The 123,245-nt window shown below is 40.4% G+C and overlaps 1 protein-coding gene across 4 annotated transcripts; it reads left to right on the top strand.

Moving 5' to 3' along the window:
- The first annotated feature begins 20,216 nt into the window (after window positions 1-20,216).
- Window positions 20,217-113,635, top strand: il34 (interleukin 34). 4 transcript variants are annotated; one of them, XM_012867625.3, is made up of 8 exons: window positions 20,217-20,527; window positions 40,222-40,459; window positions 89,677-89,780; window positions 95,944-96,021; window positions 96,264-96,341; window positions 103,164-103,271; window positions 106,428-106,611; window positions 112,290-113,635. In XM_012867625.3, the coding sequence occupies exons 2-8, from the start codon at window positions 40,420-40,422 to the stop codon at window positions 112,373-112,375; spliced, it is 678 nt and encodes a 225-aa protein (XP_012723079.2). In that variant the 5' UTR covers window positions 20,217-20,527; window positions 40,222-40,419; the 3' UTR covers window positions 112,376-113,635. The 4 variants fall into 4 exon arrangements, with proteins under 4 accessions (XP_012723079.2, XP_012723080.2, XP_035982012.1 ...); XM_012867626.3 differs by having other exon boundaries at window positions 106,428-106,658; window positions 112,290-112,385; XM_036126119.1 differs by lacking the exons at window positions 20,217-20,527; window positions 40,222-40,459 and adding an exon at window positions 77,096-77,131.
- Window positions 113,636-123,245: the final 9,610 nt, after the last annotated feature.

The following is a 123,245-nucleotide window of genomic DNA, read 5'->3' as shown; positions in this document are numbered from 1 at the left end:
ACACAAAACAGAGAAAGATGTGTTTTGATGTCTGCCTTTAATTAATGATCATTACTTTGGGTTTTCATTTGCTTGTTATTTATTTATCAGTCTTTGCACGATTTTGTGTCTTTTTTAGTCTGTGTTGTGACTCTTCTTGTGTTCTCGTCCCCATGTGGTTTTTGTTTTTGCGTAGGATCATTTTTGTGTTGTTCAGACTGACGTCCACAGACTATTTTTGGCTTGTCAGTTTGCCTTTCTGACTGTCCTCATTTGTTTGACCCTAGGGAGCAGGTTTTATATTGACGCACACATGGGATGAATCTTTCATTACAGGGATGTGCTTCAGTTAGGATAGATAGGAAACTTTTTGACCAATCTGTATGATCTGATTGAATTTGACTTTGTAAAGTGCCTTTAGATGACATGTATTGTTTATTGGAGCTATATAAAATTAAATTGAAAAATCTGTGGTGATGATATCAATTTCTCTTTACATTAGTTTTAAAGTTGTTTATACATTTTTTATTGATTGTACTGTTTCTTCTCCCTGTTTGTGTCCAACTGGTAGTTATGTATGCAGAATCATTGTGTTCACATACATCTTTGAGACATCAGCAGTCATATCATGTCTTGTGTGCGAGTGAAACTTGATTCTTTTTGTGAGTAATGTGTGAATCCATTATCACACCAACATGTTTATTATTAATTAATTTATTTATCACTACTGATATTATTTTCCCTGCCACTATAACATCTGGAAATGTTTCTCTTTTTACAGATTTCAAAAACAACATCTACATAGTTTTAGCAACGCTGAGCAGAAAACCTGGGCTACATTAACAGTCAGATTTACACATCACAGTGGACAGCTGTTCTGCGGCCAAATTGATGTTTTTTTGCATATAGATATACAACAGCATCATCTACAGCAGGGGTGTCAAACATACGGCCCGCGGGCAGGTTTTGGCCAGCCGAACAATTTAGTCCGGCCCGGTGGCTAAATGCATCATCATTATTCAAAAAAAAAAAAAAGTAGTATTATTATTATTTTCCCCCCCAGTGTCCTGTCTGGCAATGTGGCAATAAGAATTGTTGTCTTAATGCCAAAAAGAGCTCATCAGATTTGACTTTCACAAGCGGAGCAGTACTGCTTTTGCCACAGTGCTCCGCTTGATTTATGAATGTGAATAGTTTTATTATGATTCATGCGGGGAATATCTCAAATGATATGGACACTACAATGGGAAAGTAGGAGAAGAAAGGAAGAACAAGAAGAAAAAAAGAAAAGGTGAAAGACAGAGGAGATAAAAGGAAGAGAATGATAAAACAATTATTGAAAAAAACATGTACTTCGTTTAATTGAAAATCTGCAGTACCTATATTGTCCATGAGGGGCGCTGTGTTTTAATTAGCAGACTGAGCTTCAGATGTGGAAAATTAATTTTAAATAATTTCTTAATTTTTATCTGTTTGATGTATTTTGTCATGCAGGACAGTGTTTTTAAGTTCCAAAAAATGTGAATAAATGTTTTTCCACATTGTATAATCACTGTGATCAGTTATTATGCATAATGCACAAGTAAATGTTTAACTGAGTAAAAGTATTGTTGAAATTGCACATTCTTTTCTTACAAATGCTGAGGTTATTCATAATATATTGTGTAAAAGTGAAATTAATTTAATATAAAAATCAACCACAAGTCCACTTTTATTAGTTCTATTTAATCTTGCAATGAGTTTACTCGTGTGGCCCTCTTGAGATCAGATTAAGCTGAATGCGGCCCCTAAACCAAAATGAGTTTGACACCCCTGATCTACAGGGTCCTGACATTAACATCAGATGGACAAACACCGGTGGAAAAAAAAAATATGGTTAAAAAATATATACAGAACCCAATGTAGAACCCTGAGGTACACCAACATTACTAGCAGCTATTTCAGAAAATAAACAATCTACAGGAACATACTGTTTTCTTTTGTTCAGGTAGGATTTTATCTGTGTGTATTGATCGTCCACATCAGCTGATAATCACAATCTTGATTTTGAATCCGTGCCGTGCACATGCGGACAACCTCAGCGATCTGTTTGAAAGACATGTTAAACATACTGAGACTATTTGGGGGAAGTGCTGCACAAACATTCTAGCTATGTGAAACACAAACAGTCATTTCAGCACTGCAGCAACCTCGGGGGTTGGAGTGAAAGTTACAGACAAGCTGCTGTGTCTGCTGTCCTCAGGCTTCGGCTGCTGTGGTGGGAGGTTGGTGGTGGAGGGTGCGGTTCTGGGAACAAAGTTGGCTTTTAGTCTGTTGGTAAATCCTCATTGTTCTGTGCGGTTTGGCTCGCTCTGCCCAAACAACCCACCACCTCGACCACCGCAAGCACCTGCACACGCTAAGTTGGTCAGAGTTGCTATGTACGGTTGCCGTGCTCCAATCAAACCCAAACATGGGACCCTACTAAGTATGCCTTTTGGTTCGATGTTTACCTTTGGTTGATGTTTCTACTGAGACAGCTCGTGACTTAGAGTTTCTCTCAAATTCTACTCAAGACACAGTATCTTCAAACGTTCCCAGAAGACAATAAGTCTCAGAAATCAGGAACTATAGGATCACCTTCAGCAGAAATGCAACAGGTAAATGTGGGAAGAGCCTGCTTCACAGTGAATCCACTGCTGCAGTGGAGACCACCAACTGAAACCGACGGCACTGGTTTTCAATGGAGACTTTATGCAGCTTTTTGATTATTTGGATTAATTATTCTGTCACCAAAAGTTTGAATGTTACGCAAAGATAAAAGCATGTTTTTGTGCAGCTTCTCTGGTGGTTAAGCAGTGGTGGCGCACCCATAGACATAATATAAGAGTAGACGCGTCATTGGGCGGGTTCTGCCTCTGCTGCGATGCGTCAGAGCGTCCGCCATCTTAAATGTGGCAAATCTGCAGTTACACAGTCACTTAAACAGTATCAGAGGGACTTTAATCTCTGAATATACTTTGTATTCGTAGTATTTTTGTTTTTGTAATATTACAAGTTTATTTTTGTATCCCTTTAGCTTCATTCTCCTGAATTTATTCTCCTAAAGAATAAAAATATTTAAAATAAACTAACCTGGCCCTATTACTCCAGGAGGGAAATAATTCTGCAAACTGTGACTATTCTGGAAATGTTCCCCGTTAATTCTCATAATATGATGTTTTTCTCATAACATTATCACTTTTTTTGTTTTTTTTTTTTTTTTTTTTTTTTACTTTATTGACCTAGGACTTTTTTTCTCATATTATTAATTTTACCTCTTTAATACTCCCCCAAAAAGTCTGTTCCTAAAGGTTCACATGTGACACGGTTTTATGAAATAATGAAGACCACAATGTTTAGATTTAACAAATTGATCCTTATATTCATAACATACACACACACACACACACACACACATTTATATATATATATATATATATATATATATATATATATATATATATATATATATATATGTGTGTGTGTGTGTGTGTGTGTGTGTGTGTGTATATATGTATTCTTTTTTGATTCACGTTCACAATAATAGAACTCAACTTTTTTCTGCCACATACAATATGGCGGTGACGGTGACGTGCGAACCTGCGCCCTATGACGCGTCTACGTATATATGTCTGTGGGCGCAGCAACTAGCTTATTACTGGTTCTACAAGGGAACCAATCAGGTTTCCCACAGACCGAGGGCCAGATCAGAAATGAAAAGTTTACTTTAAAAAGCAGCAGCTGTGCAGCCTGGTAATACAGTGTGTCAAGTAGATTTCATTAAAAACAGCCGCTGATGTTCAAAGACACTCCACTTATTTTTGGTTTGGTGCAGCTAAAAAAAGTTGGTGCTGAGAGAGCAGCAGTTTTCAGTGGCAGACTCACCGCCTGTGTTTGTGGAAACAGAACTGGTGCAAACTCAGAGTCAACTCCTAAATGCTAAACTGCTGGGTTTATGAGAAACAAAACTTAGAGTGTTTTTAAGACATCTTTCCAAGCTGCTGCAGAATCTCCAGAGAGCAAGTAAGATCAGCATGTTTCTAGTAACCATTCACAGAAATCTGCGATAGAAGAGCTCCAGATTTAAGTTTGTGAGTTTTTGCTATTCAGACATTTTCCGAAGATTTCTGATTAACAAGCATACATCTCTCTCTCTCGCTTAACCTACTGTTCAGAGTATACCAACAACGAAATATGATCCAAAATTTAAAGCAGACCACACAGAAAAAAATATAGAGAGAAAAACAGGCAAGAATTGAATCCCCTAACAAACAGGTAAAAGAGGCCCTTCAAATTGAGAGGAGAGTTCTATTGGAAGTCAATGGGAAGTTGGATGTGCACTCTCTGCCGTCTCAGCTGATTTGACATAAAGCTTGAAGCAGTGGGAGATGCGATGGATGAAATTAGATAAAACTATCTACTTCCGTCTCTGTCCACATGTAGATGAAACTGTGGACATAAAAGCAGGTTAAATCCAAAGGTCTCTGACTATTTACTAGAAACAGGAAGTAGGGTGTGTGACGCTAAGCGGCGCTGTGCTCTCTGCGGGAAAATCTGAAAGACATCGTCAAATCTGAGCTGCGATTGTATAAAAACTATGAGGTATCAGGATGTTATTGGAGTCAGATAATGTCCACCTTTCTTTGAGCTTTGTAAACTTTGGTGTTTCTGCTGGAAAGTATGGCGGAGCTATGGAGCTCCAAACAGGGCTGAGTGTCACCAAAACTTTTTACAGTGGATGAGAACATTTTCCCAGCCCAGTTTTTAGAACAGGACTCGATGTATGACTACATAAAGGCCTCAGCACACTACTCCCAATCAAGCCGCAGTTTAATTTTCTGCTTGAAAGCCTGTCTGCGGATTGGAGGTCGTTATTGATTGGTTGAGGAGTTTTTCTCTTTTTTGTTAGCAATGTTTTAGAGTAGTTTGTATGTGAAGATTCTCCTTTGGGTGTAAAGTCCCTCAGCCACAAAATTGATGAATAATATAAGAGCAACTAGAAGTCTCTGACAAGCATCTGAAGCAAATGCTCAATCCAAGCTCAGATGTATTCAGTCGGGACATTTACTGTTGGGCAGGATTTGGCCGTATCTTGTGTAACTGTTGACAAAAGAAGGGAAGGCAGAGCGCGATGAAATGACACATCTTAGTTTTGACCGCGGCCGGGCTTTTTACTGGTAGCAACCCAGCACTTCTGTCCGGGCTGAGTCACCGTTGTTGGGGAGGGAGGCAACATTTCCGTGGTTTTACTGTCACTTAGATTTGTTATTTCTAGGTTTTTAAAGGCATGTCCTGGTGAATTTTCTCCATTTTTTTTAAAAGTGGTTTTGATTTTTAAGTAAATTCATACATCTTTCATAAAAAACATAAAACATACAAGAGGAAAGTTATGCTTTTGATAGAAATTGCTTTGTCTCTTGAATTTTTTTTCTTAACATACTTTAAAAATACTACATACTACTGGCTCTGTTAGTATCTGAACTCATCTCTTGATGTCGGTTTAAGGGACGTGTAAAAATGATATTGGAAACTGTGAATGCTGCTCGCTTAGAGCAAATGCCAGAAGAACACAGCTGCAAGAAAGCTAATTATTGTTTGTAATGTAAATTATTCAAATATAAACAATAATACAACAATTCAGGAAAATTCATTTTAACCACTACAGACCCTGAAAAAAAAAAACAGACACTAAAAAATGAAAGATCTCTATGAAGAGTCTCAGTCTGGTTTCCATCCACTGCATCACAGTCTCGTCCTTCCTGACCTTAGTGAGGCCATCCCACATCATGTTCTCCTCTGCTGTCTGCTGTCTAACCTCCGTTGGTTTAATTAACCACCTTCTTGATGTGCTTCATACTTTTCCAGATGCCTCTAGTCCGCCAGGCTATAGAACCACCAATCCATAGCCACCAGTGGTGTGCCACAGGGATCTGTTCAGGGGCCCCTCCTATTACCCTTCTTCCTTTTAGGTAATATTTATCAGAAAATATGGTATCCTTTTCCACTGCTACACAAATCGTTGACAGCTCACTAGATATTCAAACTTGGTTTATCCACATTCTTCTTAAGCTTGTTAGAAACAAAACAGAACAACTCTTTGTGGGTATAAAATATAACTACTTTCCAAATTTGTCAGTTTTTCAATGGATGTTGCTAACGCTATTTCGATACCTTGACGGCGGCCTTTTTTTTTCTTTTTTACATATCCTGTTTCATAGTGTAGCATTAAGAATTGTTGTCTTAATGCCAAAGAGAGCCCAACAGATTTACTTTCACAAGTGGAGCATTACTGCTTTCGCCATAGTGCTCCACTTAATTTATAGAAGCAAGAAGCTTTATTAGATACCATTTTGGGACTATGTCACATTCAGTGGACACAAAAACTGAAAGGTAAAAGAGAAGTAAAGGAAGAGAAAAAAATTAGACAAGATGCTAAAAGGGAGAAATAGTGATAAAAATAGAGGAGAGGAAAAGAAGAGAATAAGACAACGTCCTTAGAGTCTGCTTCTACGCCTGCAGAGAGATATAAAAAGTACGGCAAAACATACCAATAAAGTTTTGGAGGTACAAACAACCAACACCTTGATAACATCACTGAAAATGACGCAGTATTATTTAATACGATACGTATAAATGGACAGCCAACGTTAATGATGGGGTTGGTTTTATTTAGAAGGGAATCTGTAAGTGTCCAATCCAAGCACCTGTGGGTGTTTGTGGGAGTGTTCTGGTTTATGTGAGGTTTATCTATAAGGAAAAAGCTCAGCTGTGGTTGTGAGGAGCCACAGACCCGACCCCCAGTGTGCCGAGGCAAACGCCAGGGAAACAGAACCCCAGATGCCCAAAACGGCCCCCAGAGCAAAGGTGCCCAAGAGTGGCCAACACAGGGAAAGATGCCTCCTCCATCCCAGGGGAGAGCAGAGAGGAGCCCCAGGAAACCCCCAGCAGCCACAACGCCAAAGCGGATCCATTTCTTTTACAGCTTTTATCAATAACATCACCTGGCCTACTTACTTTCATCTCAGTGGACTTATCTGCATCTGGAGGCCATTGCCTCTGGCCTGTTCATCCATAGATTGGTGCTCTTCTTTTTTCATGTGTTACTTTGATTAAGCAAAGCTCTTTTTACAGAGGAAAAAAAATGTCTCTTTTAAAATACTGGGGTTTATGAATTTTTATTATAAATTTTAACAACACATGAAATTTGAAATAATACACATAAACATTAAAAAAAAAGGGAAATCTGAAGAAAAATGGATTGGGATAGCTTCACTTTCATTCCCACGTAAAATGGCTAAAATCACACACACACATTGGGTGCAGGGGCGGATTTAGGAAATTTGGGGCCTTGGGCAAAAAAGGCATAGGGCCATCTGAAATGTGAAGACAACACATAAAACAGACCCATTATACAGATACAAAAAATTATAATAGGACAGACATACATTATTCTTTCTACCTTTTGTCCCTCTCTTATGCCTTTTCTTGTTGTTTTCCTCCATGTTTTCTTTTGTCCCTTTTTCTAGTAGACAAGCCATGATCCGCTTACCTGTCTCCATTTCTTGGCAAGATCCTGTTCTTCACCTGGAGCGGTCCTCTCAGTACTATTGAGCAGCGTGCACGATCAGACAGCTGATTGGCCAGAGCTGGGTCATCTTCAGGAAGTAAACTGTGCTGACTGCTTACCAGCAGAGTGGATGATGCTGGACTCTCTCAGTCTGGTGGAACAACATCATTATCAAAGCCTGGCTGGATAATTGGGGAACTTGGGGGCCCTAGGCAACTGCCTAGTTTCGCCTAATGGTAAATTCGTCCCTGATTGGGTGCACACGATTAGAGCATCTTTACACAACATTTTAAATATAATGTGCTCTGTTTAAACTTGAGACATCTAGTTTGGCATGCCTCTGGCTGCTTAAGTGAAATTGACGACTGTGGTGCGATCCCTGGAGCTGTCCCAGCTTCAGGGTGAAGGTTAAAGGAGTTTAAAAGTGTGGTAAGGGATTTAAAGAGGTGTTAGAAGAGTTTGACATCAGCCATTCCAATGTTTAGGAATCACAGATCTTTAAAACCAACTACCTACACGCTCTGGTTCACCTTGAAAGCAACTGCAAGATACAAAAAGTTTCCAAAAGCCCTAAAATGTCACGTCATGGCTTCTTGCAGACTGCGCTAACTTTTGGTATTAAAATAAATGCTTGAACAATCAGAATTAGACTGAAAAAGTGGAACTTTTATGGGAGGTGTGCAGGAAAACCATGGAGGCCAGCCTGAAGTTTGCCAGAAAAAAAACATTGACAAAGACTCATTGAATAATATCTGAGTCTAAAATTCAAATATCAGAACAGAGGGACATTTTGGCACAACCATAAAACAGCCTTGAAGAAAAATAAGACATCAGATGTGAAGCACAGAGGTGACAATATCATGGTCCACCATGTATCCACCATGTATTCTACCATGCAATATTCAATATGCTGTGGATTTTTTTTTAGACTTTTATGAGAAAAGTATTTACTTAATTTCACCAACTTGTGAATTGCAAGAAGTCCTTGTTGCTAAATGGTTCTGAGCCAAACTCCACATTACAAAATGGATCCTGTTAGTTGACTCTGTTCATGTAACTCATGCAAAAAGTGGGTGCGAATTAAACAAAACTATTTCACTTACTCGTCCTGAAATAGAGCCAACAAAAGTTTCAGCAAATTCAATTTGCTCGACTGATTCCAGAATCTGTCTCTCTGAAATAGATTTGTCTGGAAAACGTAAATTTTGTGGTGCAACAGGGGTTTGGTGTTTTTTGCTCACAGCACAACATTTCATGTAGATTTTCCAGCAGCACCGGGGCTTTGCTGCTCTCCCCACGCAGGGGTGGGATCTGCCTTGGAGATAACGTGAGAAGCTTCATTGTCCTGGAGGACGGACAGACAGACAGATTGACGGATGGATGACTGGGCTGGAGACTCGATGGATGCATGATGGATGGATGGATGGATGGATGGATGGATAATGGACGGATGGATGAATGAATGGATAATGGATGTATGTATGTATGGATGGATGGATGGATGATGGATGGATAATGGATGGATGGATGATGGATGGATAGTTGGTTGGATGACTGAGCAGGAGGATGGATGGATGGATGGATGGATGAATGGATGGATGGATGGATGGATGGATGACTGGGCTGGAGGCTCGATGGATGGAGTGATGGTTGGTTGGATGACTGAGCAGGAAAATGGATGGATGGATGGACAGATGGATGACTGGGCGGGAGGCTCGATGGATGGATGGATGGATAGTTGGTTGGATGACTGAGCAGGAGGATGGATGGATGGATGGAGGGAGGGATGGAGGGATGGAGGGATGGATGGAGGGATGGAGGGATGGATGGATGGATGGATGGATGATGGATGGATGATGGATGGATAGTTGGTTGGATGACTGAGCAGGAGGATGGATGGATGGATGGATGGATGGATGAATGGATGGATGGATGGATGGATGGATGGATGACTGGGCTGGAGGCTCGATGGATGGAGTGATGGTTGGTTGGATGACTGAGCAGGAGAATGGATGGATGGATGGATGACTGAGCAGGAGGATGGATGGATGGACGGACAGATGGATGACTGGGCGGGAGGCTCGATGGATGGATTGATGGATGGATGGATGGATAGTTGGTTGGATGACTGAGCAGGAGGATGGATGGATGGATGGATGGATGGACGGATGGATGGATGGAGGGATGGAGGGATGGATGGATGGATGGATGATGGATGGATGATGGATGGATGATGGATGGATAGTTGGTTGGATGACTGAGCAGGAGGATGGATGGATGATGGATGGATGGATGGATGGATGGATGGATGGAGGAGGGATGGATGGATGGACGGACGGATGAATGCCAGGGCTGGAGGCTCGATGGATGGATGGATGGATGGATGAATGGATGGATGGATGGATGATGGATGGATGAATGGATGGATGGATGATGGATGGATGATGGATGGATGGATGATGGATGGATGATGGATGGATGGATGATGGATGGATGATGGATGGATGGATGGATGGATGATGGATGGATGATGGATGGATGGATGGATGGATGATGGATGGATGGATGGATGGTGGTTTTAAGGGTTACACATCTTGCTGATTGACTTTTAAATCTCTGTGAGCCTCAGACCTTTGTGAGGCCAAGTAATTTCCCCCTGGGATCATTAAAGTATGGCTGAGTCTGAGAGCTTGAGTCCAGGGTGGGGGGGGGGGCATCAGCAGGATCATTTGGACAGATTTTATCTGCAGACAATTCTCTACAAACTATTTTATTTAACTAAATTCTTTCTTTTTCTGATCCAGGCAGATGTTGGTCTCTGTGCTTTCAGCAGCTCGCCGACTTTACAACCTGTGGAAAAACCAGCAGATAAAACAAGTAACCTGTAAAATAAGCTTTAAGTTGTTGTTTGAGTGCAGCATTTTTAGCCCGATCTCCTGTCTGACATAATTTATTGTTTAACTTTGCTGCCTGGCGGAGATGACGGGGTGGAAATGTAGCTTTAAAGGAATGTGGCGGGCGATGCCCCGTTCCCCCGTGGGCTTTCCCATCTGAGCTCAGCAAACACGTGTGGTTGTGGGGGAAGTTTGGCCTCCAGGGTTTTGGTCTGCTCCAGATTCCTGCTTCCCCTGAGCTTCTGGCAGACGGACAACTGGGACTCCATTAATTGGCATGTTTGATTACAAATAGGTGATGCAATGACGTCTTGTTCAGCTTTTTTCCTGTTCTGAATTTTCCCACCTCAAAGTTGGGACACCTTTTGATGACAGTTTGACCATTTGAAAGCAGCTGGGGGAACATTGATTAAGGCTCAGCCACGTTTACAGAGGAAGAGAGTTAAATCTGCTGCCTTTGCCTAAAAAAACGGAGCAATCAGCATCGAGGTGCCGCTGATCAGATGGATGAATTAACCGATAATCACCCGTCATTATGGAAAGCTTCATAAAACAGGAAGTCTGCTGCTCTGAAGCATACAGCTGTGTGTTGACTAGGGGGAAAATATCTTATTTGGTCTGTTTTTGGTTCTATTAACGTTTTACCCTGATTATATAACTATTTTTTATCCTAAATATATTCAGGATACCAATATATGTTTATTTTTAGATTTTATCCAGGTTTATGCTGTTTTTAACACAATTCTCTGCTTGTTATATTCTAAATATATCCTGATTTATCAGACTTTATTGTAATTGATTTATTTCCAGTTAATGTTTTGATCTGATGCTCATTTTGCCGATTGTTTCCAGGGGTTATGCTGATTTTGTTCCGTTATTATTCTAAATACGGACAGATTTTAATAATAATTTATTCTGAATTTATCTGGGTTTATGGTCATTTTATTCTTTTTTTTCTTTTCCTGGCTTTTAACTGATCTTATACTGATCATACCCTAATTTTATGCAGTTTAGTTCTGATTCTATTTGGATTTAGTCCTGCTATCTTTTGATTTTGTTGAGGTTTTATCTTAATTTAATCAAGTTTTTTGTCAAATATATCCAGACTTTTTAATGATCTTTTTTCCTGTTTTAGGCCATTTTATCATTTTTATTCATCATATCATAGGGTTTAAACTCTACATGATGTCCCCGAATACAACATATAACCCTGGTCATTACTGATTAGAAAATTAGATTTTTTATTACAAAATAAGAACATTGGTTTGGAAAAAATACAACATGAGGAACATTTGGTTAACCTCAGCCCCATTAAAACATCTCATGACTTCAAATAATCAGTGTCTGTTTCGATATCTCGCCTGCCTTGGGCTCTGTGTTTTCCTCCCAGCCTGGAACCAGCGAGCTTTTGGGAGGAGCGCATGCGCACCGAGAGTTCCGGCATTTACCTGTTTCCAGGGAACAGGTGAGTCAACACGCGCGCGTATTTACTGGTGCGTCAAGTTGCGCGCCGATTATTGTCTCAATTCCGGTGAAAACGTGATTTTCAAAGTAAATCTGTCTTATTTTTATGAGTTGTAATTTGGATCTGAGTCTTGCCTGACTAAAAAACAGCTCCCTGCCCAAAAGCTGAGGCGTGAATATATTATGAAATTACAGAGATACACTCATAACGATGTAAGCTATCAAAAACTGTTGTTTTTTAATCAACAAGTTACTGCATCGTCACAATAGAGTTTTAACTGTACATTATTCTATGCACTTGTGTGTTGTCTGCATCAGATCACCACAGATTTATAATTGTTTTTTTTTTAAAGAAGTTCTAGTTATTTAAATTACCTAACCACAATAAAAATAAAAAAAATACAGTGCTGTGAAATTGTTTTTGTCCCCTTACAAATTTGTTTAGTATTTTTTTCTATTCAGTATTATTATTTTTTCAACTTCAGACACATTTTCATTTGAGACAAACCAGAGTAAATACAGAAATCAAATTTTAAAACAATGTTTTCTTTTATTAAAGGAAATCTGTTGAGAGGTGGACTTGCTGGAGGGGATTCAGGTTGATTTTCTGCTAAATAAACCAAGTGCACTTGAGCTTAAGGCCTTTTTTAGGGAGCAGAATTTAAGCCCCTTTTGATTACATTATTGTTCTAGTGTTATGATATTGTTTTATTGACTCTAGCCCTTTCTCTAAACGTGAAGTGCATTATAAAATAAAATAGATTATTATTTTTGCTTTTTCTGTGTCCTGAAGCAGCAGAGAAGCTACCACCATTCATACCAGTGGACCGATGTCCTTATTCTGAAAAGTTGGATTCGTTTAAAGATGTAACCAGACTCCCAGAGGTATGATTTGGCTGTAATTTGTTTCACATTCAGGTTCAGTGACAGGAACGACAACGATTCGATCAGCAAGAAGCTAAAACGTCTAGAACAGACCCTGGAGGGGATAGATGATGTTAACAGGCAGTAACCAGAGCATCCAACAGTCCTTATTTAACTCTGCCATTGTGGAGCAGTATGTGGTCCATTTACTGGCAACACATGATCAAATATGTTATTATATTTAAGTACATTCAAGATTGATATATTTTCAATAGGATACATTTTGCATTAGATCTTTGATTTTATTTATCCAGCACAGATAAATGTTGACTGCAGGAATGATAACTGTTCTACGACACATGGGGATGTATTAAGACACAAAGTTTGTGAACCGCTTTTTGGCATGATGTGGATACAATCATGCCACATGTGGACAAAATAAAGGAAATGATTGTAGATGTCAGGAAGAACAGAAATAGGTCAACTACCATTTACATCATGAGTGAAGAAGCGGAGCTGGTGAGGAGTACAAGAGTTTACCCGGACAACTGGCTAAAATGGAGATGGAGGAGACTGAGGGCAGACTGGACTTCCTGGGGAAGCTTAGGTCCTTCAGGGTTTGCAGATCTTCTATAAGTCTTCTATGTGAAGACTGTGATCTCCTCTGCCATCATCTGTTGGGGTAGCAGCATCAGAGCCAGAGACTTAAAAACACTCACCAGACTTATAAAGAAGGCTGGTTCTGTTCCGGGGACTCCTCTAGAACCTCTGGAGATGATCGTTCATCAGAGTGTCTTCAGTCAGAGGCTTCCTCTGAACCACTACAGGAGATCCTTCCTTCAGCATCTACAACAACTCTGAAAAAAAGCTGCCAAATGTGAGTTACAATTACATTTAATTTCCCTTTGGGATTAATGAAGTATTTTTGGATTGAACTAAATTGAATCAATATTTTCAGGTTATAGAAATCAGCAAGAATCGATGATGTAACCAGTGATTTGTCTCTACTTTAACCAGGAAACTCGGTCTGTTGAGGACACACGGTCCTCTTATTGAAGTGCTACAGATGTAGAACCACGGTTCCTCAGTGAACAATACTGACAATGTTGAGCAGAGACACACCAACTTCTCTGTCCCTGATGAAGAAAAACGTGATGCTGCCACCACCGAGTTACAGGCAAAAAGACACGCAGGCCAAAAAGTTTGGCTTCGGTCTTATCTGACCTCAGGGCTGTTTCACAAAAGCAGAATTCAGGAATCCAGGATAAGAGATAAAGCTGGGCTTGACCTGGTGTGATCTGAGCATCCTGGCTTTATCCGTCTCACGAAGGCCAATCCAGGCGCAGGATGTCAAGCAGCATTTAAGTAATTTGGGTAAATGTGCGTCTGCAGCTTTCTTCAGGAGACCATGAGGTCGATCACAGATTCACTGATGCTGCGTGCGCCATTCTTTGCACCAAACGAGCAACATCTTTCTATTGAGGCTTACCAGGGATTGAAGCACATTTTACTCAAGATAGGAAACACTGCCACTGTTATAAAGGAGCGACAAAGGGCACGGCAAACAGCTGATCGACTGAATGCAGAAATATAAATATAAATGTTATCATTCTCTCCCTTTTTTCTATTCTTTCTTTCACCTCTTCTCTTTCTTTTTTTTCTCTTCTTGTTCTTCCTTTACTCTCCTACTTTCCCATTGTAGTGTCCATATAATTTGAAATTCTCCCTGCAGGAATCACAATAAAGCTATTTACATGCACAAATCAAGCAGAGCATTATGGCAAAAGCTGACTGCTCCACTTGTGAAAAAAAATTCTGTCGAGCTCTATTTGGCATTAAGACATCAATTCTTATTGCCACATTGCTATACAGTACACTGGGAAACAAAAAAAACAACTCAGATTAAGGTGAGGGACACACACTTTATTCCTAAATGGAGTAATCTCAGTTTTTTATGTAAAAAAAAAAAAAAAAAAAAAAAAGAAATATAAATTTCTCAACCACTACTCTTAACTGAAAGCGTGATAATGATACCATTAAAGGATTTAACTCACTCTTACCTGATTCTTACGTTGATCTTATGAAAGGATTTTCTGTCTACAAAATCGCCTTCATGTTCATCGGAGGGGTGTTTTATCCCAATGTGTTTCCACCACACAAGAAAATCTCAAGAATACACTAAAAAGTACACAACGGAGTAACTAATATGGCAACAAATAGATATCATAAACAACCGAGAACTGAAGGAAACAGAGAAACAAAAGAGACATGAAACTCAGACACCCAGGGATGATAACAGGACCCTTTGGAGGTAAATGGTGGTTGAGATAAAGAGGTAGTTGGTGGTGGAGGTGCAAGAGGAGGTCTTGACTGGGAGAGTTCTTAAAAAACCTTGTGAGGAGGATAATTACAGAGCATGGAGAACCTGGTGTGCCGGCTGGCTGAGTGGCGTGGATGGTGCACAGGATGCTTGATTCGACCGTGGAGTTCGGGAGACCAGAAGGGCTTGAGACACAAACCCAGGATGTAGCTCAGAAGAAGTCGAGAGTTTAAATACTGAATAAGGGTTATGAGAACAGACAAGCAAACTAGAAGAGGTGATTAGAGGAGTGTGCAGATCAGGTGTGGCAAAGGGAAGCTGGAACAGCGGAAGAAGGGAGGCTTACTCACATGGAAAGAGCTAAACAACAAAACAAGGAACACAGGGGGAAAATTGTAATCATTACAGAAAAAACACATCAAAATGAACAAAAAACGGAAAAACTTAGTAAGAAACTAACAAATAAGGAATGAACTATAATGGCAACAAACAGAAAACATGAACAACAGAGAACTGAAGGAAACAGACACAAAATAAACACTGCAACCCTGAAACAGTAAAAGTCAAACAAATTCTTCTCACGTCTTAAAATTCACCTTCATCCATTTCCTTTGCGCTGCCGAACAGCTCCCCTCTTCCTCCAGATGCTACCAAACTGCAGATGTTGGAACAATCTCCAGCTGAGCAAATGTATCATTGTCATTTTGTAAATAAACCTTTTACCGTTTCCATTTCAAATATCCCGAGTGCTTCTTCATGTGAGCAGGGAAACCAGGTGCCAAAACATTTTTGTTACAATAAACCAGTGCTTCTCAAATGGTGGGGCGCGCCCCCTAGGGGGGGCGCGGTGCAATACCTGGGGGGGCGCGTGTGACCCTGGGGAACAGGCTTTTTTTTTTTTGGCCGTACTAGTATAAAGTGTAATTGCGCATCCACTACAGTAGGGGCAGTGGCGCTCTCATTGTTACTTTTGTCACGTTTGCGACAGTGCAACATTTTACGACTTACAGGTTTGCCTTGGTTACCAGTGTTGAGTCAACCGAAAGCTCCGTCTGCGTTCTGTCTACAGCCTCCGTTATTCAACATAACAACCCCCAACATGAAAAAGTTTTTAACAGGGATGAAAAGGAAAGCGGAGAGAGACAAAGATAATGAGACAAAAGAAAGTCACCCGAAAGCTAAGACGAGGAAATACGACGAAGCGTATTTAGCGCTTGGCTTCACTGTAACTACAGTTGGAGAAGAGGAAAGACCGCTGTGTTTGGTGTCTAAAAATGCTCGCAGCGGACAGCATGAAGCCAAATAAATTAGCGCGTCACCTAAATACGTTACACCCCAATCAAGGCGATAAGCCGCTAGAGTTTTTTCAGCGAAAACGTGCTGAATATTGCCAACAGTCATCCCGCTTTGTGAAGGCTACTTCAGTAAACCACCGAGCGCTGTTAGCATCATATAAGGTGCCGTACCAAATTGCGCAGTGCAAAAAGCCCCACACCATAGCAGAGGAGCTGATACTGTTGCTGAACTGAATATATATTAGTTATTATTTTTATAGTATATAGTATATACTATATATATATATATATATATATATATATATATATATATATATATATATATAGTATATAGTTTTTGTAGTTTATTAGTTATTATAATAAATATTTATTGATTGATTTAATTTTGCAATGGTGCAATTAGTTGGTCATGTTTACAGTTTAAACAAGGATTTATTTATTTTTAATTTCTTAAAACACGATTTTAAGAAATTATTCTTTGTAAGTTTGACCATATGTCTTTCTTTTTTTCTTTAATGTTAATAAGGATAAAATGTTATGCAGGGATGGATAGTCACGGTGGGGAGTGGGGGGCGCGAACAGTTTTCTTCTTGCTAGGGGGGGCGTAACAGAAAATAATTGAGAAGCACTGCAATAAACCAAGCAAACATCTGCTGCACAGTGGCACAGCTCAGTAGCACTATTGCCTTTCAGCAGAATCAAATCCTCTCTGTCTGCGTGACGGTTTGGGCCATAAGTGCAAATGGTATGTTTGACACAAGCACAACACAGGACTTCCCCAAAAACACGAAACGCAGAGTGAAACATGGTGGTGGCAGCATCATGCTTTAGATTTACTTTTCTTTAGAGAGAACAAAGGGTTTTCTTTTCAGGCTGGATGAAGTCAGCTCCACATGCATGTCAGCTTTGACACCCTTTAAACCAACCACTAGTCGCGTTTCCATTCACCAACTAATTGCGCAAATTGTAATTCCGAAAATAAATTTGCTTAATAGAAACTTGGCAATTTAGAAAATACTCCTTTTTTTTAATAAAAGGTTTTTGCGGTAGGGCGAGGTAGTTTTTCAGCCATAATCCAAATTGGTATATTTTGCAAAACTGCAATGGAAACAGTATTTTCGCATCACGCAAGTCACGTGATCAACAACCGCATGTTACTACTGGTGAAATAGACGAAGAAGAAAACAGGAAGTAGCAGCTGGATGATGGCGCGGCATGTTTGGATTCACGAGGAGACGCCGTATTTTTTACATTTAGTTCGTGACAGGGGTATTACCAACATACTAGATTAAAAACAGCAAAGAAAATCAAGCATTTACCAAGATGTTGAAGTGGCCACGAAGGAGGCGGGGCTCCACAAGCCGTGGAAAAACTTATGATCAAAATGGAAAACCCTGAAACAGAAATACCTTGGAGAGAATGCTCGGCAAAAGCGGCGCCGGAGGAAAAGATAAAAAAAAAAAGTCAAATACTTCTCTCTCGTGGCCGAGATACTCACATGAATAAACGTATTAACGTATGATTTTAATTATATTTCCTATTTAATGGAAACACCACAATTGCGGAAATGTGTTATTACCGAAATTAGCAGAATATCGATTTGCACACATTTGTAATAGAAACACAACTACTGTCAAGTTATGTAGGTTTGTGGATGGACCAAAGCGCAGACAAGAGCCTGGGACCCACATAGTGAACAGTGATATGATTTATTAAGATGAAACAAATAACATGGTAGACTGCTGAAAAACAAGGAATCAGGAACATGGCAGAAGATGAGTAACCTGACTCTAGCCAGATGTATTTCGCTCCGCCTAGCTCCACTCACATCCATCTGGAACCTCTCCACAGGAATTGCCTTTTTTGAAGGCTGGGCCTTATCAAAAATCCTTGCATATGATTGGATAAGCCACTTGTCTGTCATCTTTATCGACGTGCTATTTCAACCACTCACACTGAAGCTAACCCGTGACGCTGATGAGAGCGACGCAGTAAAAAAACAAAACTTTTTTTTTTTTTTTAAATGTGTTTGCGGCTCTAGTGACACGCGTTTTATTGACAGTGAGCTGACAGGAAGAGGGGGGGGGGGAGACAGGCGGCAAAGCGCCGCGGGTCGGAGTCGATCCGGGCCGACCGCGTCGAGGACTAAAGGCCTCCTAACATGGTTCACGCTAACCGCTAACCGCTCCACGGCGGACACGCCCCGGAAAACAAAACTTGCCAAATCCGGTCGGGAGAAGGGCAAAAAGATCGTTTCCACCAACAAAAGCCTTCAGAGGCGTTCTCTGATGTTCTTTTAATGAAACAATATTAGGTAGATTGGACAACACGGAAGAAATAGCAGCATCAATGTTAACGCTTGCTTCCTCGATGCGAGCCGCCATTGTCTAAATCAAAACAGTCTCACAGTCGCTTCTCCTCTACGTCACATCTATGAAACTCCAGCCCTGCGTCCTGATTAGCTGGACAATAAAATTGGTTGAAGAAATCACTCTCTATGGGAGAGGTTCCAGATGGATGTGAGTGAAGCTAGGTGGAGCTCGGCGGAACAATATCAATCTGGCTAGGGTCAGGTTAGAAGATGAGACCAGAACAGAGTAGAATGACGGAGGACCTGACAATGAGTGTGACTAAACTGGCAGACTACATAGGGGAGGACATGGGGGGAGCAGCAGGTGGAGCAAATTAACACAGGTGAGAGGAGTAAAGGCCATTAAGTAGAAGGAGAGGGAGGGCAATGAACTGGCAGGGGCAGGAGGAGAATAGAATCTAACAGGGAAACATGAAGAATGACCAGACATAAGGGAACAACTTGACTAAACCAAGGACGGACAGGCGGAAAATAGAAATAAAACCCAACCTTAATAGCTACTAATATCTACAAGAACAGAAAACTAGTGGCAGGAAACAAGAATCTATAGAAAAATAATACTAAAATGTGCAAACAGGAACATATCAAACCCCTAGGGATCCTGACAACCACATGATCCCTGATTGGCTGACATGGGTCTTGGCTTTGTGCTACACTGCCCCCTATGTGTTTGGCATGTTTAAAACAACGCGCAGTGGCATATTAGTGTGGTTCATGTGGATAAAAAATTTTTTTTCTAAAAATGCTCCAGTGTGTACGCATTATTTTGTGAAACTGATGTTGTACAGTGGTGTGTGGTGATATTGTAAAAACGAGGCTGCAATTTTCTGCCAGGTTCGGTTTTTGGTCTACATTTGATTGCACTTTTAAATATATTCCCTCTTCTAACCAGTTTCTCAGTTGAATTTGCAGGATACATGTTAGGTGATTATTTGTAATGACTAGGGGTGTGTTTACTTTTTAGAGCCCACCTGTATAAAGCTGGCTTACCTATTTTTCGTTTTCATGAAAAATAAAGAAGTGATGGATGTTGTGCCATTTCTTTATTCTTCTCTAATTTATATTATTATTGTCCATTAATAAAATAATCAATTATTAAATGATTTATAATAATGGATGATTCATGCGTAAGGGGTGGAAATAAATAGCATTACTCTTTATTCCATATCTTTTTGGTAGTATTAATTATATCAAAGTTGTTGTTGTTGTTAGTTTTGAGTTAAATTAAACTAATTTTTCTCAAAATAATCTCTTAAGGCAGATGGTTTATTAACTGTATTTCAGATTTGTCTTAAAATCCACTGAAACGAAACTCAATGACGTTACGTCAGAGGGAGCGCTCAGCTCTTGCTTTGAAGAGAAATTGGGCTGTGCCTCCAGGGGGTGGAGGTGTGTACTCACCGGCTTTTATTTTGAAATTCAGTCTGTATTTAGGTGTCAAGTGATTGGAAGAAGCTGCAGGCTCCCTGTTGCGCACTTGGCGGAACGCACAACCAGAGCGCGGAGGCTCCACGCGTGGACTGAACCGAACATGACCTCTCCACGCTGATATTTGCGCACAGCTTTGTGAATGGATTCTTAACGATCCGCTTTAATGAGAGGAGATCAATCGAGCCGCCTCGTCTGAGCGCACAGAGACTTTACGCATCCCCGGAGCGCAGCGGGAAAGCCGAGGTTCTGCGTCCTCCTTACGTGTTTACCCTCCGTGTTTTCTGGGAGGAATTTCTGGGCGTGGAGGCAGTTATTAGAAAGGTAAGGGCATTTCTCACTTTCTGACACCCCTTCAGGGGCTGGATGAGGATCCAGGCTCGGGTTTTAACGCGCTAGCTCTGGCAGTTAAACTCGGATTTATGGGTTCCAGGCTTCCCAACCTCAGACATCCAGGTTAAGGGGTTTCTGCCTCCGCGGTCCTGAAAGTGCGCAGTCCCATGGGGGGCAACACTTTCACTTTCGTCAGGTGCGCGGAAGGCGCACTCCTCGTGAGTTGCGTCAGAGTGAAAGCGCAGGTTTGCAACACTTCGCAAACAAAGGGTGGCAGCTTCAGCAGAGGTGTGATGAGCTCACTCAGATTACACAGCGGAGTCTGTGCCATCATGTTACTTTAAACTCTTCTGCTTGAATAGCGGCCAGGTGACTAAAGGGCACCTTTACTTCTCGGAAATAACATCTGTGATTACATCCGGAGATCCGATGAAGAAGTATGAATAGCAACACCTGGATGAAACACTGAGGTCTGGCCAAAGTTCTGCAAAAATCATCTTTATAAACAGTCCTTTTCGGACTGGACTTTTTATTTATTTTGGTCGATTTTGTAGCGTTTAATCGTCGTTGTTACGGGCAATTTTTATTTGATTTATTTTCTGTTGATGTAGGAAGCAGTTGAAATGCAATTAGGTTAAAAATGGTCACAGAACCTCTTACGCACAAGGGAAATGAAACATTTGTGACTTGCAGATCCAGCAGAATACAATACAAAGACATAACTTGTTCCCAGTTCTTTAGCTGAATCTGTGAAAAATCCCAAACATCACAGTTTGATAGACAGAAAACAGGATTTAAGCTCCTCCACGGTGAATCCCAAAGAGCCGCTGGGCTGAAGGACGGGGCATCTCTCAGATCTTAGCAGGGTTTTATCTTGCTTCTGGTTTCCAGATGCTGGTAAGCTGGTAAGGAGAGAGTTGTTTTGTGTCGTTATTTTATTCTTCAACGGCCTTTAAAATGTTTCCTTTTGGCTCTTGAAACAAATAGCAGCTTGATCACATACAAACTGAGCTATGTCTAATTATTGCTTCGGAGATTCCTTCATTTTGGGTCTGCTGGTGCTGATGGCTGCGTTGCATGTGCAGGTTTTGAACATATTCAGGAATTATAACGCGTTGACCCAATATGCCAATATTTTCATACGGTCCCAGAGAAAATGTGATTCTTTTAGCCGAATTCTTCATATTTAAACAAATGTATGGTCGTACGTTAGAATTTGGTGGCATTTTGCTTGATGGCGCAGCCTTCAGTGGGATGCAGCTCAGTCGGTCTTTGATCAGCTGGCTGATGCACACTTTTTGCATCCTGCAGACCATCGGGCCTTTTTTAATCACTGGATGATTTGCTGTGTCGACTAAAACATTCTGGGCTAAAGCATGCAAACATATAAACAAAGAGAGAGACAGAGAGAGCGGCGAGGCAGAGCTGCGGTGAATCAGATCCGTGTGCATGACCGTCTCTGTAGCTGCAGCTCAGTGAGGACCGGTCTGAGGTTTCAGGTTTTATATACATGTATGGGTTTACGCATTTAGAGCCGCTCTCACAGCATAGCTAGTTTTAGAATTAAGATGAGGTTTGGTGAGGTTCAGACTGTGGGCGTCCTGTGGTCTGTGTGACCGGGGGGGGGGTGATGCATCATCAACGTCTGAGCTGACTTGGCTGGAGAGGCCAGAGTGTAAAATTCAACCTGTCCTGCATCTGTATGTGGTTTCTTCTCGTCTCGGCGTATTTAGCTCACTGCTCAGTCAGCTGCAGCTTTTTCTAGGAGTCGATGCCGCTTCGGCTTTCATTCCGCTGCCACTATTACAAGGTGGAATAACCCAAACAACAACAAAAAAAAGCATCAAAATCATGCATTGTGCGGTGTTTGCAAAATTCAGATGGAGAAAATGATGATATTGTCCAAACAATAAGGAGGAGCCAGCCCTGTTTGGAGACTTTCCAGCAGAAACAGCCTTCACAGTTTATACAGCTTACAGAAAGTTAAGCTTTATCTGACTGAACCGGCATTTTGATGCAGTTTTTAAACAATACCAGTTCAAGATGAATGTTTTTAAAATGTTTTTCATGTACAGTTTTTTACTTCTGCTTTCCTCTTGTGTTCCTCCCACTGCTGTAGGGCTTACAGTTTTCTTTTAAATCAGCAAAGAGTGCGGAAGACGCGCAACTAAACACAAACAGCTTCCCATTTTACTTAACCTCTGAATTTCTCCCATTTAAACTGGAATTAAAGGCTCTGTTTAACCTCATGGCACCTTTACAAAGCAGCATGGACACATGAAAATGTAAACCTTTGGCCTCCAGACGGTTCTGCCACGCGTGGTAAAATGATAATCTCAGTAAAATATATAGTTTTCGCACAGTAACTCTTTGTTTTTGCGGTATTGTCTTCTTCTGTGAGGTGCCGTGGGCTACAAACAAACAAACAAAAAAAGGCAGAAATCACCACAGCAACCAATGACTCAGCCTTTTCCGAGTCTGTGGGTCTTGCATTACTCAGCAGCTTGTTTCTTATACAAATCATCAGCCAAGAAAGGTCCAGATTACTAAATAACTGAGGGAAGGAAGCTGGTGGATGTTGAACGGTTGCTGCGCTGGCCTTCTCCCAACACATCTGGTAAACAAAAACAATATATCTTTTTTTTTTATCTCAAAATCGGACGCGACAAGTAACGATAATTCGAATGTGGTGTTTGAACGTGTTCCAGGCTGCCACGTCTAGGTGAGGGGTTTCTGTCTCTTTGTGGTCCTGAAAGTGTGCCGTGGGCTGCAACACATCCTCTTGCACTGCTTCAGAGTGAAAGCACATGTTTTCTGGCATTTGCAAGCGTTGGTTCGTGGACAAAGGGTGGAAGCTCACAACAGCTGCTGACACTTTCAGCAGGAGTCTGTTGGCGAGTTGGTTTGGTTCTTTCTTCGCAGACGGTTCAGCAGTAGCTTAAATACTACAGATTTAAAAGCATGCCACCTATGTGTTAGAGTGCCTATGCTGACTGCACCAGCTTATACAGCAAAACTGAGAACTGCAGGTTGCAAAATGAGGGATATAAATACATGTTAATGGCAGCAAATTCATCTATCCATCTGATCATTGGGCGAGAGGTGGGGTCCACCTGGAACAAGACATACACTTACACTTGAGGACAATTTAGAGTTACCAGTCACCCTTAAGTCGAGTTTTTGGACTGTAGGAGGCTGGAATACCTGGAGAGAACCCACACATGCACAGGGAGACTCCAAGCAGAAAGACACGCGGTTCTTACCCGGCAACAGTGCTACCCACAGAGTCAGTGTGCAGCTCTTTTATCATTATACCTAATTTTTCCAAAGTTCTAAAATGCAACTGCGGAGTCCACAGCAACAAGCTGTTTGGAGTTTAGTTGAGGCCCTCCAATATAAAAATACAGTAGCAACTGTAAAACATGGGGGTGGCAGCATTTATTCTGCCAATTAAATATTTAAGAAGGGATATCTCCATTGTAGGGTGGATTGCTTTAATTTGGGTTGGTTTATCTGCATGGAAGGATTTTCATGTACGGCATTAATCCATGGCACAAATACTGCATCTTTGGAACTGCAGTATAACACACGTGCAATAAATTTAGATTTACTCGCACTTCCTGCAGTTGTTTAATAATCACTCTAACCTGTAAAGGCTTCAAATAAATCACCACATCTTTCAAATGAAAAGATTCTTGCTGATAAAGAGAATATGGGAGCTTCTGGCCAGAGCTCCAAATGCTTTTTAACCTGCAACCTGTGGCCCCAGAGCCACACGTCCCTTTTTAGGCCCTTTGAAAAAATAGGTGTAGTAATAACAGAATGCATTTATAAAAATTTAGAAGTTAAGCTTTATTTGATTCAAAAGCCAAAGAGGTGAGTCTTTAAAAGCACCATAAATGGGATTGCAGCTCTTATCACATAAAGAACTGAGTAATGTTTTTAAACATTAATGTAATATAAAAACAGTTCTGCCATTTTTTTCTATGTTTTTTTTAAAGCTTTTCAGTTTTTTTCTGCCTTGATTGATAAAAGGAAACTTTTTTTCCAACAATATTTTCCTTTTTATCGTAAAATATGCAGATTTTTCTCATAATTTTTATAAATGTATTCAAGTATCTTCTTTCTCTCCTGGTAAACATTTGTTTGTTTAGTCTAAAACTTAAAATTGGATATGAAACGGTGGCACCTTTTAATTCAACCATAAAAAAGTGGCGGAAATTGCGCAAACTGTAAAGGTAGCTGTAGAAAAATTAAATGTCCAGGTGTTTTTGTCTTTTGTTTGCATCGCAGTTGTTTGGAGGTGTGAGCAACATGGTTTAATTATAATCCATGCACAGAAACCAACTTTTTGTGTTGAGTTCACTTGCTGATCTTCCCAGCAGCACGTCGGCCTCCTGCCACCTTTACAGTGTAGTCACTCTGCAGGGAACCCTCTGAGTTATAGTTCGCTGGATGCTCACCGTGGCGCAGTGTGCAGCTGCGGAGGAAAAATCCTTCATGGCACTTGTTGCTGACTGGATGTTAGAGACCTGACTAACTCCAACCAGAACATCAGAAGCATTCCTGGGCAAAGTGGGAGATTAACTATGATCGCGGCATTCGCTTGACACGATCCAGAGAGCGCCAACGGTGGGTTTTTTCGCTCTGAAATTCTCTGAATCAAAAAGACAATGTTGCAGTTTTCTGAGCGGTGTTTCTAATATTCTGTCCAGCAGGGTTGGACACAGATGAGACGCATCGTTATAATGGAAATTGGGTGGACTCGAGCAGGACAAAGCCAACACGGCCCTCAGGAACAATACTCAGAAAAGCTTTCTAGCCTGGAAAAAGTTAGAATAAATCACCAAATCCTTCAAATTAAGAGCTTCATGCCAATAAAGAGTGGATGGGAGCTTCTGATGAGAGCTCCCATCGCCTGCTTTTAATTTACATATATTTGCACTCCAATTGTTTGGAAGTGTGAGCAACATGCTTTAAATATTAAATTATATATATATATATATATATATATATATATATATATATATATATATATATATATATATATATATATATATATATATATTTTTGTTCTTAGAAACCAACATTGAGTTCCCTTGCTGATCTTCACAGCAGCACGTTGGCCTCCCGCCGCAGTGACAGGGTGTTCCCTGCAGGGAGCCCTCTGAGTTATAGTCCGCTGGCTGTTCATTGAGATTCAACATGCAACTGCAGCGCACTAAAATAAGCCTGAGATTTATTAAGGGGTGACGACAGAGCAGGAGAGTGTAAGATTGGGGGGCAGAGGGTGAAAAAGTGAGCCGTAATTAGAATTAGTCCATGTTTGGGTAAATCTCCATAAATCAGAAACAGAAGTTTGTAAAACGGCTTTTATTGGCCGATTAGTTTCGTCTACAGTGACAGTGTTGATTAAATTTATAAAACTTGTTTCGGACTTGATGTTACAGACCTGCCTAACTCCAACCAGAACATCAGAGGCATTCTTGGCCGATGTGGGAGATTAACTGTGATCGGGGCGTTTTCTTGACAGGATCCAGAGAGCGCGCGGCGCTTTTGGTGCTCTGAAATTAATTGACTCAAAAGACAATGCTACAATTTTCCATGTGGTGTCTCTAATATCTGGACTATTTGAGCAGCTGCTTTAATGGAAATAGGATGGACTCAAACACTTCAAAAACCGACGCAGCCCTCAGGAACGCTTCTCAGAAGTAGTTTTTGCTTTTATCTTTACAATTTCGTGTTGTTCTGCAATTTAACTGAGAACCTGTTCTGTGAGAAACAAGAGCACAATTATCGTTTATGACAGGGGCACATCTGCTGACAGTTTTACAAAGTACAGCCATGTCACAGCATCTCAATCTCACTGGAGGCTGGCTCGCTAAAAAAATGGAGAATTTAAATTAATAGTTTAATTTATAAACAGTTGATCGTCTGTAAATAGGGTTTCTGACATCAGATGAATGGGAGATGAACACTGTGATTAAAGCAGACTTTTCAAAGATCCATCCATCCATCCATCCATCCATCCATCCATCCATCCATCCATCCATCCATCCATCCATCCATCCATCCATCCATCCATCCATCCATCCATCCATCCATCACCTTTGCTCGTTTAAGTTCAGATCAAGGTGTCCAGGAGGGTAAAGCCTGGCATAAACAGGATATAAACTAATCAGCCGCTTCATTGGGTAAATGTATTAAATTGGTCGTTACTTCAAATAGTTACTCGGCTAGTCATTTGAACACACAACTGTTCCTTTGGGTTAAAAATTGGTCTGAAAACGACATTTATGAGTCCTGTTGCTTTTAGAGGTTAATGAAAACCTGAAAAAAATATATATATTTAGGCAACAGTAGCCGAAAACAAATCTTTTTTTACCACCAAGGTACGCCAAATATCATCGCGTGATGCACAACATGTCAACCCTCCAGGAAAATTTAGTTCAGCAGCAGAAGATCACGCAGGATACCGCTCCTGTCGTCAGACAACAGGAATCTGAAGCTGCAATTTAGATCAGTTCATAAAAAAACTGGACCAACAGGAAAGATGTTGCCTGGAATAATGAGCCAGAATTTTATTATGCAATATGGGGATAGAGTCAGTTTTGTGTGAGCCACATGAAAGCATGGATCCATCCTGCCTTGTATCAAGGAGGGTTGTGGTGTAACATCCATCCATCCGCTCGTTGTCTATACCTGCTTATCCATTCTGGTACTTATCTCCATCACTGCTTCCGCTAAAGTGCTTCACTTGATATACGTGCAAAAAACTTTTTTGAACATTATTTTGGGGTTAATTCAAATTCAATGGACACGTAAACGAAAGGGTGAGGAAATTCTGACTGCAAAAATAATTTTTTTTAAACATAAAAAGTAGTTCAGTGCCGTCCTTTGGCCTCCAAGGTCACCAGGATTCTTCAGGATGTAGTGAATTAAAGGGATTTGCATTCTGGGTTTGCAGCTGACAATTACGCAGTAGCTGTGCGATGTTAACATGTCAATACGAATAAAAAAAGAATGTCTCTAAAAACCTTGTTGAATTTTTTTTTTTTTTTTTTGCAATGATTCAACCCAGCGCTAATAGAATCTGTGTATGTTGTATAAAAGCTGGCTCCGCTCACTCGTTCCACTTAAAGCTCATGTTTTTCTGCCAGAGGCCTGGGAGCTTGAGGGTTCTGTACAGTATCGTAGCTCCTTTTTAGCACCGCGTTCTTCTGGCTGGAGATCCCTGACGTATTTCTAGGACTCTGCTGAAGCGGCTCTGTCAGACTTGAGTGCTCCGATAACAACCGGCCTTGCAGAGACTATCACTATCCATATTTCTTTTTTTCTCTTGGTATTTCTCAAACTTTTCACATTCCTATTTCTGGATTTTGCTGTCGCTTGAGATTGCCATGTCTATCAGTGCTGCTTGTTTCCTACTTTGTCTTTCACCGCCGTGTCTTATCGATTAGCCAACATGTCCGACAGGATCTTGGCCATAGCAATTTCACTAGCTCTTGATGGTGTTTCCCATTTTGATGGCTGGACCTCAAGCCCATGCACAGCTCAGATATTCTGTACAGTATTGCAGATGGTGGCTGCTGGCTTATTGCACACCCCTAATTTCTGAAGGGCTGTTTATGATGAATATTTTGACTACAATCTTTAGTCTTGCCAAATTTGGAAACCCCATTCCTCCGGGATTTTTAATACTTCATCCTAGATAGTGATTCTTGTGCTTATTAGTCCTTAGTCTCCCACCTTCCACTTAGCTTGCAGTTAAATGATTGTAAATCCAATCTGTCAGAGCCTGGATAGCTCAGTTGGTACAGCATCAGACTTTTAATCTGAGGGTCCAGGGTTCAAGTCCCTGTTCAGGTGTACGTCTTGCATTTCGTACTTATAAGGGGGAGTGATGGCCCAGTGGTTAGAGCAATGCGCTTGCACTCAGAGAAGGATGCAAGTACTCATGTTTATTAAAAGAGGAATACTTTGTGATGTGCTTAACATTTTCAATTATCGGATTTTAACTTTTCTGCTATAATTTGCCCCAATTAAAAACTAAAATGTTCCATCTGCACCAGCCACCTGTGCTGGTGGACCAAATCTTTCTTGAAATGCAGTTGGGGGGGGGGCACCCACAATCAGTACAGGGGCCACAAACGGCCTTGGGTTGCACTTTGGACACACCTGCTCTTGGCATTTGGCCTTAGATGTCTTTGTTTGACCTCATCGGCATTTCTGTTGGGTGCCAAGGTATTTATGGCTGTCTCAAAAGGCCCTTTCTCACATAAGTCCCAGTCATTTACTGGGATCACATTCCAGAATCGAACAAGAATTGGCATCTTTCACACATGCAACGTAGACCCAGTAAATTACCGGCTCAGCTCATTTCACACTTAACCCAGCAACGCTGAAATGCATATACCCAACATCACCTGTAGGTGGCAGTAATGCAAGGGATATAGCTTTAACTGATCCAGCCAACCTCTAAAGAAGAATTTCAGTTAGAGATTTTGCATATCAAACAGCTGATTAGCCACAACAAACAATGGCTTCGCAACCGAGGGGTTCTAACAGTATTTAGCAGCATTATGAAAACTAGACAAGAAATACAATTTTGTACATTTCTCAGTCAGAGAAGCAACTTGCTTCAGGTGATGAGCTAAACAAAGACTATGAACGTCTTATGTAATCACGCAAATGCGTGCCTTACCCAGGAATCTTAGGGCTTTATTCACACTAGATCTAAGATACTAGGTTTTGATACTCAGGTCAAGACCTAACCCTGACCCAGTGAATTACTACTAAAGTACTGGGTAAGGTTGTAAATGTGACAGGTGATGAACATTTATCTTGTCCTTTAAACCTGGAAATGTTCTTCAGGTGATAGAAGGCCGACCTTGTATTTGTCTTTAGATGCTTTTGAAGGTTCAGGTCTGAGTCCATCACTACACCCAGGTTTCGGGTCTGATCAGTGGTTTTTAGCTGAGGTGACTGAAGCTGTGTGCTAACTTTTGATCTCTCCTCTATTGGTCCAAAAATTATTACTTCTGTTTTGTTTTTATTCAATTGAAGAAAATTTTGGCACATCCACGTATTGATTTCTTCTAGGCATTTACTCAGAGCTTGAACGGGTTTATAGTCACCTGGTGACATGGTGATGTAAAGCAGTGTGTCGTCTGCATAGTTATGGTAGCTGATGTTGTTATTTTTTATGATCTGAGCTAGAGGGAGCATGTAGATATTGAATAGGAGGGGACCCAGGATGGACCCTTGGGGAACCCCACATGTGATTTTTGTCATCTCTGATGTAAAGTTACCTACTCACACAAAAAGTCCTTTAAGTAGGATTTAAACCAGTTGAGTGCTGTACCAGAAATTCAGACCCAGTTTTCTAGACGTTCTAACAGAATGGAGTGATCAACAGTATCAATGCTGCACTGAGGTCCAATAGTACCAACACGGTGGTTCTTCCACAGTCTGCATTTATATGGATGTCATTAAACACCTTGATAAGGGCCGTCTCTGTACTGTGGTGAGCGCGGAAACCTGACTGGAAAACGTCAAAGCGGCTGGTCGTAGTTAAGAAGGTGTTTAATTGTTGAAATACAGCTTTTTCAATGATCTTACTGATAAAGGGGAGATTTGAGATGGGCCTGTAGTTCTGGAGTAGAAGTTTGTCTAAATTATTCTTTTTCAGCAGTGGTTTGATAATTGCTGTTTTTAGGGACTGGGGGAAAACACCTGACAGGAGGGACGTGTTTATTATCTGAGTCAAATCAGACGCTATGACAGGCAAAACTTTCTTAAAGCTGTGGGTAGAACATCAAGGCAGCAGGAGGAGGAATTTAACTGCTGAATGATCTCCTTTAAGCTTTTGTAGTTTATTTGGCTGAATTGAATTGAAAATTTAACATTTTGTCAAGATAAGTTCTAGTTGGAGACAGCTTTGGTTCTGATATGGATGTTTAAACTCAACCTCTAAACTTTACGATTTTCTCAGTAAAGAAGTTAGCAAATTCATTGCTAACTTCTTCTAGGGTTTGTTAACCTGTCAACCGTGGCAAATAAGGCACGAGCATTATTAATGTTTTTCTTAATGATCTCAGAGAAGAAAGATTCTCTTGGATTTTCAGTTGTAAGTTATATCTGTAAAGTCTTTCTTTATAGATGTCATAGTGAACCTGGAGGTTAGTCTTTCTCCACCTGCGTTCAGCTTTTCGGCACTCCCTTTTTTCACTTCCAACTGTTGGAGCATTTCTCCAAGGAGATTTATTCTTCCTGGCAACAACCTTGACTTTAACTTGAACAATGCAGTTAATGATGTCTGAGACTTTAGACTGAAAGTTATCTACTAGCTCATCTACTGAGTTGCAGCCCAAGGTTGAAGTAGCAGAGTAAGCTTCAATAAAAGTTTCCGCGGCATTGTCCTTAAAGGTGCGTTTTCTTATAATGTCCCTTTGGCTAAATGAGTCGCTGGAAATGATGCTTTCAAAGGTAACAGAAAAATGATCAGATAGGGCAAGATCAGTTACATTGACCTGTGAAATGTTTAGACCTTTAGTGATGATCAAGTCTAAAATATGTCCCTGTTTGTGTGTTGGCTGTTTAACATGTTGAGTTAAACCAAAGTTTCTAAGTGTGTCACACACTTCTTTTGCACTTCTGTCTTCAGGGTTGTCAACGTGAAAGTTGAAGTCTCCCACAATAATTAAACAGTCATAATCAAAGCATATCTCAGATAGGAGGTCATTAAGATCATTAAAAAAGTTTGATGTGGACTTAGGAGGCCTGTAAACTTTCAGAGACATAGTTCGTACCGGGCTCTTTACCTGGAGAGCCAAATGAGTCGAATTTTCCCAAAAACACCTTTTTACACTTTAGTGCATCATTAAACAATGTTGCTACTCCTCCACCTTTCCTTTGCTGTCTGCTCTCACAAAGAAAATTGTAGTTTGCAGGAGTCAACTCCAGCAGAATAGCTGCTTCATTAGATTCATGTAACCATGTTCATGTTAAAAACAATAATCACGATTATTGTCGATAATGAAGTCATTAATTAAAATGGATTTTCCTGACAGAGATCTAATGTTTAATAAAGCCAGTTTATATGACTTAGTGGTTGATGATGTCTCTGTGACAGGTTGCATCTGACAGTTTATGACTTTTAAGTATGAGTGTTTATTCCTGTTTGTTAACCTTTTGTTTTTCTTATTTCTGCCACGTATCATCACATATATTCCGTAATCTCCAACAAAAGGCCCAAGTTGATGCTGGAAACTGTCATGTCTGATAAACTTGCTGCTAAGGCCCAGCGTGTATCACAGAGAAGTTATCTGAAGGTCCTGAGCACAGGCATGTTACGTGATACGTAGAGGAGGAGGGTCTGGGGCTCTGCGGCCTTTGGAAGATGCTGGTTTATCCACAGAGCTGGGGTTGTCAGAATGGCTATGTGGAGAGGATGTCAACTGTAGACCAATCTTAAAAACTCTGTTCATGTTATGAGAAAATTCCAGAAAGGAACATCTGGGCTTTGTGGAGAAAAAGGGGAGGTGGGTGCAGTCTAGACCGGTGTCCGTGGAGATGACGGTGTTTGGTTCTCTGTGGAAGTTAAAGGGGAGTCCTCTTTTTGTCCTTTTGAGATCTGGAATAAATCCTCCTGTAATTCTGATGTACTTGCATTTAAGGTTAAAAAGTTGGTTTAATAAATGATTGAGTTTTAATTCAGTGTTTGTGTGTTCTTTATCTAAACAGGTCATTAAGCATAAAACAGTATAAAATGACTAAGGCTGCACTCATGTTTTGAATGATTTGATAATTATCCATATGATCAATATTTCTATTTTATCAATATGTATTTTTTCTATATTGTCCAGTGTCACTATTGTGCATCTGGATCGGTGGAAAATTTGCCTCAGGTGATTATCGATGTCCTCCATGTAGAGCAAGTCACTGATGCTGGCTCCACGCATCAGTCTGTCAGTGTTTTCTGATTTTTGTCAGGGATCAGGTTATAAGGTCCCAACATTTTAGGGAATTACAGCGAAGCAGTTGGGCGTGGCATGATGCAGATTTGCCGATGTAACAGCAAGCGATAAGTGAAATCTTCTCTTACTGCACAGTACTGCAAATTAAAGACATTTGTATTCTTGATTACTCTTGAAGGTCGTGTCTCAAAGCAGATCTTGTGATGTGAAATTTTCTTTACGGGTTAAAACTGTTCAGTCTAACTCACTCAGAGCCAACCATCAATGAATTAAAGAGTTATTCAGAAAGAGTCTGCATTATAAAAAATATCAGTGTGTTTTGTTTGTGTCACAATAAAGCAAAACACACAAGAAAAACATGTTTTTATTTTTAGAATCATATAGACCGTTTTCACATACAAACATGGGTGTGAAATATTAAGCCAGCTGTGGCGCAGTGGGGATTTTCTGTCTTGCTGAAAGTTGTGAGTTTGATTCCAGCTTCTACCGCATTTGAAATCCCGTAGATCTGAGGAAAGATGCTGAACCCCACATTGTGAAATAAAAAAATAGCCACAGATTCCGATCTGCTGTTTTTAGTTTTAGACTTTCAGAGAAAAATGGATGAACACAAGTTTATATGACCTTTTGTTTCTTAATTCATGAGATGAAGGAAGGGCTGCAAAACCTGGCAGGAGAAAAATGTAATGCAAAGTACCGGTCTTCATGAAAAAAATACATTCTTATTCTGTTTTCAGACAGAGAAAAGCGGCAGCCCTGCAGTCATTCCTGCACCCTCCGCCTGGCTTTAAGACTTTAGCAGGGTAATCCCACTGTTAAACAAACCAGGGCTTGACCTCCGAACCTTCGAAATCCACCTCCGGGAGGTCTGTTACACAAATATTTTTTTTATCTCTTCTTTGTTTTTTTGCACAGATTGATGGTAAAACACTTTAAACAATTGACCACTTCACTTACTTTTGAGTGGAATAAATGCTGTTCAGACTTTTGCTTCTGCTGCCCGGCACAAATCAAATTTTTGGGGGTCTTTAAATCATCGGAAAACCTTTTTTAGGTTTTTATTTTTATTTTTTAAGGGTTGTAAAATTTTGTGATGAAAACCAACAGATTTTTAAAGAGTCTCCAGATGTGTCAGGTAGGGTGTAGATGAGTGAAAATCATTTCACTATGTTGCAGAAAGTATTCGCTTAACCATCCAAATGATTGAAATCAGGTGTTCCAACCACATCATGGCCAAAGGTGTATAAATTCAAGCCCCTAGGCATCCAGACTCTTTCTAAAAATATTTGTGAAAGAACGGGTCGTTCCGTGGACTCCAGCGTGGTTCTGTGACAGGATGCCACCTGTGCAACAAGTCCAGTCGTGAAATTTCCTCCCTCCTTAATATTCCCCAGTCAAACTGTCAGTGGTTTTATAACAAAGCAGAAGTGATTGGGAAAGACAGCGACTCAGCCGCGTGAAATGACAGAGCAGGGGGCCTACGGAGAAGCACGCTGTGCAGAGGTTGCCAACTTTCTACAGAGTCGATCACTAAACACCTCCAGACGTCATGTGGCCTTCAGATTAGCTCAATATCAGAGAGCTTCATGGAACGGGCTTCCATGGCCGAACAGTTGCATCCAAGCCATACATAAAGTACAAAGCAAAACTGCTGTTGAACTGCTGAACTATAACCCATAAACTCTGCACAACATTCGCGTATTTGCACATTTTGCATCATTGCATCTCCATCCAGCATTACAAATGCTGCCGAACTCTCAGTTTTTAAATACATTCTTGCACAAATGCCCTTTGCACAATCAAATTCTGAACATACAAATAGTTTTTAAAAATACTCTCCTGTACACTGTGGCTTTCTCCTGCATTGTTTACATTTAAATTGTTTATTTTTAAATCACTGCTGCACCTTATACTGTAATTTAAATTTTGCTGCAATTTACAAGCTGTATGCAACGAAATTTCGCTCTGTACGCACTCTGTCCATACAAAATGACAAATAAAGTTGTCTAAGTCTAAAACGTCGGATGCAGTGGTGTAAAGCACGGCGTCACTGGACTCCAGAGCCGTGGAGGAGCGTTCACTGGAGCAACGAATCGGGTCTCTCCATCTGGTGATCTGATGGACGAGTCTGGGTTTGGCGGCTGTCAGGGGAACGGTACCCTCCTGACCGTATTGTGCCAAGAGTAAAGTTTGGTGAAAAGGGGGGGGGGGGGGGGGGGGGGGGGTTCTGGTAGTGGGTTGTTTTTCGGGGAGCCGGGCTTGGCCCTTCCGGTCCAGTGAAATTGACTGAATGCTTCAGCAGACAAGGAGGTTTTGAACCAGCTGCATGCCCCCAACTTTGTGGGAACAGTTTGGAGATGGTCCGTTCCTCTTCCGCCAGAGCCCAAAGCGATTATTAGGTTTAATTTTTTGTGTTGGGTGTTAGTTTTCTGTAAGTATTGTTTATTTTCTATTTTCTGATAAGATAAGATAGTCTTTATTGATCTCACATTGGAGAAATTCACTTGTCGCATCGGCTCAATAGTCAGTCAGTAGTCAGGATTAGGAAAGGGTGCATCAGTTATATCCAGTGTATCTTCCTATATACAGTGGATCAAAAAGAAAATGAGAAAAAAATAAGAATAAAAAATACAAAAGGAATCGGAGTAGGCAGATGATGTTATGTGTACTTCCCGGTTATATATATATATATATATATATATATATATATATATATATATATATATATATATATATATATATATATATATATATATATATATGATCATCCCCTTTATTGGGTCCTTCTAGCAAGACGCTCAAGGTGCACTGCCATAAAAGGCAGACGTTGTTGTTGTTCAGTGTGGATATTGGTGCAAGTTCTTAAATAAAACCATCTCAAACGTTATTTATGGTCCTGCCTCTATATTTAAAGTGGAGCCTCCGCCGGTCAAAAGCTGACACTGCTATAATTGCAAAGGGTGGACTAACATCATATTAAACCCTGTAGATTAGGAACAGGCGGTCCCTGAAGTAGGGGAATAAATACTTTTGGCAATATAGTTCTTAAAAAAATATTTTTCTGTTTCTTTTTTTTGTGTGTGACACTAGTGGCTCATTTGTCAAAGTAGGCAGAAACAGAAAAGGGGGTTTGAGAGAGGAGGGAAGACATGCAGTCCATAATCAAACCCAGGTCAGGCTTTCCTACATCACTACCCATGCACCATCGTAGAATGCCCACTTTTGCCGATATAGTTGTATTCCTTTGGGTTAACTGACTCTGCGATTTCTGTCAGACCTCATGTTTCAAACCCTCACCGCTGTGATCAGTTGAACCATATGAGCAGAAAACTGTTAGACATAAGACAGAGGAGGCTTTCTCTGACTAACTTTCTATCAGAAACTGCAGCATTCCCACTGCGGTTCTGCTCATCCTGGATGGTTTTTGCAGTTTTTGAATATTTCTCAGCCGTGCGAACTCTCCTCCCGGTTGGCTTCCCGCTGCCGGCCAGAATATTCAGCCATTTACGCTGCTGGAAATCTGTTTTCAAGTCTCTCTGTCAAAACAGTCTTGGCTGGACTCATAAAGTCTGAAAGAGGGCGAGTTTCTGAGTCACCAAAACATGATCAAGTTACAGCTGTATAATAGAGATATGTTTTGGCTTTGATTTGATGGTGAAAAAAGATAAATCGGAAGAAAGGTTTGAGTTTCAGCTTAACAGAGATTTCCTTTTTTTCTTTGCAGTTTTATAAAATCTGCATAACTTCCACAGTCTTTTCTTTTTACCGAAGCAACATGTGTGTTACCTCCACGTCTCTTTGTCTCCACGAAATAAGGTTCTGTTTGAATGCGATGAAACTGGATTCCTGGAAAGCTCCTGGATTGGTTTTCCAAAATGTTTTGGGTCTGCGTCCGGTCCTGTCAGCTCTCCTGGATTCTTGTGAGTCTGAGCTGACTGTTCGTCGTTCTTCACTCCTGAATTTATCCGCCATCCGGCTTCTGTCTCTTTTGGTAAATTCTCGGCAGCAGCTTTAATCTCACCGGTCAAGTATTTTGGGTGCACAAAGCTATTTTGCACTGGCAGAATCCAATTTCCAGGTGTTAGTAGTGCAGCCATGACTCTAAGCTTGGGCACTATAATTCATAGAGTAGTTAAAATCTGAGATGCACCAATCTGGGGCTGGACTAGCAGGAAAAACCATGCAACGGCAACGTTCTTGTGAAATTTTGTGATGACAATATCACTTGTAATGAATCCACATTTTCCTTACTCCTTTTTTTTTACTCATCTGTTAATCCTCCCCGCTCTCTCTGTGATCCTTTGGCCTCATTAAACACAGTCATCTGTGTCAGGTGTACTGCAGGAATTCTCCATCCCACAGCCTTAATATAGATTATTAACTTGCAAAGTTTTAATTTCCAACAACTGGAATGTAATAGCAGTCCTTTCTGATATTTGTGTCATGAATGCATGCAATGAAACTGTGATGGCAGAGTATTTTTGCGATATGTTGTGCAGCTCTGGCACCTGGCAAATCTTTAGAGATCAGAACCTTTAAAGTTTTGCTTCATAGGCTCATGCCTCCCACTGTTCATTAAATTCAACAAAACAAAAAAACAAGTCCACAATTTGTTCAATCATTAAATGCATCAAACAAAACCTAGTTTGGTGAAAATCAGACAAAGATCAGGAACATGCATTTTGAATGGGGATGTGTTGTTATTCCTTTATTTTCGACTGGATTGAAAACTGCTGCCTCCACCAAAGCACCTGCAAAACATTTTTTTTCCTCCTGTAGGATAAAAGTGAAGAAAATTTCTTTTCTTCTGCTGGATTGTATTTGAGCTTCAAAATGCAAAAAGAAGAAATAAGAGCAGGAGAGAAAATAGACAAGTTATCAAAGACGTCAAACTCGTACCGGCTCTTGGTTTTCTGATCCAAAAGGTTAAGATCATGGACCAAAAAAGAAAATATAAACAGACCTAAAAGTGTGAAAAGGTGACTGCTCCTACTGATCCATCCATAGTTCATTACGGTTAGACACAAGCTTCCCCATAAGCTGCTGGAAGTTTCTAGTGGAGAAAAGGGCTTCACACGGAGCCTCCACGGTCAGGAACCAACATCGTTTCATAAGCATCCCTTTGAACCATCCATGGCTGTTTTCAGTGGAATTCAGATCATGCAGGATGGTCCAAAAGAGGAATGTTATCTCAGAGTCCTCCGTCAGACGTGTGTCTGAAACCCAGTCATCACGAGAGGAGAAACCCTTCTGCAACATCTCCACAAAGCATAGCTGCCTCCAGTCTGACACCCTGCACACGGAGCTCAAAGATCATGGTGGAGCCTCCTCCATTGTACCACGTAGAAAACGTCTCCAGTGCATCCAAATATTTTCAGTGTTTGAGTCGACATTTTTCCCACACAGTTGACTGAAAAGCAATAAAATCTTTTTGGCGGCATAACAAAGAGTTTCAGTAGCCTGGCTGCGTAACCGTGCACCAATATTTTGTTGAACTGTCTTTTGATTTCTGTATTCATGTTCTTTAATTCACCGGCTCCAACTGTTATGGATCTAAAGAACTTAAAATGAAGTTTAGTTGTCCAATTACTCAACTGCATCTTTTAGTTAAGGCCCTATTTTACACGCAGGTTACAAAGGAACAAAATAATCTAAGTGCAAAAGGTGAAGAGTGCAAAAAGGCAAGTTTACAGCCCCGGTCCTGGTCCTGGTGGAGTCCAACCTGCATTGGATACGAGCTCAACTAAATGCCAAGAATGCATGCACAGCTCTTGCTTTGGGTTTACAAAGATTAGCTCCTACAAGCATCCCCAGCACCCTGTATCTCCGTAGCACCGCCTCTATAAAACGGCTTGGAGGGTCATGGTCATAAGGCAAGGAAAGACAAATGTATCTGTATAGCACATTCCAGTACAAGGATGACGCAAAGTGCTTTACACGATGGGAAAATAAAAAATAGAATAAAAGCAAGTTGGAATAAAATGTAGAGACATTGTAACAAAACAAAAAAACATGGGAAAATGGAAGGTAAAAGCAAATATTAATGATTTTAAAAGCAGTCAAAGGCAATCCTGAACAAATATGTTTTTAATCTTGACTTAAAAGCCTTCTCAAGATCCAAAAAACACATGTGAAGTGGACAACCAAACTCCCATGACCCCCCCCCCCCCAGCTGTTCCTAAAGGTTAAAGTTCTGGTCCACCTTCCACAACCCGGTTCAAAGCCTCATTACAAGCAGTCAGAGGCTGTCTTTCCAACCACCTTTCTTAAGGGTAAGGGACGATCACCCCTGGCCGTATAATGATGAATATATAGATGAATATATATTTAGTTTTTTTATTTTTGTGAATATCAAAGGCCCTCTTACGAAAATGACTCATGCACTGCAAAATTGATCTAAAAATAAGCAAAATGTTCTTAAACATAATGGTTTTTAAAGGTAAATATGATCATTTGCCAATGGAATGAGTATTTTGACCCCTAAATTAAGATAATTAGACATCCTGATGTATGAATTGTTCATATTTTAAGTGCAAAAATCTTATTCTATTGGCAGATCATCTTATTTACCTGCTCAAATCAAGGACAGATACACTAATTTTAAGAAAATGTAACTTATTTTTAGTTCCATTTTTGCAGTGTGCTGTTTAAATGCCAGAGAAAAAGATTAGTTTTCAACGCATATTTAAAAGAAGATGGTGTAGGGGCCTTCCTAACAAATAGAGGCGACCCGTTGCATAAGTTAGGGGCAACAAAAACCTGATTCCCCTCTGAGCTTCAGCTTTGCCTTTGGAACAACCAAGAGGAGGTGGCCAGCTGACCTTAGAGGCTGTAAAGGAGAGGATTGGTGAAGCAAGCCCAAGAGCCATCAAGATAATAAAAAACAAAACAAAAAATCAATCCTGAACCACACAGGGGTCCAATGGCCAGCACAGGAACAGCTTGTTCTCACCCCGAAATGCAGCATGTTGCAATAATCAAGGTCTGCGCTAATTAAGGCGTGAACGATCTGTTTAAATTCCTGCCTGGACAAAATCATCTTGATTTCTGACAATTTGTCGCAGCTGGAAAAAAGATTGTTGTGTATCAAATCTTAGGTCACTCTCTAATTTCACTCCCAGATTGATGGAAGTGGATCTGAAATATGGAGTCAAAGAAGCTTATATTCACCTGGTGGGCGTCACACAGGCGACTTGGCTGGAACGAAGCCCCCAATAGTCAGGGCCATCTAAGCTTTGATTTCATTGAGGTATTCCATCAAAAGATGAAAAGAGTGAACATCATGGTTAACTTGACACTCATCAGCATAAGAACTAAAATGAAAGTGGATCAAAAGGTGAGGAGATGCAGAGAGAAAAGACGGGGTCCTGGTATAGACCTCTGAGGGACTTCACAGCCAAAAGACCCTGTAGACAAAGCAAAATGCACTGTTTAGTACTTTTTAAGGTTGAATTGTACATGAATTTAAGGTCACCATTAAGTGGAAAAAGTAATTTTTACAATCTCAAATCTGTGTAGGTGTTACACGTTTGATATCTGGTGTCAACAAGTTGTTCTAATTAGCTTTAGTTGCGACTAATTCTGTCCGATTTTGTTCTCTCTGCTTATCCAGCGCTGCAGCATGACAACGTGCTTAAACCGGTACGCCCACAGTGTTGATATTTGCTATAATTTTTTCTCATGGCTCTTTTCTCCGTTGTCTTTCAGACGGTCGGCTGCAGCGTTTGGACCTGTGAGCTGTCTCAGTCTGTCTGAGAGAGGCTCACCGGTGCCATGAAGACCTGAGGCAGGGCGGCCCATGTGCGTCCATCTGCACACCGGAGAGCTGCAGACATCTGTGTCGCGTGCGCACATCTGCACCAACGCGCCGTGCTGTGTTTAAAGCACCGTGGAACGCCAAACAGCATGGTCCAACCGTCACTGTGCTTCCTGGGGGGCCTTTTGGGTAAGAGACACGTGGCTCGTTGCTGCTGGCGTTTTTGTGCCGAATCGCCATCTGAGCATAATCTGCTGACAGCAGGAAAGCTCTATGAAGCGTGTCAATAATAACTGAAGCTTGTGTGATGGATTATCGTGCTGAGGGGGAGCGCTTGTGTTCAGTTTACCACCTGCAGCTCAGAAATGTCTGTTTTGAAACCTCTGCATCTGGTTTTAGGTACATTTTTTGAGAAGCAGCAGCATAAGTTGCTGCAAAATAAAGTCAGTTCACACCATCGTGGAAGAACCTTTTTTTACATGGGTGGTCTGCATGTTATCAAAACTTTTGGGGACGACGACGACGACGGGCATGTTTACAATCCATTTTGACAGAAGAGCTTCAATTTCCTGAGTCTGTGCCAAACTGAAGTTTTTGGTGGACAGTTATGATTCACCTTACTTCATGCATGCTTATCAGCACCACAGCAATGACTACATTTTACTATTTTTTATTGGAAAAAGCCAGAATTGTCCTGAAATTACACTTTGTTTATGTGTTCATGGGATAGTTTGGGGTTGTGGGTTTGATATTGGTGTTCAATTTGGGAATATATTGTACACTACACCAGCTGGTTACCGTGGAGACTAGACACCGGTTGGTGGACAGACATTGCTGACCGAGGGAGTTGCAAGGATTTCTTTGGCAGCTCATTTTGCCTTTTGGGCATCAAGAAGTTTGAGAGTTGTCCCTCATTTTACGTTTGTTATTTGCTCTCTTCATCTGAAGGAAGGCAGTCATTTCAAATAAACGAACACTGTTTAGTTTTATTATATATAAATGTATAAAATCCCAGTAAATTACTTGTGGCTTGTTGTTAAAGACAAATGACATTAATAAAGAATAGGTATCTAGGTTAAAAATGTATTAAAGTTAGATCTTTTAAAATCTGAGCCTCTGGGTTCACAAACAACTTTAAAGTTGGAGCAAAACCAGATGAAGATTTTTACCTAAAACAGAATATTTGTTTGTCAGTTTAAAAAAAAAAAATGTCTTGCAAAAACTCAAATTTTTCAGTGGTTATAAAAAATATGTCATCAGCTGCATTTGACTAACTATGCTTTGGAAAAAGATGTGGTAGATTATAATCTAGCTGTCCAACACATTTAGAGTAACTTCCACATGAGCAAAAACATTTTCCTGAAGGCCTGAAAAAATATTTATATATGAAATCAATCTATTTTTAGTTTAGAGCTACTTATAAACATGAACAAACTGCTTTCTGTAGTTTTGAACATGACATAAACCACAAACTGATAGACCTTGGCATTTTACTAAATCTTTTAGCCCCAAGGCCCTGTAGACTACTCACAGTGGTCAGTTGAAAATCTAAAATCAAATGTGTATTAAGTGTTATTTCTGCACGCAAATCTTTTATTTTGAAAAAGAAAACTTTTTATTTTAAGAAACTGCTGCCTTCTCTCTATTTGGGTACCTACATTAGCACCTTGTGAGTTTTCCTCTACTGGCCTTTTTGGGGTTATACTACAGGGCTTTTATCTTGGACCTCTCCTTTTTTGTCTCAGCTTCCACTTGGTGCTATTTTCCCAAAAAATTCTTATTTTTGGAATATTGCTTTCCATTTTTATGCTAATGACAAATGTGAACTAGATTTTTCCGGCAAAGCACATCGGTCAGTGCAGCTTTTCAAACGAAAGCCTTTATTGGCCGAATCATAATGGCACATCTCTACCGGTAGAAGCTGCTGCTCGTTTATATTTTTCCACACGGGACTGTCTACGTCGTTAGAAAAAATTCTGGGTGCGCGTTGTGGATAATTTGGACATTGCAGAGGCCATATGTAACTTCTGGATGTGTCAAGCATTAACCAAGCTTTAGGTACATAAGCTTGCAATGCTGGTCGGGTTCTTTCCTGCTGTTGTTATTCTGATTTTGTTATGCGTCCTATTTTATGGCTTGCCACCAACGCGCTTGTCACCACTTTGTGTTTTTTAAAAGCAGCCGATGCCACTAGGCGCTTCAACAGGAGCGCAAACGGCTACCATAACAGGTGCTGTCATGTGCAACCTGCTAACTCGCTCTGTTGAAAATGAAAGAGACCACAGTGAGCATAGACGTTTTTTATCGGTAAGGAACCAGGCCGAGGTGTTAGGACAACCAAATGAGAAGCTGCACTGCAAAAAGGGAACTAAAAGTAAGCATAATTTTCTTAAAATTAGTATATTTTTTCCTTGATTTGAACAGCTAAATAAGACCATTTGCCAATGGAATGAGTGTTTTTACCCCTAAAATAAGACAATTAGACATCCTGCACTTGAAATAAGATGATGGAGACAAATTGTTCTTATTTTAAGTGCAAAAATGTTATTCCATTGGCAAATAGTCTTATTTACTTGCTCAAATCAAGGAAAAATACGCAAATTTCAAGTCAATTTTACTTACTTTGAGTTCCCTTTAAGCAGTGTGCTTTCCAGGGGGCCAAGTAAACGCAGGCCCAGGTGAGCTAACTATACCACTGTTTTCTCATGTCTGTCTAAACCAGTCTCTGGAGCCTTTATTTTCATTCATTTTCACACACAAGAAGTTAATAGTAACGTTTAAGTCTATTGGCGTTATTCTGCTTCCACTAGCCAGTAACGTTACGCTTAGACACTTGTTCACAGGTTTGACTTGTGGTTCCGTGTGATAGCAGCCTTGTCAGAATTAAAGCAGAACATTTTTTTTTTTTGTCATTTAGGCCTCTTTTGTTCTGCTTTGGGGTTTTTTTTTCTCTGTAGAACAGACATCTTTAGTTTTCTCTCTCTGTTTAACCTTTGCTTCATAAACGCACCACATTCTTTTCAACAGCTCCAAAGGCGGGTCATACCGCTCCAGCCTTTAGGCCACCAGTTTCCTGTTGTTGCCCTGCAGGCTGATCCTCTTTGCTTGCCTTCATGTCACTCTCTTGGTCTTGCGTGTGTTTTTTATTTAACATTTTTTAGAAGCTGCTCTTCAGCTGAATCTTCAGCCTGCTGCTGGTTTGCAGACATAGAAACAGACCTGAAAATTCAGCTTATTTAGCTTGTTTCATAGCATTTATTTGAGATGTTGCTCATAACGAAGTCAGATCGAGCTGATTATCCGTGATCGTGTTCTATGAAATGGAATGAAAAAGCCTTAAGAGCTACACCTGGGTCAGTTAAACCTTATCTGCACTTGAATTCAAATTATTTGAGTGGCTGTGAATGTTGCAGAGACGAGCTGAGGGGAGCTCTGACTGATGAAGGCGCCTTTTCAAGAGCATTCAGGAGACAAACGTTGCTGTTAGGTTCCCACACCGAATGGTATTAATCATTAATGAGCTCACATCTCACTCTTTGAATCTGCAAATGCTTGTTTTGTCGCCCAAGTGCACAAGACACACAGCGGCAGAAATGCAAGGCAGCAAAACCGAGCTGGAAATACTTCTGCCAAATTTTACGTTTTAGAAAAACAGCAGCATCAGTGATGAGGGCAAATCAGGTAATTCAAGAAAGAAAAACTCCTGATATGATCACTTGGCTTTTAGGGGCAAAATCCTTTGCAGGGAACATAGCCTGGTTCTAATGTGGCGGCCGTCATTTTCAGAGTGATGGGATTAGAGGTTAGAGCAGAGGTGTGATTTGGGTTTAGGTAAATACTAGAGTTAAGAATGTAGTGGTCAGGGTTAGGCACAAAGGGAATGGCTGAAATGTGTGGAAGTCAATTCAAAATCCTCAAATGGTTAGAAATACAAACCACTGTGTGTTGACTGTGCATTTTTAATTTAAAGCAGCCAGAACTTTCTCAGCTCAGCTGGAAGACAACAGGGTCTGTCAGCTCTGTTATTGTTAAACCGGACGTCCGTTTGAACTGGAAATGAAATCTTTCAATCATATCTGTTCCCACACTGTTGGGGGAACACAGTGAATCTGACAAAGTGGACGGCTCAGTGGGGAACGAGGTGCAGGACGTTTGGTGGTGGTGATGCATCCTACAGGGTTTACGAGCTTCACAAGTCCAAAGAATTTCCTCTTAGACTTTGCTGGCCTGTTTGGAGCTGCGCAGCTCAGCTAAACCTTCCAGCGGAAACACAATTCAAACTTTAAACAGCTCCACTGAAAGTTGGATTTCACCTGACTCGGTCAACGTTTTTGATGCCTTGTACGGTTTTTACAGAATCACAGTTCAAGTTTGGTGATTGCTTTCCAGTTTTTCCGCAGCACGTTCAGCTAAGAGCGACTATGTCACATTCTAGAGCCGGCGTGTCCAAAGTGTGGCCCGGGGGCCGTTTGGGGCCCCTGGACTGATTTTGTGTGGCCCCTCAACTGCATATCATTAAAGACCAGCACAGATGGCTGATACAGATGGAAATTTTTGATTTTTAATTAGGGAAAAGTTATTAAGGACAGGTTAAGAACCCAAGGTATTCATCTATTAATAACCAGACTTCTTACATTTTCCTTAATTTCATAGTAAATGGGACGACATCTTTAACTCAAATGCAAAATTTGGTGCACTAAAATCTGTCTTGAATTCATTTATTTAAATTAGCTCAATGCAGCAAGTCTTTTCAAAAGGAATACTGATCCAAGTCGTCTTCTTTTTGTTTTATACCCAAGTCCTATTGTTATATTGCTAGACCAGAAAGAATGCTGTTATTTTTTTAACTGAGCCTAATAAAGTAAACAACCAAACCTGTTTTAAACTTTGGATCTACAGTGATTTACACGTCCCTTTACTATAAAAATCTGACTAATTTGTTTAATTTAAATGATCCTATTTTTTTAGAACAGGTTAAAAAAAAATCACAGTATATTAATTTTTTTGTTATTTTTTCTGTTTTATTAATTTTTTGGCCCTCGAGTATTTCTGACTTGATAATGTCGGCCCTCAAGCCGAAAAGTTTGGACACCCCTGTTCTAAAGTCTAACCGTGTGAAATATTGGGATATTTTCTGAATCAAACTACCTACATATTTACTTCCACATGCACAAATTAAACATCAAAACAGCTATTTTTATCTGCTTTCACCCAGTGTGTCTCACTGCCAAAGACCTTAAAGTTTTCTGTGAAATCACAACCTTTTTCTGATAATTACTTTACAATAAACATACAAATAAGACCCCCCCACACACACAGATCCTTTCATCCTTCACATTATCCGGGTCGGTCAGGCCGAATCATGGCTGGCGCGTGATGTGAGAGCGCGTAGCTGGGCTCATGGTACCAAATGGCCGTGGTTTACAACTTGAAGCGTTCACCTGAGCGACGTGTGTGAGATATTTTCTCTAAATCTAGATGCATACGTTGCTTTGTGGAGTTGTTGTGTAGCTCGTCTAGATCTTGTCTGCATCAGATCAGATTTTATGGAACGTATCTGTTGTCTCTGCTCTGTTTACATCCTGTGCTGCTGCTCGTATCTTTGCTTTGCACCAAAACACTAGATAGCATCCTTCATCCAGGTCCAGACTCTTAATGTTTGGTGGGCTGACCTCAGCCGGTGCATGTCTGAACCTCTAAAGCCGGGCATACACTGTACAATTGTTTTTTTGTTTGTTGTTTTTGCCCTTTTTGGGCCGATTCTTTAGTCGTGCGACAATTTTTTGGATCGGGCCGAGTTTTAGCTGCATCCTGTAGCATACAGGGGGTAACGAGGGGAGATTAGCCTCTCAGGACCACCTCCAGATCAGGAATCATACGATCGGATGAAAATCAAACATGTTTGAAATTCAGTCAGCCCTCGTGTGTCATGAACCGGAGACAGAGGACCCAGTATTCAACCAGACCAAAGATTACGTTTTTAAAAAGGTTTATTTTTCAAAAACAGATGTGAGCAGGAACCAAGACAGGCAGGCAAAAATGAAGGGCAGGACAAAAAACAAAGCTTATGGTAATAAACAGTCCAAGGCAAAAAAAACAGGCAATCAGATAAGGCAGGAGAAACACAATACAGGGAACAGGGAATGCTGGCAAAAACAAACAATGATGTGGCAGATTGCAGGGGGCAGAGGCAGGTATAAGTAAGGGAGTGATCAGGTGAATGGAGTGAAACTAATTACTGGAATGGGTGGAGCTAATCAGGGGAAGGGAAGTGACACAGTGGTGACTGAGAGGCTGATGGGACATAAACTAAGATGGACAACTACGGAGTCAAAATAACCATAAAGACCAAAACCCAATATAGAAAACAAAGCTAAGACGGAACAGAACACAAGCTATAATAAAAACTAATAAAGGAAACCAGATAACTAAAACAGTAAACAGGCTAAACATGAATCCAACACAATACAAAACAAGAAACAGAAATAAACCCTAAGGCAGGAAAGCCAACATAACCAAAATAGCAACATCTACCAGAACCGAATCGTGACATCGTGAGGAGATCATGAGCGCCTCCTGCTGATGAAGCAGAGCTACGAGCCGATTTCCCCCAACCTCGCACACTGCACATGTGCAAACAAGGGAAATTCTTCTTCTTCTTCTTCTCAAATTAATACATAGGAGTGGAGTGAAGCGGTACATGTGACATAGAGTCAAACTACGGAGGAGCAACTCGTTTCGTTCTAGTGAGTCTCATGTGAGCATTGACACTTTCGCCTTTTTCTTCTTCTACTGTTGACATTTGGCGTTGGCGCCATCTCTCTACGGGGCTGAGTATGACGTGGTTTTTAGACGTACAGTGTGAGCAGTCAGGTCTCATCAGAGCGTCGGGCCGTACAGTAAGAACCAGATATGGTGAGCTGTGGACTTTTAAACCCTGAGGTTTCGTCGTACAGTTTGAGCTGCATCTGAGTACAACGATTGAAAATATCATGCAGTATATACCCGGCTTTAGCAGACGGCGAGGCTTGTAGCAAATAAGTTAAAATATCAGAGAAAAGCCATCACTTTGTCAAACTAGCCCTCTAATGGTGGATCTCCTCGCCTTTTTTCTCTAAAGCAGAACCTGGTAACCAAACAGAGGAAGCTGATTCGGCTGTTTATAGGGTCTCATTCTTCCAGTCATGATCCGTATCTCCTTCCTCGACGTGACAGCCCAGAGCTACGCCCCGATGACTGAAGATGAAGCCCTGATCCGTCTATCCATCTCGGGGGCCTCCCGGGAGATTTGGTGGGATCAGTTTGTTTTCTTACATGGATCCAATGTTCAAGGAAAGAAAAAAAAACATATTTTAAAAAGGGTGGAGGTGTGGATTTCAAAAGAGCCTTTCCCCCCCCCGAGCTCCCCGTTGGTCATTTGATTTGAATATTTGTGGTGATAGTTGTCCAAACCGCCGTTATGCCTGCTATGGTCTGTGGTTACATATATCGTGACTTTTGTTTCCATGGTTTTGTTTTCGGTCTGTTTAGGTTGGCTTTAAGTCACAATATTTAAATTATTTAGATTTTCAGGATTTAGTGAATCGGTGGCTCTCCGCGTGGTTAAGGCCATGTTCATTCTTCTTCTAATTATCGCCATTTCTTCTTTCAGTCCCCTTTGATTCTTTTGTTTTTCCTGATTTTCCTGACCTGTCATCCTCTTCTTTGATGTCTGTTAGACCTGAATCCTTGTCCTTCAGGGTTTAAAGGACCTGATCTTTTACCGGTCTTGTCAGATTCTTGTCTTTTATTGGTTCATTACTCAGTTTGTCTCGACTCGCTTCGTTTTCCTGCGTTCATGTCGTGTTCGTTTGTGTGTTTAGCTTTGGTTGAAATCCAGCCCAGAGCCTTCGTGTGCTCAACTCTGAGCAGCTTCCCTGACTAAAAGTTTCCCCACGGCCGGATGCGGCCATCACCGTGTTTCACCGTGGGAATGGTGGGTGCTGCTATTTTTACCGCTGCATGCAGTATTTGCATGCTGGCCAGAAATTTCAGTTTCAAGTCAAGTCAAATTTATTCATGGAGCACATTTCCTTGCAATCACAGACTCAATCTCTTAGGACGGATCTTCTCCTTGGAGGCTTGTGACGAGATTTCAGGATTTCTCATGTCTTTGTTTCAATAATGGCCTTCTTTTTGCCACTGGATTTATGGAGTCAGTGATTAATAGTTGTCCTGTCATTAGTCTTCCACATGAGCTGTGGATCTCTTTGTGCCTTTGAGTTGCTCCATCCCATAAAACACCTTTAAACACACAATATGAGAAAGTTCAATACTTGCCAAGCACTGTAGGTTAGGGCTGGACGATATAGAAAAAAACAACATATTGATAAAATAGAAATCATATTGATTGATATCGATAATTATCAACCAATTTAAAACATATATTTTAAGTGCAGCCCTGGTCATTTTATGCTGTTGCTTAATTACCTATTTTTAGATACAGACACACAAACACTGAATTCAAACTTAACCTTTATTCAACCAACTTTTTACCAAACCTGCAAGTTTTTATAAAAGAAAAAAGAACACTGGAAAAACGGATCTAAAAATAAGCAAAATGCTCTTAAACATAATGTTTTTGTCCTTGATTTTAGCAGGTAAATGAGATAATCTGCCAATGGAATGAGTATTTTGACCCCTAAATTAAGATAATTAGACATAATGCACTTGAAATAAGACGATGGAGATGAATTGTTCCTATTTTAAGTGCAAACATCTTATTCTATTGACAGATCATCTTATTTACCTGCTCAAATCAAGGACAGATACACAAATTTTAAGAAAATTTTACTTATTTTTAGTTCCGTGTTTGCAGTGAACAAGGTCTCTGAACTCTTTGAAGGGGGCGGAGCTTGGTTTCTGGGTCTGCACCGTGATTGGTTGGGAGGACGTAATGACTGTAATATTAACCTGTATGACTAGAATAGATAAGGAAGGAAAACTGTTATTCTAGTGAACTTTTTACTGAGCCTTTTTTTCTATCATCGATATAAGTCTGTCGATCGATATATATTATTGTTATTAAATTCTCGTCCAGCCCTACTGTAGATGTTGTTCTCCTACTATCATGAAGCGACCTCCCTGCTGGTGGAAGTGTTTTGTCGTTTTGGCTGATGATGAGAGGCGGATGTCTTTATCTGGTCTGCTGTAACCTCCAGTGAATTGTTGACGGTGCAGGAAGCTCTTCTCTCATATAAAACATCCATGCACTCCCTATATGTGGTGATAGCCTCTGGCATGTTTTTCATGTCTTTTAACAGTTTCTATTTGTGCATATCCACCTGGTCCGATCTTGGAATTCGTGTTTGCCAATCGTTCAGGAAATGCTCGGGCTGCGCTCCCCCGATTTGTGCAACTCTTATCGTTTTTCTGCGCTGAGCTTCCCGGATGCTATTGTGTGTTTGACAGTCCGCAGATTAAATGTCCAGCATTCGCTTTCGGAGTTGGCTCGGAGAAACCCTCAGCTGCTGTCACTTATTCCTTTTCACAGGAAGTTTTTAGTAACTTAAACATCAGTTTTAAACTTGTTGACGCCAGGAAACTCCCAATAAATCAAACACTTTTCTGCAAACCCTTCAATTTTTTCCACCTCCCTGCATTGGATGAACTCATTAATGTGTTTGCGATGGGTCTTTAGTCTGATGTAAATTAAAATAATTTCCCGTTAAACTGGAGTCTGGACACATTTCTTTTCTTCATAACCATCAGCATTTCTAAAGCAAAACTCCGGTTTGAGGAATGCACGTCACGCTTCGGACTCGCAGGTTTACCCGTGATTTATAAAGTGTAAAATATTTCACGGATTTTATCACCTTTGCTCTATGCTTTGCTACCTGTGGTTTTATTTTTGTAAAGCTTTCATCTGCCAGATGACAGCCAGCACAGCGCCGCTCGCTGCCTGCAAACCTGACGCAGGGAGAAGTGTTCAGCCTGCGAGCGAACCTGACTGAACTCTGGATTTGCAAAGGTGACCGCTAGCCCCCTCTGACCCCCCCCCCCCCTGTCAGCGGTGTGGTATATATTTGAGTCAGATGTCTGTGCAGCAACGCCTGAGCTGGGAGTGTTTTTAAAATGCCTGGTTGCAGGTTAATGCTATGAAATGGTTGAAGGGTTTTTAGAATAATTTATTTAATATTATTTTTGATCTAATAAATAAAAAAAGCCTTGTTGTTGCTTATTTGATGTTCAACTTTCATCCCAGTGCTTCTGTAAATGTCCAAGGAGCTCTAATGTGATAATGTGGTTCTGGTAAGGCAATGAAACAGCTGATTTGCATAAAAAGAAACAACCCTTCTCCGTTTCAGTGGACGTGGTGCTTAAAATCAAACTACGCGTCCTCACTGAACACCAAGAACAGTTCAGTACCTGGAATGTAATGGACGGCGGCCCGAGCAGATCAGAGAAGTGCTGCACATGAGAGTAAACCTAAAACAGCTGGACGCCTGAGTTTAATTTGAGTGTATTTCTTCAGTGTTTGACCATGACTCATAAAATGCAAAGTGTGTGAAATGTATCCAGGTTATCTGGGCCCAAAAATGCAGCTAATCCAGGATCTTTTCACTTCTGTTTTTAGCAGGAGTTTCTGCTTCTTACTTTCCCCAAACATTTTGGAAAAATCCAAAGGAAATGCTGATTGTGAACATTTATCTCCAGGTTTGCGATGTTTCGTCTCCACTTGTCCAGTTTATACATCAATATCTGGGTTATCAGCCCAGAGTCCAGAAAGTGCACAACCAAACTCTAAATCATGTCTGTCATATTTCAGCTCTAAACTTTTCTTTCCAAACTAACAATAGATTTATTATTATTTTTGAACATCTACTATAATATTTATTGCATGTAACATAATGTCAGAGCTTTTTCAATTTCAATATTCAAGGGTGTATTCCCGCTCCTCATTCATTTCTATCTATCTATCTATCTATCTATCTATCTATCTATCTATCTATCTATCTATCTATCTATCTATCTATCTATCTATCTATCTATCTATCTATCTATCTATCTATCTATCTATCTATCTATCTATCTATCTATCTATCTATCTATCTATCTATCTATCTATCTAACTATCTATCTATCTATCTATCTATTACACACACATTTAATACGCAGTATGCTTGGGTGTGTAGTATTATGTCATAATTACAGTGGCAAGAACGATAATTAATTCCTTGAAATTCTAATTTCAGCTACTGTGTAAGCTAAAATAAAAAAAAATAAAAATAGCAGCAACAACTGGAATTAAATGGTCTTTTTAATATATCATGTCTCCTAAACCAAACATTGTGAATACAAGCCTTATGGGTGAAATGAAGAGCTCCATAATCAAGGGATGGTTTTCACAGCATGACTGAATTCTTGTCTGCATGTCCGATGAAAAATAGCGACGTGGTGGGCTCCTTCTGCTCCCTAGAGAAAAAAACCCCGAATAATTTTCAATATTGTAAGAAAATTTGAAGAGGCTAACATTTGTATTTAGCCCCTTTAAATATTATTTAACATGAAATGTGCTCCAGAGCTTTCAGAAGTCACCTAATCAGTAAACGGATTCCACCTGTGTGTAATATAATCTCAGTATAAATGCAGCTGCTCTGTGAAGGTCGCAGAGGTTTGTCAGAGCGCGTTAGTGAACGGATGAGCTGATCGCGCTGCAGAGCTCCAAACTGAACCCTACAGCCCAGCGGTGTGCATCCCTGCAGAGGTCCAGCTGATCCAAGGTGGAGCGGAGTCAGGCCGCAGAGCTTCAGGTTGGCCGTTTTCAAAGGTCCACATGCCTGATCTGAGACGTTGTTCTAGAGTTTGGCATAACTCAATATGTGCATATCTTAGAAGATTAGATCAACTCAATATCCACTCATCACTCTGAATTTCTGTGGTGTGCATCACTATTCAGCCCCCTTAATGAGACCCACACCACCATTAAATAAGATCCAGCGCCACCGATCGCCTGTTGAAGTCATGTGATTAGTAAATGGAGGCAAGCAGTTTGTAATTTATGTTCTTGGTATGAATCCAGCTGTTCTGTGAAGGCCTCAGAGGTTTGTTAAAGAGAATTAAAAAAAACAAGACCAGGGAGTCCAGCACATAGGTCAGAGATGAAGCCTGTGGAGAAGTTTGAAGCTGGGTTAGGTAACAACATTTCCCAAGCTTTTAGCGTCTCCCAGAGCTCTGTTCAGTCTGCAGACCTACCAAGACATGGATGTCCACCTAAACTCACCGGCCGGGCATCATTATTCAGATAATAAACCATAACTCTGCAGGAGCTGCAGAGATCCACAGCTCAGGTGGGGGGATCTGACAACTATTAGTTATCCACTCACTGAGGGTGACCAGGCTTCGGTCACCCCAGGTTCTTTGCCCCAATAATGTGGTGTTTCTCTAGTAGACTTCTGTAGCAATAAAAAGACTCCTGAAATAGAAACTATGTTTTAACGTATTTAATCTAAAAGGCAGAGGGACGTTCACAGCTTCAGTACTGGACTCTCATACTCAATAATGGGAGGCGGGTAGATTTCCGGATGCCAGAGCAGGGCAGTCAAACTTTTTTAAACTAGCAGGCCGCACACTATCAAGTAGGAGGGTGCACTTATGCCGGTGCCCGAGCCCCGGAGGGGAGAATTTTGAAAAATAGAGTCTCCCTGATATATTTTGGAAGCTTTCAAGACAGGTGATTATTTAAACAATAGAGTCAGAGTGCATGTTTCAAATTCAATAAAAGGCAAAAAATGTGAAGGATCAATTCTTCAAAAACATTTCTTTTTTATCATTATTCTTAAAACATTATTTTTTCACATGATGTTATCATCATGTTTTAACAAGGTAAGGTAATCTCCATTTGCATAAAAGTTGTTTAATTTGAATTACTAGCACCACATAAAGCAGATCAGATTAGGTGAGGTCTATTCATCTTATTATTATTATTCAAAGTTCTGTTCTAAAAACGATCGTAACATTTCTTCACGAACAAAGTCGAATTTTTATGATAAAAATACAGGGTTGGAATTTGAAATTGAATTCACATGTTGAATTTATTTCAGTCATATCACTCTTTTCGAAATCTCTTATCTCAGTTTAATTTCACTTGCACTCATCACACACACATGATATCATATCAATCGCGAGGATTCTAGAGAGGAACACAAAATGCATCCCCTGAAAAACTTTGATAATTTGCTGCTGTAATATTATATTTTATTATATGTAATATTATAGGTTTTTCAGAATAAAAAGCTAACATATGTGCTGTGTTTTGATCGGAAAAGTAGCATCTCGGTTGGAACAAGGAACCTTATCACTCGTTGATGTTGCTCTCAGTGGAGACAGATGCTAAGGTGATTTTTGGGATGTATAATCGGGGAAAAGCAGGCGGCGGCAGGAGCTGCTATAGACGGCGATTTGCCGCCGTTGACCAGCTACTTTTGAATGCCCTGCCAGAGAGTGTCCAGCTCTCGGTCACGTTAGCCTATATGGATGAACAAAGCCTGCCCAGGATAGGTCGATTACCCCACATTGTCTTCCAGGATCCGCGTCACCATTAGACTGAGAGCTTGGCTTCAGGGAAGATAACTGTCCAATGCAGTTGTATGCGAGACGTCCTTGGGTTTGTTTCCCTGGTGACCGTCTTTCGCAGCCAAACCCTCTTATCTTATAATCCGTAACAGTGCAATCTTAGTTATGTTAGAATGGCCTAGTCAAAGTCCAGACCTAAATCTTCAGGTGTTGTGCTTGAAAGGCGTTTTAAAAAATTATTCAGGGGGACGAACACAAATGCACGCCACACTTTTCAGATTTGTATTTGTTAAAAAAGAAAATTAAACCCATGCTTAATTTTCTCTCCACTTCACAGTTATGCACTATTTTGTTTTGGTTTGTCACATAAAATCCTAATATGTGTGGAAGCTTAAGATATAAATGCATTTCTTTCGTTCACGTTTCTGTTTTGTTTAAAGTCTCAGATTCGGTTGAAAAGTCTCTGCTTCATGAAACACAACCTTCAAATGAGCTCCTAAAGAGAAATAAAACCAAAGAGATTGAAGAGGGCCTCCAATAATTTCTGTCTGGCCCCTAATTCACTGTAATGAAAACATAACCAGAATAAAATTAATGTATTAATGAATGAAATAAGGTTTAAAATCTTACAGCTCAGTATATGAAGCTTTGGGACTTAAGCCCACTGCTTAATTTGCCAGAATTAAGCATTTTGGGGTTAAAAACGATTTTTAATTTTGCATCTTTTACCATTTTTTCAGATCATAGAAGGCATGTTGGAGGAATACACTGCAAAAACGGATCCAAAAATAAGTAAAATGTTCTTAAAATTAGTGTTTTTGTCCTAGATTTGAGCAGGTAAATAAGATTATCTGCCAATGGAATGAGTATGTTGACCCCTAAAATAAGATAATTAGATATACTGCACTTGAAATAAGATCATGGAGATGAATTGTTCCTGTTTTACATGCAAAAATCTTATTCTATTGGCAGATCATCTTATTTTCCTGCTCAAATCAGGGAAAAATACACTAATTTTAAGAACATTTTACTTATTTTTAGCTCCGTCTTTGCAGTGTACAGAGAGGTCCTGTATCCAAATGCTAAATATGCTGTTTTCTAGCTCTGTGTATGACCCTGTTATTGATTTAAGAAGGTCAGTCTGGCTCTCTGGAAACCCAATCCTGTTGTCCTTTGTTCTAAAACTTTTCTGGTCAAGAGCCCATTGGGCAGACCCCCTGCCCCGCCCTCCTAGTTACTTATTTGTCTTACCAGCACAACGGAGGGGAGGCGTCGACTGATTCCAGCACTAGCCTCCTTTGACGGGAGTAATGGGATTACTTGCTTTGTTATCGTGGCTTTGCATGGTGTGAATTACCTGGATGAGCCTACCTGGCGTTCCTGCTGCAGCTGTAGGGACCCATGAGTGACGAATTTCAACTCAAAAGTAAAGTATTAACAATGTGTTTTAAAGCTAAACTTTCTTAATATATCTGAAATGGTGTTAGACTGATGTTTGTTCCAGTTGGGTTGTTTGTGTGTGGTTAAACTAATACTATAGATGACCGAAAGGTTCCTTGGACCGTGAAAAAGTCCTGCTGTCGCAGCCCTTCTGGGGCTTCTGGCCCGCCAGCTATTTGTAAAAAAAAGAAAATTAAAACCAAGTATAATTTTCTCTCCACTTCCCAATTATGCACTATTTTGTTTTTGGGTTGTCACATAAAATCCTAACAGGAAATATGGAAGTTTCAGATTGAGATACTTCTGAAATGTGTTTCTGTTTTGTTGAAAGTCCCAGATTGGTGTGGAAAAGGTCTCTGCTTCATGTTTAGCTAGGTTTCAATCAGTTCCTGTAGCCCACGTTCTTCTGAGACCTTCACTTCCAACTGTTTGGGGGGTTTAAAGGTCCCTGACCCTGGACTTCCTCCGCTCAGGAATGCTGTGTCATGGTAATACAGCAAACGCATTCTGGTGACTCAAGAGAAAAACTAAAACTCTTGATGAATCAATTTAGTCTTAAGTGAGATTCAGGCTTGTCTGCATCACTTTAAAAGGATTTAAAGTTAAAAAGGGAGTATTGTTTTATTTTTACAACTTCAACAAACACCTGACGTTTATTCGACAGTTATTCTGCAGGAGCCTGAAAATGGTTGATCAAACTCCTGGAATCAGAAACGGGTCACCGCATTTTGACCTTTTTAGTAACTGAAGTTTACTTTCAGGGTTAAAGAAGAGACCCTCGCTCTCAGAAAAAACAACAACAACACGCATTCTTTGTCTTCAATTAGCGTCGGTTAACTTCCACTTTAACCGAGTTAGCAGTAAAACTTTATTATAAGGAATGCATTCTGACAGCAGAAAGGTCCAGTGTTCGGAGCAGACAAGATTCAATCATCTAGATTGAATTTTTCTATCCCTAAAATATCAGACATACGTAGTTTAACCACATTAATGTTTCCTAAAACATTTTTCCCTGTAAAAATTATTAGATAATAAAAAATAAACAAGTCGTAAAAAATGGTGTGAGGAGGGCAAAAATAAAGCAGCTGCTGTTTGGTGGAGCAGCAGGAAGGAGGGTCAGCTGGGTGTCTCCCCGGTTCTTCTGATGGTCTGCCTGCTAACTGCAGCTCAGCATTCTCACTTATTTCATAAATATGGTTCCAGCCGACATCCAGTCACGGCTCGGCAGGAGTTGCATGAGTTTTACTTCACATTTCCTGATAAATTTCTGACTTTTCTTATCTTGTGCCTCCGTATGTGCTGACTGTGACCAAGACTGGGACACAATTGGTTCACTACAGGTGGTCCCGCTCTCTTCATGACCGATTGAGATGTGGCTGGATGGCAGGAAAACCTCCTTGAGTCTGATGGGAATCACACAGCTTGCTGTTACAACTCATCAGACTGGTTAATCCTGCTGTTTCCCCCATCCGGCATCCTCAGACGTCATATTCCAACGGCGATCCCGCCCAGGCTGTCTGGATTTCACCACGCTCTGAGCTCCGACCTCGCTTGATCCGAGTCTGAACGCAGCTGCATGGTATAAATCATGGTTCAAGGCAAGGCAAGACAAATTTATTTATATAGCACATTTCAGTACAGAGACAATGCAAAGTGCTTTACATGATTAAAATACAGGGAATAAAGTAGGAATAAAATGTATAAACAAAATAGAACATGAAAAAATAGAAACTAAAAGCAAACATTAAAAACAGTCAGATAATAATAATTGAACTTTATTGATCTCACAATGGAGAAGTTCACTTCTGCATCTTAACCCATCCCCTTGGGGAGCAGTGGGCTGCCACTCTGCGGCGCAAACACGGGTTAAGGGTCTTGCTCAGGGACCCAGAATGGCAACTTGTGGGAGTTGAACTCAGAACCCCCAGGGACCGACGCTCTGTGCTCTAACCTCTAGGCCACCACTCCCCATAATTACAGTGGCACGAACTGTAGTCTGCAGTCTCTCTCCAGGATATTGTCACAAGTTGGAAATCTTCCTTTTGCATCTAAAAGGCACAGAATTGATTAGGGTCCGCAGAGTTTTGGTTGTTGCAGATGCATAGTGAGAGCTGGACTTGGTTGTGAGATTTATGTTTGGCGACAACTGTGAAGTTGAAGCGGCTAAAAGTATTTTGGTGATTTGCTTTGACTGAGCTGCATGCACGGTCTGGGGGGTGACATCATAGAAAGAGCATGGGCCGGGCCAGATTAAGGGCCCCATCATCACAACTCCAAAATCACCATAATCTGGCGAAAAATACAGAATAGATTACCGTAATAAACAGTAAATAAACTCAATGCTTCAAATTCTGTCATCAAGTGTATTTTGATCTGCAAATTAGGGCTGAATGATATAGAAAAAATGCAGATTGATAAAATACAAATCTTATTGATGGTTAGCGATAATTATCAACAAATTCAGAACATATTTTAAATGCAGTCCTGGCCATTTTATGCTGTTTCTTAGCGACCTATTTTTAGATCCAGACACACAAACACTGAATTCAAACTCAAACATTTATTCAACTAACTGTTTACTAAAACTGCAAGTTTTAAAAAAAGAAAAAGAACGGGTGCTCTCTGAACTCTTTCAAGGGGGCGGAGCTTGGTTACTGGGTCTGCGTTGTGATTTGTTGGGAGGATGTAACGACTGTAATATCAACCTATATGGCTAAAATGCAACAGGAAGGAAAACTGTTATTCTATTGAACTTTTTATTGACCCTTTTTTTCTATCATCGATATATATTATTGAATTAGCGTATAAATATAGATAATATTATCTATCTATCTATCTATCTATCTATCTATCTATCTATCTATCTATCTATCTATCTATCTATCTATCTGATTGAAGAGACCCACATCGTACAGCTAAAGGACGGTAGTTGGCATGTTGTGATGGTGGAGAAGAAAAGGAGTAGTGAGTTACTTGCTCTCAATATGGTCATTACAACATTTGACAATAATTTTAAAATGTCGTGCAGCCCTGGTTCCCAAATATCAAAAGCTGAGATAGAAAACAGGAATTCATATGCAACCATTTAGTGACCCGTAACTCTTATTACGTGCTTGTAAGGTTGTCTAATGTGTCTCCAAGGCATCTTTATTGTAGGATATTTGGGCAGTAGTAGCACTGGCGCCCTTCAAATGTTCTCCTTCTAGTTTTATAACAAATTGCATCCAGAGCTTTTGGGTTTAGGTGAGGTTTTCAGCACTCCGTTTTAGTTTTACCCTCTCTGGAATCTCATAGAAACATTGGGTGTCGTTATGAAGTCAGAGATGGTCCTTGAAGACGGATCTCTTGGTTGTCTCTGCACTGGTCCCATAGATGTGCCAGTCTCCCAATCATCCGTAAAGCTCCTTCATTGTCTGCCAGCCGCTCCGTGGTCTGGACTCGGGGTTTGATCTTCTCCATGCAGACCATGTTAAACCAACATTTGCCGCTTTCAGATCGTCTCCTTTTGCATTAACAAATGTGTCACGGCTCAGTTTGGCGACAGGATGGCCGGAAAGCCTGTAATCTGCGTGTCATGCGAACGTGATTGCGAATGCGTTTGTCCGTCTTGAATACTTATCGCCGCGGTTTCCCGGAGGTCTTTTTTGTTTTGTTTTTAAAGAGCATTTCCTCCTTGAGAAAAGCTTTAATGGGATCAAGATGTACGTCACCCCTGAACAGTACGAGTGGGAGAGATGTCATTACTGTCAGGAAGTGTTAAAAAGAGAGATGAAGATGTGTTCTGAGGACATGCTTTGCTGCAAAACGAGTCAATACTTTTGGCTTCAGGTCATTGTTGAGATATGTCAGGAGAACAGTTTTAGCACTCTCTGGGTGTGTGTGTGTGTGTGTGTGGGGGGGGGGGGGTTAAACAGTATATCTAATAAACCTGCAGATAAACTACTTCTGTCAAAACCTCATGTTCTCATGCTGCATTTAAGCTGAATGAGTTCAGACTGTTTGGTGTTACTGAGTGATTGTAGTACGGAGCAGAGTTTTTCTGCACTAAAGGTGGGCTTCTCTCCAGCCTGTAGTGGCTGGAAAAGAGCTGAGCTGAAAAGGTGATAACAACATCTTTAACAACCTTCCCCAACACCACTTTCTAATTTGAAAGTGTTAACTTTACTGTGGTTCCTATAAAAGGGGGTCAGAGAGAAGAGGAGGAAATGGCTCCTAAAACATCCAGTGTGGCTGAAGGATCTGGAGGGTCTTTAACTTGACAAGGTCTGTTCACTGCTGGCTAGTTATAATGATTGAATGCAACCGCGAGTTTCTCTTTGCATCATTAGCAACTTTATTTGCCGACAGTTCCAACAATGGGAACATCCAAGGAGCTGAGTGAAGATCTAAGAATGAGAATTGTATTTTTTAACAGGTTGGGATATTCTTTTCGTACTGCCTGCTGATTCTGCAATGCTCAGTTCAAACAGGTTTAAGGATTATCCAAATTATGAAACTGTTTTCCGATTTCTCTCTCTCCCCATGGCTGGGTTGAAGGTCTAGACTCCCCCGCTCCCATAAACGGAAGCTGGTTAGGATGCTAGGAAACAACCAGATAACCTTGCAGGATCAAACTGCTTAACTCTGGGTTTCAACTTCCAAATTGAAGCCCGTTTAAAGTCTTTATTGACTGGGAGGGTCCGACTTCTCCAGAATCAGCAGCTCCAAACTGGACCGAAACCTGCTGCCGTCCACATGGACCAGCTGGAAGAGATTATGACATTACAGAGACTGGACTGCAAAGGTGGTTGTCATGCATGGAAATTACAGATAAACGGACTCTGAAGGCAAAGTGTCTAATATACCTAGACTGGACAGAATGACTGTTATGTGTCAGCTAGGACATGTCTGCATTATAGCATGATCTTCTCCACCAACGTGATGAAGGGAAACACTGATATTATACTGTGCCTACTCCTGAATGGGTGGACACATGCTTCCTATAAAATGTCTGTGGGAGAGAACAAACGAAGTTCTCAGGTACCGGTTGCGTTGAGTTGTTATGAGAACCCAGTACTGAATCTGTAAACATTCCTCTCTCTTTTAGATTAAATATGGTAAAATATAGTTACGGTTTGAAGAGTCTATTTATTACTAAAGAAGTCTACAACACCAGATAAAAGAACCAGGGGAGGCCGTGAACAGGCCTATAGTTTAACAGAGCCAAATGTCTTCTGGTGAAAAGTATCCTGGTCAGACGCAGCAAAGTTTGGCCACGATGACGAGAAGCGTGATTGCAGTCGTGGTGAGGCTTCCAGAGCTTCTCAGCTTTTAAGTGAAATGGTGGCAGCATCATGATGTGGGGCTGTTTCACTGCCAGAGCTGCTGGTGGATGAAACAAAGCGGATAAAACAATGAAGAAATAGAACTGCCTCCTAATTCTCAGACTTTACATTTAATCAACAGCTGGGTGGGTGAAACCTGGACACAGCTGGGGGTCTGAAGGAGGACAAAGATCCTAAACTCACACAATTTGTGGATTATGTTTAAAAACTGGTTCTGTTGCATGAAACAAACCCTTTTAACTGAAGTGTACCATTTCCGCCCAGAGGAGTGGTCAAATGTCCAGACAGAATGGTTCAAGGAGCCTGCTGATTGTGGTGCTAAGGCACCTTTAACTATTTAGTGGGGTTTTATTATGGCCATATTATTGGGTACACCTCCATGATGCTTGTTCCTCCTCGCCTCAAAATGTGCTTTAAGCCCCTTTTCCACTTGGGTCGGTTTTTATAGTTTTCCATTAGGCCGTGGTACTTGGTTCCAGCTTCCTGGATCCGCTCGGAGAGGGTTCCAGAGTTGAGCTGTAACTGCAACGTCAGCGCCGTGGTCCAACGAGGTGGTGATGGGGAAAATACAGACGAATAATGACGTCATGTTGCTTTTTGGGCCATCTTGCTATGAAGGCCTGAACCTTGTAGAGACTGGCAGGTTATAATAGAAGAAAACCATTATTGGATTGAGATCTGGTGACTGTGGAGGTCAATAGGGAACAGAAAACTCACTGTCGTGCTCAAAAACTCCAGAGATCGTGGCACATCTTCCTGCTAGAAGCTGAAGATGAGTATGCTGTGATGATAAATGGATGAAGATTACCAGCCACAATATTCTATGGGTTTCTATAGGGCCTAGGAATCACAGCCCCAGCATTGGAACACCACCAGCACCCTGAACCGATGATACTTAGCAGGATGGAGGATTTTGTTGAGCCTGTCTGAATCTCATCCTTGTTTTTGTACCATCTCCTTTCTAAACAGTATGAAGGCTGGAAATTCCTGTGGTGTTTATGGTTGCATCAAACGGATAAATGTGACACGTCTAGGCGTCAGAAAACTGTCCGCAAGGATGAACAAGACCAGTGAAGGTCCACAATTCTCTCTCCCTGATGTCTTGGCTGCTTTCTTGATATTTTTCCCACAATGTCAAAATGGGAAGCAGAGTGTTTGAGGCGCTGCATTAAAATACCTCCACAGGTTTCTACGGTGGCCCTGAGGTGCAAAGCACTCCAACATTAAGGAAAGCACTCCAACATTAACAAAATCGTTTTTGCTGCAACAACGTGGCGCCCGGGGAGCATTCTGGGACTAAGGGTCTTGGTCAGTATGTGCACTGCACTAAAAATAAGTAAAGTTTTCTTGAAACTAGTGTGTTTGTCCTTGATTTTAGCAGGTAAATAAGATGATCTGCCAATGGAATGAGTATTTTGACCCCTAAAATAAGATAATTCGATATACTGCATTTGAAATAAGATGATGGAGATGAGTTGTTCCTTTTTTAAATGCAAAAATCTTACTCCATTGGCAGATTATTTAATTTACCTGCTCAAATCAAGGACAAATATACTTATTTAATTTTTTTAAACTTATTTTTAGTTCTGTTTTTGCAGTGTGGGATTTAAACCCAGAACTTTGCAGCTTCTTCAGGATGCAAGCATCCTGCTCTCTAGCCACCAGGCCACCACTCTTCCAATTATTATTGTTCTCAAATTGATCAAAAAGAGATAATTTTTGTAATCCAATCTGACCTAAAACAGTAAAAAAAAAAAAAAAAAATCAGAGTTAGTGTCACTCTGGCAGAAAAAATAAAGTTATGGGTCTTTTTTTCAGATGCATATTTTTGTGTCTGTATATATACCTTTCATCCTGTGTGGACTAGAGAAAATCCACGATAAATAGTTTTAGCGATCATTGAGGTTGTATGTTTTATAGTTATTCCGCCCTGAAAAAATTAAAACAACCTAAATAACTCACTGAAAGCCCCAGATCAATTGCTTTCCTCTATCTCCACGATGCCTGGACGGAAACTTCTGACCCGGACTGTATGTTGAATAAATGTGTTTTCATGGCTAAATGCCTTCAAATCCATGATTTCTGAGGCGTTTAAAGGGAAAACGTCGGCCTCCTTGTGTAATTATGTCAAAGTGTTAACAGACAGATGACTCCAACACCGAGACACAGTCGCCTCCAGTCAAACTTGCACATATGGACACTGTTGTTCTTTTCTTTTTGAGGATATTTACATTTGTGGGTTTCATTACTGCTGAATATTAAGCAGTTCTTATAAATGGTTGTTTGCAATTTATTTAACCACACTCCTGCTGTACAGCTGACCTGAATTAAAGGGATTACTTTGTGGGAATGTGGAAAAAATGCAGGAGCCTCCACTGAAGGTTTTTGCTAAACATTAAATCTGCTAGGATGCCTTGAAAATGTCTGTGGGGACGGTTGGTTCTCTGCCAGCAGATCCGAGGAATGTTGTTTTAACTCCCGACGAACAAATCTGACCCCACAGTCAGCGGGGATACATCAGCGTTCGCTTCAGCCCATGAGTAAGTGCACAAATAATCACCGCCGGCTTTATCAGATGAGGTATGAGATGTTGACGGGAAAACATTACAACATAACGGGATTTATCGGATCGTTATCTTAGTGCCCAGGGTCGTTATTGGGGGGGCCTGAGCAGATTTGATTTGGGGCCTGTTTTGTCTGTTAAGACCATCGCCACCTCTGGTAGCTTTTCATGGATAATCGGGTATTATTTACTGAGCTCAATAAAAAATAAAAGTTTAAACTCGTACAGTCAGATTGTAACTATGATAACACAACAAAGTGCCTTTAATTTAAATACTTTTTTTTTTACTTTTATCCATGCTGAAACCTTCAAAAGGATTTTAAGAGGATTATTCTCAATGAACAGAGTATAAATAGGTAGGTGTTCATATTCAAGCCTTTATGGGAGGCCCCTGATGGTATGAGGGCCCTACGCAGCAGCTGGTGTCTGCTCATTGCAGTAGATCAGGAGGGTTCTTTTTGTTAAATAAGTCGGGTTACTGCCACATTCTCTTTGTATGTAAGCAGAACCGAAACTCCTCCTGGAATGTGGACATATTTGGCTTTTAATTAGAGCTTAATTAAAGAAAACATTGCCTTTCTTTCCAACGACGGAGGGATGAAACGCGGTGCAGTAAAAAAAAAAAGAGTTTAACCTCTGACGCGCCGTTGTAGCGCGACCCAGCAGCTTGTAGAATCACGCTTTGCTGCAGCTAAGTTTCTGCTGGACTTCTTCGGTTTCTCACCATATTGTGGAGGAACTGGCTGAGGTTTGAGGAAAGTAATTTCCGCACCGCTCTGAGCAGGAATGCCCTCTTTTCATGCCCTCTTGTTGTATATCTGCTGGTGATCCAGTTTGGTCGAGCTTCAGCTGTCGGACGGACGCTCTCCCTTACAACTGGAAGAATTTGGTACCCAGAGGAGTTCCTGAGCCATTAAATGCCCATGTGGTCCTGTGGCTCCATGTGGTCCATCATCCCTCCTGCAGCGTGCTTTGATAGTTGATTGGAGGCATTTGTGCTGATATGTTGTTTGATTTTCTCCAAACATGCTTCTGTGCTTTACAGCCAGACGTCAAAGCTCTGGTTCCATCTGTACGACGCCAAAAGATCCAGGAGTCTCATGGTTCCTCCTTTTTCCTTCAGTTCTTATAAAACCCGCCCTACTTGTTCAGTCTTTTTCTAATTATCTCATCATGAACTTTAACATCAAAGATCCAGAACGTATCATGACGGTTGGTTAAAAGTAAGGATGTGAAACTTTAGGCCGAAATGGATATCCAACATTAATATTGCTGCTATGGCTGATAACCGATTTTTGCCAGTAATATATATAATAAATATAATTCCCGTGCCTTTCAACTGCATCACTGCACTGCAAAAAGGGAACTAAAAGTAAGTCAAATTTTCTTGAAATAAATGTATTTTTCCTTGATTTAAGCAGGTAAATACAACTATTTGCCAATGGAATAAGATTATTGCACTTAAAATAGGAACAGTTCATCTCTATCATCTTATTTCAAGGGCAGGATGTCTAATTATCTTATTGTAGGGGTAAAAATACTCACTCCATTGGCAAATAGTCTTATGTACCTGCTTAAATCAAGAAAAAATACATTCATTTCAAGAAAATTCGACTTACTTTTACTTCCCTTTTTGTAGTGTGTCAGATGTCCAAACAAATACAGCGCAGAAGAAACCCTCCTGAAACACACACAAACGACAACAGGACAGAAATAAGCACTGCTGACTAATATCAGCCCAGTTTTACTTATGAAGCTAAAGGCGGAAATTCAACTGAAGAAACTCTTGCTCACTTCCATCCAATCAGAGGCCGGTTCACCTTCGATGCAGCCAATCCTCTTCGAGCCGCACCTCCACGAAACCCAATCATCATCCAGCGTTCACCTTAAAAGCAACTCCAAATCATCTCTCAGCCTGCTTTTCAGCAAGCGCAAGAATAGCCGCACTATGTCGAATTACGATTCAGACGATAATTTCAACCCACCTCCATCCCCTTCTCCACCATCGCAGCACATTCCATCTGACTTTTCCTCGACGCTCCTTCAACCTCGCCCCTAACAGAGTGTAGTTCCTCCTGGACTCTCATGGAGTTCCCTGTCACTCTCTAAAACGGTCCGGCAGAAGACCGCCATGTTGAGCCTGGTTCTGCCAGAGGTTTCTTCCCAAAGGGGAGTTTTTTCTCTCCACAGTCGCTTCATGCTTGCTCATCATGGACAGTTTATGCAAACTTGTTATCAAGTTGGACATTTAGCTCATGCAAATCACCTTGCAAACCAGCCTTTATGGATTAACCAAATTCATCTATCTCAACTTACCACCAGTTTCAGGCTTGAGGGAAATATTCCTACTCTCATACATCTGCTTATGTACATTAAAGGTATACAATGCAACCGGGGTTGATTTTCCAGCGAGGCTCCCCCCAGAGGGCGAACAGGGTGCACTGTCATAAAGATGTTCAGCTGTTCTGGTTTCTCCGTCAAGCCAGGCGCGGTTGTTTTGAGCTTAGCAGACAGGCGAACGCAACGAAAAGTCAAAAAAACGGCAGTACAAACAATGACTAACACAGTGAAAGTATGAACATCAGGGTTTCCCGCAGCGCTATCTTGGCGAGGCGGCCGCCTCGCCAAGCTCACGCAACCGCCTCACCAACATTCATAAAAAATAAATAAATAAAATAAAATACAATAAAATTATAATAATAATAATAATAATAATAATAATAATAATAGTAATAATAATAATAAAAATAAAAATAATAATAATAATAAAAACTCAATATGCTTGCATGTTTATTTGACGATAACACGCGGTTCTTTGTTGCTTTCGCGCGTGCATATAGTGAATGGCAGGGAAAAAACACATGGAGTTCTCGCCGTAAAGCAAGACCGACTCTCGCGGTCTTGCACCAGACTTCTGAGCCTGTGTGTGCGGGCCGAGGGCTCTTGCAATTGCAAGTGCGGTATTTCCCCCACAGACCACTAGGGCGGCCGAGAAAACCTTTGTTCGACCTGAAATGACTCATTTAATCATCCAAAACGGTATGGAACACATTAATTAACTGAAAAATGTTGCATAGTATGCCTTTAAAGTATAAATCAGCATTCATGTTTCCTGCCGAGGTCTAAGTGCCAAAGTTGAAATTATTATATCAAATAATTCTTCTAATTGCTCTTCTGTCTTTGTGAGTTTTTCAGATTGAAATCGGATCGACATCTTAGAAAACGTCTGATGTCGGCCGATGTAAAAGCTCAAAGTGATAAAACGGAGCGACTTTGCTGTACCCTGTTAAGCCTTCCTGTTTTCTACTGAGAGTCTTGCTCTCTCTCACCACATCTCATTTTTCAGTTACTTTTCACACCTCCGGGTTTCTTCTGACTGCATTTTAAACACCCGCAGCCTTCTTCCCAAAGCGAAACACTAGAATGTCGCCGTTGTAATCTGGTACTGCCTGTACAGTGCATTCGTTGATCAAATTGAGATTTTTTGGATTTCGACCAGATAGCTAGCCACCATTCAAGGCCAAGCAAGCTTGAAATCTGAGTAAACAACTGCCTGGTGGAAAAATGTTTCCTCAGGATGTCTCTAGTGGTCGGACGACGAAGGATGAGCCAGCTGACCTCAGCTTTTGGACGGGCACTTGGTTCGTGACTCATTTTTCACTCGCCTGCCTTAAAAAACTGCAGCTGGTGCTCGGCCACCTTTATGTCAACTCCATCCATCCATCCATCCATCCATCCATCCGCCAGCATTTCCAGGCCAGCCTCAATTTGTTTCGCTTGACAATAATGTTTCTCTCGGTAAACTAATGGACTTCAAATAGTTTGGATAGCACCTTCTCTGAGGTCTTTGGTGGTGCCGTTTCACCCTGGCGTTGCGTCACCACACACCCTTATGCACACCGATGAAGGCCAGTTAATTAATTAATCTGATTCTGTTTTTAATCCTGTAGAGGAAAAAAGGAGGCACTTCTATTTCCAGATGACTTTTTTCAGTGAATAACAGATATATATTCCACAGCTTCTGACATTTCCATGCATTTGACTTTAGCCGGCAGGCGTATGTTTTTCATTCCTGTTGCAGGAATCGGGCGTTCACAATAGATCTCTGCAGACATTTTGTGCTAATAAAGAGGAGCTGATTTACTGTACATTGTCTGTGCCAGCTTTTCTTTGAAGTAGAGAATGACTAACGATGCCGGTATTGACGTGAAGTCCTAAAAGAACGGCAGTGAGGGAAATTAGTCTCAGATACATGTTTCAATGTGTTGTTGCTGGTTCTCTCTGACCTAAAAGAGGAAACGTCTGTCCTTTCCGTGCCGTGTGCCGGTGAACAAATGTCTCCGTGGGGAGGATTTATCACTTGAAAATTAACTCTTTAAATATGAGGGACGAAAAGGCTTTCACCATTTTAATTGTCATTATTTCCCCTTACAAGTAAAGCAGAACGGTAAACACTAATGACTCTGTTATTAAAGCGTTTGTCAGTATGATAACGCTTAATGACATCTTTACAACTGGTTCTACATGTTCTGTTTTACTTGAGGTAAGGAGAAAAATTAATGACACCATTAAAATGGTCTCAAAACAGCCAAAGTTGAGACCAATCACATGTGAAAGTGTAGTGTAATTTCAACATATCCATCTAAATAACTGTTTAAAGGTTTATGATTAGACCTGTTTTGGCATACTTATGATGGGTGATGATTTCTTGGTTAATGTCGAGTTGTTATAACAAAGACATTTGTTACAATGTCAAATTATAAAGAAACCTTTTTGTTCATGATGGGTATTATGTGAAATTTATGACCAATATTTTTTATTAAAATCATAAAGAACAGAAAAGGCAAAAACTACAAGAATAATACAAATACAAAAGTAAAACAACATATTCAAATACCTTTATTATACCTCACAGTTCAAATAAAACCAAGTCTGGCCCATATATTGCAATCCTGCTTGGTTTTCATCAGCCTCATTAGGATAAAAACTCCTCTATTGTCTCACAATGGGGCAATGCAGGCGTGGCAATGTAAAGTAAACTTTATTAATATAGCACCTTTCACAGGGTAAAACCACAAAGTACTTCACAATAAAAAAACAACAACCATAAAACAACACAAAATAAAAAGATAAAACAGCAAGTAGTTGTCACAAAGCCACTGTTTAATATCATTAACACAGTTTATCAAGCTGGACAACCTTAAAATATTCAGTAGGCTTAAAAGAACAATAGAGCTGAATGTCATCAGCATAGAAACGATAAGACAGAGCAGGAAACTGCCTGATTATCTGGCCGAGGGATAAATTAAATAAAAGAAAAAGAATAAGTCCCAAGCCAGAGCCCTGTGGTACCCCACATAGCAGGTATTTTGAGTCGGACATGAACTGGTTTCCCAAAACACTAAAAGATTGTCCAGAGAGATATGATTTAAACCACTGTAGAGCCTTACCCGATAGACTGACTACATTGTGAAGCCTATTAATCAAAATACTGTGATAGACAGTGTCAAAGGCTGATCGATGTAACATCCGGAAGAACCATTACTGTTAATTCTCCAGAGTCTGCAGACATTACAACGTCACTAGAAAATTAAAGTAAGGTGGATTCTGTGTAATGGAGCTTATGAAATACAGACCGGCAAATGGCACAAACACAGACAGATGTATGCGCTAAATCAGTAATAATGGAAAAAAAGCAGCTAATATAATCTAAAGTTAGTTCCAAAGCAAGAAAGAATGAATTTATCAAAAAAACTGCAAATAAAAGTAAAAAAAAAAAATTTGCAACCAGAGTAAGTATTGCACCATTATCGATAATATGATGACATGGCATATTCAGGTAAAAATGTTTAATATTCAAGTTAAATTGGGGAAAGTCGGCACCCGATTTAGACAACGGTGAGAGAAAATATGTAATATACACAAGCAACACCCAGAGCAGCAAAAAAATAAATAAAAAGGTGTCCAATTGGACATCAGCATCTGAGAGACAATGATCAGATCAGAACCTGTGCAGCCATTAGCATGTTGTAAACGGACAAGGTGGTAAGAAGCTATCTTCCTCTGTCAGAGCAAACATCTTGACCTACGGTCCTTCTGCAGCAAGCACTGATGCTGCCGCCAGTGTGCCGGTGTGGTAGAAGTAACTGAATCTCTTCCAGCTGAATGAATCATTTGGCAAACTGCAACGCTACAAGCGTCGTCTCCGCAGTGGAATGCCCATCCGGATGTTTTTCTGCTGGAGGGATGAAGAAAAGGTTAACTCAATAAGTTCTCAGAGAACAAGAAGGCCATTCAGAAACCTAAATATGGAAAGGCATTACATTATGGACAAACTGGACACGATTGTCCAAGAATATTGAAAATGATTGTTTCCCAAGGCTCCACCAAAATCATTTCTTTTGGATCATTTAGCCGAGGGCCACATGAAGACACGGAGTTCTCTCCATTTTTATAGAAGACAACGTACCTATCAAGAATGTTATATTTTATTGTTACATGAAAATATTCAATTGATATTTAACTCTCTTTTTAAATAAAAGTTGAATATATATTACTCATTTTATTCTATGCTTAATTTTCCTTTTATATTTCTCTATTTTTCTGTCTCTCCTAATTTTCTTTTTTCTTGTAATATACATTTTTCCTCACCTTTATTCTAATTTGTATTCACAATGTGCTGACTGGTGGGTTTGCTGATTGGTGGAGCTCGTTAAGGTAACAGAGACACTAATGACACGGATGGACCAGGTCATATAATGCTCTGGTCAGTATAGATTTTCACCTACTTCATATTGTGATTTTAATCATTTCCATGATTTTGAGAATTTCCTTTCTAAAACGATCAAAAGAAAAAAGATTCTTCAATGTTTGGAGGGGACTCTTGATTTTAAGAAGCTTGGTGAATTGCTCAGAAGCGACTCCGAGATGGAGCAGAAGGATGGGCCGGTCGACCTTTTTAAAGTCTTGGTAGATTTTAAAGATATGATTAATTTGAGCAACTCTGAGTCTGAGGCCTGGGGTCCTCACCTGGAAAGGTTCAGCTACTATTGTCGGGTTGGAAATGAATAACCGCTCCGACAGGAAAAGTCTGAATGGCTTAAAATCTTTTCCATGAGTTTCACAGATTGATGGGAGCTTTGCAGCAGCAATGAAGACGCTGCGCCTTATTATTGTGATCTATAACTACTGGAGTTTAGAGAGAGGCTCCTTTTTTTTTTTTATAATTTGGACCATATGTTTTGTTGGATCCATGACAGAAAATAAACCCATTTGAGCGATTTCTCCTTGACGGAGAACAGATTGGGGCTTTATCTACAGTAATGAGTATGTTGCTCCGGTCTGTTGGGCTTGTGGAGTTGAAGGGGAACTTCTTGATTTATGAGTCCGTCTCTTATCCAAACTTCACCTCTGGTAATGAGAACCAAAGGTGTAGATGTTTCTATATAGAGATCACGATGGCTTCTGAACTCCTTCCTACTCAGCGTTTCATGAGCACATTAGTTATGACTTGGCAAGGCCAAATTTCTCTCAGTCTCCTGCCTGACAGACTTTTTCAGAGAATCTCTCGCCTTTACTGCTGATGATGTCGTCTTGTTTGGTCACCAAACATCAGCGATGCTAAAAACAGCGTGGTCGCTTATGATCGGATCCCCTGTTGGCGAGCCTCACCGGCTGTCAGCGTCACTTCCATTCTGCATGGATGGATGGATTGGTTTGCATCCTGTAAGCGCTGCTCAGATCTTCTGTCTTGCTCTGTGATTTGTGACAGATGTGCAGGAGTTATGTTGGTTCAGGGTGTGAGGCCATCGAGTGTCAGAGCGTCACAGGTGGATGCCATTGAAAGCAGGGAGCTGCGTGTTGCTGAATGAGCTGCGTTCTGTTTCTTGTGTTTCTCCCACCTCGTCAAAGACTGAAGGCTGTTTGGGACTTTTGATCCGAAGCAAAGAAAAAAAAAATGTTCCCCCTCGACTGGCGACGGCAGGAATAAAATGAAAATAACGTGTTTTCCTGCGCAGATGAATAGATTCAGGCTCACGCTCCCAAACATGTGTCGACCTGCAGGTTCAGAAAAACGGAAAGACAGGTTTCTGCTTTGCATCAGTTTCATACAAAATAGTCCACTGTTTCAGAGAACCGATCAAACCAGCTGCAAAGTGAGTGAAAATGTTGCCGTGAGGAACTTTTTAGAAGGCCTGAAATGTCCAGAATTAATGTCCTTCCAGACACACAGCTGTGAAGGTCAAAGATCCCTTCCCTGGATTATGTTTTCTTCACCCAGAGCTCTTACCTCCATGACCCAATCAGAGAGAAGTGGAGCAAAACGGGTCCGTGGATTCTCTGACTTCCATCACCGCGTCAAGCTGCATCGTTTTTGCAAAGAGGTTCAACGTCTTTTCTTAGAATATAGATCAGCAAGTTTTCACACGATTATCTTTAACTGGAGGTTATAATTTCACTGCAAAAAGGTAAAATTACTAAAAGTAACTAATTTTTCTTGAAATTAGTGCATTTTTCCTTGATTTGAGCTAGTAATTAAGACTATTTGCCAATGGAATGAGATGTTTGCACTTAAAATAAGAACAATTCATCTACGTCATCTTATTTCAAGTGCAGGATTTCTAATTATCTTATTTTAGTGGTAAACATGTTCATTCCATTGGGAACTTACTTTTAGTTCCCTTTTTGCAGTGTTACATTATTTGATGCAGGACTGGATAAAAACAAGACTGGTTCTGATTTGCTCGGTATGGCTTTTGCAGCAGCTAAATTAAAGAGTGCAAAAAACCTTAAACTTAATCTCAAGAGAGTCTGTCCTCGTCCAGCTGAAGTATCAATGCTCTGGTGTCCACATTAATTCAGTTCAGCTTCAATTCAGTTTAGTTATATAGCAGCAATTTACAACTCATTTGGTCTTAAAAGGCACTTTACAAAAAGACGACTTGAAGACATCCATCTAAACTAAGAATGTTAATTTCAATCAAAAGAGACTTGACTGGTGACCCATGAATTGGTGCTGGTCTTAGGGGACAGGTGTTTAAACCATATAGACAGAAAAAAGATACAAATTTTAATAATTTAAGATGTATGAGAAATTCCTTTACTGTCCCACAATGGTAAAATGTGGGTATGACAACAGCAAAGACACAATTTATAGTAATGAAAACAACATGCTACTCTAAACTAAGGTTATTTCTAAAGTAACAGAGGATGAGCTTATCAGAAAGGCCAAAAATGAAAGTAAAAATAAATACCAGAGTACATATTGCGCTATTATTATTAATACGGCATACTGGGATATAAAAATATTGAAATATTCAATATAAACTGTACAATAAACAGTGGAAAAAAACACCACTGTGCAAGCGTACATTAGCATCTGAGAGACCGTGTAAACGATTCTTGATCGGATCAGAACCCGTGTAACCATTAGCATGTCGTAAGCAGTTATTGATTCAGCTGTGAGCGGCAGAGATTATAAAATCTAGCATCAGAGATTATAAAGTCTAGCAGCAGCTGGGGGGAACGACCTGTGGAAACGTTCCTTTGAGCATCTGGGATGCAGCAGTCTGTCACTGAAACAGCTCTGCAACTCAACAACAGCTTATTACATTATCCACTTGTGATTTTTCTCACTGACCTTTTGTCTCCCACCACCTGCACTGAGTCTGTAGAGAGAGGACGGTGACAGGTGGGCCCCTGATTTGCATCTGACCTAGAATGCGCCCAGGATGATGCGCCTCCATGTCCATAAAAACAGCAGCGCTCCAACCGCAGGTTGCTCATCGTGAGCCTCCAGAACTGACAAAGACTCCTGGATAAGTGTCGGTTGTCCGGTTGCCTCCGATTTAAGCCCATTTGCTGTAGCGATGACCCTGATAGCTGAGAATTTGCAGACAGCATCCGTGTTGTGACTCCTGTTTATTGTCGAGGTGAACACCACAGGTACTTAGAGGAGTTCACTATCTCAACATCCATCAGTTCTTTGGATGTTCACCACGGTGTCAGTGAGGTGGGTCTGCAAAAGTCCAACACAAGCTCCTTTGTTTTTTCTACATTTAACATGAAGTGGTTCTGTTGGCACCAGTCTCCAAAGCTCTGGATCCACTGTCTGCACTCTGACCCGTCTTCGTCTGTAAAGAGACCGACTACGGCAGAGCCACCAGAGAAAGGTGGCAGCCTGTTGAGCTGATGGAGAAGTCTGCAGTGTAGAGGGCGAACAGAAACCGTCCCAGCACAGTTCCCTGTGGTGCTCCCGCCCTGATGATCAGATTTCAGAGCATTTGCAAAGATTTCTTGTTTGGCGGGAGGCATCGGCTGCACAGATCCAATGCCGAAACTTTTAATCAAGAGATCAAAAACCTGCGTTCAGTCTTTAACTGCTGTTCTTGTTGTGTTTAGTAAAAGAAGCATTGATTTATTCACCCAGATTGTCCCGACTCCTGCCTGAAACCTGGGCGATGAAGATGTAGCAACCCTTGAGTTTATCATTGTTTGATCGAACTTTGACCGTATTGTGAGGCTTTTCAAGGTTTCTCGTGTTGTTCCGTCATGTTTTGACAATGCAACCTGCTACCATTTTATGCTACATGAGGTTTTTATGAATATAAATTTGACGGAGAAACAAGTTGTTTTCATCTCCACATCCACTGATCTGGAACCGTTCTCAGACGTCAGTCATGGTAATCTGCTACAAGTGTTTGTTTTTAACTTTGACTTATGAGGGCTTGTTCTTGAGAAAATTCTGCATATTTGTTTTAAATTACTTAGTTTTTTGACGGATATATTTCTCTTAAATTTCCCTCACATGTTTCAAATTTATCCAGCAGGATCTCATGAGTGTGGCTGATTGAAGACAGTAAAACAGAAAAAAAAAACAGCCCTGCCTTAAAAGAAAAACAAAATGTTATCTTTTACCCTTTACCTACTGAGGCTAAAAATTTGGACATGTTGTTATGGCTGTAAAATGGTCAGGAGTATTTGAACTTGACATTCCAACATCTGGTTATTGATTATTGCTCAATATATGGGAATTGTGAGAAGTTTAAAGATGAAAAGTACAAAAATTAATGCTCTTGTTTGGCTTTTATGTGAATAAATGCTGCAAAGCTTTAATTTGACATTTGAAATGTGAGCCTATACATGTTATGAATAATCATCTGTCATTTTTTAAGTCCAGGACTCTGGGTGTGCCAAAAAACAATGCAAATGATAACTGTATACATAAGCAACAATTAGTGGAAATAACGGTGCAACAGTGGAAAAACTGGATATTAGTCACATGAACCTTTGATTTCACAATTGAAATGTGACTCTATGCATTGTGTGTGCAAAAACAAGTACCAAAACACAACTATGTGCATATTAAGAGAATACTATTACAATATCTACACATTGGCTGATTGCTCAATATTGAACTGGTTCAAGCTGTTTCTGTTTGGTTGCAGACATGGCGGTGCCTGTAAAGTCTGTACATCCGCCTGGTGGCCACTGATTTTCATCTGGACTAAATAATATGGGTGTGTTACGGCCAGTGGCCTTCGTTTGTGTTTTCTCTTTTCTGGTGTTCAAATTCAGGTGCAGTTGCTGCTTCCTGCCAGCTGGCTCGGCTATGGGATCTTGATCATAGACATAATATAAGAGTAGACGCTTCGTTGGGCGGGGTCTGCCTATTCTGCGATGCGTCAGAGCGTCCGCCATGTTAAATGTGGCAAATCTGCAGTTACTCAGTCACTTAAACAGCATCAGAGGGACTTTAATCTCAGAATATACTTTGTATTCGTAATATTTTTATTTTTGCAATATTACAAGTTTATTTTCATATCCCTTTAGCTTCATTCTCCTGAATTTATTGTCGTAAAGAATAAAAATAATTAAAATAATCTAACCTGGCCCTATTACTCCAGGAGTGAAATAATTCTGCAAACTGTGAAAATTCTAAAAATGTTCCCTCTTAATTCTCATAATATGACGTTTTTCTCATAGCATTACCACTTTTATGTTGTTTTTTTTACTTTATTGTCCTAGGTCTTTTTTTCTCATATTAGTAATTTTACCTCTTTAATACTCCCCCAAAAAGTCTGTTCCTAAAGGTTCACATGTAACACGGTTTTATGAAATAATGAAGACCACAATGTTTAGATTTAACAAATTGATCCTTATACTAATAACACATATACACACACACACACACACACACACACACACACATATATATATATCCCACAGCTATTTATTTGGCTTATTTATAATACTTGAAAATGTATATATGCACAACTATGTCTAAATACAGTAGTCTGTACTGTATGCAAGCTAAAAACCTTGAAAAAGAATGGTGTTGCACAGCTTTTTTCTAGTGTTGCAACTCTGCAGCTTTAGTGTGTCCAGTTTTGCAACATGGTGCAGCCTTAGTTTATAGAAGGCAGATACAAGTAGTGAAATCAGCCCGAATACATTTCCATGCAGCACAGGAATGAGGCATCTTCTCTGATTCACGTTCACAATAACAGAACTCGACTTTTTTCTGCCACATACAATATGGCGGTGACGGTGACGTGCGAACCTTGATGCAGACATTCTCCTGGGTTATTTCCTGTATTTCCTCCTGCACCACTTCCTGTTAAAGTTCTCCTCTTCTCCTGATTGGATACTAACCTTGATTGCGCCACCAATCCTGAAAGAGACCTCCTTATTTAAACTGCTACTTCTTTACTGATGGGGCAGCTGTGTTTTGTTGAGCAGCTTGTTGTGTCGTCCTTTTTCTGTTTTGGTCTTTGTGCCAAGTTGTAACATTTGGGAGCTTGTGTGTGATTTTTTTTAAAGATGGAAAGCTTGAATCTTTTTTAGTAACATGTCAAATGAGTCTCATTGGCTCTCTGTCTTGAGATTAGTGGTATTAGTGGTAAAGACGTGTGTTTTTGGTGTATGCTGATTAGAGGATGAAGTGCAGCTGAGTTATGTTGGTCAAGGTAACCACTTAAAGTGCTGTTTGTGTTTGCAAAATGTTGATCTGTGGTTATTTTGGGGCTATACTATGTTTGTTTTAGTAATTAAGTACAAAGATGTTCCTTGTTAGGCTGCAAAACACTTCCTCTTTAGGTTGTGTCCTTTTGTTGTTTTTGGTAGTGTGAGGTTATATGGTAGTATTTAGTGCGTAAATACCCACCATCCATGACCCCTGAAAACAATGTCTACATTGGACTTTTTCAGATTAAGTAAACATTGATTGAGTGGCGATAATACTACTCCGGACATAGAAAACAAAGCTGCTGCTATGGCTGTAGGTAAATGGTTTCAATAGAAGCGACTGTTCGCTGTGGCTTCACGCTCATGCAGAGCAGTGAATGCTGCAAACACTCGATGCAATCCGTTGGGTTTCTTTAGAAACTTTTTGAACAATCTGCCTGTATGATTCGACAGAACTGACTTTGTAAAGTGTCTTGAGATGACACGGGTCATGAATTGGCACTGCATAACTAAAGTGAATTAATGACAAACGGCTTAGAAGGATTTTATCTAAAGAAACAAAGGTTTTTAGTTACTTTGTTGCTGGTCTGTGGCCTTTCTCTGAAGCGTTTGCATAGTTTCTCAGTACCGGTAAATCATTTTTCACTAAGCGTGTCTTTAGTTTGGCACACTCCATTGAAGAAACGTGCTACTTTAAACTGTTTAAATGTATATCAGTCTCATTTAACCTTGTAGTTTATCACAGTCGGTCAGTTGAAAAGACATGAATCCTTTACCTGCTTTTAGAGAAGTAAGAAGACTGATTCTTTATCGAGTTGTCTGATTCACTAGGTAACTTTAATCAATTTTCTACAGACAGGCGTTTAAGGGGAAATAGGGGGAACACTTTCTGAAGCAGAAATAAAGGTAATTTGATGTTTAGATTGTGTCCCACTCTGATTGCATGTTCTTGGTTTTGATTTTTCAGACAAAAAAGAAACAGACATCAGTTTCAGGCCAGGAAAAGCCCAATCGGTGCGTCTCTAGCTGATGATCTCCATCTTTTTTGGCCACCAAAGCTCACTGATGCAGGTAGAGAGCTCCACTTATGAGGGGATCCCATGTTGGTGAGCCCTAGAAAGCCAGTGGCTATCAGCTGGCATCACTTCCAGCCTGGATGGATAATGTCTGGCTCCACTGGTTTACGTCATCTTCGCGCCGCTCAGCTCTTCTGTCTTGCGGCCATCGAGTGTGCGAGCGTCACAGGTGGATGCCATTGAAAGCAGGTTGCTGCGTGTTGCTAAACGAGCTGCGTTCTGTTTCTTGTGTTTCTCCCACTTCATCAAAAACGCCCTCTCTGACTGAAAGCAGTTTGTGACTTTTGATCCAAAGCAAAGAAAAAAAAAAATGTTCCCCCTCGACTGGCGACGACAGGAATAAAATGAAAATAACGTGTTTTCCTGCGCAGATGAATAAAATCAGGCTCTCGCTCCCAAACATGTGTCGACCTGCAGGTTCAGAAACAGGTTTCTGCTTTGAAACAGTTTCATACAAAATGCTCCGCTGTCTCAGAGGAAACCTGACCAAACCAGCTGCACAGTGAGTGAGAATGTTGACCCGAGGAACTGTTTGGGCGGTCGGATCCTAGATTATGTTCTCTTCACCTTTTTGAGGTGTGTGTTTTTTTGTTTTTTGTTTTTTTTTTGTGAGGTGGAGATGAAGATGGTCTGGAGGGGTGATTCAGGAATATTGGCTGGTTTGCATTAACGAGACGAGGAAAAGAAACTACAGCTTTATTATCTGGGAGGGAAAACAACAAATAATGATGAAATAAAAAAATTACAATTGCCTTCAAATGGAAAAAGTAAAAAAAATAAAAATTAGTTTGTAAGCAATATAATATAAAAAACAGGAAAACAATCACTACAAAGAAAATTTGACAATATACAAGAAAGCAACATCCACAAATATTTAAACTGGAAACGGACTACTATCCATTATTAAAATTAAACAAAATTCTAGACAGAAATAGAAATGAGATTTAAATCAATATAGGTGAAAATTAAATAGGAAGTAAACTGTAAATTAAGAATAAAGACAAAATAAATATGTAAATATTTAAAAGGATAAAAAAAACTAAAAACATTAAAGAAATAAACATTTAAAAGAAAAATCAAGAAAATTAAAGTAAACTAGTAAATAACTTTTGTCCATGTATGTTCAAACTGTACATAAAGTGACAAATAGTTAAATATTAGAAATATGTTTATCAATAAAAGCATAAATGACTACATAGCTTAAAATATGAGGTATTTTGTGCATTCATTTATTTTATTCATTAAATAGGATTAGAACAGAAAAGGAAAATCAAAAGGAATCTGAAAAGGCTAATGCATTCATAAAAATTTAAGCCAGCTAAATAAAGGCAAGAAAACTAAATGTAATAAATATTTGCCAAAAAAAATCACATGCACAGAAAAATTGGGTCTCAAATGCAACAAATCCAAAAGAGTTTGAGGCGTTTGCTGTTTAAATAATAAAAATACTCTAACAAAATACTCTAACAAACAATCAAGACTCGAGAGTTTTTGTCACCTAAAGCCATATCTGTGATTGTCCATCTTTGGATTACTTCCAGGATATCCTTGCTGGTCATAGTTCTGAACCATTTCAGTGATACATTCATGCCTTTGTGCAGATCTGTGGCTCTTCCAGGTGCACCTCACCTTCAAAGTTCCTCGATTGAGCTGTTGCCGCCTGCAAGGGTGCTGCTGAGTGTGACTGTGTCACCGTTTCACACAATTTCACACGTTTCGTCTAGAAGAAGTAAAGCGTTCACCATGCTTTGGTCTGAGCAGTAGCTACTTAAGCATCTGGAGTAATTCCTCTTCTTAGGCAAGAGTTCAATAAAAAAAACCTGTGAAAAGCGCAGCCACCATTTAAAGCGTGACTTTTACTCAGGCATCATCTGGTACAGGTGCAGATCGGCGTTCAGCAGGTGTTATATTGTTTGATTGGACGGCTCAGCTTCTTGGCTGTGAGCCTGAGAACACCGTGAGAATGCACGTGTGTGATGTGCACCGCATGGTTGGATCGGATATCGGAGCGGGTTAAAGAGAACAGCATGGGGCCGTGACATTGGAAGCACCTGCGTATAACAACAAGGCGATCCCGTTTGTTATCATGAGGAGAACATAAACCCCTTGGCACCTGTTCGGGGATGTTTGTGGGAGCAAAGTTCACGGCCTGGACCTCAACCCGCAGCCCATACTGTACTGATTTCAAGCTTTATCCTTTTAAATCTGTCGCCTGATTCAGACTTGACAAGATATGCATTGCTGCAGCACCTCTTAGGTCACAGGAGAATGAATAGGGCCCCAAATTCAGGTTCGGGGTGGTGATTAATTGAGACAAAACCGAAGCTCAGCTTAGTCAGGAAATCCATCAGCATGACTCCATCCAGCTGAGGGAGGAAGACAGTTTTGATGCCAGGGTATTTCCAAGCAATAACTCTTAGCAGTGGTGAACTGCACAGCTCTCTAAACGTCCCACCACAGCATTTCAATCAGCCTAAGGTCTGGACTTTGACTGGGCCATTACAACACACTCATTTGTGTCTTTGTCAGCAATCTGCTGTAGATCCGCTGCTGTGTTCATGCTGTAGCTGATTTCTCTGAAGAGATCCTCTCTCGAAATCTTACATCGGTGTCACTTCATTGTGCATTGAAACGAGACGCCGTTGGAGTCCTGCAGCCTTTTCTGTTTGTTTGGAGCATACGCTTCTGGAGGTTTGTGAAACCTCCGGAAGCGTATTGACAGCACATCCAGGAGGTCACAAAAGAACCCAGAACTGCATCTAAAGCTCCACAGGCCTCAATTGAAGTGTTTAAAGTCAGTGTTTAAAGTCAGCTCCAGTCTCGGAGGGATACTGTCCTGCAGCTTTTAGATGATGAATCCCATCTCCAGCACACCTAAATCAAACAAATGGCTCGTTGCCAGACATCTGCAGAGCTAAATGAGATGCTGATGAGGGCATATAGCCATTACATTCAGGTGTGTTGGAGAAGGGATGCATCTGCAAAGTTGCAGGACCGTACCTCTCCAGGACTGGACTTGAGTACGCGCTGATGTAGAAGCACAAAGTCCATCTGGCATAAAATTAGGACATTTCCAAGATGAGATCTTCATACCAACAGTGAAACATGTTGGCGGTCTTGTGATGGTCTGTGGCAGCTTCAGGACCTGAAACTTTGGCCATGATTGATGTAATCCTGAAATCCTGAAAGAGAATGTCCGGCTATCAGTTTGTGGCCTTTAGTCCAAGCACACTTAGTTAATTCATCTTAAAAATCAAGCACACCAACTAATATAAAGGTTTTGAAGTGGCCTAGAAAAAGTCCAGACTTAAACAAACAGGTCGTTTGTGGTGGAAAGTCCTCCAATGTAGCGAAATAAAAAGATTTCTGGACAGAAAAGCGGACCGAAATCCCTCCCCAATGATGCAAAAACTCATTACCAGTTAACACAAATACCTGTTGGCATATGTTGCTGCTGAGAATGGCACAACTAGTAATTATGTTTAGGCGACAATAGCTTTTTCACATCGGGTCGGGTCGGTTTGGATAGCTTTTCCCCCACTTATAAAATTATTTTAAAACTGAAAAACTGCATTTACTAAGGTTAATGTGATCAGAGTGGTGACAAAAACACAAGAACTGTGCATGGGCTGACTATATTGTCACGTTACTGTAATGTCCCCTCATGGGACGAAGCTAACGTGGAGCAGCGAACCAGAGACGATGGCAGCTGAGCAAGAGGACAGATCAGGACGGCTTTTCAAATTTTGGCATCATGAAATGAGTACTGAGACGTTCCGAAGTAGGGAAAGGTTTGCAGGATTCCTAAAGGAACACCAGAGGAACCTTTACCTGTAGCGGCTACAAATTTCTCTTGAAAAGACACTGTTGTTTTCTGAGACTCACACTGGGTGCTATGCAGTAGCTGCAGAGACAACAGTCATTTCACATGTTGATGAATTTATTCCTTCTATGAAGAAAAACCCTTGTTTGCATCAACCTTCAGAGAACCTGCAGGTCGAAGCAAACAGACTAAACATTGTGAGGGTCGAGTGACCCTGAAATGAAAACAAGCTACTAATAAACTGCAAATCACTCCTCAATCTTCTGACCCTGCGGGCTTAAATCCACCTCGTGATGCACCTTTGTCAGCAGAAGACTGCGTCTCTGAGCTGATTCAGCTTCAAACCCAAGAATGGACCCCGCCTTCTTAAACACTGCTATTCCTAGCAGGAGTTCAGGTCACAGTTTGATCATAAATATAAAGAACTTCCATATTAAAGGTATATAGCCATGTTATACGCTTGAAAAAAAAAAGACCAAAAACCATTTGATTATAATAAAATAAGGTTAAATACACCAAGCCTCCATCCTGATAATGTTTTGATGGTCCTTTTTGTAAATAAAAATAGGCAAAGGCAAATTTATTTATATAGCACAATTCAGTACAGAGACAATGCAAAGTGCTTTACATGATTAAAATATAGGAATAAAAGCAAGTAGGGATAGAATGTAGAAACAATAAAAGAACATTAAAAACAGTAAAACAGTTTAACTGGAACATTCAAAGGCAATTTTAAACAATTTTAAACAAAAAATAGACCCAGTACTGGGCGCGATTAGCAGATGTAAACTGATGCAGCGCCATCTAGTGACAGTATCACAAAACTATCATAATACCGGTTTGCTTAATTAATAAATGAATATTAAATAATCCTGGACCGAGCCTCAACCTCTGCAATTCCTCGCAATAAAGCAGCAGCTTGGCGTGATCAATGACCGACCGTTAATAATTAAATAAACCGATCTACAGCAACTTTAAGAGCCTCATATCAGAACATTTACTGACGGAGATATTCCCAGAGACATTCAAGGCTTTTTCCTCTTAGAATGATATATTTTTGTGCTTTCTTTCACTGGATCTTGAACCTTTCTTTATTGTTTCATTGGAAGATGCTAATAGCCGTTAGCCACTTCCTTGTTTAACCCCTGCTGCTGTGCATGCACAGTACGTACTTTGTTAAAATCGTCAATAAACACGAAAGGCTTTATTTACTAACAAACTGAGCAAAAACAAAGCATAAAACACCAAAATAAGAACTAATCAGGACATGAAAATCTTTCATAAAAACTTAGTATGCAACTAGAGTGAGCTACTGACGTATACATTTTAGAAAAAGTCAAATGCCGCTCTTGCCATGGATCTAGATCAGGGGTCAGCAACCTTTACAACCCGCAGAGCCATTTTTTCCCTCGGTCCAGCTAAACAAATTTTGTTTAGAGCCACAAAGGTTACACATCTCTTTGAAACAAGAGCTTTTTTTTATAGTGTAACTTGTTTAATGTTTTTTAAATTAAAGGTCAACAGTTTTTGTTATTTAACCGACAGTTTTTTTTTAATGTTTAGGTTTAATACATTTTCTTCATTTTTATAGCAAATGGCATCAAAATTATGAAAAAGCAAGTCGTTTGCAACCTGTTGACAAAAAGATACTTCATTTATCTAGAGTAAAATATTCTATACACCATCATTTTCTTTCTTTCTGGAAACGTTATGCATATATTGCAGAAATAATGCATGCTAAAGCTAGCAATTTTAAATTACCTTTACATTTAGAAACATTGACCAATTTTTTTCCCCCTGCATTTTTGGTCTAAGTTTTAAAGAGCCAAAGCTGAAGGTGTAAAGAGCCACACGTGGCTCTAGAGCCACAGGTTGCCGACCCCTGATCTAGATGGATGCTGTCCTTTCCCAGGCAGTTGTGTTGCACGCTCATGTCTTGGTATTTTCTATACTGGTTCTATTTCAGAAGATGGTTTAAATAATGCTCCATGATATTTTAAACACTGAGGATATTGTTTTATAACCTAACCCTGCTTAAAACTTCTCCTCATTCACTTGTCTGATGCGTTACTTGCTCTTTGTGAAGCTGTCTGTCCACTAATGTTCTCCAACAAACACATATAATAGCAATAAAACATATTGAAGTTTTAAACTATAAAGAGGCATGAAGTGAAGAGATTTAGGTGATAGGGATACCTCTGTATTGTGCTGAGGTCTAACTTAAATCAGCTTTGTAGCATTACCGTGGACTGATATTCAGTCTCTTATTATCAAGAATATCTATGGTTCCTGATTCGTCTGAATCTTGAGAATATAAACCCCATGTATTTGCCTCAACATGCAACAACTTTAGATTTGTTTCCAACATCTCTTGTGTATAAAGTACTGAAGACAAAAGTGAAGCTAGTGTCCAGAAACACCGACTTCACCGTCCCAGCCATTACACAAGATTTAATAAGGACGTTTTGAAATATATCTCAATGTCTCTGAAAAGCAAAGCTGTCTAAGTAGCTCAGACAGTTTTAGGATTGTTACTCATCCCTTTAATCATCATCTGCAGCCAGGTGTTCCTGCCAAGCAGCACAGTGCACACACACAGATATTTAGAAACAAAGCAATAGCATAGAATCAATGTCAGTAGTTGGTAATGTGTGCTAAATGCACACATTTTTGTTGTTGTTGTTGTATTCCCTTCTTTGCCGGGACACACGTGTGCAGCATCAGCACTCTTGTTATGTTAAACAACCAAACTTTGGCTGTCATTGTCACCTCGGGGTCATTTTGGTCCTGAGTAACAGAAGCTGCTGGTGCTGAGGCTGGATTCTAAGACTTTGTGGCGCTTATGTAGGTGACCCCTGATCTATCGGTGGCTGCTATGAATGTTTCCGCTGTGGCTCCAGTCAGGAGGGCTTGATGCTGTCCCAAAGTGTTAATGGAAATGGCCCCAGGAGGTTTCTGCTGAGTGGCAGTTTCCAAGTGAGTGACACGGTCGCTGCTGGAGCCGGTCCCACAGATTACACTAAAAACACAGCGGACCATCTGGACACCATCTGCCACGGATACTCTTTATTAGATAAATATCTCTCCAACAGTTTCCAATTTACAAGTTAAGAAGGGTGTAAAGAGCTTTCATCACTGGATTTGTTTCTGAACTGTAGTGGTTCTTCCTCGGTGCCTCTGTCTCTAAACCAGACAACCTCACTGGTCTCACCTCTGTCTCATACGCCGTTCCTCTCATTATTGCTGATGCTCTTCTATCACACTAACACACTTGACACTTTTATACTCTCATTACAACCTTCCTCCACTTTCTTTATCTCTGCCCCCTGTAAAGCCGGGCATTCACTGTACGATTGTTTTTGCCCTTTCTGGGCCGTTTCTTCAGTCATGTGAGCCGTTTTTTTTGGATCGAGCCGAGTTTCAGCTGCATCATGCGTCCTGCGTCGTGTAGCATCCAGGGGGTAACGAGGGGCGATTAACTGATTAGCTGATTAACACTGATGAATCCAAACACACAAACACTGCTAATTAGGTGGTGGGTTATCAGAAAGTGTTAAAATATCTGTTTGCTGTACATGCCAAAGGATCTTCCCAAGCGCTCGCTTCTGCAAAGCAATGAGGGGAACTGCCTGTAGCTGCTGCAGCTGTGGAGCGAGCGTCTGCTGAGATCCATTATAACCTCTGAGCTAGAGACATCACCTCCCATTTACCTGAGCTAAAGAGAAAAAAGACTAGATGATAATCCAGATGCAGAAATGTGTACACTCTTAAAAGATACATTAGTAAGAGTCTATTAGCACCGTGCATCTACAACGTTTGCCCTCATTGCCTTGCATTGTGAGGATGTCTATTGTCCAGAGAGCTTTTTAAGTGACACCACTTTTGTTCTGAACTCTGGATGGACCGTTCTAAAGCTTTGATAGTTTGGTCCAAAGTGCCTTTTTCACTGCTCCTGGGAATCAAAGTTCAAGAGTGTGGAGGAATAGTAAAGAGACGAGGTCCAATCTGAGTTGAGCACCTTCTTCCACATGTTTACCCTTTCCCCTGCATGGCACGTGCAAATGGGATATCGTCTTGATTATTTTCAACAATGGTTTTCTTCTTGCCAGTCTTCAATAAAAGCCACATTTGTGGAGTGCAAAACAAATGGTTGTCCTGTTTGCAGATTCTCCCACCTGAGCTGCTGATCTCAGATAAGATAAGATAGACTTTATTGATCTCACAGTGGAGAAATTCACGTGCCACATAGGCTCTTATAATCAAAAGAAGGTGCCAAAAGGAGGAAAAGGTGCATACAGGTATATACAGTGCGTCCACATATATATACAGTGGATCGAGGGGAAAAAAAGGAAGTGAAGCAGAGATTTAAGATGACTTATGTACATTTAAGGTGACTTATATACATATGGATTTGACGTTGTACATTAAAGTGGTACCAGGTAAAGAACAACAGTGTAGCTCCTCCAGATTTACCAGGCCGTTTCTTGGTTACTTCTCTTTTTTGTTTGTTTTTTGCTCTCCTTGCCTAGCCTGCCAACCTACTTTAAACTCTTCCAGAACGTCTCCTTCCTCCCTGACCCGTCTGCTGTGTTCTTTGGTTTCCATGATGATGTTTGTTCTCTAACAAACGTCTAAGGCAGCTGCATTTAGACCGAGACTTGAATTACAAACAAGTGGGTTCCTTTTTATTAAACAGCACTGGATCTCATCTACTTGTGGTGTGGGTCTTTAGGGCACTAAATGGTTATACCACAGAAATGCAATGAGATTACAAGCCTGTAAATTTGTGACATTGCTTTGGTCAGTCTGTGGCTGGACAGTCAGGTTTAATTTTGGTTCTCTTCAGAGCGATGAGCTGATCCACGTCTGGCAGCTGTGAGAACGATCCAGCACTTCTGTGGCAGGCTGATACGTCTGTTTAGCAATTATGCTGTTTCAAATGACAAGACATTACACGACATTTGCAGAACAGCAAATGAATGCAGTCAATTTTAACCATGGTGGACTGCATTTTTTATTCCTGTTTGTTATTCATCCGTGTTACAAACTTTGTGGAGGAGGCCACAGAAACTATAAATAAACCAGCACGTGGACTGGAAATGACGATTGTTTCCAGGCGTGAGATTTATTAGAGCTGGAATATTCGCACGGTTTCATAAATCACACGTGAAATTTTGCAACACGAGAGTCTCTGCAGCCAAAACCACGTCGGTTTGGGATTAATGAGGCCCAGTGTGGCAGGCTGTTGTTTTTTTTTGTCTAAGTGACAATTTCATGCTTCAGAGCCTCAACATGAGCTCCAGCTAAAACTCACAGGCACTGTTGGGCTTTGTGTTCATGGGTCATTTGCATCTGCAAATGTTCCAGTTTTCCCCTGAATAAATGTTATTCTCAAAGGTTTTTCATGGGTATGTATATATAGTTGTTTTTTTGTTACGTTGGACTGAGCTCTTCCTGAGGCTAAGCACCAATCTTTTTATCAGAAAGCTAAAATATGGCTGAAAAGTAATGTCTTAAAAGCCCCGTAATTCCCTATCTGATCCAGGGGTCTGTAACCCGGGCCTCTTTTGACTTCCCTCAGTGGCTCTGGATAACTGACTAAAAATGATAAAGGACCAACTAATGTTTTTAAAGGAGCATCATGTAAGTATTCACCCAAGTATTAGCATAACTTGAGATATATTAAAGGTATATACCCACACACTATGCTAATAAAAAAGACCAAAAACCATTTGATCATGATAAAATAAAGTTATATACAACAAGCTTCCATCCTGATAATGTTTTGATGGTCCTTTTTATGGATAACAATAGCCCCGGCGTCGGGCGTGATTACCAGATATAAACAGATGTGGCGCCATCTAGTGACAGTATCGCAGAACTATCATAATGCCGGGTTGCTTAATTAATAAAACAATATTAAATAATGCTGGACCGAGCCTGACCCTCTGCAATGCCTCGCAGTAAAGTGTCAGCTCGGCGTGATGAATACCAACCGTTATCAATCAAATAAACCAATCTACAGCAACTTTAAGAGCCTCATATCAGAACATTTACTCACGTCAGTCAACTCTGCATCACATCTGAGCCTCAGCAGGTTTAGTGTCCACTTCAGTGAACACCAACGTTCAGACTGTATTTCCAGAGATATTCCAGGCTTTTCCCTCTTGGTATCATATTTTTTATTTTTTTTATTTTCATTGTATCTTCATTGTTTAGCTGGGAGATGCTAATAGCCGTTAGCCATTTCCTTGTTTTAACTCCTGCTGCACATGTGCAGTGTTGTAAAAAAAAAGGCTTTATCAAATAACAAATTCAGCAAAAACAAAGAGTAAAACGCCAAAATAACAACTAATATTCTAGCAGGATGTGATAATCTTTCATTAAAACTTTGTACACAACCAGGGAGCTACTTACGTATAAATAAAAAAAAAAAAAAAAAAAAAAAAACAAAAACGTGGCTATGCACCTTTAAATGATTTTTCAGGTCAATATACAGCGCTTGGTGCCACTTTAGATCACATGACCCATTCCAGCTTACAGCAGTCTGATCTCAGATCCTCCTGTGAGGTATTTTGTTTTGTCCGTGATGAGAAGGAAGTAGTTGTCCTCTCCAAAGACAGTGATCTTGTGAAACAAGTCGTTGTTTTGCAGACTCCTCTGATGACGTCAGAGCAGAATGACACTAGAAGTACCTGTAATATTTTTGTATCTATTTTTTTGTCATTAGGTTGGAAACTGTGTTGTTGTTGTTGTTTTTTCAACATAATTTTCCACAAATGTAAACATCCCACACAAGAAAGTGTATCCATTCTCTTTTTGCAAACGTTTTAGTCGTTTGGTCCAGACTCATGTTAGCCTCTTCCCCACCGGCCAGAGGATGTGACAATGACAAATAAAAATCATATTCAACCCCATTTACTGTGATACCCCTTAATTAAATCTTGTGCATATGTTTTATTTTAGGGATAGAGAATCTGTTGTCAGCACTGGATTGTTTTTTAACACTTAGGTTTAATTAATTACCAAAAAAAGAAGTTACAAACCCTGTTCACATGTTTAACAGGCCTGCAAATTTGGCTTCATGAAGCTGCACTCATGACTGCAGTGTGTTGAAAACAAGGGTGCTGTGGATGTTTAATTTTAGTGGGGGAATTTTTTGTTCTATCTCTACAAGATAAAGATCATTATTAATGGCCATCACGGGCCTGACCGGCGTAATAATAATAATTTGTTTTTATAAGTTGTTTTTCCAATATACAAAATTTACCCAAAAAAACATTTAACTCCAGCAATACACAGGGTTCAAATATTATTGTTCATCAATATGTACTTAAATTATTTGACTCATCTACTGAAGCATTCACTGCTTATTGGTAAGAAAGTAAACCCTCTTTTAGAAGCACTGACACATCACAATAAAACTGATCTGGTTTTGTTACCAGGGCTGGAAATCTTTTAATTCTAACCTCAAGTGAATAACAACACACAACAGATTATTCACTGTTTTTATTTATTAAACAAAGATGAAGCTAAAATAGAAAGCTGTGAATAAAAAAAACTAAGTACACCCCCTCTTTTAGAAGCTTGCAGAACAATCTCCTGCAACCTGTCACATTATTTTCAGTCCCTTTGATTATCGTGGAGGAATTTAGGCTCACTCTGCTTTCCAGCCACTGCAGCACCTTAATTTATTTCATTTTCAAGCATTCTGCAGTAGATTTGCTGAGTTTTGTTCTGATTGTTGTTCTGTTGATGACCCAGTTTTGGCTGCAAAATAAGCCAGGACCTTTATCCCTCCACTTGATAGTTGGTATGTGTTGATGCGTTGCTTGCTTTTTCTCCAAACTGTAGTATTATGTTTAGACATCTCTATGCTGGCCTCATCTGTCCAAAAATACATTGTTACTGAAGTTTTGTGCTTCTTTTAGCTGGTCATCTCAAAGTGAGATGATTTGGAAATAGGGCCATACAATTTTGCCAAAAATCAAAATTGCGATGAAATTGCAATTGCGATTTAGACTTTACTCAGCATTAACCACAAGCAACAACAATGCCCTGTAGATAAAGATGTTTGTAAACGAGAACTTTTTAAAACACGAAAAATATGTTTTTTCTTATTAATCAGAATATTATTATTTAAGAGTCAATACTTGTTGAACATAAAGTGCAACCAACAAACAAGTCTTGCTGTTAAATAGTTTGATCAGTACTTAATGGTATAGTGAAATTCCTGAAAGTTTCTTGTAAAAAGTATGATTATATAAACTCTAAAACAAGTAATAAAATTAGATTATTTATCTCACTGCTGCAACTCTTTTCACTTTCATGTGGAGTGAACCCACTTTAAGCACATTACTGAAACCTAAAGGACACATCTTATCCATTAAGACTAAAATTGCACACCTCTGCAATTTGGAAATTGTGTTTTTTAAGATTTTGATAATATTGCAAATGCAGTTAATTGTCCAGCACTAATTGGAGACATAAAAGGCCCGAGCATAGGCAGGTGTGCACCTTCTAACACCATATTGCACATGGCCAGATTCAGTTTAAAACCAAGCTATGAGTAAACTCCAGCAGTTATAGCTGGATGTCTAATCATGAGCTACACATGGTGAAAGTTGAGCAGTTAATCACATCTGTCCTGTCTCTTCTAGGCCTGTTTCTGATGGCTCCTATTGTGGTGGCTTCCACCCCAGCCAGTATGTGCACACCCCTGAGGACACTCAACGACAGCCTCAGCCACAGGCGACGGTACATGGTAAGACATTGGTTTTAAATCTGGACCAGACCAGATGTCAGAGTAATGGGTGTGAATAAAACCCTTTAATCCTGTGCAGTTTCCGCTAAAAGCCTAACTGCGGAAATAGATACAACACATTAGAAGGTCAACCACCTCCTCCTGATTTGGAGAGTAATTATTTTTCTAGAGAAAAGCAAACCTGGACTTGTTTAGACCGTGGCGAGTTCGTTTTGGTTACAGCAAGGCAGCATTGGGAGGCTATGCATTAAGAGTGCTGCATTACCTAGGTGGGAAGGACAACATGGAGAAGAAGCCTCAGAGTAACTCAGAAAGTTACACTGCTTCACATTCTCCACAGCAGAGTCACGCTGGAGCTGTTCTGCCCCACGTAATGACTGTGATGCCACCGTGGTTCCCTCAGGACCGGGATGTGCTGTGGTCAAGGCCAGTTTTAGGAAACGCACGGCTCATCCGCGCAGCACCTAAGGAGCCTGGAGCTGATACCTTACCAGACCTGCAGCCTTCCTCACTTTGGTCTTCCGCTGTACATTCCTCACTTGGAGTGTTGAGAAAGACATGATGGAGTCATCTGAAGTGGAGGGGGTGGATGATCGCTGGGAACCAAGAGATGTGCAGTTGTAGGTAGAAGAACGGGCAATTGTCCAGGATGAGCGTGCTAGCAGCATGTTGGACTGGTTTGGAGGAGGGGTAGTTAGTTGGTCATACTTCAGAGAGTGCTGATTCAGCTTATTCACCTGAGTCATATCGCCTACATCCTGGGAGTTCTGTTTGTGACCTGTTTTCAGGCTTTTCCAAATACTACTGATGTTGTTGTCTTGCGGCTGCGCCTCAATTTTCTTCCTGTAGCTGCTTTTTTCCTTCTCTGGCCTTCTTTCTTAGTTCTTTCTGTACAATTTTCAGTTCTTCTTTAGTTTCTTACCTGGAAGCCTTCCTCTTTTCATTTAGCAAAGTTTTTATCCAGGTTTATCCAGGGCTTGCTGCTGGAGAAGCATCTAACGTTCATGATGGGCATAGTAGAGTCCATACACAAACTGATATAGTCTGTTATGCATTCTGTTATTCCGTCTATGTCCTCCCCGTGATGATAGCAAAGTTCATCCCACACAGTGGAGCCAAAGCAGTCTCTCAGAGCTTCTTCAGCCTCCTCAGTCCATTTCCTCACTGTGCGTATTAGAACTGGTTCTCTGTGCAAGGGGTTTATATACAGGCTGGAGGTGAACCAGGTTATGATCTGAATCCCCCAAGGGAGGGAGGGGTGATGAACTATATGCCTTATTAACTTTTTTCACAATATTCAGATTTCTTTTGAGATATAGTTATGATCCATTACTTTTTTTAGTCCTAAAAAAGTTGGATTGAAAAAGAAAAACAATTGTATCAAATGAAGGTGAAAAAAAAGTTAAAAGTTTTAGGTGCTCTGCCAGGCTTGGATGTAGCAATGGCCAAAACCAAGGAGGAGGTGTGGAACACGAGCTTAAAGCCTATTGTCACATTTAAGGGGTAGGTCATCAATTAGAAGGCTATAAAATAAATAACTTCAAATAGTTGTGTGATTGTTATCTACATAAAAATAATCCAACATATTACAACACCTAACCTGGCAGGGGGCTTCTAAGTTTTATAGAAAATATCATATTTGCAAAATATCCATCGATTTGAAAGTTATATTTTGATAAAAATGTACTTTGTAAAGTGTCTTAAGATTCCATATATTGTGAATTGGTGCTATATGAATAAACGTTATTGTGCTCACAACATAATAACGGGGCCCATAGTTTCCTGGATACCTTGTCGGTTCTTAGACCATCTGGTTTCTCCAAAGCATATTAGGAGAAACAGAGAAAATCAATATAAAAAAGACTGAAAACTAAAGAAAAACGTTTTTATTCAAATGCTATGTACAATTTAACACAAAATGCTATTTCTGGCGAGGAACCAGTAAGGAGACCCTCACAATTATTCTGTTTAAATTACTAAAATGATGCATAAACACATCATATGATGAGAATGTTGTTGCATTGTGACGAAGGCTTGCCCTGTTTAAACCTCAGACATTTGGATGTGAGAGCAGCATGATGAGATTCAAAGAGCGCCCAAGGCCTTCAGAGAAAGGACTGTAGCAGCTGATGAGTTAATTGTGGGTTCACACGGCAAGATAATTATGATGATTTTTGCCCCAATCTTCCCATTCAAACAATTTTAAGATTAAGATAATCTTATGAGATAATCCTACTGTGCGTGATGTGCTAGGAGCGATCTGGTCTGCTCGGAAGGACATTGGGAACTTTCTGACCTCAAATCGGGGATATTCAACATGTTGGATTGTCTTGGCCTGATATCCTAGCATGTGGGGTGTTCCTCGAGGACAAATGAGCGCGCTGCCTGTTGAATGTGACGTGTAGCTAATCAGAAAGAGAGATAATGGAAACCTGGAAACAAATACAACAAACATATACCAAACACATACCTCCATATCATAGTGAAGCAAATGTAGAGCCCACATCTTGCGCTGTTTCCACTCCACTTCCACTTTTTTCTCTGTTGAAATTTGTCCACAAAGTATCGCCATTCAATTCAATTAAATTTTATTTATACAGCACCAATTCACATCACATGTTATCTCAATGCTCCTTACAAAGTGAAATTCAATCAAATCCTCCAGGCATATTGGTCGAAAAGTTTCCTCTCTAAGGAAACTCAGCAGGTTGCATCAAGTCTCTCCAAGCAGCATTCACTCCTCCTGAAAGAGCGTAGAGCCACAGTGGACAGTCGTCTGCATTGTTGATGGCTTTGCAGCAATCCCTCATACTGAGCATGCATGAAGCGACAGTGGAGAGGAAAACTCCCCTTTAACAGGGAGGAGAACCTCCAGCAGAACCAGAACCAGGCTCAGTGTGAACGCTCAGTGAAGTGCTCTGTTAGGAACATACGGGGTAATCAGAGCTCTGATATATGATGGAGCTTGATTATTAAGGGCTTTATACACGTTCTTTCTTGTCAGCCATGTTTATCTACTCTGAATTCACGTTTGATCTCGAGGGGTTTTTGCAAGATTTTTTTGTCTGACATCTGAATGTTCCTGAGTGAAATCTGTTCTTGTGGGGTTTGTTGTGCTTGTTGTCTGACTGGACACCACACACTGTACCAGCAAAGCTTTTATATCTACATTTTTTTATCATCTTGTATGGGGTCTCTCAGGTTTAAAAAAAATAGCTGGCAATTTTAAAAAATCTTGCCATGTGAACCAGACATTAGATACCTCATAGAAGAATTTGCTATCAGTCGTTCAACTATATAGAAAATAGTCTACAAGTGGAGGACATTAAAGGCAACTACCATCATGTCCAGGTTTTTATCTCCAAGCAAGTTCACCCAGAGAGCAGGCGGCAAGATGCTAAGAGAAGATTTCAAAAACCCTAAAGTGAAACTTTGAGACTTACAACAGAGTCCTGCTAATGTTGATATCAACATGCAGGCCTGTACAATCTGAACTTACAAGTTGAACTTTTAATGTGAAAGGAGAGAGCCTTTTCTGTCTAAGACAACATGGAGGCCAGAAAAGCTATTGGACAAGGACCCGGACTTCTAGAATAATGTTCTTTGAGCCAATGAGTCTTAAACTTAATTATGTGGACACCAGAGCAGACAACATGTTTCACATAAAACCAATGAGGCATTCCTGGAAAAACTTTATTATACGAACTGTGAAGCACAGAGGTGCAGATGTCATGATTTGGGGATGCTGTGCTGCAGCAGGACCTTACCAGTTTACCATCAGAGAACTCACAATGAATTCAAATGTGTTTCAGAGGGTCAAAATGTGAGACCATCTGTAAAAAAAAACAACAACAAATGAATCTAAAGGATAACTGAAGCCAATTACCCACAACATGCCAGTACATCCAAGGACTGACTGAAAATCAAGAAATTCCTTGGCCTAGTTGAGTGGTCCTCAATTCTGGTCCTCGAGGTCCAGGGTTCTGCAGCTTTTAGATCTGTCCCTGGTCCAACACACCTGTATCACCTCCTCAGAATGCAATCAAGTTCCCCAGAGTCCTGCTAATGATGTGATTATTTGACTCAGGTGTGTTGAAGCAGCGTAACAAATAAAAGCTGCAGGACACCGGCCCTCGAGGACTGGAAATGAGGACCAGTGGCCTAGTCAAAGCCTCTCTTGATCTCATTGAGATGCCATAGGGTGACTTGAAACAATCTGAACATGCAAGAAACTCCTTCAACATCTCACAGCTGAACCATTACACGTCATCATCAGAATATTTCAGGTGATTTATTCTTATCAGGTCAACATATTTAAAGCTACTCTAATTAACCAGACTTCCCTCTAAACTAGCAGAGTGTTCTTTAAAGTCAGTTCTCCAGAAGTTGCTTACCTGACCATTTGCAGAGGAATGTTCTGATCTCTCAATCATTGAGGTAATCAAGAGGCTGATAAAGCCATGGGTTCGTCAGCGCTCAACAGGTGAATTTTGTGAAGAACCAGATTTGAAAAACCAAAGTGGTTACTTTCTTTTTATTTTTGGACAGAAATTATCTAGCTTTGATTTGGTTTAATGTTCTCTGAATATGACAGTAGTAGTTGTGTGTAACTGTGGAATAATCTGTGTTTTGTCATACGTTTTATCGTCAAATTCATCAGATTTTAGCTGAGAGGGAATATTTTCAGGTTCGCTTCTTCTTCTTCTTCTTACTAACTTTCTGCAGTTATGTCTGGGCTGTTTGAAATCATCTACTGGACCAAATCCCGACTGACATTAACGCACTGTTGTCTTCGCACTGCTTGGACTTGATCCCAATTCGTTGTCTTCTCCTCCTCGTCCTGTTTCCTGAGAACTGACCGCAGGTTTGCATTGTGGTTTAAATTGGGGGGAAATTTCCAGATCACACGCCCAGATGTTCTGATCTTTGAGACATTTAATTAGGACTTTTGCGTCAGGACATGGTGCTCCATTATGCTGGAAAAGCCACAGATTATCACCAAACTGTTCCTGGTTTGTTGGATGAACTTGGTCTTGGAGGGTTCATCAAAGGAATTAGCTTTGCACCAGTCATCTGGTGTCCATCCGTTTACTTCCTGCAGAATTTCAGCCTGTCCTCTTTTTCTTTTTTTTATCTCTCTCTTTGTCATGTCCGGCTTCTATGGCATCAGAATGGTGCTATAGCTGCCATACTTGTAGCAAACATATTTGCTTTAGAACGGGACATTTTATACCAATAAATCTTCCTTTGAAGCCAACCCATGATGATTTATGGCATTATGTACATTACAGAAGAAGATGGGAAGAGAAATAACAGGGACAAAGCAAGAGAAATAGAGAAATATAATAGAGACATATATATATATATATATATATATATATATATATATATATATATATATATATATATATATATATATATATATATATATATATATATATATATGACAAAAATGACCAAACCTGGCAACTGCTTCTTGATGATTTTTTTTTTTTTTTTTAGACAGACGTGGCTTTTTTGTTGACCTTCTTGTGCAGAAGTCTTAGATGCACACAGAACATGAGCAAGATCAGAGCGGTCCAGTAGATCCCAAAGCCTTGATCTCTGCAGCAGAGCATCTCCACTTCATGTTCTTGATGATGCAAAAAACAGTTCTTTCAGCCGTGAGGCTGTTTGGATGCAAATCGATGATGGCTCCAGCTTTGCTTTGGAGGTAACCACTGCTGCTAACACAAGCAGTCAGGGATGATTTCAACACATCTGCTTGTGTTTTATTGCAATCTGCCGATTAGATTGATGGAGTGATTTCAGCTGGACGTTTTCACAGCTGTGCCTGTGATGTCGATTGTTCTGACACAATGTTAGCTGATCGGTTTGGGCTGAAATGCAGTGGAAATGTGTCAACTTGAAGCTTGTAAAGCTTCGGATCAATTTGCACAATAATCTGAACACAGTGCGAAGTGTCAGCATGTAACCTGAAGCTGCCTGAGTTTGTTAAACACTCGCAGTGTTGCTAAAACGATTCAACTGACTTTCCCAATAAATCTAAAATCACTTTTGCTGCTGAACATGTTGACACTGTTTTAAAGAGTGTTCAACAGATTTTCTTCTGAATCTGTGCTTGGTTTGATGTATAATGTGTCTCTCTGTTTCTCTGTTGCAGAAGCACTACTTCCCCATCAATTACTCCATCCGAGTTCATCATGAGGAAATCTTTAAACTGTCAAATATCAGTAAAATGGTACGAATCATAAGATTTCTTTGTTTTCATCACAGAGTTCAGTTCAGTGCATTGTTTTTTTTTTATTTCATAGAGTTTGCAGCACACTCATTTTATTGCGGTGATCAAATATCTGAATCAATCAGGATTCTGTAGAATTTGTTATGCAGCTTTTTCTGTTTTGTGCCTCTGTTGGCGAGATTTTTGGCTAAAATATAAATAAAGATCTGTTATTTTTTTGTCAACTTTGCTCTGTTTTTCAGAAGTTAAAGGTGGAGGGGTTGGATGAGCTGGTTCTCCAGAGGCTGTGGTTTCAAGTCAACCAGGGTGTCTTAAAAAAGGTAAGTTGTACTTAAAACCCCATGATGACAAATGTTTAAGAAATATCTTCCAATGCTAATAAGACAGGGAGAGCTAGGATCGGCAGCTGCCTATCCATCTGGGAAGATTTTATGAGATCCATCTCATACTATTTAAAGGAGCAATAAGTGAAATTTCACCACTTGGTGCGCTGTTAAGACCAATACAAGATGACCAAAACCAGACCAGTTATCCGCTTAAATTTTACATTATTTGTCAATAAAAGATCACGGTGGGCCAACACATTCTCACTAAGGGTCTATACCGAAACCCGGTTCCAAAACGGCTCCAGGGGCCACGTATCTTAACGGCATTTTTAAGGTCGCACTCAATTTTTCAGGGAGACTCAAAGTGAAACAACATTGTTTTGCGGATCTTCTCCACTTTAAGAAACACACAGACGGGAAAGATGAGAGGGGCTAACATTCTGCTCTCACATGTTCACCTCGTTTACTTTCATCAACACTGTCGGCAACTATTTTAGCAACTTTTCAGACCGCTCTAATAACTTTTTTTATTCAAAAGTGACAAGCAATGGATCTAGCAATTCTTTTCCCGTATTGTTTGAAACTTTGGCAACAAGTAAAAGCACCGATTGCTCTGAGTTTACCGTCTCTTCGGCAAACTGTGAGCTCCTCCTTTTTATTGTTCTATTTCTATAAAAAAAATAATTTTTTACTTTTATTTTGTTTACTTGTGCTCCAAATATTAAAAATAAACCAGTCAGTGATTTGTTTGTTTTTTTACCCTTTTTGTTTTGTACCAATAAGGAGTATCATTAAGAGTAGCAGTATCAATAAATCCTTAACGATACCCATACCTACTTCCTTCAGAGTCACAAGTTGACGCATGGGGTACAACCTTCTCATCATTATTTGACGTGCAGGGTGCCCTCGTATAAAATATTATAGCAACCTTCTTATGTGTAGAAACAAACTGAAAAAAACAGTAAGGATCATATTTTTATCTCTTATTTAATGAAAATAATTTCAGAAATCTTAATTTATTTACCCCCAAAATATAGTTTCAATCTAGATCTGAGGATCAACTGCAGTGATTGTTTGCTTTTAAACATTCCCAAACCATTGTAGGCAAATGATAGTGTTTAAGAGTATGTCAAATAGGTACAATAAGAACTATAGCTTCATATTTGTGACAGTACAGCACTGTTGATGGGCTGCTGACGTGTAAAAAAAAAATTTGAGAAAATGCCATCTAGGGTTCCAAAAGCCTGAAGGGTCTGTTGACATTACATAGATAAGGAACTTGCTTTATTCCTGTTGTTTTCCTGCAGAAGGAAAATGTGTGATCAGATCATGTGCTTGTGAAACCAACTGTGAGTTTTAGCACAAAGTGAAGATTTAACCTGGAGCCACGCCAACAGCACGGCGGCGGTCATTACAAACGCAAGGCGCGTGACAGAAAACAAGATGGTGGACAATCGCATCTTCAAACATTAATGACCCAAGGTTTATAGTATTTTACAGATGCACAAAGCTTTAGTTTCTGTTTATTTGCACTGCATCCATGAGCCCGACTAAAGCTCTGTTTTCAAATGGTGCAAAATGGAAGAAATTAGGCGACTGTTTGGTTCTGATTGGGTGTTTGTGATTAAAACCTTGTTTGGATTAAACTGCAAAATGATCCCACCTGCATTTCAATTAAACAGAGGAAAATAAAAAGATCCTTTATCGTCCCACAGCTAGGAGATTCAGGCAGACCAGCAGCAAAAGAAATTAACGAAGTGTGCAACTGAGGAAGGTGATTTTCTTTTTTTAACTTGCAAAATGAGTGCATGCATATATTTGCATAAAAAACACCAACAGGCTATTTGCAAGAAGGAAAGGAAACCGTGCAAAAACAGCAGGGATGTAAACACTCATGGAGTTTGATGGTTATAAAGTCTAGCAGCTGCTGTGAGGAAGGATCTGTGAAAACTCTCCTTTGTGCACCGAGGATGCAGCCGTCTGTCACTGCAGCTCTGCAACAGCTTCATGCATGGGGTGGGAGACTTTTTGTCAGAGTAACAGCTTAAAACTGCATTTTATGAAAATGGTAAATCCCTTATAAGGCAGCAGGAAGTTACTAGTATGGAAAGTGCAACACACATAGTCAAGAAGTTCCTACTGTGCATTTACTCACGCAACTGGAACCACTAAAGCACAACATGAGTTTCCAGGTTTCCATAATTACAGAGGAATCATAAATCCCTGAGATATTAAAGGCTGAGTGCTGGACTGATACGCAGCAGCTGACTGAAATAACCGATCAACTCACTTAGCTCCAAATACCAGCCGCTATTAGGTTACGTGTCAGTCAAATGCAGTTATAGGAAGTTATTATTCATAAGTGGTCGCCATTTATCCTGGTAATTCCTGACGTGTGATTCTCGAGAGTGAGGCAGAGAGGCAGAGATCCTGCCAGAACAGAAGTTACATCGGTTTATCATAGAGATCTGGAATATTTACAGCATTAATACTTTTTAGAAACGGGTTTGTTGAGCCGGAGGTGGGAAAGCTGTGTGAACAGCGTGTGCTGGCACGCAGAGACAGATAAGCAAACATGGGAAACAATAAAGGTTTAATGGTTTCTGTCTGCTCTAGGAGCTGATTTGACCTGCAGGTTTGGTTATTCGACAGCGTTTACTGTTACCTTTATTAAGAAGTAAATCATTAAACACACTTCTCAATAATAACATGCATGACAGAGAGGACTGTAAAAAAGCAGCCGGCATGCAGGAACGCCTTTATCAGGAACAACTCTCAGCAATGGTTCTCTGATTTTCAGCTCACTCTTCTTTTAGACGTTGCTTCACTGTATTTGCCATCTGTGAGGTTCCACCACAACATTTCCATAAGACGGAGGTCTGTACTTTAACAGGGACACCACTTTATTTGTTTGTTTTTTGGACTGTCTGAGATAATTTTCCTGTTTGGGCCAGACTGTCGGACAGATGGTGGCATACAGAGGAGTTCCTGGTGCATTCGACACCTAGAAGATGCACCGAATGCCAAACCACCAAATCTGCACCATGGTGGCGTTTGTGCTGATACTCTGGGTTCTCGTTTCCTCCAAACATCTCTGCTTCAGTCTCTGTCCGAAGGACATTGCTCCAGTGCCTTTGTGATTCACTTGAACTCAGCTTTGCAACCCTTTAGGTCCTGCAGCTATATTGATTTTAGAGAGAAGTGGCTTTCTCCTTTACCCCCGTGGAGGCCTGTAGAGTCTGACATGGAGCTGTTGGGTTTTTCTGTAATTTCATGAAGCGTTGCGTGCTCTGATGTTGACTCCCGGAAATAAAAGCAGATTGTTTTAGATGCTTTCCAGTCGTGAATAATCTTTCTCTCTGTAGAATGGTGAACGTGTAGCAAAAGCTTTATGTCCCTGCTCAGGTTGATACGCATTAACAATTGCTTCCCTAAACTCATTGCTAATGTCTTTCCATCCTGGCATTGTGTTATACACCAGTATAATCCAGCAGCATTGCAGTTGTACATAATATAGACCACAATTGAAGGATCTAGATGTAAAAAGGAAAGATTTAAAAGCATAAACTGTTCCCCTTTTAATAAAATCTTAGGGAGAAAACCGCGTCCTCTTTGGAGGTTAGGTTTGATGAGGTTAGCGTAAAATTTTGTCTCTCGCTAGATTCTAACACTAGGAAAAATTACGTTTGTTTTTTTTTCAAAACTTAAACTACGTTCATGTACACAATTTAATCTACGCGTGTAAAGCTTATACACTCATCCTTTAAAACACCCAACCTCAAGTTCCTCTCCACTATAGATTAGATTTAATTTTTAACTTTCCAGGCTGCGGCGTAAGAAACACCAAGATGTGCAGAGGGACAATTATGCAGCAATTGGCTTTAAAGTCCCTGGATTTGCGCCGCGATGCAAGAACCAATTTAGCTTTCAACACACCTGTTCTCCTCCCAGAGCTGTGCAGACATAGGCGCTGCTCCTCTCGCTTTTCTCTGCTTTTTTTTCCTACATTTTATCAGTCAGTCGTCTCGTCAAATACAGCCGCTTTATACAAGCAAGCTGAGTGCACAGTAATATCACATAGATAAAGTGGTAAAATAAGCAAATAAAAATAATGATTGGGATGTAATTATGGTATGTGCAAACATTTTGATGCTGTGTGACGGTTATTTGATTTTCATCATCATGTCACAGATTTCTTAATTCAGTCTAATTGGTTAATCTCTCCTTTCAGTAGGAGCACCTTTGTGTATTTTTTTTGAACTATCAACCAATCACAGCTGTTAAAAGACAGCACCTCCTACGTAAGATAGATGTTTCTGTTGTCTCCTTCATCAGAGTCGCTCTCAGCAGCGTCTGAATGGCTAAGACTCCTAGGTCGGCATTTTTAGGTTGAGATAGGCGCTCTCTGAGAGGAATCTGGGAATCTTTGTGAATATGGAGAGATCATGTGAAGGTTCTCACGCTCCCATTTCAAGACGTTTTTAAATTGCAGCTTAAAGGTTTCATTTGTTCGCCTAAATTCTTGTCTGAGGGAGGAAAAGGTGGTCCTCCTTCCTCTGTTCCCCAGAGAAAACAGGAATTACCACACCGACCATTGAGTCAGTGTTTTCTGAGTTTCTGGTTCTTTTTTTTAATCTTTTCTGGGTTTTTAACGGCACTAGTGGCACGTTTTTCTCATAATGGGCTAACAGGAAAGGGAGTTTGAGTGAGGGGGGGAAGACATGCGGATAAGGACCTCAGGCTGGAATCGAAGCCGGGTCAGCCGCGTCAAAGACTATATGGGTCCTGCACCATCGGAGCACGGCCAAGAGTTTCTGGTTCTTAAATTAGTCAGCAGCTTCTTCTTTCCAGCAATAATCCGTCATCCATACATTTTTTGGTGTATTATTCTGTACACACACTAATATAAAAAAGGTTTTTATGGTGACTGAATGTGACGCTTATGTCATGTACGCCTGTAGTCGTTTGATCTGTCGGCCATGTGCTGGACAAGCACAATACAGTTAATCTCGTTTCGGTTCTGATAAACTAGAGCAACAACACAGCATGTTAACCCTTTAAAGCCTGATTCAGGCAATTGTGATGAAACTTCACATTTAAAAAAATAAATGAATTAATAAAACATAAGGCTTTCAAATTTAAATTGTATACGTTAGACCAAAACATATATTTTCCTCATGTTTTCTGCATTTTTATATAGGGTGTGTAAGATATATTCATTTGTATCAGAAATATTTGTATTAAAGGTGATACATTTGGAGTTACAGGGTCACACAATGTCGATCACAGTAGGAGAGAAAAACAATTATTAGCCCTGAGACACCTCGTCTGGTCCGATGGATCATATTCTCCATCATATGGATCGATAAATGTGTCCTCGGGAGGACATTGCACCAGGATGCATTGTGGGAAAAGGGTGTTGCTGGGAATCCTTGGGTCTCGGATGTTCCTCTGGCACGTAGCTCCAGCCTGAGCATCGTTGCCCTTCGTAGTGGCCCCTCCCAGCAGGAAAAAGATATGATGCTGTCAGAGAGGTTTGAGGGACACAACTACCAGTTTAAGGTGTTTCCCTTCCCTCTAGAGCAGGGGTGTCAAACATATGGCCCGCGGAACAATTTAGTCTTGCCCACTGGCCAAATAGATTATCATCCCCCCCCCCCAGTGTCCTGTCTGGCAATGTGGCAATAAGAATTGTTGTCTTAATGCCAAAAAGAGCTCATCAGATTTGACTTTCATAAGTGGGGCAGTACTGCTTTTGCCATAGTGCTCCGCTTGATTTATGAATGTGAATAGTTTTATTATGATTCATGCAGGGAATATCTCAAATGATATGGGCACTACAATGGGAAAGTAGGAGAGGAAAGGAAGAACAGGAAGAAAAAAAGAAAAGGTGAAAGAAACAGGAGATAAAAGGAAGAGAATGATAAAACAATTATTGAAAAAAACTTGTACTTTGTTTAATAGAAAATCTGCAGTTCCTATATTGTCCACGAGGGGCGCTGTGTTTTAATCATCAGATGGTAGCCCTGAGCGTCAGATGTGGAAAATTGATTTTAAATAATTTCTTAATTTTTATCTGTGTGATGTATTTTGTCATGCAGGAGAGTGTTTTTAAGTTCCAAAAAATGTGAATAAATGTTTTTCAACATTGTATAATCACTGTGATCAGTTCTTATGCATAATGCACTTAAGTAAATGTTTAACTGAGTAAAAGTATTGTTGAAATTGCACATACTTTTCTTAAAAACGCTGCAGTTATTCATAATATATTGTGTAAAAGTGAAATTCATTTAATATAAAAATCAACAACAAGTCCACTTTTATTAGTTCTATTTAATCTTGCAATGAGTTTACTCGTGTGGCCCTCTTGAGATCAGATTAAGCTGAATGCGGCCCCTAAACCAAAATGAGTTTGACATCGCTGCTCTAGAGCATCCCATAGATATTCTGGACGGATAATTTCAATCCGTGCAGACTCCGTCTTCTGTCTTCCAGGCCTTATAGGATCTATTGTTGGCTGAATGCAGCCAGATAGAACCGAGGAGGAGACGGGTCAGGATGGATTTGGCCTAGAAACTGAGAAGATCATCATGACAGATTGGAGGGGGGGAGACTATAGCAACTATTCAGTCTTATGGAGACCTGAGGAAAAAAAACAAGGCAGTTCTTAGTAGTTGCATCTTGAAATCTGTGCAACAGCAAATTAATTGGAAGCCTTTTTGTATGTTATGCTTTTGCAATGATTAGATTTAAAAAATATATACATATTTGATAGGGTTGTAGCATCTATAAACTGGAACTGCGTTTGTATTTCAGATCATCCGGGTATTGCCGGAGAGACATCCGTCTCGTCCGTACACGGCAGAGTTGGAGAGGCGGTTCAGGGATGCTGAGGGAGTCTTCGTTCATTCGCATCCTGCTGAGGTAAGACGGCGCTCACGTGTCTGCTCCGCAGCTGCGCTCAAGTTCTTCCTAAATGAACCGCTTTAGTAACGAACGTCACATTGATTTCATCTGTTAACATTGGTAACTAACTCCATCCCATTGCTGGAAATCTGAGGGCAGCTTCTGTCCACGGTTAAAAAACAAGAGTTCAGCGGAGGTGAACGCAGGAGATGCAGCGCATGATCATTCAGTAAAGTGCAGATGCTGGAATAAATACCGGTTGTGTCTGAGAGTTTTCCTTTTATAACGGCTTATCTGCGCTGGGATTGTTTTTAAATCCAATATTTCAATCCGGTTTATTCAGTTTAGACCATTTTCCAGAGGCGCATTAACGGCCACGGCTCCCCTGCAGACAGCGCCACGCGGTGCCCCGCGGCCCCATAAGGGAGCAGATAAGTGAGGAGAAGACTGCCGGCCGGGTCTGGAGCAAAGCTCATCAGATAGCTGCAGCTGGATTTATATCTCACTCGTCCTCTCGTGATTTGCAGTTTGAAGTATTTCTTCTATTCATGTCTTTAATGAAGGATTTGTTTTACAGATAAACTAAACTAAAATAGAGGCTCTTTTGTTGGCCCCGTCTGGGACCCCAGGTAGTTTTTATCTCCCTCAAACATTAGGATCTCAGACTGCTGTGGTCACATTGCTGAAAAGTTTTATCTTTTTCCCCAAAGAGCAGTACCAGTAATGACCCCAAATCACATTAAGGGTTATTTTTCAAAGCTTTCTGACATTTTAAAACTTTAGATTACATTCCTGAAGGAGCCGTGGAGCCCTCCTTAAAATTCAATTAAATTCAGTTTATTTATATAGAGGCAAATCACAATAGATGTTGCTTTAAGTGCTTCTTGAAAGCCATGATATGCTGCCGGGAACATTGCATAGAGATATTTTTGTATTTATATCAAATCGATGTGAATGTGGAGCCCAGACTCTTGGATTTGGTTCTATGGCTGCATTCATGCATGAGGTGATAATCAGAACCAATCAGATGCCCAGCCCACTTAAACTGACTCCTTTGGATAATATAATACGAATTACAGAGTTCCTCTAAAGCTGATCCCGGCGGCCCTCCAGAGGAAGCTCATTTCAACAGCTTGTATCTAGGATCTCGTTCTTTTGGTCCCGATCCAGACCTCACGGCTATAGATGAGGCTCAGAACGTAGATGGAGCAGTAAATAACATATAACAGAACAATCTGGAGGATTATACATAGTCTTTGCTGTCCTACATTAACTTCTGCACTGATGCTGTCCTGCCCACAAAGACAATCAGAGTGTTTCCTAACCAGAAACCATGGGTGGACAGCTTGATGGGGTCCCTGCTGAAAGCCCAGGATGCGGCGTTCAGATCTGGAGACAGACGGGCCTGCAGCAGGAGTAGAAGTGACTTAACAAAAGGCATCCAGAAGGCAAAGCTCAGGTACAAGCAGCGCAGTGAGGACCACTTCAGCAGCAACAACCCACGCAACACGTGGAGCAGCACCAGGACCATCACGGACTACAAGTACAGCGACCGGCAGCTCAGCAACGACCCGGCTCACCAACAAGCCCAAGGTGGTGGGGATAGGGAAACACACATCCGCCCCACTCATGTCTCACTTCCAACAATAACGAGACCCACTACAGAGAGGAGGTTCACAATCAGACACAGTGGTGCTCCAGGAACAACCTCTTCCTGAACTCCAGCAAGACCAAGGTGTTCATGGTGGGCTACAGGAGGTCCAGGAAGACTGAACACACTCCTCTCTTCATACAGGGGGAGGTGGTGGAGTGTGTGGACGCACTTCCTCTGACCTCTCCTGGACTGTGAACACCTCCCATCTGGTGAAGAAGGCCCAACAACGGCTCTTCTTCCTCAGGAAGCTGAAACAAACTTGACTTCCCACTAAGCTGTTAAAAAAACCTTTGCAGCGTTACAATAGAAAGCATTTTATGTCTCAGGGTAACAGTGTGGTATGGGAGCTGCACAGTGCAGGAGACAAAGGATTTGGCATGGGTGGTGAGGACAGCACAGGGGATTGTGGGATGTCGTCTACAGGATTTGGACACAGTTTATGTTGCACGAGTCCAACAAAAGGGTCAGATGTACTGCCACTGTCAGGGTGCAGTTTTTGCCTGCTGCACCCTGAGCATTTCCAGCACCATCCTCCTCTTGTCCAGCCCTGATTCCACTCTCCTATTCACCCACACCTGTCATCAATCATATCGGACTCAATCCACCTGCAAGCCTCCCTATAAAAGCCTACCTCAGTCAGCTCTTCCCTGCCGGATCATCTGCAGTATTCATCATTCTTCTGTGTACCTCACGTCTGCCTGCCTGAGTTCCCTTCGCCTCTCAAGCCTCAGCTCCGCCGTCCAGTTCCAGCAATCATCACACAAACCTGCTACAATCTGGTACAGCCTCCGGTCATATTACCATTATTCAACATCTTCAATAAAGACACTATAAACGTGGCTCTGTGTGTGGCTGAAATTGGGTTTGACAGTACGCTTCATGACAGCCGCAGACCCCACCCACCCAGGCAATGCACTGTTTGTCCTCTTTGTCTCACTTCCATCCGGTAAATGTTTCAAAAACATTAAATCAAAATCTAATAGACTCAAAAACAGCTTTTTTGCAGTGTAGAGCAGCATGGCTAAAAAAAATCAGGACTAGGAAGATTCATGTCTTGTGGTTAGAAAATTCAACAGATCAGAAACACTCAGGTGGTTTCTTCTTATGGAAAGAGATTCTAGCAACCATGGACCAACTTCAAGCATAAAGACAAGATGGGTTCACCCTCATTTAACACACAGCGTCAGCATATCAGTTAGAGCTCCAACAGGAGCCGGGACTAGAAATATTCACCCAGAACAGAAATCTGATTGATTCAGTAATAAAAAAAACATTTGAAACTTTTGCATGCTTATAAATCTTCTTTAGAAGAAAAAAAAGAAACGTAAACCTGCCAAAAGCCCCAGTGTCTGGACCTGATGATAAAAATCCAAACAAAAGCTCTTATATTCTAACCCCCGAACTGTGATTCTCAAGTGCTTTAATGCTGCAGCAAATCATATGTCCAGCCACAAAGAGGCGATCTGTCAGTCTCTCAGCTATATGTGTGTGTGTGTGTGTGTGTGTTTCGGTGTGTCTAGGTGTTCCAGCAGGAGCTCCCAGAGACGATCCAAGACATTTGGGATCAGTTAACAGAGGAGCCCGATAGGGTGCCGGAGTCCAGCTGGAGGTTTGCTTCTCCAAAATCCCTGGTGGACAACTTGTGCCATACCATGTACTGCCTCTTCTGGGAGTGCTTTTCCAGCACAGAAGCTTCTCAGGACTGTGAGTTCTACACGGAAGACGTTTAAATCCCTTCAGTGACGCTTCAGGTTGTAAATGAGCGCCGCCCATGCACATATGAATGTTTCACCCAATCCACACGCATGCGATTTCTTACATGAAAATGTATGTTTGCATGCTGATCTGTTCCATGTGGCGTTTAGGCTGAAAGCTGACACTGAGGCAGGTCTTTTCTGGGAGTTTAGCATGCATCCAGTTTTTTTTTTTTTTTTTTTTTTTTTTAGCTTTCCGATGTTGCGAAAGTGTCTCTGCTCAGCTCATGATCAAAGATGATCCGGTGCTTTGATGCTCCAGGTTGGGCTGCAGCTTCTGCCAGGCCATCTGGCCAGATTGTTGTGCCTGCGGGTTCTCAAAAAGCCATGTTAATATGTAACCTGACAATCCTGGACGTTGCCTTACACAGCACCATCTGCAGAGCCGCCACTGGAAAGTGTTTGTCAAAGAGGTGCAGGCACTTTCACAAAATCCTCAGCAGGTGTGAAAGCAAACCATTCATCTTTGTCAATCATCGCCCAATCACGTGCAATCACCGCAAACCAGATTTTCTGTGATAAAACAAGACAGGGTGTTTCAGAGTACAGCGGCTTCAATGAAGGCTGACCTGTGGAGGGTATCAGGAGGACTTGGGATCTAGGTAAAAGAGCCATCTGCCAAGGTCTTTCTCGTGATATTAGCCTGCTGTCCTTATTTCTGAGGCCCCATCATGTGGCAACTGGCCATGTGATCAGAGAAATTCATTCTACTCAGTTCTGTGCCTGATTTGGCCTTTGCTCTGCTCAGAGTCCTGTAGGGAGGACAAGAATATGGCCGCTTCCCATTTTAGCCAAATAAACTAAATTTATTCATTAATCTCCTTTTGAACACATAAACCTGGGTGACATCCCGTTATCAATCTATAGATGTGGCTATGATGATGCAGTTAAAGCTGTTTCTTTCCGCAAGGTTCAGAAGTGTGTTTATGGGAATTTTGACCAGCCTTCAAACATGTTAAAGCTGTTCTGTCGGGTTGAGGTCATTACTCTATTCAAGCCAGTCAAGTTCTTCCACATGCCGTATTTTTCTGTTTTTTTTTTTTTTTTTTTTACATAGTTTGGCCGATCCTGCAACTTATGTTCAGGTGTGACTTATATACATACCTCTCAACTTATGACGATTGTTGAGAGTGAGATTGTTGACGGGGGGGGGGGTGCTGTTGGTCGATTGAAGACGGTCCAACGGGGGGGGGGGGGGGGGCTGGTGCTGTTGGTCGATTGAAGACGGTCCAACGGGGGGGGGGTGTTATTCGATTCAAGACGGTCACTATTATACCGGACTTTAATAACACATGCCGACTTACCATTTTATTCGCACACAACACGGACCGTAGAACTGTTTCACTTTGGATGAGGGAACCTTGTTTGCGCGGCGCCGGTCCTTGCAGCTGTGTTACCGCTACTACTGGACGTGCGGAAACCATTGTACCGCAAATTGGTTCCGCCATGACGTGAAGCGTCCGTACGCGTGCGTTTCAAGAGTGAGATTTTCATTGTAAGATTGAGATTTTCAAAGTAATGCGTGTGAGCGTGTGCAATTGATGAAATGCGTGTGTCACACGGTCAATGCGTGAGAGTTGAGAGCTATGCTTATATATCAAATTTAAATGGTAAATCATCTTGACAAGCATGAATCAAGGAGAAAACATTACAGACTGTAGTATATATATTCATTGTATGATGTCCCAGTGTAGTAAAAGAGCTGAGCAGAACGCGCCTTCCCCGCCCTGTCAGCGCTGCAATCATGCAAAACAAACCAACCACAAGACAGATTCTCAACAAAATCAGAGTCATCCCCGGTTTTCGTTACAGAAATCTTAACTTAAAAATCTATTGAAACATTAACTTATAGACAACAAAGACTGACAACATGTCTGTATGTTGTTTCACTGTTTCAGTCTGCATTCACGCAGAAGAGCGTTGTGTAGTGAAGCTCGTAGGAAACAGACCGTGACAGAACCTGTTACTGGGCTGTCTGTGAAGCTAACAGCAGCTAGCGCTAGCTTACAGCTCTGTTGTCCGGGCGGGTTACAACTTCACTGATGCATATAGTCCGGTGCGACTTATGTATGTTTTTTTACTTCTTTATGATGCATTTTTTGACTGATGCGACTTATTTTCCAGAGCAACTTATAGTGCGGAAAATACGGTAGTTACAATCTGATGCTGTTTAATGTTTTCTTTGTGTTTTAATTTGGTTTGCTCTCAAAACCAATCCATGATTCCTTTAAAGCTGAGCCAATTGAACCTTCACCCCTCTGACGTGATTTTAAAGTTAACAGGAAGAGGGGCCTTTAATAAATTCTCCCTAAAACGACATACAACCTTGGGCCAGCCCCATATTTCTTTCTGAGGGTATACAGTATTAATTACTTGCATGTTTGCAGTCTTGCAATTTTATATCTATTCAAATATGTTGAAACAAAACACAATAGTACTTCAGATTTTCTTTTTTTCTGTGTGTTTTTGCTTTTCTTTCTCAAACACATGTTTCAATATCATCAAACAAATTTTAAAATCAAACAAACATAACATGGGTAAAAATAAGAAGCCGTTTTCAACTGGTAATCTAATTTATTTAAGTTTCTGTGAGCTGCTCCAGTTTTAAACTGTGTTTCTTCAGACAGGACTGGGCCTTCTAGCTACTATCACTAAAGTCCTATTATTGTCTGTGGGGAAAATGTTCCCATTTTGTAGCTAATTTAATTAACATCCTATGATGGGTAACAACCAAAACTCACTGTACAGGCTACTATTCCTGGTTTAAAGAACACCTAGATAGCAAAATGTCTGCCTAATTTATTTTCCTTTTTTAACTTCACTACCTCGTACCATAAGTACATAACCGTTGCAGTAATCAGTTCTACTAAAGATAAACGCATGGATTAGTTTTTCCAGATCCTGCTGAGACATCAGTCCTTTAATCCTGGAAATGTTCCTCAGGTGATAGAAAGCCGACCTTGTAATTGTCTTTAGATGCTTTTGAAGGTTCAGGTCTGAGTCCATCACTACACCCAGATTTCAGGCCTGATCAGTGGTTTTTAGCTGAAGCGACTGAAGCTGTGAGCTAACTTTTGATCACTCGTCTATTTGTCTGAAAATTATTACTTCAGTTTTGGTTTTACTCAATTGAAGAAAATGTTGCCACATCCTTGCATTGGTTTCTTCTAGGCATTTACTCAGAGCTTGAACGGGTTCATAGTCACCTGGTGACATGGTGATGTAGAGCTGTGTGTCGTCTGCATAGTTATGGTAGCTGATGTTGTTTTTTATGATCTGAGCTAGAGGGAGCATGTAGATATTGAAGAGGAGGGGACCCAGGATGGACCCTTGGGGAACCCCACATCTGACTTTTGTCATCTCTGATGTAAAGTTACCTACTAACACAAAAAAGTCCCTTTAAGTAGGATCTAAACCAGTGGAGTGCTGTACCAGAAAGGCCGACCCAGAGTTCCAGGCGCTCTAACAGAATGGAGTGATTGACAGTATCAAATGTTGTACTAAGGTCCAATAGAACCAGCACTGTGGTTCTTCAACAATCTGCATTTATATGGATGTTATGGCCAGAGGCCATGTTTGATTCCCATGAAGCTTTGCAGTTGCAACTTCATGATTTGCTGGCACAGCTGTGCCTTCACCGGTCTGGGATTGGTTGGCCTTTCCTCTCCTGTCTCCTCCCATTGGATATCTTGCTGAAGCGTGATTGGACTTTTCATCCAATTGATGTGAGCATTGTCGCTTTGTTGCTCGGGTTGTTTTGAAACTTGCTTTGCTCTTGACTTGTTGCTGTTTAGTATTTCTTTCTTGAGGATTTTGCTAAGCTCTTTGTGGAAAACCTGGTGCTTCAGGTTGGCAAATGATTGAGTTTTATTCCAGTTGTTCAACTGTTAAAGTTTAGTTTTAGTAAGCTCTGTTTTACATGGCTGGAATTTGGATTTGTTTAATCTTTTTTTATGTATCCAAGGTTTTATTTTTGGTAAACTTCAGTTGGTGGTTGGTACTTGTTGGAGTACCCTCCTTTTGTTCTTTTTATTTTGGCAAAGCTTGAAACACATAACAACAAATTGGTTGTTATTCATAAAAACCATTTACATTTGGTTAAAGGTTACCGTTCCTTTTTCCCCTGGCTGAGTTGGGTCGTAACAATGGATGTCATTGAACACCTTCACAAGGGCATTAAAGTTCTCATTGGGTTCCTCTCGTTAGACTTTAGAGAAACTTTGCAAACATACTGCTGGTCATAAATACAAAAAAATATATAAGAATAAACCAAATGAGCAGTTTAAACCTCTCAGAACTGATCCCATGAGGAAATTTCACCGTCTCCTGGTAAAGCCCATCCCTGGGGTCAATCTACAAGCAAAAGGCCAAGGTCTTGACAATAATGTCACCGACACCTTCAGTAGACAGACGTTGGTTTAACAGTGTGTGCAGGAGGATTGCATTGGCCTAATGAGCAGCAGATTTTCTGGCCCCACAGACGCTGTGTGGCATTGCTGGTGGTTAAATTGGACAGAGCATGATGGATTCTGAGCTGCTAGGGAGGAGAGAGACCACAGACGAAGGTTTGTGGATGTGTGAAAGGGTTAGGGTGTTAGGGTGAAAGCAACAAACTGGGATTGTTTCTCAGTGCAAAGGAGATTAGGAGTGAAACTTGGCTTAAAGGGAAAAACAGGAATACATCACTCTCACTTGACCTGACAAGATGCTGCCCAGAAAACAAACCTGAAGTGAAGATGAAACCTACAACTCCCTGGATATGTATATAAAGTCTAGATGATACAAAAAACTGCATCTCTGAAACTGGGACTTGTTTGAAGGCGAGTCTGAGTGCAGAGCTTCCCCTTCTTTATAAACTTTAAAGAAATTTGGGTATTGAGTTTCCACAAAATCTACTTTCCCTAAAAATTAAAATAAAATCTTATTCAACTGAACAGAATTCAGCTCCAGTTTTTTGTTTTGTTTTTTTGCATTTTTTAGCTTTGTTGTCCCACTCCATTTAAATAGTGTGGTTTAGTTACGTATTTACGAAGGGTTGAAGCTAAAAAATAAAAACAGAGAATCTGCTCTGATAAATCTCCTGACTGGTCAGCTTGACACAAAAAGTATCAACATTTCTGGATTCTGTGCTTAAACATATTTATTCTTGGAGAGAATACAAAATACAAAAGCATTAAAAGCAGAAATTATTTTTCTTTAAATCAGAAATAGTAGACTATAATGTGATTTTAAGTAGTGTTGCATCATTGGATGTTTAGGAAATTTGCTAAAAAGTTGGAAAACTTTCCCCATTGGCGATGATAAAACTTTAGTGAACATCCAGTCCTGTTAGCAGAAACACAGTTTAAGATTGGAACAGCTGACAGGGATTTAAATGAATGAAGTTAGCAATTGAAAACTGCTTTTGCATCTACTTAGTCATAAGTGAGACCTTTGACCATACAGGGGGATAAACAGGTGGATTGTACAAATTGTTTAAAATCCATGCTGTTAAGCTAGAAGGACACTTTTTAATTCAAACTGAATGTAAGATGTTCTACAATCAGAGTATAAAAGAGAATCACTTTGATTTATTTCAATTAGGTTGAAATCATAACATAGATGTTTTTTTTTTCTGTTTTTTTTCAGACTGTGAAGTCTCTCATTCAAAGAAAGGCAGAAAGACCCTGAACCAAAAAGTGGAGATGGAGCCCACAGAGCCCACAGAGTGGTAATTTCCCTCTTGATGCTGCCCAGAGACTCCAATGATTATCCCTCCTGAACTTCGGGGTTCACAGTAAAAAACCTATTTCAACAAGTCATTTCCAAATGTACCAAACTGGGGCCAAGATTGTGGTATTGACTGATAAATAAACTTGGCATGCCTCCACCGGCGAGATCCGACAGAACATATTGGCACGGTGACGGTGCCTGTAATTAATTTAAGAGCGTATGGACTTTCCATGTGACTGAAATACAGAGGGACATTGATAGGGACATTGAGGACTTCAGCTGGGACGTCGGCTCTTCTTCCCGCCAGAGGACATCTCTGGCTGAGGGTCTGGTCTGCGCCTGGTAACTCGTCTATCAGATGTGTTTATGTTTTTATATATGTTAATAATGATGACCAATGCTTTGTTTGCTGAGACGGGTTCTTTGAGAAGGAGCTTCTCAGTGAGAAGCTAACAGAAAGAGGCAGACTGTGTACCATAGCCAAGTATCCCAATATATCGTTATTTAAAAACAAATGTTTTACAGCTGTGCTACAGGCCTGGATTGCATAATCAAAAAAGCTCTCCAAAAACTGTGTTCATTTTCATTCACTGTTCCGTGTATTTATGTTGTTATTTTTTTTTTATATGTGCAAAAAGGAAGAAAAATGAACTTGGTCAACTGACGGCATATTTATCTTCCTTCATCTGAGCTCTGTGTTCAGTATAAATCTGTTTCAGTTTGTTTTTATCAGGTATACCATGATTTGAAAGGCTTTGTGGAGGATGATGATGATGAAAGATGTATAATTGGCAACAGAGTTTTGTTTGAGGTTCTTGACTTTTTGAAAGCAATCTGGACAGATACCAAACGTGTGCCTTTGCAAAACATGACAGGTGTTGAGAGTTTGGTCTCGATGGGGAAATTAGAGAATCTTCCGACTGGGGTTTTACTACGAAAGACGCGCGTGTTCCCTGAAGTGCTTGGCCGTGCTTTCACAATTCATAATCCGCACCAAAGATATGACGACGAAGAGCCAAGCGCACAATGCCATAAGGATAAAGCCAGCAGAGATACTGTCACTTCCTGAGCAGGACGGGGCAGAAAGTGTGAGAAACACCATAAATTCTCCATTCATCTGATGGAGAACTAAACCACAGACTGCCCAAAGTAGTCGCTGTCAACTTCCCAGAATTGGACATCACAGGAAAAATAATTATACCAGGGTTCCCACGGGTCCTTGAAATCCTTGAAAGTTTGTGAATCTGAAAAAATAAATTCAAGGCCCTTGAAAGTTCTTGAAAACAGCCAAAAAAACACCTTGTCCTTGAAAGTCCTTGAATTTTTTTTGTGGGGTTGAAAGTTCACACGGATGACGACTCGTGTCATTATTTTAGTACCACACGATCTTTTAAAATTATGTTGATTCCGCAGACTTTTAATTTGCAAAAGTACGTTCGCTCTTCTTCGTTAGTTGGTAGGCTACGGTTTAGGCCTACGTGCGTCCAATAGGTTACATTCACGCAGTGTTGCCAACTCAGCGACTTTGTCGCTATATTTAGCGACTTTTTAGAGTCAAAGTCAAAAACTATCTTAATCAAAGATGAAAGTAAGTGAAACAAATTGATATAATTCTAAACATCTCAATGCTGCACTTTTTTCCATAAAATTCCATGAAGCGGTAGACTAATGTACATCTTATATGTAATGTAGTATGGCTTAGCCATGTACTGTGGATATAAATGTAGGCAATAAATATGATCAATATCAATGTAGGCTATAAATTAAGTCCACTTTCTTGCATTGCTTCTGACCCAACAACTTCTATGCCGTTTAGTCTTTTATTGAATTTGCATTGTATTAAAATATGATAACCTATTCAGCGGTCACAGTAGGTAAATGTGTGGTCCTTGAATTTGAGGAAATTGGTCCTGGAAAGTCCTTGAAATGTCCTTGAATTTGATGTTCACCAAGGTGGGAACCCTGTTATACTAAATAATTCAGAAGCTTAATGGGTGTAAGCAGCAGACTGCCTTAGCGTCACATCTGTTTCAGTTTGTGACGTCCTCAAACAGAATCAACAGAAGGACTTTAAAGTTTTAAGGTACGTTATGACTCTGAGACCCGCGAACTTTCTTTAATCCTGGCCGGTTTCTTTGTTAATGACCACAATTGACCACAATTCACATAAAGGCTCCCATCATGCATATAAAAGCTGAGATCTTTTTTTTTTTTAGCAACAAAGCGATAACCGATAGTACCTTTACATGTACCGACTCCATGGAAAACTACAGCTGCATCTAATCTTAACGAGACTTTGCTGACGTAGACTTCTTTGTTTAATCCATTCTGAGGCGGGTGGCGAGATGGCTCCGTCTGGGAGTAAAACCCGATGTTCTTCCCCTAAATTTGGGAATATCTTCACAGCACCTACTGTGAAACTGAATATGATGTTCTATAATTATTGTCATTTCAAAGCCACAGGAAGTTTTTCATATTTCCAGATATTTAATTAAAAAAGCCTGAGAGCCGCGTATCAAAGGAACATAAGAGCACCAGCGACACACTGATCCTTTAATGATGGTCATGGAAAATGCTGTTGCGTGCTAAAGTCACATCAATATGTTGAACTTACGATTTATTGTCTTTATTTTATCATGCTCGTGGACTCTGCGTTGCCACTCTGAAGGTCATCTGCCAGAAATGGTTTCTGTAGCTGCAGGAGATAGACGACAGAAGCTCGTTCACCGTCTGTCTCAGAAATATTTCTGCCCTTGGCTATAAAAGACATGTACTGACTCTGTAGGTCAAAGCTCACACTCCATCTTGGAGGCCTTGTGTTACAGTCTCTGCTCTCATCTTGTAAAAGATACTTTAATAAACCTGATTGAGTGATTTACATTTTACCAGCGCTTAGATAATCTGATATTTCCACCACAATTATCCACAGGGATTGTGGTTGTTTTTTGTTTTCTTTGTACCACAGTTAAAAAAAAGTCTTAAAACTGAGTTTTTTTGTTTTGTTTTTTTACTTTGAATGAAGAATTTACTCCCTCTGACGGCACGGACCACTGATTTAAAATCTGGAACAGATAAAGTCACAATAATGTAAGCTAATATGACTGAATTATAATGCTGAAACAGTTCAACCAAACAGAAAATACTTTAAACTCTCTCTTCACAAAACTCAACCCAAATGTTTCTGCTGAATGGAAAAAGTTTCCAATTTTTTAGAATTGGTCTAAACTGGGGGCGGTACGGTTGAGGGTTGGTCTGCACGGCTTCTTCTTCACAGCATGGAGGTGCTGGGTTCAAATCCCTGTGTATGTCTGGGTTTCCCTGGATTAATTGGCAACATTGAAAGGTACCTAGGTTTGTGTACTTGTACATTTTTTCTTCTGTTATAAGGGACCCGTCCACAGTGTACACGATACCGACCCCCCGTCATGTCCGGACTTTATGAAGCAGCTGTAGAGAAAAAGACTGACGATGACCAGGAGAGAACCCACACATACACGGGAACAGCATGCAAACTCCATGCAGAGAAAACCCAGGCAGGCTGTAATTATCCAGACAGGCAGAGAACCCGATATCCAAACCAGACACAGTGTTGCGCTTTAAAAGACTTATTAATGACAACCAGAACCCTGGTGCCAGCAGGAAGGCTCTGCAACAGCGAGCAGGAGCCTGGCCAGGTTGAGGGCAGAGTGCTCACAGCAGAACAAAAGCAGGCTGAGGCTTGGTCCCGAGTCCGAGACGCAGCCTTGGGTCATGCACAGGTGCTCAGAGAAGGAGGCAGACAAATCTAGGCGTTTAGCAACAGTCCGGGTGGTGGTTCAGAAAACAGAAACTAGGCAAAGATGTCCGGCGAGGCAGGATAATCTGTTAGACCGGGTCGTGGTTATAAACATGGAATCAGGCAGAGAAAACTGCTGGACATCTACTGGTTTAAGTAGAAATCTTATATAGAGCCTGAAACAGGTGAAGGAGATGAGCCTGATTGGCGAGTGGCCGTCGCTCAGCTGTGGTGAATGATCCTTAATGACCGCACGGAAAGGAAGAATGACAGGAAGCAGACAGGCCAGATTGTGAATCCAGGGCCTTCACTGCCACGAGGCAACAGAGCCACCAACTACCAAGCAGCTCTTTGGAGGTCTTGCATAGAAACTAATGTAATATGGAGCTAAAACAGTGACAACTTGCTGCGACATTGAAAAAAGATTTGGCATTGTAAAATCAAACGTTGAAAAATTAAACACTGAAAAATCAGTGGTACTTGACCGGAGCTTTCCATAAGTTCACTGCAGGTAGATGATGAGTACCAGAAAAACCGATGGCCCATGAAGGGGCCTTTAATTTAGCCCCGCCCCCAATGGTAAAACAGTGGCAGCTTGTAGTGACGTCGTAGCTCAAGGAAATCTGCAGTGACAATGAAAACGTCTCTCATTAAAAAAAGGCAGAATATAATGAGAATATCATAAGTTTTGACTTTCTAACATTGTTTGACTTTTCAATGTTAAATTTTTCAGTGTTTGGTTTTACAATGCCAAAGCTCTTTTCAATGTTGCTGCAAGCTGTCATTGTTTTAGCTCCATACAATAACTCCATGCTGTCACATAGATTGGTGTAACCGCCTGTTTACTGCAATCAAAGTTCAGCCAATCAGTTTATAAATGCTGCAGGTAAAGCCATGAAGTGATAACACTTGAGACGGCATCACAGAGGTTATACTTTGTAAACTTTATAGACCAACCTATACATTTTTTTTATTTCAATTCAAGGAAAAACTAAAGTGAGACATGAGGGTACGCCAAACAGTGTAATTTCACAAGTATTAAACCAAACAACCTTAAATCCAGCTTCATTAACTCCATCAGGAGTAGTTTTCAAAGAAAAAGCTAGATAAAACTTTCTTTTTTTATTGGAGACACCCTAAAAGAGACAGTTCAGAGCTCACATTAGGCCGATAAAACCAAAGAAAGTGGCCAAATGTTCCTGCAGGATTACTGTAAAGGCAGCCGTTAATGGTATTTGTCTTCTGTAACCCCAACAGAACTTAATTTCTCTGCAATAATCCTTTCTACATAACCTCACGATTCGTTTAAGGATATAATTTACTTCTTCAGATTTGTTGCTGGCAGCTTGCTTATTGTTTATTTCACACCCAGAGTCTCGAGCCAATCTGGCAGTATACGTTCTGACTAAATGTGCGCAGACAGCGGCGGTCGGGTTGGTGCAGAAGGTCAATCTGTACATGGAACAAGTAAATTTTTAACATCTGGGCTGGGAAAGTTGGGCAGTCAGATTTTGTCAAGACTGATTTAACAACATAATGGTTTCCAACCCAACTGTACATCTCTGTGGTGTTTTACTTTAACAGTCTGGATGACACCAACTATAAACCCAGTGTTTGCCTGTGTTAGACCATAATCTTTGATCTTAACTTCTATGTGGTAGACAGGAGGGGGGAGGGGAGGAGGGGCTTTTAAAAGAAACCCAGAATAATGTTTTTCAGTGTTTGTCCCCCAGAACCACCAAGGCATTCCTGGATGTCTGTACCACAACAACTTTGGTATTAATGACGTTTACTCTTCGCGATCATGCAGTGATTGTTTTCTGCTCAAATACAAGCAAATACGTCCCTCTGTTAATTTATATTTAAGCTTCCCTCCAGTCGTCATGCTGCATGAATGTCTTTAATTCAAAGGTTTTTAAGGATTTATTTAAACTGACCTTATTTCAGCTTACTGCAGCAGTGATTTTCAAGACCAAGAACTTACAATACAGTAGTTGTGGGTTGTCTTTAATCACCCAGTTTTAAAAAAATGTGTACATACAAGCTCCAATATGTACGTAAATCCCCACTACTATTCAGTTAAATTTCCACTGGCGAGGTGCACCTCAACCACGGGCTTTTTGCAGCCATCAACAAGTTTCTGGCATCATCCACTCTGTTTTTAAGCATAGTCCATACATTTTATCAGATTTGAGGTCAGCGCTTTGGGAAGGCCATTAAAGTGGCTTAATGTCATCTTGCTTTATCCATTCAAAGACCAGTACTGCTGAAACATCCACTGGTGTCCACTTTGAAAAACCATCTGGCTCAAGGGCGCCCAAGTCCAGTCCTTGAGAGCTCCAGTGCTGCAAAATTATAGATGCATCCCTTCTCACCTGAATCATATGTTTGGGTTCCTTCTGGTAAAGAGATGTTCCTTTACGTCAGGCGTGTTGGAGAAGGGATTCATCCAAAGGTTGCAGGATGGTAGCTCTCGAGGACTGGACTTTGAGCACCCCTGAGCTAGCTGTGGATTTGAGGTGAAGGTGAAGATACTGGGAGTCAAACAGCATAATGCTGCCATCACCGTGTTTGACAGTTGCAACAACCTTTATTAGTTTGAAAGCCTCGACTCCTGCAAATATATTTCTTGTCCTCCTAGCTAAGCAGCTTCATCTTTGTCTTGTTTTGCTATGAAACCTTTCTCCAGAACCATGTATGTGTATATTTGAGCCTGTATGTATAATTCTGCCATTGTGTTAAGTCATAGAAAATAAACAGTTTTAAACATTGTATGTTCTTCAACATTTTTGCATTGATGGGCTGTATAATAAATATGCACTGCAAATAGAGAGGTATAAATCAGTGAACTCAATCTGAGTTCCTCAACGGTCTCCTGCAGGTTTTTAGGTGCGTCCCTTGCTCTACACGCCTGAATCAAATGGCTAAACTGCCACATTAGGGTCCAGTCCAGCTCTGCAGACCTCTGTTGATGAGCTAATGTTGGGGTCAGGTATCTAGAAGCACAGATGCAGATAAAAGTTGCAGGACACCGGCCTTCGAGGACCAGAGTTGTATGAGTAAATCGTTAAAAGTGAAGACCGTATCGTCCATATGGACCAAATGATAGCAAACCAAACCCAAACCATAATATTCTCACCACCATGTTACACAGATGGTTGTTTTTTTTTTTAGTTTTGTTTCCATAATAACCAGTATAGTAGCTTCCTTACTCTTTACATGGAGTCTGGACTCGACTCGAACCTGACTGTGAGTCTAAGAGGTTCATTAAGTTTTCGCTAGTTGTCAATGATGATTGTTTTATTTTATTTTTGCTATGATAAACTCAGATTGAAAAAAAACAACAACCTTGTACCTTCACAAATGAATTGGAAAATCTTATTTGGGTTATTATGAAATTAAATGCATGACAGAAGTAATCTTATTATGCTTTAAGGTAAATAAATAGGTACATTTATTCACATTTATTCCTTGTTTAGATTATTCTTCACCCCCACAACATCTGAAATACTGGCTTTGACAGTAGGCTGACTGCTCCTCTTTTTTTGGTTTATTCCATTAAATTAGGTCTTTTATTACATGATCATTTTAACGGAGGAAGCCTTCCAATTAAAAGAGAAAAGCTCTTCATTGTAATTTGAGAATAACAAATTATTGTGTGTTGATGACAGGATCTGAAAGCAGCTACTCCTCATCGCTGCCCTCTCCGTGCCGTTTTAGACATGCCAGCGCAGCGTAAATCATCTCCATTCACGTCACCTTCTGCATGTGGACCACACTGGGGACCTATTCTGAATAATAGGATTAATTTCAGCATCTAAACCCTTTTCAGGTTTTTTCTTTTAAGTTGAAACAAGACTCTCAGCTGCAGGGAACGGGTCATAGTTTCATCCTCAGATGAGTAGGAGGCCAAAGGTTTGAATCATGCAGTTTTTGGGTGTCTTCCCATGGCACAAAGTTTACCTTAAGGCACATGGTTTCATTTCCTTTAACTCCCGTTAAACTGGTTTGGCTCGGTTAATGTTGCAGGATTCGCTTACCCCCGGTGTTACCCTTTGGTTTACTTTGTTATTTTTCACAGCTTGAAGGAGAGTTGGAAAACGGTTCAGGTTTCAAGACGGTAGTTTGTAATAATCTTTGCTTTAATCTTTGTGTTGGATTAAATTCAGCTCCTTTTGGTTAACTCACAGCAGAAAAACACCCATAAGAAATGTGTTTTTGTGTGCAATTTAAATAATCTTAAACACTTTTTAGCTTCACATTTTTGCCTAATCAAATTTGGTTTGAATCTTGACATGTGACATAGCTCTATTTGCGTAAATGACAGCTGTAGTGTATGCATTTAGCCTCGCAGTTTCTTCAGCAGCTGGTGTTTGGTTCCCATATGCAACAAAACATATGCGATAATGTGCACAAAGAACAATCTGTTTGTATATTTCTTAAATGAAATTCTCTGAGTTCGTTTTTTTTTTTGTTCTTCTGAAGTCAAATGTATTGGTGTGGTTTTGTTAGAGGTTATTATAAAGTGACATTCCCACAGATATAACAGAGAGAGAAAAAAACTGCAAATACATCGATATTTGTGGTCTCAGATTTCTGTTTTATACACAAGATATTGAATATTTATTTTTTGGAAGTGTATAATGCTATGTGACCGTACCTTTATGAAAGAAATACTAAAATAAATCAATATTTTTACCAACTACCTTTGTGTCCTGATTCCACTCTTTTAATGCATCAATTTACAGTTTCTATGCAAAATGTGTTTGTTTAGCTCTCTGATATTTTTGTATGGATCAGGTCAGACACTGATGTTTGATGATAAGGTCTGGCTTGCAGTCCTAAAGGTATTTTTCTATTAAGCTGAACTCAAGACTACCTGCAAGCCTTTCAAGTTCTTCCACAACACACTAACTCATCCATGTCTTTGGGACATGTCTGTGCGCTGGCATGCGGTCAAGTTGGAACAGGAAGGGACCTTCCTGTTCCCACATGGTTGGTAGTGTGAAATTTTCCAAAATGTCTGAAGCACTGACGGTTCCTTTTACTGAAACCAATGTGCTTAACCAAACTCATGACAAACAATTGCGCTATAACTCCACCAAACGTTAATGTTAACACAGTGCAATCAGACAGTTGCTCTTCTGGCAGCTTCCTAACAGGTTTTTTACTTGGTTGCATGTTTCTATTCCTGCTGTGGCGTTGCGCTTCACATCACCACAGCACTTTTTATTGCACTTGGTGATTCATGTATTTATTTTTTATTTAACCCAGAAAAAAAAACATTGAGATTAAAAACCTCTTTTACAAGGGAGTCCTGGCCAAGAGGCAGCAAAGTTACATATTGAACAGAGATACATTAAATTAAATGACAGGTACATAAAAAAAGCATAAAGTTACAGATAACTGAGGCTATCTCAAATTCTTTCATTTTCAACTTAAAAGCATTTAAGGATAAAAACTCAGTCAACTTCCAGTCTCTTTGTAAAAAATTCCATAATTCGAAACAACATTCGAAATATGTTTAGTCAGGACAGAAGTTACATAAAGAAATGGGATTTTTATCACTAAACTGTACACAGTATGGCATTTAGTAATATTATTGAATTTATTGACATTTATTGATGCTCTGAAGAAACCAAGAGTGGAGAAAATAGCTTAAATAACAATCCTGGCAGTTTTGGGGGTTTTCAGACATTACAAATTGAAATTTATCATTGTCAAGATAAACCCGAATTCTTGTAAAAAAAATTGTTCATGACAACAATAGAATTATCCGATAAAAGCCAATCCTAATCCACACTCAATGTATTTCACAGATGACATCCTATTACAATACGACGTAAAATTCACAGCTCTCCTTATTCCTTCACAATTATTTGTAGAAGCAGTCTCCATGTGTAGGTGATTGATCTTACACACCTGTGGCCATGGAAGTGAATGGAATATCGGAATTCAATCATCTAAAGGGGTAACCCAACACTTTGGGTATACAGTATATATATAAAACAAAGGCTACCAGCCTTATCAACAAGGCCTAGAGCCTTGACACTTGACTTAACACTGCCTCTCTCCCTTCCCCGTTCAGGACCTACAAGCTACACCAACGTAGCATCTCCAGACCGTCTGCGTTACATTACCGCACAGTCTACTGTGTATATAGCTCTGTATATATATATATATATATATATATATATATATATATATATATATATATATATATATATATATATATATATATATATATATATATATATATATATATATTTATTGTCTGCACCATCAACACCAAGTCAAATTCCTTGTAAGTGCAAACTTACTTGGCAAAAAAGTTGATTCTTATTCCGATTCGGATTCCAAAGGTGGGGCAGCGCAATGTCGCTAACATACAGCAACTATGTGCCTATAATGTTTGTTTTACCTGTAAATGCTCAATATTATGCATGAATAAAGCAAAAGTTATACATTTCTTATTTTACTTTTTTTGACTACCATGGAGGATGAAGGGAGGGCTACCCCCACACCTCACCCGGATAACGGGATCAAGATTAACTGACAGCTCCCATTATATTTTATGTCAGGGCTTTCCTTTAATTTTGCTTTTTTAAGACATAATCTGTCATGACCCTACAAAGGAAATGGGGAAAAAGATTGGTTTTTGGAGCAGGTGGTGAGGAGGAAAACAGGAAGAGCACTGACAGGGATCATAGATGTAGTTACATGTTGAGATGGATGTATATCATCTGATAAGGAGACTCCAAAGAGAGGGGACCAATGAATACAGTTCATAATGACCACAGGTGGGTAGAGTAGCCAAAAAATTTACTCAAGTAAGAGTAAAAAAGTATTTGGTAAGAAGGCTACTCAAGTACTGAGTAACTGATCATAACAACTGATAATTAAATATTTAAATATTGTGTAATCGGACAGACAAAAATCTAAGGTTCTGTGCAAATTCTGCTATTTTAAAGAAAACAATATATACAAAGAATAACATAATTGCAAAAAAAAAAAAAATCAGGCAGAAGAAACTTTTCTAAATATGTTTTTTTCAACATTAAACTTGAAAGCAATACTTACAGCAGTTAATTTATATA

The sequence above is a fragment of the Fundulus heteroclitus genome, chromosome 2 (assembly GCF_011125445.2).
Source record: "Fundulus heteroclitus isolate FHET01 chromosome 2, MU-UCD_Fhet_4.1, whole genome shotgun sequence".
In the NCBI taxonomy this organism is placed as follows: Eukaryota; Metazoa; Chordata; class Actinopteri; order Cyprinodontiformes; family Fundulidae; genus Fundulus; species Fundulus heteroclitus.
This window is presented reverse-complemented; position numbering and strand designations above follow the sequence as displayed.

What these genes read in the sequence shown, in the direction of transcription:
- il34 (XM_036126112.1), top strand. Translation starts at nt 89,631, where the DNA reads ATGGTGAAAGTTGAGCAGTTAATCACATCTGTCCTGTCTCTTCTAGGC. An exon ending in TGTCAAATATCAGTAAAATG is followed by an intron (nt 96,022 to 96,263) that starts GTACGAATCATA and finishes TCTGTTTTTCAG; the next exon opens with AAGTTAAAGGTGGAGGGGTT. An exon ending in TTCATTCGCATCCTGCTGAG is followed by an intron (nt 103,272 to 106,427) that starts GTAAGACGGCGC and finishes CGGTGTGTCTAG; the next exon opens with GTGTTCCAGCAGGAGCTCCC.